General features: G+C 42.4%; 3 protein-coding genes across 3 annotated transcripts in view; all 3 read left to right on the top strand.

The window, feature by feature from the left end:
- Window positions 1-15871: 15871 nt before the first annotated feature.
- LOC311117913 (NACHT, LRR and PYD domains-containing protein 12-like) lies at window positions 15872-31388 on the top strand (the record flags this gene model as incomplete). The annotated part of the gene is made up of 10 exons (XM_084192810.1): window positions 15872-15908; window positions 16291-18082; window positions 18829-19002; window positions 21126-21294; window positions 22719-22912; window positions 26104-26277; window positions 28164-28337; window positions 28906-29079; window positions 30206-30252; window positions 30809-31388. The coding sequence occupies 10 exons, from the start codon at window positions 15872-15874 to the stop codon at window positions 31333-31335; spliced, it is 3462 nt and encodes a 1153-aa protein (XP_084048936.1). The 3' UTR covers window positions 31336-31388.
- Window positions 31389-54757: 23369 nt separating this feature from the next.
- Window positions 54758-76536, top strand: LOC311117909 (NLR family CARD domain-containing protein 3-like). Its single transcript, XM_084192807.1, has 11 exons — window positions 54758-54898; window positions 60045-60188; window positions 65617-65733; window positions 66014-66098; window positions 66220-66448; window positions 66924-68679; window positions 68922-69095; window positions 70165-70338; window positions 70488-70661; window positions 73261-73307; window positions 73971-76536. The coding sequence occupies exons 2-11, from the start codon at window positions 60061-60063 to the stop codon at window positions 74594-74596; spliced, it is 3510 nt and encodes a 1169-aa protein (XP_084048933.1). The 5' UTR covers window positions 54758-54898; window positions 60045-60060; the 3' UTR covers window positions 74597-76536.
- Window positions 76537-109387: 32851 nt separating this feature from the next.
- The window catches only part of LOC311117912 (uncharacterized protein), a gene marked incomplete at its 3' end in the record, with an annotated part of 102888 nt that continues 75776 nt past the window's right edge, over window positions 109388-136499 (top strand). The window contains exons 1-7 of the mRNA XM_084192809.1: window positions 109388-109573; window positions 110380-110613; window positions 116417-116533; window positions 120151-120267; window positions 120535-120610; window positions 120740-120968; window positions 121396-123184. Of these exons, the coding sequence (XP_084048935.1) occupies window positions 110396-110613; window positions 116417-116533; window positions 120151-120267; window positions 120535-120610; window positions 120740-120968; window positions 121396-123184 (2546 nt within the window). The 5' untranslated portion in view covers window positions 109388-109573; window positions 110380-110395. The remainder of the gene's footprint in view (window positions 109574-110379; window positions 110614-116416; window positions 116534-120150; window positions 120268-120534; window positions 120611-120739; window positions 120969-121395; window positions 123185-136499) is intronic.

Raw genomic sequence — 136499 nt, 5'->3', positions numbered from 1 at the left:
TACTTCTACTCAAGTATGACAATTGGGTACTTTTTTCACCACTGGAGTTAACATCGTCATGGACGGCAGAAAAGGACTCGAGACGGACATCGGAGTGGGAAAACAACGTGATTAAAAAGGGAGGAACATACAGTGATTAAAGGAAAGGACATTTATTCAACTGTGAAGACAAACCTTTTAATTAAATCTGCTAAATGAGCGAATTTGGGAGGAAACGTCAGTGAGTGAAGTGAATGAAGATCACGTGACTGAGGAAAATATTGCTTTGGTTGAGGACAATATTGAAGTGAGTGACAATCAGGAGCTTATTGATAAATGATAAATTATTGGAATTGTTGGAAACATTGGTCAGTTTGATAAAAGTATTGAGCAGTGGAGCTCATATACAGAACAGTTTGAATATTTTGTTCTTGTAAATGACATGGATGAGGACAACATTGTGCCTCCATGTTTTAGTGTAATGGGGCCAAAGACATATAATTTACTAGGCAGCCTGCTACAGCCAGACAGAACAGGTAATAAGACGTATGGGGATATTGTGGAGATACTTAAAGGACATTTTTCACCAGAACCACTAGTTAATGCTGAAAGGTTCAGGTTCCACAGGAGACATCAGGAAGAGGGAGAATCAGTTACAATGTTTGCTGCTGCATTAAAGAAACTACCAGAATACTGAGTTTAATGCTGTTCTAAATGACATCATTAGAGACAGACTAGTATGTGGGCTACGGAGTGAAGCTACACAAAATAGACGGTTGACTGAAAGTCATCTGACCTTGGCAAAGGACATTGAAATCAGTGTGTCCATGGAACTAGCTGCTAAAGAGGCTCACCAGTTGAGTTCATCAGGAACTTAGTGGGTTCATCTAACAATCCTAATCACCAGCTGATACATTTTAATCTCATACACAGGGTAAACCTTCCACCTAGAAAACATAATTTAATAGAAATCACAACCGCTCCTCTGTGTGATTTATGTAATCAAGGTGCCTTGGGCTCCTTTAATCATATGTACTGGGAGTGACCAGGGGACATGTTTTGGAAAGAGGTATCCTCATACCTTGTTCCCCCAAACTGTTATTACTGAATGATAATTCACCACTGTCATTACAGCAAAGATGTATAATGTTGTCACGTTGGACAGCAGCTAAAAATATGTTGGAACTAAGATGGCAACCACCACACCTCATTGGATTAGCAATTTTATCGATATAATTTATTTAGAACTATCCACTGCTAGGATCCATGGGGCTAGCCAAACAACAAATGCAGCTGAAACCATAAAATAACTCCTGTAGTGGGTTTTACCCAACAGATTGACCGTTAATTATCATTTTTGTGCAAATGTGTACCTTAATTTAGTATTTCATTTAATGGAGATCAGGTTGGGTGTGTTGGGGTGGTCCCAGGAGGGGTTGGAGGGTGGGTTGGGGTGGTCCCAGGAGGGTGGGTTGGGGTGGTCCCAGGAGGGGTTGGAGGGTGGGTTGGGGTGGTCCCAGGAGGGGTTGGAGGGTGAGTTGGGGTAGTCCCAGGAGGGGTTGGAGGGTGGGTTGGGGTGGTCCCAGGAGGGGTTGGAGGGTGGGTTGGGGTGGTCCCAGGAGGGGTTGGAGGGTGGGTTGATGCAGCTGAGGTGGGTGATTGTATATGTGGTTAATTATAATTGTATTTATCTGCAATAACTAGTTTCCATAATATACTGATATATATTTTAACAGTATTGTGTCTCTAGCTGGATAACCATTCCTGCTGCTATTTGTTCTGATATATATTTTTAACATGATTGTGTCTCTAGTTGTATAAACATTCCTGCTGCTATTTGTTCTTGTCTGTGTTCCTTTAAAATAAAATAAAACTTGATCATAGAAAAAGGAAAAGTGAACAGAGTTTCAACTGAAAATCAGAGACAGGGAAATCAAGTCACATGCTTCCACTGTGGCAAGGTGGGACATCAAGTATCAACATGCTGGTGGAAGGACATGGATTGTCCAGCCTGTGGTAAAAAGGGACATCAGGTATCAACATGCTGGTGTAAGGACATGGATTGTCCAGCCTGTGGTAAAAAGGGACACATCGAACAAGCCTCCAAAAACAAAAAAAGATCAGACTGAAAACAAGAAACTGACATTCCAACGAAAGACACATAGACATGTTCACACTGTTGAGTAAGAGAACACTGAGGTGAGTGACTCATCAGACGAGGAAGTCACACTGAAAATCCTGACTTTTTCCTGGCGGGCCGCACGGCTACTATGTCTCCCCCTTGCTAGAGGGACAGCCGGTGGGTATGGAGATTGACACAGGGGTAGCTGTATCTCTTGTGTCAGAAAAAAGACACTGAAACACCTTCCACTTCAACCAGCGCACCTCGTGTTAAAGACTTACACAGGTGAATATGTTGCTGTGAGAGACATCACTGATGTCACAGTTCAGGTAAACAGACAAACTGAAAAGCTGCCACTCTATGTTGTGAAAGGAGACTGTGCATCACTACTGGGATGTTCATAGTTGGAGAAAATCACACTGGACTGGTCATCAGTGCATACAATGACACATGGAGACACATATCTACCTGCCATCTTAAAGAAACATGGAGAAGTCTTTAATGGACAGCTGGGTAGTATGAACGACATTACATGGAAGCTTAGCATTAAGCCAGACAGCAAACCAACATTTCTGAAAGCAGGACCTGTACATTATGCTATCAGACCATAAGTTAAGGCTGACTTGGACGCTTTAGTCAAGAACAAAGTACTTGAGCCGGTCAGCATGAGTGAATGCATGAGCAACACCCATCTACCAGTCCTTAACACTAGAACCGCCTGGCCTTTCAGCTATTAGGGATGGGTAACTCCAATCTTCGGGGTGTCACACTTTTCCCCCATCCCTAGCAAACACAGCTGATTAAACTAATCGCATTCTAAACTGAAGATTATGATTAGTTAATTATTGGAGTCAGGTGTGTTAGCTGGGCCTGGGGCAAAAGTGTGACACCAATCAGGCCCCGAGGACTGGAGTTGCCCATCCCTGCACTAGAGCAAGGTGTGACACCAATCAGGCCCAGAGGACTGGAGTTGCCCATCCCTGCACTAGAGCAAGGTGTGCAAACATGGTTGATAAATAAACGCTTGATAAATAGTGCATAAACTGTTGTAAATTATTAATTGCATGAAGAAATATTAGTGGAAATATATATTTTTTGTAACTTAAAAAAAAGTTAATTCTACAAAGTAAAAAAAAAAAAAAGGCCTATATTCTATTTCTGTTTCCTTTACAATAAAAACATTACAGTATAATCCATCTGATCAACTTTATTGGTAGATTCAATTAGTAATATAGTTATAGTACTTAATAAAGTCCATTTACAGTTTATTTTGACAAAGTAGAATGAAAAATATAATAATAATAATAATATAACCAGCCAGCTGCGCAGGTGAAATTATTTGCTGTATTTCTAAACAAAAGCACCAGTGCATTAACAATAGTAAAGGATTAATTCCATGAATAAATATTTGTGGAAATATATTAATGACAAGATATAAAACAATAATGTGTTGATTGTATCAGACACTGTACCGAGCCTTTACACATGAACCAATCACGTCTTCTCTGTATGCTTCAGGTCCACAGTCAGCACACAGCTTCGGGGCTTTGTGTGAGCAAGCCCCACAAACAAATCGGTTGCCCTGCACACAGTTTTTATGGGACTTTTTCCGTCCGCACTTACTTACTTGACATTGTGTCTCCTTTTTCCCCAGTGGGAGCTGTGGTGCTTGGGGAAGAGGGAGAACAGGACCTGCTGTCTTGACATTGTGTCTCCTTTTTCCCCAGTGGGAGCTGTGGTGCTTGGGGAAGAGGGAGAGCAGGACCTGCTGTCTTGGCATTGTGTATTTTTCCGCTGTGGGAGCTGTGGTGCTTGGGGAAGAGGGAGAGCAGGACCTGCTGTCTTGACATTGTGTATTTTTCCCCAGTGGGAGCTGTGGTTCTTGGGGAAGAGGGAGAGCAGGACCTGCTGCCTTGACATTGTGTACTTTTCACCAGTGGGAGCTGTGGTTCTTGGGGAAGAGGGAGAACAGGACCTGCTGTCTTGGCATTGTGTATTTTTCCCCAGTGGGAGCTGTGGTGCTTGGGGAAGAGGGAGAGCAGGACCTGCTGTCTTGGCATTGTGTATTTTTCCCCAGTGGGAGCTGTGGTTCTTGGGGAAGAGGGAGAGCAGGACCTGCTGTCTTGACATTGTGTATTTTTCCCCAGTGGGAGCTGTGGTTCTTGGGGAAGAGGGAGAACAGGACCTGCTGTCTTGACATTGTGTCTTTTTTTGGGGGCTCCACGTGTCTCAAAACCACAGTCTCAGACAGTCTCTCACCCGCTGATCTGGTTTAATCTTTCCCCAGATATGGAAAGACATTGAGCAAGTTGGTTTCGACATCCGCTGCTAACCAAAACAGAAGTTACATGCACCATTATCAGTTTCTATCTGGTTTCTATTGGCCATTCATCCATTGACGACAGATTATGATGTTACTCGTTGTTGCTTAGTAGTCAGAGCAATGCTGGCACTAGAGTGGTCATGTGCTAAATGCATGAACAGCAGGGATGTTGGTGAAAAAGTGACATTTGGAAATAGAGCTGCACCTCTTGAATGTTGAGAGTTATTTGATAAAGGTAAGTGTCATAGAAACTGCAGAATATGCTCTTTCAGATACAGCACTATATAGAAATCCCAATGTTTTACCTGCATGTGACTCTGAATGAGGATTTGATAAAGAGATGCTCCTTTCCCTGCATCTGTCAATTACAGACTATTGTCAATGTAATCTGGTCTATAGGCTAACTCTTATTATGTGTGACATTAGTTTAGGTAGAGTCAATGATATGTTTTGCATTATTCTAAAGGCATACGTTTTGCAACACATTCTCACACTCAATTCGAGCAAATATGTACAAAAAGTATTTTAGCAGATTTTGTGTGTTTTTGTGTGGCTTAATTCGCCCCCCAAAAATGTATTTTCCTATTAATTAAGTCATACAAAAATGGTTATTTTCACACGAATTAAGCCACACAAATACGCACAAAATCTGCTGAAAATGTTTTTGTGCATATTTGCACGGATTGAGTGTGAGATTGTGTTGACTGCAACACATAGCATGTTATCATTTCCCACAATACATTTGATTAGTAATAGAGTTACAGTAAATAAAACAGACTCAGTTTATTTTTACAAAGGAAAATGTAAAACAGAATGGTATCAACCTGCAAGATGCGGTCAAATGATTTGCTGCTGATAAACAGGCATAACACAAACTCATCATTACACTATTGTCTTTCTAAATTAAATCCACCTCTCCTTATCATTCAGTTGGGCCTAATTTAAATTAATTCATGAAGTAACGTTCACAATTTTGCCCATTCATCCATTTGCCATTTATTCAGTGAGGAAAGAGAGAGTCATTAGTGCCTGGCTGGGTACCAACGTCCTACAGCGGATTAAATTGGGAATAGGTTAAAAAACGGGTAAAAAGGCTCTAAATATTTTCTGTTTGTGATGTAAATATTCTGACAAATGAGCAGTAAAATACAAACATTTAGGAAAAGTCAGGGAGCAGGACATAGGTTTATTTGGGGTCTGATTCTAGTGTTAAAAGGCAATTCCGCCACTTTTCAACCTCATATTCATCCTCTCCAGCACCACAACAGTGTCTATATTTGTGAAAACAGCACGTTTCTATGATCTGTAGTTAAAAAGACAAGAAGAAAAGTCTTTATAAAATGTTTCTCTGTGACATAAAAGTAAGAAAACTGTGATTTTCAAAACCTGCAATGAGTTTCTAGTTTCTAGCCCAATGGAGGGTATTTTATTGCTCCTCACATCACTGCGAATCTAATTGTTTTTGAAAAGTTTATACTGTTTAAGTTTAAAATGTTTATACTTTTGATTACGTCATAGAGTAAAACTTTTTAACTTTATATATTTATTACGAAACTTTAAAAAAAACACCCTTTTCACATATGCTTTAATTTAATGTTTACCGCTGCATTTCACCTTTAAAGGGAGTTTTATAAATATAGTTTGCAGCAACACCTGCATACTGTCACATAACCAGAGGAGGCTGGTGGAGGAGCTATAGGAGGACAGGCTCATTGTAAAGACTGGAATGGTGTCAATGGAGCGGTATCAAACACTTCATTTATTTATTCCATTTCAGCCATAAAAATGAACCCGTCCTCCTATAGCCCTTCCCACCAGCCTCCTCTGGGAAATGTCTCTGTTCTGGTAAAAGAGAAGTTGATAGTATCACATCTTGTTTCTGTTGTATCTACATGTTTCTACATTAAACCACAGGTCCTGTTCTTGAGACTGATGGGGAAGAGTGGGGTGGAAAGGCTTTTGCAACACTACTGTAGTTAGCACAACCTTGTGACTAATTTAACTTCCTGTTTGCTTTGCGATACTTGCGTGGAGGGAGGGGGTTCAATGTTACCTTTCTGACTTCCCAATACCTCCCCCATGTCTCATTTTCACTGTTATCTTTCTGACTACCCAATACCTTCCCCCAGTTCAGAGATGGCTTGATGTGGTGAGCATCATAGAGTGTATAGTCCTTTAGTCTCTATGGACCAGATGGTAGTGTACAGTTCAGAGATGGCTTGATGTGGTGAGCAGCATAGAGTGTATAGTCCTTTAGTCTCTATGGACCAGATGGTAGTGTACAGTTCAGAGATGGCTTGATGTGGTGTGCAGCATAGAGTGTATAGTCCTTTAGTCTCTATGGACCAGATGGTAGTGTACAGTTCAGAGATGGCTTGATGTGGTGTGCAGCATAGAGTGTATAGTCCTTTAGTCTCTATGGACCAGATGGTAGTGTACAGTTCAGAGATGGCTTGATGTGGTGAGCAGCATAGAGTGTATAGTCCTTTAGTCTATATGGACCAGATGGTAGTGTACAGTTCAGAGATGGCTTGATGTGGTGAGCAGCATAGAGTGTATAGTCCTTTAGTCTCTATGGGCCAGATGGTAGTGTACAGTTCAGAGATGGCTTGATGTGGTGTGCAGCATAGAGTGTATAGTCCTTTAGTCTCTATGGGCCAGATGGTAGTGTACAGTTCAGAGATGGCTTGATGTGGTGAGCAGCATAGAGTGTATAGTCCTTTAGTCTATATGGACCAGATGGTAGTGTACAGTTCAGAGATGGCTTGATGTGGTGTGCAGCATAGAGTGTATAGTCCTTTAGTCTCTATGGACCAGATGGTAGTGTACAGTTCAGAGATGGCTTGATATGGTGTGCAGCATAGAGTGTATAGTCCTTTAGTCTCTATGGGCCAGATGGTAGTGTACAGTTCAGAGATGGCTTGATGTGGTGAGCAGCGTAGAGGGCATAGTCCTTTAGTCTCTATGGACCAGATGGTAGTGTACAGTTCAGAGATGGCTTGATGTGGTGTGCAGCATAGAGTGTATAGTCCTTTAGTCTCTATGGACCAGATGGTAGTGTACAGTTCAGAGATGGCTTGATGTGGTGAGCAGCATAGAGTATATAGTCCTTTAGTCTCTATGGACCAGATGGTAGTGTACAGTTCAGAGATGGCTTGATGTGGTGAGCAGCATAGAGTGTATAGTCCTTTAGTCTCTATGGACCAGATGGTAGTGTACAGTTCAGAGATGGCTTGATGTGGTGAGCAGCATAGAGTGTATAGTCCTTTAGTCTCTATGGACCAGATGGTAGTGTACAGTTCAGAGATGGCTTGATGTGGTGTGCAGCATAGAGTGTATAGTCCTTTAGTCTCTATGGGCCAGATGGTAGTGTACAGTTCAGAGATGGCTTGATGTGGTGAGCAGCGTAGAGGGCATAGTCCTTTAGTCTCTATGGACCAGATGGTAGTGTACAGTTCAGAGATGGCTTGATGTGGTGTGCAGCATAGAGTGTATAGTCCTTTAGTCTCTATGGACCAGATGGTAGTGTACAGTTCAGAGATGGCTTGATGTGGTGAGCAGCATAGAGTATATAGTCCTTTAGTCTCTATGGACCAGATGGTAGTGTACAGTTCAGAGATGGCTTGATGTGGTGAGCAGCATAGAGTGTATAGTCCTTTAGTCTCTATGGACCAGATGGTAGTGTACAGTTCAGAGATGGCTTGATGTGGTGAGCAGCATAGAGTGTATAGTCCTTTAGTCTCTATGGACCAGATGGTAGTGTACAGTTCAGAGATGGCTTGATGTGGTGTGCAGCATAGAGTGTATAGTCCTTTAGTCTCTATGGGCCAGATGGTAGTGTACAGTTCAGAGATGGCTTGATGTGGTGTGCAGCATAGAGTGTATAGTCCTTTAGTCTCTATGGACCAGATGGTAGTGTACAGTTCAGAGATGGCTTGATATGGTGTGCAGCGTAGAGGGCATAGTCCTTTAGTCTCTATGGACCAGATGGTAGTGTACAGTTCAGAGATGGCTTGATGTGGTGTGCAGCATAGAGTGTATAGTCCTTTAGTCTCTATGGACCAGATGGTAGTGTACAGTTCAGAGATGGCTTGATGTGGTGAGCAGCATAGAGTGTATAGTCCTTTAGTCTCTATGGACCAGATGGTAGTGTACAGTTCAGAGATGGCTTGATGTGGTGAGCAGCATAGAGTGTATAGTCCTTTAGTCTCTATGGGCCAGATGGCCAGTTGGTGAGGGCCACAGCATTGGGAAAGAAACTGTTCAGATGGGCGTCTATAACATCCAATCACATAGGTTTACAGCAGCTGACAGTTGCTACGTCATTGCTAATAATGCAAACTGCCTTGGTTTAGATAAAGACAAGCTCTGTACAGATGTAGGATCTTAATTTAATCAGCCTGTTGCGGAGAACTAAAACATGTTGTGTATTTGAGGGTTAAAAAGGCTTCTGAAGTTTGTAATTTCCACTTTTCCACCTTTCCCTTTTGAAAAATGTCAATTCATTATAATCCACATAATAATTCAAATGTCCTTTTGCTTCAGGATTATTTTCCTTTTATAGCAAACTGGCTCAAATTAAGATCCTACATCTGTAGCAATATACCTGTCTTTAATTAGTTGTCACTGTGGTAACCACAACCAACATGCTGCATCTCTGTTTAGGGGTCAGTGGTCTAAAATGAGTCTCTCTGGGGAGAGAGAGGAGGGGGGCCCTGCCTCTAAAATGAGTCTCTCTGGGGAGAGAGAGGAGGGGGTCCCTGCCTCTAAAATGAGTCTCTCTGGGGAGAGAGGGGAGGGGGGCCCTGCCTCTAAAATGAGTCTCTCTGGGGAGAGAGAGGAGGGGGTCCCTGCCTCTAAAATGAGTCTCTCTGGGGAACATGACACCAAAGCGAAGAGGTGAGATTACAATTTGGTTTAAGAATTCTTACGTTTATTTCCAAAATGCTATATCCACAATTTTCTTAATCAGAAATGATTGCCTTGGGTACCTTCAATATTACTGTTCTCAAATGTTTTATTAATGAATTTGAGATGTGTATAAAAATAAATGTTTTTTTTGGAAAACGCTATATATCCATTGTTTAGTTGGAATGGAATGTTCGTATCCTGTATATTTGACTGTGATATGTGGTTGTCTCTCCTAGATATCTTAAGATGAATGCAGTTACAGATGCCATATCTTAATTTGACCCAGTTTCTCACAACAGGAAAATAATCCTGCAGCAATAGGAAATGTAAATTATTATGTGCATTATAATTCATTAAAAAAATGTGTAGGGGTCGGTACTGTTTTCATTAGGGCATATCAAGTTTGACATTTTTAAGTGGAAATTACAAACTCTAGATGCCTTTTTTGAAAGCTTAAATACACTACAATTTGGCAACTGTATTATAAGTCACTCTGGGCCCGGTTTCCCGATAGCAATGGAATTTAGGCTTACCAGTGTTTCAAGATGCATCTTCCCTACAACGGCTGAAGATGTAACATGTATTTCCCAAGCACCACGCAGAGAGAACGGTCGCCAAGTGCGTTGTTGGAGCATGTCGTTATTTAGAGGATCGAAAGAAAGGGAGCGCTGCTCTTGGATCAGTTTTCTCCACTCAAATCTTTCCTTAACATTATAATTAGTTCACAATACTGATGACAGATCAGCTCCTAGAGAGATATTACCACCTACGGCTGCAAATATTGAGGCGGCTTATTCTAAATCACAGATTTGGCACATCATTGGGCACATGTTAGGCTACACATCATGAAATATATTGAGACAAATTACAGACAGTAGTCTACAATTAGCAAAATAGAACTCAATTGATTGAACATGAAACATATTTCAATTTGATTGAAATAGGCCTATAGCCTACTGTTTATATTTTAAACAAGTTATCTCGGTTTTCATTTGAAGCATCATTTTATACGTCGCTTGTTTGCATCAATTGCAAAGACATTTGCAACTTTGTATTTGTAGTCAACTTTGTTCTGAATTTATCGGCGGTCACAGAGAGATGGATAAACCATGTGATTCTATGTTTAGCGGAGATCTGCTGTGTATAAAGGGAAGCGGGAGGGCAAAAAAGCATCTAACGACGCACTTGGCTGTTTTACAAGTGGTCTGAGGCAGGTGTTAGAATTTGAGCGTTTTCAAGTGCAACTTTAATAACGATGGTTTTGGGAAACAGCTCTGAGATTTAACAATGCTCCTAAGAAAGTTCTAACGATTAACTTAGCCTTACGATGCTTTTGGGAATCAGGACCCTGGATAAAAAACATCTGCTAAATTCAAATGTAAATGTTTTACATACACATCTCATATTACTGTATTTAATATATATATATATATATATATATATATATATATATATATATATATATATATATATATATATATATATATATATATATATATATATATAATGATGTCACAAATGTATCATGTGTACAGGTCTTTATTAAAAATGTGGTTGTTTGTTACATTTTACTGTGTAAAACCTAGCAGTACTACTTATTTCTCTGAGAGTGAGGCAGATATATATTAATACTGTGTAAAACCTAGCAGTACTACTTATTTCTCTGAGAGTGAGGCAGATATATTATTACTGTGTAAAACCTAGCAGTACTACTTATTTCTCTGAGAGTGAGGCATATATATAGCATTGTGCAAGAAAACATGATTATTTGTCTCTCTGAAATGAAACCATCAAGTGATAGATTTTAAACAAATACATGTCTGTCATTGAACAACCCCATGCCATGATTAGATAGTGAAAAAACACACCAATCTCTTTCATAATTTCCTTAAACAATAAAAGCTAATTTACCGTTTCTGAAAATGGATATATAGCGTTTTGGAATGAAACTCTTCTTATGTTTCCCCATCTGAGCTCAGAGTAGATGAGAGATGTAATGTTTGTCTCTGTTGTGTTGAAGCCCAATCAAGCAGGAGAGACCAGCCTCCCCTGTACCCAGCTGTGTGTCCATGAAGAGTGACCGGTCTATGGATCATCCTATAATGTTTAGAGAGGGAGACTTTTCTACTGAACAAAGGTAAGAAGAACTCATGGGTCATGGTCAGTGAGTTAAACAACACTATCTCTAGTAATTTCTCCTCTCCCATTTTCCCATTTATTTCTGTTGTTTTCATAATCCATAGGCTAATCATTTTTTCCGTTTTCATAGTCCTGAAACAATATCAAACAAACACAACATTCCCTCCCTGTGTGTGTGTTTGTGTGTGTGTGTGTGTGTGTGTGTGTGTGTGTGTGTGTGTGTGTGTGTGTGTCTGTGTCTGTGTCTGTCACTGAGTGTGTGCACTCCCTGGATGAGGAGATGTAATCTCTATCCTGATTGCCTAGTCACTTTTACCCCTACCTACATGTACATATTACCTCAACTACCTGGTACCCCTGCATATTGACTCAGTACTGGTACTCCTTGTATATAGTCTAGTTATTACCTCAACTACCTGGTACCCCTGCACATTGACTCAGTACTGGTACTCCTTATATATAGTCTAGTTATTACCTCAACTACCTGGTACCCCTGCACGTTGACTCAGTACTGGTACTCCTTGTATATAGTCTAGTTATTACCTCAACTACCTGGTACCCCTGCACATTGACTCAGTTCTGGTACTCCTTGTATATAGTAAAGTTATTACCTCAACTTGCTGGTACCCCTGCACATTGACTCAGTACTGGTACTCCTTATATATAGTCTAGTTATTACCTCAACTACCTGGTACCCCTGCACGTTGACTCAGTACTGGTACTCCTTGTATATAGTCTAGTTATTACCTCAACTACCTGGTACCCCTGCACATTGACTCAGTTCTGGTACTCCTTGTATATAGTCTAGTTATTACCTCAACTACCTGGTACCCCTGTACATTGACTCAGTTCTGGTACTCCTTGTATATAGTCTAGTTATTACCTCAACTACCTGGTACCCCTGCACATTGACTCAGTACTGGTACTCCTTGTATATAGTCTAGTTATTACCTCAACTACCTGGTACCCCTGTACATTGACTCAGTACTGGTACTCCTTGTATATAGTCTAGTTATTACCTCAACTACCTGGTACCCCTGTACATTGACTCAGTACTGGTACTCCTTGTATATAGTCTAGTTATTACCTCAACTACCTGGTACTCCTGGACATTGACTCAGTAGTCCTTATAGACTCATTATTATTATTTTATTATGTTACTATTTCCTTTTTTTATTTAGCTATTTTTTTTTACTTTTTAACTAAATTGTTGGGAAAGGGCTCGTAAGTAAGCATTTCACTGTAAAGTGTACCACTGTTGTATTCAGCGCATGTGACATACAATTTCATTTAATTTAATTTCAAGGTCATGCGTAAAAACATGTCATCAGGTCGAGCAGTCGTCTCATGCCGAACGGTCGTCTCACGCCGAACTGCGCATGTGCAGGCCGTCAAATCAAAGGCACTCCTTCCATATAAAGTTGTTTTTGACTAACATGAAAACGTGTCAGTTTGTCACTTCCACGAGGTTGAAGTAATAATGTGTTTGACTACTAAAGACAGAACATTTATAAAATGAACAAATCAATCAATCCAAATTAGATTTGGCACATGCTCCTAATACAACAGGTGTAGACCTTACTGTGAAATGCTTACTTACGAGCCCTTAACCAACAATGCTGAGTTAAAATTTATTTTACTAACAACTAAGGAAGTCATTTTTACTTCATTGACTTCTCAAACCCAAAACCCTGGCATGGTCTGCTTCATATGCGTACCACAATTATAGTTGTCACAAAGTGCTTATATAGAAACCCAGTCTAAAACCCCAAAGAGCAAGCAATGCAGATGTAGAAGCACGGTGGCTAGGAAAAACTCCCTAGAAAGGCAGGGACCTAAGAAGAAACCTAGAGAGGAACCACGCTCTGAGGGGTGGCCAGTCCTCTTCTGGCTGTGCTGGGGGGAGATTATAAGAGGATATGGCCATTAAGGCCAGATCGTTCTTCAAGATATTCAAATATTCATAGATGACCAGCAGGGTCAAATAATAATCACTGTGGTTATAGAGGTTGCAACAGGTCAGCACCTCAGGAGTAAATGTCAGTTGGCTTATTGGCTTATCATAGCCGAGCATTCAGAGGTCGAGACAGCAGGAGTGGTAGAGAGAGAGAGAGGGTCGAAACAGCAGGTTCGGGACAAGGTCGCACGTCCGTTGAACAGGTCAGAGTTCCAGATCCGCAGGCAGACCAGCAGAAACTGGATCAGTCACGTCTGGTGGAGCATGTATCGACACTGATAGGATCGAAAGAAGGGGAGTGCAGCTCTCGGATCAGTTTTGTCCATTCAAATCTTTCCATAACATTATGATTATTTCACAATGCTGACCACGGATCAGCTTCTAGAAAGATATTACTACCTACGGCTGCAAATATTGAGGTAGTTTATTCTAATGCTTACACAATAAAAATGCACTAAATCACAGATTTGGCACATCATTGTTCACATGTTAGGCTACACATCATGAAATATATTGAGACAATAGCCTACAAGTAGCAAAATATAACTAAATATATTGAACATTGAATATATTTCAAAATGATTGAAATAGGCCTATAGCCTACTGTTTATATTTTAATGCAGTCATCTCAGTTTTCATTTGAAGCATAATTTGTGTACTTCCCTTGTTTGAATCAATTGCAAAGACATTTGCAACTTTGTATTTGTATTCAACTTTGTTCTGAATTTATCGGTGGTCAAAAAGAGACGGATAAACCATGTGATTCTATGTTTAGCGGAGATCTTCTGTGTATAAAGTGACGCGGGAGGGCAAACAAGCATCTAACGACGCACTTGGCTGTTCTACAAGTGGTCTGAGGCAGGTGTTAGAATATGAGTGTTTTCAAGTGCAACGTTAATAACGATGGTTTTGGGAAACAGCTCAGAGATTTAACAATGCTCCTATGAAGGTTCTAATGATGAACTAGGCCTTAAAATGCTTTTGGGAATCCGGACCCTGAATGAAAAACATCTGCTAAATGTTAAATGACTAATTGACTAAAAAATAAAATGTAAATGTTTTACATACAGATCTCATATTACTGTTTTGAATTATTTTTTTAAAATATTTAAATATTGTTGTCACAAGTGTATCATTTGTACAGTTCTTTATTAAAAATGTAGTTATTTGTTAAATTTAACTGTGTAAAATCTAGCAGTACTACTTATTTCTCTGAGAGTGAGGCAGATATATAGCATTTTGCAAAAAAAACATTTGTCTCTGAAATTAAGCTATTAAGTGATCGATTTTAAACAAACACATGTCTGTCATTGAACAACACCATGCCATGATTAGCTAGTGAGAAAACATAACCATTTATTTGATCATTTCTTTAAACAATAGAAGCTAATTTACGAAAATTTCTGAACATGGATGTATAGCGTTTTGGAATGAAACTCTTGTTTCCCCATCTGAGCTCAGAGTAGATGAGAGATGTAATGTTTGTCTCTGTTGTGTTGAAGTCCAATCAAGCAGGAGAGACCAGCCTCCCCTGTACCCAGCTGTGTGTCCATGAAGAGTGACCGGTCTATGAGTCAACCTCTAAACTTTAGAGAGGGAGACTTTTCTACTGAACAAAGGTAAGAAGAACTCATGGGTCATGGTCAGTGAGTTAAACAACGCTGTCTCTAGTCATTTCTCCTCTCCCATTTTACCATTTATTTTTGTTGTTTTCATAATCCATAGGCTAATCCCTTTTTCCATTTTCATAGTCCTAAAACAATATTAAACCAACACTACATTCCCTCCCTGTATGTATGTGTATGTGTGTGTGTGTGTGTGTGTGTGTGTGTGTGTGTGTGGGTGTGTGTGTGTGTGAGTGTGAGTGTGAGTGTGAGTGTGAGTGTGAGTGTGAGTGTAGGTGTGAGTGTGTGTGTGTGTGTGTGTGTGTGTGTGTGTGTGTGTGTGTGTGTGTGTGTGTGTGTGTGTGTGTGTGTGTGTGTGTGTGTGTGTACTCCCTGGATGAGGAGATGTAATCTCATGTTTTGTCCACAGAAACCAACAGGAGAGATCAGAGTCAGAGATTCTCAGTGGTCAGTCTTCCCAGAGTCATCAAACAGACCTGGCCTCCATATTCAGTGTATGTGGTCCTGTTATGTACATTTGTTTTTGTTTACCTCAAGTAAAGTTGATCTGTCAATCATTCATTAATGTGTTAATGAGAAAGCATTTAGTCTCTTGATTAACTTATTTACTTGATTTATTTCAGTTGCTTGAAGAGAATATTATGACATTTGTGAAGAACGAGCTGAATATGTTCAAGAGGATTCTTAGTCCAGAACTCCCAGAAGGCTTTGAGAGTCAGAAGCAGGATAAGGAAGTGATGGATGCTGAAGATGAGAAGCAGGAGAGCGGTGCCAGAGAGGGGGCTCTGAAGATCACACTGCACGTCCTGAGGAAAATGAATCAGAAGGAGCTTGCTGACACACTGGAGAAAAGTAAGAGCTGTCTGCCTCATGTTGAATGCTGTTTTAGAACATTTAAAAGCTGTAGCTAAAGTACAGCTAAAGTAGCTGTGTAACTCAGTGATATTGTAGCAGCCTTAACACAACACCTAGTGACCTCATCAAGTAGCAGCAGGGATGTGTTGTGTTGTGTAGAGAGAGAGAGAGAGAGAGAGAGAGAGAGAGAGAGAGATAATACCAATAATAATTTAATCAGTCACACCAGTGTGTAATGCATTATGAAAACATTTACACATTTATACAGTCAGTTAAGCGAAGAAATGATTATAAATTAAAATGTTATAACAGTCCTAGAATACTGTAGGCATTAAAACAGATGTAATATTAATATCCTCTGTGTTATTTCTTCATTCAGATGCGCTTGCTGTGATTTGCCAACGTGAACTCAAATCTAATCTAAAGAAGAAGTTTCAATGTGTATTTGAGGGGATCGCTAAACAAGGAAACCCAACACTTCTCAATAAGATCTACACAGAGCTCTACATCACTGAGAGTGGAACAGGAGAGGTCAATAATGAACATGAGCTGAGACAGATTGAGACAACAACCAGGAAACAAGCAAGACCAGAGACTGCAATCAAATGTAACGACATCTTCAAACCCTTAACTGGACAAGACAAACTTATCAGAACTGTGCTGACAAAGGGAGTCGCTGGCATTGGAAAAACAGTCTCTGTGCAGAAGTTCATTCTGGACTGGGCTGAAGGAAAAGCTAATCAGGATGTCCAATTTGTATTTTCATTCCCTTTTCGGGAGTTGAATTTGATGAACGGGGATAAACACACTTTGATTGAACTTCTCAATCACTTCTCAATGGAAACCAAAGAGTCAAGAATCTCCAACTACGACAAATACAAAGTTCTGTTCATCTTTGATGGTCTGGATGAGTGCCGACTGCCCCTAGACTTCCAGAAGAACAAGATTTGTTGTGACGTCACAGAGTCAACCTCAGTGGATGTTCTGCTGACAAATCTCATCAAGGGAAATCTGATTCCCTCTGCTCTCCTCTGGATAACTACCCGACCTGCAGCAGCCAATAAGATCCCTTCAGTGTGTGTTGACCAAGTGACAGAGGTACGAGGGTTCAATGACCCACAGAAGGATGAGTACTTCAGGAAGAGATTCAGTGATGAGGACCTGGCCAGCAGAATAATCTCACACATAAAGACATCAAGGAGCCTCCACATCATGTGCCACATTCCAGTCTTCTGTTGGATTTCTGCAATAGTCCTTGAACACATGCTGAAACATAAGAGAGAAGAGATGCCCAAGACTCTGACTGAGATGTACACACACCTTGTGGAGTTTCATACCAAACAGAAGAATGAAAAGTATCTTGGGAAAGAAGAGACATGTCCACACTGGAATAAAGAGAGCATTCTGTCACTGGGAAAACTGGCTTTTCAACAGCTTGTGAATGGCAATCTGATTTTCTATGAAGAAGACCTGAAAGAGGCTGGCATTGATGTCAATGAAGCCTCAGTGTACTCAGGATTGTGCACACAGCTCTTTAAAGAGGAATGTGTGCTGTACCAGGACAAGGTGTACTGCTTCGTGCATCTGAGCATTCAGGAGTTTCTGGCTGCTGTATATGTGCTCCACTCATTCATCAACAACAATGAGGATCTAATGGCGGAACCTCAATCAACATCCAGGAACTTTTCCGTGAGGATCAGACACAAGCGTAAAGTTACTGTCTACAAGAGTGCTGTGGATAAAGCCTTACAAAGTGAGACGGGAAACCTGGACCTGTTCCTCCGCTTCCTTCTGGGCCTCTCACTGAGGTCCAATCAGAAGCACTTACGAGGTCTACTGACAAAGACAAGAAGCAGCTCACAGAGCCATGAAGAAACAGTCAAGTACATCAAGGAGAAGATCAGGGAGAATCCCTCTCCAGAGAGGTGCATCAATCTGTTCCACTGTCTGAATGAACTGAATGACCATTCTCTAGTGGAGGAGATCCAAAGCTACCTGAGATCAGGAAGTCTCTCAGGAGCCAAACTGTCACCTGCACAGTGGTCAGCTCTGGTCTTTGTGTTGCTGACTTCAGAAAAGGAGCTGGATGTGTTTGACCTGAAGAAATACTCCAGATCAGAGGAAGGTCTTCTGAGGCTGCTGCCAGTGGTCAAAGCCTCCAGAGCTGCTTTGTGAGTAGATAAAATGACATTTAAGTACCGTAATTTTCAGACTATAAGCCGCGCCTTTTTTCCATATTTTTCGACCCTGCGGCTTATATAACGGTGCGGCTAATCTATGGATTTTTACAGCTAACGGCCCCTAGAAGACCTCCTAAATCTATGGATTTTACAGGTTACAGTCCACCAACTTTAACTCTATGGGCTCTATGACCGGTCCGCGCCCCCCACCTTTAAGCGGTGGGCTCCAGTAGGAAAAGCTGGAGGCCGGAAAAGAGTGAGACAGGTAGCGCGCAAAAGTAAAAGTGGAACCGAGAGTGGTACGAGAGACAGAACGAGAGCAAGACAGACAGACATTACGAGAGCGAGACAGTTTGTCTCTTTCCCGACAATCCCCTCTGTGCACGAACTCTTACATATGGTAATTAAACATTTAAACACCTGCGGCTTATAGTCCAGTGCGGCTTATAGTGTGGAAAATACGGTACTCATCATCAGGAAGAAATATTAAGTTTAGAGAAATACAAGTATTATAATATAATATGTATATAATATATAATATTACATTGAAAAACGTACTGAATCAATGCATTGATGTTCATATTAGTATAACAATATGACCATACAATTCTAGGAGACGGAAGATGAATCTATATGTTGTTTAAGAGAATAAACCAAATGCATCTGCCATTGTCCTTCTACACTACTGGTGTTAAATTAACAGTGTGTTTGTGAAATCATGACGATCTCTTTGTCAGGCTGTCAGGCTGTCTAGTCACAGAGGAAGGCTGTGCTTCTCTGGTCTCAGCTCTGAAGTCAAACCCCTCACACCTGAGAGAGCTGGATCTGAGTAACAATGACCTGAAGGATTCAGGAGTGAAGCTGCTCTCTGCTGGACTGGGGAATCCCCACTGTAAACTGGAGACTCTGAGGTCAGTATTCCTGTAGTTGGTCAACAAGTGATAACTGTTCATCAGATCCACATGTGTTTACCAGGAACACATAGTCCACACCATATGTGTTTGGACAGTGAAGCTTACAGTTTTAAATTTGACACTATGCTCCAGCATCTTATTTATTTATTTATTTTTTAGTCATTTAGCAGACGCTCTTATCCAGAGCAACTTACAGTTAGTGAGTGCATACATTATAATTTTTTCATACTGGCCCCCCGTGGGAATCGAACCCACAACCCTGGCGTTGCAAACGCCATGCTCTACCAATTGAGCTACATCCCTGCCGGCCATTCCCTCCCCTACCCTGGACGACGCTGGGCCAATTGTGCGCCGCCCCATGGGTCTCCCGGTCACGGCCAGCTACGACAGAGCCTGGATTCGAACCACGATCGCTAGTGGCCATTCACTTAACAATTAGACCAATGCGCCACTCGGGATTTGATCTTGGATTTGAGATATAATGTTTCATATTAGGTGACAGTATGTAATGTCACCTTTTATTTGAGGGTATTCATACATATCTGTGTTACTGTTTAGAAATGAAAGCACTTTATGTAGGTAGTTCTCCCATTTGAAAAAGTCGTAATTATTTGGACATATTCACTTATATTGTATTAAAGTAGTCATATGTTTAGTATTTGGTCCCATATTCCTTACCCACAGTGATTACATCAAGCTTGTGATTCTACAAACTTGTTGAATACATTTGCAGTTTGTCTTGGTTGTGTTTTAGATGATGTTTTTCCTAATAGAAACTGAATGGTGAATAATGTCCTGTCATTTTGGAGTCACTTCACTTGTATTGTCAGTAAGAATAGAAGATGTTTCTGAACACTTCTACATTCATGTGGATGCTACCATGATTATGAATAATCATGAATGAATCATGAATAATGATGAATGAGAAAGTTACAGAGGAACAAGGATCATACCCCCTCTGTTATTGGTAATGGTGAGAGGTTAGCATGTTTTGTTGTAGCCTCTGTAACTTTCTCACTCATTATTATTCATGATTCATTCATGATTATTCTTAATCATGGCATCATCAGGATTAATTTAGTAGTGTTTAGAAACATGTTATCTACTCACTTAGACAGAAAATTACTCCAGTCATCATCCACCATTCAGTTACTATTGGACAAAACATAACCCAAAACAAACTGCAAATGCAACCAACGAATTTGGGACCAAATACTAAACTTTGACTACTTTAATACACTATAAGTGAATTGGTCAGAATACTTATGACTTCTTCAAATGGGGGACTAGATACATAAAGTGCTTTCATTTCTAAACGGTGAAACAGATATGTATTAAAATACCCTAAAATAAAAGGTGACATTATATACTGTCACCTCATATGAAACATTTGATCTCAAATCTCAAATTGCTGGAGTATAGAGCCACATTTAAAATGTTATCTTTGTCAAAATAGATATGGTGTGGACTGTATACTCAATACAATCTAAATCTGATACCTCACTGTCTGTCTTTTGACTGATACTGCTTTTTAAATTGCTCTGCTCTGGTCAGTCTACTCAAATATGTTTCTATCTACAAGCAATACTTTGATAATTTGTCATTTCTAATAATGATACTGTAGTGTATTGACAATATGATGGTGTTAAATGTTTTTTTAAATGGAACTGAAAGAATGTTGATTTTTGGTATCAAGAGGGAAGGTTTTAGTGTGACGCCACATATGACACAGGAAGTGTGTTGTAGATACGAGGATTGGACAGTAGAGGGAGCCACCCACATCTTGGAAGGCTATATATAAGGGGGGAGCAACGACGGAGAGGCAGAAAGCATTGAGATTCATTTGGGACTGCTTCTCCAGATATTCGCGTGTCTGTAACTTATGCTGTAACCTCGTGATTTTAATAAAAGCCTTTGAACACGGTGCAGCCTAGGCAGACTCTTTGGTTAACAGCAATAGCTACCAGCAGCCGACGCGACACGACAATACATTCATTTATGAATAGATATGGCAGGTTTCAGGACACTGATATATCTGAATATGTTGAAAATATATATTGTCACTATTTTCACCACCAAAGAATAGCAGTGTGATTTCAATATGATTTGACTCTTTGCAGGCTGTCAGGCTGTTTAGTCACAGAGGAAGGCTGTGCTTCTCTGGTCTCAGCTCTGAAGTCAAACCCCTCACACCTGAGAGAGCTGGATCTGAGTAACAATGACCTGAAGGATTCAGGAGTGAAGCTGCTCTCTGCTGGACTGGGGAATCCCCACTGTAAACTGGAGACTCTGAGGTCAGTATTCCTGTAGTTGGTCAACAAGTGATAACTGTTCACCAGATCCACATGTGTTTACCAGGCACACATAGTCCACACAATATGTGTTTGGACAGTGAAGCTTACAGTTTTACATTTGGTGCTATGCTCCAGCATTTTGGATTTGAGATATAATGTTTCATGTTAGGCAACAGTACATAATGTCACCTTTTATTTGAGAATATTTTCATACATATCTGTTTTACTGTTTAGAAATGAAAGCACTTTATGTGTCTAGTTCTCCCATTTCAAAAAGTCGTAATAATTTGGAGATGTTCACTTATATTGTATTAAAGTAGTCATAAGTTTAGTATTTGGTCCCATATTCCTTACCTGCAGTGATTACATCAAGCTTGTGATTCTACAAACTTGTTGAATGCATTTGCAGTTTGTCTTGGTTGTGTTTTGGATGATGTTTTCCCCAATAGTAACTGAATGGTGAATAATGTCCTGACATTTTGGAGTCACTTCACTTGTATTGTCAGTAAGAATAGAAGATGTTTCTGAACACTTCTACATTCATGTGGATGCTACCATGATTATGAATAATCATGAATGAATCGTGAATGATGATTAATGAGAAAGTTACAGAGGAACAAGGATCATACCCCCTCTGTTATTGGTAATGGTGAGAGGTTAGCATGTTTTGTTGTAGCCTCTGTAACTTTCTCATTCATAATTGTTCATGATTCATTCATGATTTTTCTTAATCATGGCATCATCAGGATTAATTCAGTAGTGTTTAGAAACATGTTATCTACTCACTTAGACAGAAAATTACTCCTGTCATCATCCACCATTCAGTTACTATTGGACAAAACATAACCCAAAACACAACCAAAACAAACTGCAAAAACAATCAACGAGTTTACAACCAAATACTCAACTTTTGACAACTTTAATGCATTATAAGTCAAATGGTCAGAATACGTATGACTTCTTCAAATGGGGGGACTAGATATATAAAGTGCTTTCATTTCTAAACGGTGAAACAGATATGTATTAAAATATCCTCAAATAAAAGGTGACATTATATACTGTCACCTCATGAAACATTTGATCTCAAATCCAAAATGCTGGAGTACAGAGCCACATTTAAAATATTAGCTTCACTGTCAAACTAGATATGGTGTGGACTGTATACTCAATACAATCTAAATCTGATACCTCACTGTCTGTCTTTTGACTGATACTGCTTTTTAAACTGCTCTGGTCAGTCTACTCAAATATTTGTACTATACATGTTTCTATCTACAAGCAATACTTTGATAATTTCTAATAATGATACATTCATTTATGAATAGATATGGCAGGTTTCAGGACACTGATATATCTTAATATGTAGAAAAAATATACTGCCACTATTTTCACCACCAAAGAATAGCAGTGTGGTTTTAATATGATTTGACTCTTTCCAGGCTGTCAGGCTGTCTAGTCACAGAGGAAGGCTGTGCTTCTCTGGTCTCAGCTCTGAAGTCAAACCCCTCACACCTGAGAGAGCTGGATCTGAGTAACAATGACCTGAAGGATTCAGGAGTGAAGCTGCTCTCTGCTGGACTGGGGAATCCCCACTGTAAACTGGAGACTCTGAGGTCAGTATTCCTGTAGTTGGTCAACAAGTGATAACTGTTCACCAGATCCACATGTGTTTACCAGGCACACATAGTCCACACCATATGTGTTTGGACAGTGAAGCTTACAGTTTTACATTTGGTGCTATGCTCCAGCCTTTTGTATTTGAGATAGAATGTTTCATATTAGGCGACAGTACAGAATGTCACCTTTTATTTGAGGATATTTTCATACATATCTGTTTTACTGTTTAGAAATTAAAGCACTTTATGTATCTAGTTCTCCCATTTGAAAAAGTTGTAATAATTTGGACATATTCACTTATATTGTATTAAAGTAGTCATAAGTTTAGTGTTTGGTCCCATATTCCTTACCTGCAGTGATTACATCAAGCTTGTGATTCTACAAACTTGTTGAATGCATTTGCAGTTTGTTTTGGTTGTGTTTTGGATGATGTTTTTCCCAATAGAAACTGAATGGTGAATAATGTCCTGTCATTTTGGAGTCACTTCACTTGTATTGTCAGTAAGTATGGAAGATGTTTCTGAACACTTCTACATTCATGTGGATGCTACCATGATTATGAATAATTATGAATGAATCGTGAATAATGATGAATGAGAAAGTTACAGAGGAACAAGGATCATACCCCCTCTGTTATTGGTAATGGTGAGAGGTTAGCATGTTTTGTTGTAGCCTCTGTAACTTTCTCATTCATTATTATTCATCATTCATTCATGATTTTTCTTAATCATGTCATCATCAGGATTAATTTAGTAGTGTTTAGAAACATGTTAATTACTCACTTAGACAGAAAATTACTCCAGTCATCATCCACCATTCAGTTACTATTGGACAAAACATATCCCAAAACACAACCAAAACAAACTGCAAATGCAACCAACGAATTTGGAACAAAATACTAAACTTTGAACTACTTTAATACACTATAAGTGAATTGGTCAGAATACTTATGACTTCTTCAAATAGGGGACTAGATACATAAAGTGCTTTTATTTTTCTAAATGGTGAAACAGATATGTATGAAAATACCCTCAAATAAAAGGTGACATTATATACTGTCACCTCATATGAAACATTTGATCTCAAATCCAAAATGCTGGAGTATAGAGCCACATTTAAAATGTTATCTTCACTGTCAAACTAGATATGGTGTGGACTGTATACTCAATACAATCTAAATCTGATACCTCACTGTCTGTCTTTTGACTGATACTGCTTTTTAAACTGCTCTGGTCAGTCTACTCAAATATTTGTACTTTATATTTTTCTCTCTACAAGCAGTACTTTGATAATTTGTCATTTCTAATAATGATACATTACTTTATGAATATATACAGTGGGGAAAAAAAGTATTTAGTCAGCCACCAATTGTGCAAGTTCTCCCACTTAAAAAGATGAGAGAGGCCTGTAATTTTCATCATGTGGTCCTCTGTAGCTCAGCTGGTAGAGCACGGCGCTTGTAACGCCAAGGTAGTGGGTTCGATCCCCGGGACCACCCATACACAAAAATGTATGCACGCATGACTGTAAGTCGCTTTGGATAAAAGCGTCTGCTAAATGGCATATTATATTATATTATTATTATGTCAACTATGACAGACAAAATTAGGAAAAGAAATCCAGAAAATCACATTGTAGGATTTTTAATGAATTTATTTGCAAATGATGGTGGAAAATAAGTATTTGGTCAATAACAAAAGTTTCGCAATACTTTGTTAAATACCCTTTGTTGGCAATGACACAGGTCAACAAAGGTTTTCACACACTGTTGCTGGTATTTTGGCCCATTCCTCCATGCAGATCTCCTCTAGAGCAGTGATGTTTTGGGGCTGTCGCTGGGCAACACGGACTTTCAACTCCCTCCAAAGATTTTCTATGGGGTTGAGATCTGGAGACTGGCTAGGCCACTCCAGGACCTTGAAATGCTTCTTACGAAGCCACTCCTTCGTTGCCCGGGCGGTGTGTTTGGGATCATTGTCATGCTGAAAGACCCAGCCACGTTTCATCTTCAATGCCCTTGCTGATGGAAGGAGGTTTTCACTCAAAATCTCACGATACATGGCCCCATTCAATCTTTCCTTTACACGGATCAGTCGTCCTGGTCCCTTTGCAGAAAAACAGCCCCAAAGCATGATGTTTCCACCCCCATGCTTCACAGTAGGTATGGTGTTCTTTGGATGCAACTCAGCATTCTATGTCCTCCAAACACGACAAGTTGAGTTTTTACCAAAAAATTCTATTTTGGTTTCATCTGACCATATGACATTCTCCCAATCCTCTTCTGGATCATCCAAATGCACTCTAGCAAACTTCAGACAGGCCTGGACATGTACTGGCTTAAGCAGGGGGACACGTCTGGCACTGCAGGATTTGAGTCCCTGGCGGCATAGTGTGATACTGATGGTAGGCTTTGTTACTTTGGTCCCAGCTCTCTGCAGGTCATTCACTAGGTCCCCCCGTGTGGTTCTGGGATTTTTGCTCACCGTTCTTGTGATCATTTTGACCCCACGGGGTGAGATCTTGCGTGGCGCCCCAGATCGAGGGAGATTATCAGTGGTCTTGTATGTCTTCCATTTCCTAATAATTGCTCTCACAGTTGATTTCTTCAAACCAAGCTGCTTACCTATTGCAGATTCAGTCTTCCCAGCCTGGTGCAGGTCTACAATTTTGTTTCTGGTGTCCTTTGACAGCTCTTTGGTCTTGGCCATAGTGGAGTTTGGAGTGTGACTGTTTGAGGTTGTGGACAGGTGTCTTTTATACTGATAACAAGTTCAAACAGGTGCCATTAATACAGGTAACGAGTGGAGGACAGAGGAGCCTCTTAAAGAAGAAGTTACAGGTCTGTGAGAGCCAGAAATCTTGCTTGTTTGTAGGTGACCAAATACTTATTTTCCACCATAATTTGCAAATAAATTCATTAAAAATCCTACAATGTGATCTTCTGGATTTTTTTTTCTCAATTTGTCTGTCATAGTTGACGTGTACCTATGATGAAAATTACAGGCCTCTCTCATCTTTTTAAGTGGGAGAACTTGCACAATTGGTGGCTGACTAAATACTTTTTTTCCCCACTGTATGGCAGGTTTCAGGACACTAATATATCTGAATATGTTGAAAAAATATACTGCCACTATTTTCACCACCAAAGAATAGCAGTGTGGTTTTAATATGATTTTTCTCTTTCCAGGCTGTCAGGCTGTCTAGTCACAGAGGAAGGCTGTGCTTCTCTGGTCTCAGCTCTGAAGTCAAACCCGTCACACCTGAGAGAGCTGGACCTGAGCTACAATCACCCAGGAGACTCAGGAGTCAGACTGCTCTCTGCTGGACTGGAGGATCCACACTGTAAACTTGAGACTCTGAGGTCAGTATTCCTGTAGTTGGTCAACAAGTGATAACTGTTCACCAGATAGTCCACACCATATGTGTTTGGACAGTGAAGCTTACAGTTTTACAGTGGTGTGAAAAAGTGTTTGCCCCCTTTCTGATTTCTTATTTGTTTGCATGTTTGTCACACTTAAATGTTTCAGATCATCAAACAAATTTAAATATTAGTCAAAGATAACACAAGTAAACACAAAATGCAGTTTTGAAATGAAGGTTGTTATTATTAAGGGAAAACAAAATCCAAACCCACATGGCCCTGTGTGAAAAAGTGATTGCCCCCTACAACCTAATAACTGGTTGGGCCACCCTTAGCAGCAACAACTGCAATCAAACATTTGAATTCCAATGAAGTTTTTACAGTGCTGTGGAGGAATTTTGGCCCACTCATCTTTGCAGAATTGTTGTAATTCAGCCACATTGGAGGGTTTTCAAGCATGAACTGCCTTTTTAAGGTCATGTCACAGCATCTCAATAGGACTCAGGTCAGGATTTTGACTAGGGCACTCCAAAGTCTTCATTTTGTTTTTCTTCAGCCATTCAGAGGTGAACTTGCTGGTGTGTTTTGGATCATTGTCCTGCTGCAGAATCCAAGTTTGCTTCAGCTTGAGGTCACGAACAGATGGCCGGACATTCTCCTTCAGGATTTTTTGGTAGACAGCAGAATTCATGGTTCCATTTATCACAGCAAGTCTTCCAGGTCCTGAAGCAGCAAAACAGGCCCAGACCATCACACTACCACCACCATATTTTACTGTTGGTATGATGTTCTTTTTCTGAAATGCGGTGTTACTTTTATGCCAGATGTAATGGGACACACACCTTCCAAAAAGTTCAACTTTTGTCTCGTCAGTCCACAGAGTATTTTCCCAAAGGTCTTGGGGATCATCAAGATGTTTTCTGGCAAAAACTAGACGAGCCTTAATGTTTTTTTTGCTCAGCAGTGGTTTTCCTCTTGGAACTCTGCCATGCAGGCCATTTCTGCCCAGTCTCTTTCTTATGGTGGAGTCATGAACACTGACTTTAACTGAGTAAGTGAGGCCTGCAGCTCTTTGGATGTTGTTGTGGGGTCTTTTGTGATCTCTTGGATGAGTCGTCGCTACGCTCTTGGGGTCATTTTGGTCGGCCGGTCACTCCTGGAAAGGTTCACCACTGTTCCATGTTTTCGCCATTTGTGGATAATGGCTCTCACTGTGGTTCGCTGGAGTCCCAAAGCTTTAGATATGGCTTTATAACCTTTTCCAGACTGATGGATCTCAATTACTTTCTTTCTCATTTGTTTCTGAATTTCTTTGGATCTCGGCATGATGTCTAGCTTTTGAGGATCTTTTGGTCTACTTAACTTTGTCAGGCAGGTCCTATTTAAGTGATTCCTTGATTGAGAACAGGTATGGCAGTAATCAGGCCTGGGTGTGGCTAGAGGAATTGAACTCAGGTGTGATAAACCACAGTTGAGTTGTGTTATAACAGGGGGGGCAAACACTTTTTCACACAGGGCCATGCAGGTTTGGATTTTGTTTTCCCTTAATAATAACAACCTTCATTTCAAAACTGCATTTTGTGTTTACTTGTGATATCTTTGTTTCATGATCTGAAACATTTAAGTGTGACAAACATACAAACAAATAACAAATCAGGAAGGGGGCAAAACAATTTTCACACCACTGTATTTGTACTTTTATATTTGTCTCTCTACAAGCAATACTTTGATAATTTGTCATTTCTAATAATGATACATTAATTTATGAATATATATGGCAGGTTTCAGGACACTGATATATCTGAATATGTTGAAAAAATATACTGCCACTATTTTCACCACCAAAGAATAGCAGTGTGGTTTTAATATGATTTGACTCTTTGCAGGCTGTCAGGCTGTCTAGTCACAGAGGAAGGCTGTGCTTCTTTGGTCTCAGCTCTGAAGTCAAACCCCTCACACCTGAGAGAGCTGGATCTGAGTAACAATGACCTGAATGATTCAGGAGTGAAGCTGCTCTCTGCTGGACTGGGGAATCCCCACTGTAAACTGGAGACTCTGAGGTCAGTATTCCTGTAGTTGGTCAACAAGTGATAACTGTTCACCAGATCCATATGTGTTTACCAGGCACACATAGTCCACACCATATGTGTTTGGACAGTGAAGCTTACAGTTTTACATTTGGTGCTATGCTCCAGCATTTTGGATTTGAGATATAATGTTTCATATTAGGCAACAGTACAGAATGTCACCTTTTATTTGAGAGTATTCATACATACCTGTTTTACCCTTTTAGAAATTAAAGTACTTTATGTATCTAGTGTATTAAAGTAGTCAACAGTTTAGTATTTGGTCCCATATTCCTTACCTGCAGTGATTACATCAAGCTTGTGACTACAAACTTGTTGAATGAATTTGCTGTTAGTTGCTACCATGATTATAATAATCATGAATGAACCGTAAATAATGATGTATGAGAAACTTTCATAGGCACAAATATCATCCCCCCCCCCCCCACATATTTCATGACAATGATACTCTATATCTGAAAATATTATAAAATACACTGCCACTCTATTTTCACCACCTAAGAATAGCAGTGTGGTTTTAATACGATTTGACTCTTTGCAGGCTGTCAGGCTGTCTAGTCACAGGGGAAGGCTGTGCTTCTCTGGTCTCAGCTCTGAAGTCAAACCCCTCACACCTGAGAGAGCTGGACCTGAACTACAATCACCCAGGAGAATCAGGAGTCAGACTGCTCTCTGCTGGACTGGAGGATCCACACTGCAGACTGGAGAAACTCAAGTATGTAGAGGGTTTATGTCAATGTTCATATCAGACATGTTGGAGTTATCAGGCTAGTTAAGACAAACATTCTGACCACCACTTGGACTAAGTTATATGCTATCACACACACACACACACACACTGGACACACACACACACTGGACACACACACACACACACACTGGACACATTCACACAAAGGACACACACACACACAAAGGACGCACACACACACACACACACTGGACAAACACACACACTGGACACACACACACACTCACACTGGACACACAAACACACACACACTAGACACACACATACAGTGGACAAACACACACACACTAGACAAACACACACACTGGACACACACACACACTGGACAAACACACACACACACACACTGGACACACACACACATACACACACACACTGGACACACACGCACACACACACACTTGACACACACACACACACACACACACACACACACACTGGACACACACACAAATACACACTCTGGACACATAAACACAAACACTGGACACACACATACACTGGACAAACACACACACACTAGACACACACACATACACTAGACACACACACACACACACTAGACATACACACACACTGGACACACACACACAATGGACACACACACACACACACACACACACACACACACTGGAAACACACACACACACACACACACTGGACACACACACACACTGGACAAACACACACACACACACACACACACACACACACACTGGACACACACACACACACACACACTGGACACACACACACACACACTGGACACACACACACACACACTTGACATACACACACACACTGGACAGACACACAGACACACACACACACACTGGACACACACACACACACACACTGGACACACACTGGACACACACTGGACACACACTGTGTCCAGTGTGCGTGTATACAGTGTGTGTGTTCAGTGTGTGTGTGTGTGTGTGTGTGTGTGTGTGTGTGTGTGTGTGTGTGTGTGTGTGTGTGTGTGTGTGTGTGTGTGTGTGTGTGTGTGTGTGTGTGTGTTGTGTGTGTGTGTGTGAGTTCAGGTGTATCCCTCAATGACTGTCTGTTCTTCTGCTTACCGCTACAGTGTGGAACATGGTGGAGAGAACACAATGAAACCTGGACTTAGAAAATGTGAGTGTTGACTGCTGGGAAGAATATGACTAAGAATAAGTCTTAATTCAAGTGAAGTCAAAGTCAAAGACCACCATCATTACTTACTTGGTCATATTAAATATCAGCTGTAGTTCTACAGAAGCACAAATCAGGGACACCAAAGTTTACAAAGAGTTGCTTTGACAATGTGTGTGTCTGTGTGTGTGTGTGTGGCGTGTTTGTGTTACTTTAGAAATGTGTGTGTGTGTTCATGCATGCATGAAGGTGTGTGTGTGTGTGTGTATGTTCAGTGTGTGTGTGTGTTCAGGATGATGATGATTTGTAATATTGTGTGTGTGTGTGTGTTCAGGATGTGTGTGTGTGTGTGTGTGTGTGTGTGTGTAATTAATGGGAATAAGTGTGTTTTATATTACCATACAGTATAACATATGATCATTCAACAAGTCTCAAGTTACCTTAACTTCTCCTTTTGATACCTAGAAACATCTACATTAAATGAATTAGTGAAAAGTGAGTTAACATTCTAATGTGAATGATGATGATTTCTAATATTGTGTCTGGTTTCATCCATCAGATGTCTGTGATCTCACACTGGACCTAAACACAGTAAACAGATTCCTCTCTCTGTCTGAGGAGAACAGAAAGGTGACACGGAGGAGAGAGGAGCAGCCGTATCCTGATCACCCAGAGAGACTTGAGGTCTGGCCTCAGGTGCTGTGTAGAGAGGGTCTGACTGGGCGCTGTTACTGGGAGGTAGAGTGGAGTGGGAGATGGGCTGGTATAGGAGTGACATATAAAGGAATCAGCAGGAGAGGAAGGGGTGATGACTGTGTGATTGGATCCAATGACAAGTCCTGGAGTCTGACCTGCTCTGGCAACAGTTACTCTGCCTGGCACAATAATAAGTCCACTACCATAGACGTCCCCTCCTCCAGCTCCCACAGAGTAGGAGTGTATCTGGACTGGCCAGCCGGCACTCTGTCCTTCTACAGAGTCTCCTCTGACACACTGACCCACCTGAACACATTCCACTCCACATTCACTGAGACCCTCTATCCAGGGTTTTGGGTTTTGGACTCAGTGTCCCTGTGTCAGTGTTAAACACACACTGCACACACACACACACACTGGACACACACACACTGGACACACACTCGACACACACACTGGACACGCACACACACACACACACACACACACACACACACACACACACACACACACACACACACACACACACACACACACACACACACACACACACACACACACACACACACTGGACACATTCACACACACAAACGAGACACACACAGGACACACACACACTGGACACACACATTGAACACACACACTGAACACACACACACTGACACACACACTGGACACACACACACTGGACACACACACACACTGGACACACACACACACACTGGACACACACACACACACTGGACACACACACACTGGACACACACACACATACACTGGACACACACACACACTGGACACAGACACACACTGGACACAGACACACACTTTACACACACACACACTGGACACAATCACACACACAAACGACACAAAAACGACACACACATAGGACACACACACACACTGGACACACACGCTGAACACACACACTGACACACACACACACACACACACTAGACACACACGCACACACACTGAACACACACACACTGACACACGCACACACACACTGAAAACACACACACTGGACACACACACACACACACACTGAACGCACACGCACACACACTGAACACACACACACTGACACACGCACACAAACACTGGATACACACACAATGGCCACACACACACTGGCCACACACACACTGACACACACACACTGACACACTGGCCAAACACACACACACTGACACACACACACACACACACACACACACTAGACACACACGCACACACACTGAACACACACACACTGACACACGCACACACACACTGAAAACACACACACACTGGACACACAAACACACACACACACTGAATGCACACACACACACACTGAACACACACACACACACACAGACACACAGACACACACTGGAAACATTCACACACACAAACGACACACACACACACCCATACACACTGGACACACACACTGAACACACACACTGGTCACACACACACACACTGACATGCACACACACACTGGTCACACACACACACACACTTGACACACACACACTAGACACATACACACACTGGACACACACACACACTGGACACACACACACACACAGGACACACACAAACACTCACTGGATACACACACACTGGACACACACACACTGGACACACACACACTCACACTGGACACACACACACACTCTGGATACACACACACACTGGACACACACTCACACATCTTCCTATAATAGTGAGGACCTTGACATAGGACCTTCAAATGAGGACCATCATTTCTGATAGAATTGGGAACAAACAGACTCATCATTCCAGCACTAAGTGTCCAACAAACACAGACATCACTTCAAAACCTGATAAACTCCAATGAAAAAATAGACATGCAGGGCACCAGTCTAGTGAGGACCAGTGGTTGCTAGGCAGTTTCTGGATCCCAGGTTCCAGAACAGCTTCTATCCCAGTTCTATCTGCCTGTTAAATCAACCAACCTAAACTGTTTCCATCATACTTTTAGAACATGACTGAACATTTTTTTCCTTTTATGATCTTTTACCACTTTGCATTTTTTATTGATGTTCTTATGATATATTTTACTGTTTGTGTGTACGTACCACAGGAGGTTGGTGGGACCTTAGTTGGGGAGGACAGGCTTGTAATGGCTGGAGCGGATTGAGTGGAATGGTATCAAATACATCAAATACATGGTTTCCATGGTTTCCATGTGTTTGATGCCATTTAATTGGCTCCGTTCCAGCCATTATTATGAGCCGTCCTCCCCTCAGCAGCCTCCACTGGTATGTACTGTCCTATATGAGCTCCAACAAGGAATTACAATGTATGTATTACTTTTAATACCTGCAAATGGCAAATAAACTACTTGAACTCCTTATGAGTGTCTGCAGCCGACTAGGCTGTTGCCGTCTGACAAGATACCATCTGACATTACAGGAATATTCTGCAAATGTTGATGAATCCACCCAAAGCAACATGCAGTCTTTCCACTAGACTCCCATGAAGTTATAGTGGGACGTTATGAGTTGACGTTAAGGTAACATACTCAGAACATACTGTACTTGTTTTATACTGTTTTAGATGTATCCTCTGTTTAACCATTTAAACTCTTACAATAACACTGTTGAAATACCAATTTGATAATTTGATTTATGTATTTTATGTTGAAAAACAAATTGTACAATTGTATACGGACATATGCTCCATAATTGTACAATTGTGCATGGATATATTGTACTTTTCATAATAAAAAGCATGTTAATTGTCAAAACAATTTCGTTATCGATTTTACATTGTCCTCTCCCAGTCACAGGTTGACGTTTTGTCATGAATTTTGCCCTGGAGGCAGAACTTCGCAATTTCCTCTAGATATGACAGCTGCAAAGTCAAAATTGGCTATATCGTAAACATTTGTGGAATATAATTGTGTTGTATGGTCTTAATTTAAGGTAAGGATTAGCTGTGAGGTTAAGGTTAGCATTAAAATCAGATATTATTACTTTATGCCTGTGCCAGCTAGTGACCACTTTGCAGAACTGCCTCCAGGGCAAGATTCATGACAATAAATGCCAACCTGCCTCCCAGTCATCCCCTCCCTATCTCTACAAGGCTGCAGAACATGCAAGCTAGTGATGCGGGGGTTGTCTCATAACCCACAGTCCCCAGGCGGGTGGGTGGCAGGCAGGTTCAATACAGAGAAAACAATAGACTACATAAGAAAATCCATCAATGTATCATTATTGTTCAATTTATACTAAGTGGACAAAACATTAAGGACACCTGCTATTTCCATGACAGACTGAGCAGGTGAATCCAGGTGAAAGCTATGATCCCTTATTGATGTCACTTGTAGATGAAGGGGACGGGACAGGTTAAAGAAGGATGTTTAAGTCTGGAGACAATTGAGACATGGATTGTGTTGTGTGCCATTCAGAGGGTGAATGGGCAAGACAAAATATTGAAGTGCCTTTGAACGGGGTATGGTAGTAGGTGCCAGGCACACCAGTTTGTGTCAAGAACTGCAACGTTGCTGGGTTTTTCACGCTCATGGTACACCACACAAAGGACATCCAGCCAACTTGACACAAGAATTGGCGTCAGCATGGGCCAGCATCCCTGTGGAACGCTTTCAACACCTTGTAGAGTCCATGCCCCGATGAATTGAGGCTGTTCTGAGGGCAAAAGTGGGGAGGTAACTCAATATTAGGAAGGTGTTTGATATAACGTCTTTTGATAGAGCATTTATTAATGTCTTTAAAGTCATCAGCTGTAGGTGAGAGAGAGGAGAAGGACACGCCATGTGTTGTGTCGGTCACGGATGGGGGGCCAGAAGGTCGGCGTGCCAAGATAGATTAGGGGCCACTGTTGCTAATCTTAGAAAGAGTACGTGATGGAATGGCCTGGCTAGGGTGCCACACGATACTATGTATGGGGATCCTATTGTAGGAGATGAGTGACACTCAATAATGGTTGGCAACTGTGGGATGGAAGTAGCTCGGAGAGCATTATATAAACTGAGAGATTTTCTATGGAAGTCATTCAGATGACAAGAGGCTAAGCCCGTACCGCTTGTCATTGAATCCAGTACTGTAACCATTAAATAACAATGAATCAACTCTCCATCTAAGTGGTCGACTACTCTCTTACATCCTGAAGTACGAGATACCAGAGAAACTCGTCATAACAGATTGCCGAATAGCGAACAGGATGCAGTTTACAGCCGAACTAACAGGTAAGCAGACTTTCATTATGTTAATAGGTTAAATTCTGCTTATCTGTGGTAAAGCTGAGCTGTAACGAACGTTTAAAATGCAATATTTTGTTGAGGGGAACAGATGAGTGGTATTCAAGTACGTAAACAGATGTAAGGAGAAGTAGCAAATAAGACAATAACATGGTGCTATGATTCAACAACAAATGCTCAGAGCGATCATGTTGAATCATGGCACCAATGACAAAATAGGCAAACTACATTTTAATAAAGATCAAGTTGGGGATTTTTTTCAAGTATTTGATTACTAATATTGGATGAACTAATAAAAGTAATGGATAGCCAACTTAGTAGACCGATATCTGGAAAAACAGTCTCCATTAAGAGTAAACCAGAGCTTCATTTTACCTCGAAGAGAGAGAATGGAAACGACGAAATTATTACAGACAAATCCGCATTTAGAACAAGTATCTTTTAAAAGTAGTGAAAATCAGACAATGTGCAATTGGATGTTAAGTAAATGAGGATTTTTCTATGTGGAACTATATCTTAGTGATTTATCAGCATGGACAGATAATGACTATCCTCAAGCTGGTGGTTTTAAAAGGGTTAAATTACAAGTAGAGCGAAAGTATATAATTGATAATACAGCCATAAGCTACCCGAAATGGGATTTCAAATGACATGAAAGAGGTGTATAAATCATGGGATTTAATGAGTGCACAATGGACTGTAAATATCATTAGGAAGGAGGAAAAGTCAGTTAAGAAATTAGGTCATTTGGCAATGGAGCAACATAATCTACCTTATGAAAAGAGTCAGTCCACAAGGGGCTATAAAAGGATCTGAAAGTATGAAAGGAATTTATCCACAGTTAGCGAACTCTATTCAGCCTCCAGCTTCTAGTACAGGGGAAGACGTAGAAGAGGATAGTGACAATATGATTGGTTATATCCACAGTTAGCGAACTCTATTCAGCCTCCAGCTTCTAGTACAGGGGAAGACGTAGAAGAGGATAGTGACAATATGATTGGTTATATCCACAGTTAGCGAACTCTATTCAGCCTCCAGCTTCTAGTACAGGGGAAGACGTAGAAGAGGATAGTGACATATATGATTGGTTATATCCACAGTTAGCGAACTCTATTCAGCCTCCAGCTTCTAGTACAGGAGAAGACGTAGAAGAGGATAGTGACAATATGATTGGTTATTTATACAATCTTATGGGGGTTAGGCAAAAAAATATATACAAAAATCCTAAACTCAGGTCAAAATATATGTTTCCTAAAGTTAAAACAGATAACTTTGAGACCAAACGGTGGTGTGAGGAATGCAGGTCCATTGTGGTTCCAAAGGTTTGGTAGAGCTTTAGACACGGCAGAAAGAAGGTTTAGAGGTCATACAGGATGAATAAACACTGAAAAAAATAGATATACTAGAGAGTGTGTGGAAAATGAACATAAAATGATATTTACAATAATCAAACAAAACCAAAATGCTGATTTAAACAATAGATTAGCAAATAAAATTATGGAATTTTTCGTTGAAGCAGGGGAAACGATAATAATGGAGGAAGAGGAAGGTCCAATGGTAATTCCAGAGGAGGAAGAAGGAGGTTTAACAGAGACAGGGATACTTGCAATTATTGTAAACACTGGGGACATTGGGTTGGAGACTGCAACGTTAGAATACAGGATGAGGAGAGACGGCGATATGGAGATAGAGAGAGGGGAAATTGGACTCCTGCCCAACCGCACCCTAATTCCCAGAATACACCTAGAGAGGAGAAGGCCGGGTAATCTATTATGGGGACAATGACATACAACACCGATAAGCAGGGAGGAGGTTAAATACATGATCAATGCACCACAACACCGATAAGCAGGGAGGAGGTTAAACACATGATCAATGCACCACAACACCGATAAGCAGGGAGGAGGTTAAACACATGATCAATGCACCACAACACCGATAAGCAGGGAGGAGGTTAAACATATGATCAATGCACCACAACACCGATAAGCAGGGAGGAGGTTAAACACATGATCAATGCACCACGACACCGATAAGCAGGGAGGAGGTTAAACACATGATCAATGCACCACAACACCGATAAGCAGGGAGGAGGTTAAACACATGATCAATGCACCACAACACCGATAAGCAGGGAGGAGGTTAAACACATGATCAATGCACCACAACACCGATAAGCAGGGAGGAGGTTAAACACATGATCAATGCACCACGACACCGATAAGCAGGGAGGAGGTTAAACACATGATCAATGCACCACAACACCGATAAGCAGGGAGGAGGTTAAACACATGATCAATGCACCACGACACCGATAAGCAGGGAGGAGGTTAAACACATGATCAATGCACCACGACACCGATAAGCAGGGAGGAGGTTAAACACATGATCAATGCACCACAACACCGATAAGCAGGGAGGAGGTTAAACACATGATCAATGCACCACAACACCGATAAGCAGGGAGGAGGTTAAATACATGATCAATGCACCACAATTGCATATTTCGGTTAGCCCATTAGAAATACCACAGTTAAGTTTATGTGTATCTGGTAAAATAATTCCATTTCTAATAGATACAGGGGCAACTATGTCATGTTTAAAGCAACCAGATTGAAGGTGTCCTTTAAGTAATCAGAAAGTCCAGTCTATTGAAATTAGTGGAACTATGCTAATTGATCCTATATCTCTCCCATTACAAATTGATCCTATATCTCTCCCATTGCAAATTGATCCTATATCTCTCCCATTACAAATTGATCCTATATCTCTCCCATTACAAATTGATCCTATATCTCTCCCATTACAAATTGATCCTATATCTCTCCCATTACAAATTGATCCTATATCTCTCCCATTACAAATTGATCCTATATCTCTCCCATTACAAATTGATTTGGAGGATATTATTTTTCAACATTCATGTATAGGAAGCGCTGCAACTCCTATGGCGTTAATGGGAAGAGACCTTTTAAGTCAACTCAATGCCACCATTTTTTGTTCACCAGATGGCATCGAGGTACATGGAACAACATCGGCTATTTTATGAACAAAGAGCAGGAAGTCATTTTAATCTGAAAGGGTGCATAATAAATTATATGAATGTGTTTATGATGATTTGATATCAGTTTGGATAATAAGCTTTGATATAACATTATATTGTGGTTCCGTACATCAATGCCAATCATATAATATCAAGGAGTGGTATGGAGAGCGTGAGGTTATTTTAGAGTGTAGTGGAAAAGTATATGTTTTAATGAGAGGCTTGACTTTGACGGAGTTTCCTGAAGGTTAATGAACCGGTGAGGATCCAATGATAGGAAGGTCAGTGTCCTTGACACTACAGTCTGGTTGTTTTGAAGTTGATTTGTGTTGAGTGAGGATCGTTAAAAAAAACAGGAAAGGATTGTTTGATGTGAGTACCTAGGAGTTTCTAACGTTCTATATGGAGTATGTGACGATGTGAAAATAGGATGAATTTTATGTGTGTGTAATCGATTACTAGAGAGGTGATAAAGTGATCATTTGAATAATATGTATGTATTAACTTGCTCACCCTAACGTAGACGTACGTCAGGGGTGGGAAATAATAAATAAAGGTTTTCTGAGTTTGAGCCGTTGATAGATAATTTGATAGAGATAAGGGTTAAGAAATGAACTACCCATAAGGACTAGAATTTATAGACGTAACTTATAACATAACAAACCAGTGTAATTGGGCTATTTGTGGGATTTATTTGTCATTTCAATAGCATTGGGTAAATGGAATAGAGTAAAATATGGGTTTCTGAGTGTAATTCAACTGTTGGTATGTGTTGCTTAGACAGATACTTCAAAGTATTTGGTTTGGTGATGTAGAATGGAAGATTTATCAGCGTGATTGGTTCAAATTGAAAGACACAATTATTTAACAGGAATAGCGAGACAATTTCGAGGTATTCATTTTTTTGCGTTGCCTAATGCTTTGCTAGATTAAACAATTGAAAATGGTGACGTAATGTCAATCAATAAATTGGATATTAATACTATGGATACAAATTCAATATATGCTGATCAACTACAGCAAGTGTTTGGTTTGTTACTTGTAGCCTACTCAGAAAGGACAGTTACCCAGATCTGCTGACTTCTAATAATGGAGGATTGGTGGATTCATAAGAGCTGTGGCTATGATCTTAATTGATAACAGGGGATACTAATAGCATAGTGATGAAGCACAGGGAAGAGAGGGTGTTTTCTTAAAATGGGAAGTGAAGCAAACGGAACAAAGAGAATAAAAATAGTTTTAAAAAACACCAGGGATAAAAAAAGCAGTGTTGGAAAGAAGCAGAGTATGAAAGATAACATTAACTGAGGAATATAGAAACTTTTAGCTGAGGTAACTACAGAAATATTACTGACCCAATATCCTAACAGATAAACCGAACCCAAACATGAAGCTACTACAGCCATCTAGGATTGTTAAAGTTGTAAAGTTAGTTTTTTAAACCGTACGATAGAGGGAAAGGCAGAACGCTGTTTGAGAATAGTTTTTATTTTTTGTTTGGAGAGTTTCTAGGTGTTGATCTGTGGGTGTTAGCAACTGGGGTTGGCTGAACGTGAGAGAGCTGTAAGTGTCATAATGGGTTAAGTTTGGTGTACCCGGATCACTGGTTGCTGTGGAAAGGGAGGAGGTAAAAGGGTGGTGAGTGTTAACGGTGAGAAATGGCTAGCTAGTTAGTGGTGTTAACTAGTAGCGTTTAGATTGGTGACGTAACTTGCTCTGCGACCTTGAAGGAGTTGTTTGCCTCGCTCTGCAAGGTCACGCCTTTTGTTTGAATGACTGTTGTTAATGTGTGCAGAGGGTCCCTGGTTCAAGACCATGTAGGGAAGGAAGCAAAACTGTCACATTGATGCTGTTGACCTGAATCACTGATCACTGGGTGAATTGATAAGATTATACAAAAGGGATTGTCCTACCAACCCATGGTGGCATTGGATAACATAGTAGTTTAAGTGGCATCTCTGTGAATGGAGGTTTTATGTGTTTTGACTATAACTTAACAATCAGTTGTAACCTGCTAAAGTACCATTAGATGGAAAGACAGCAGTAGAGGATAAAAGAGATTGTAGAGGGTTTTCTGTGTTAAAAGGAAAGTAGGTTAATTGGGAGATGAGAAATGTTGCATGGGATTGTTTGAGTAGACTGGTATTAAAATCATTATTTCTAGCAAGGTAAATGCAAATATGTTATTAGGTAGTAGTGGTTTGTGGATAGAATTGACTGATGCCATGATTTAGTAAGCGGGTGAAAGAGAGTAGTGCTCGCTGTGCTATATCAGGATGTAAAGGATGCAGGGGGTAATGTGGAGCAGATATCTGAATAGTTGAATATGGAACGTTCTTTGACAATTTGTTTATTATTATTATTAAATTCTATAGTTTTATTTTAAAACATCAATGCAACAAGTGGAGATTATTACATTACCAAAAAGGGTTTATAGGTTAATATTAGAAGGTGTAGTCAACTCAATGAAACGTGGTATGTTAAGGAAGGTGTAGGAGATCCTTCTCAAACAACTTTTTAATCGACGCTTGGAATATCGTTGATTCTTCACGCGTAGTTAGTGAATATATTTGTGAATGTCTCAAATATTACGTTTAGTGAAAGAAACAATCTAAGGGGTAGATAGTAATATGATATGGGATGAAATGAAGCCGATTTTGGGGTTTGATAATCATTGTGAGAATTAAAAAGAATGAGGTATAAAGAGTAATCATTAAAAATACTAAACTCAAAGAACCTTGAGTGGTTTTCATCTTTTGAGAGATTTTATGTAATCTTCTTCTGGAGTAGTTATGAGGAATTAGATTGAAACAAACGATTATTGATGTGAGGACAGGGTATATCTGCATCATGTTTTGTGTGAAATTATTTTTTTTGGATTGCTGATTATAATTGGATGTTAACGAAATGTATACTTTCTCTTCCAGGAAAAGGGGGATTTTCTTATCTCTCATTGGGATGTTTCAAAAGTCTGTGGGCTAGGGGGAGCAGTTAGTAAAATTCGGCAGTCTTATAATTAGGTCATAAGAGGGAGCTACCAAATTAAATAAGGCCTGGCTAGTTTTGTTTGTTGTTTTCCAATAGGGATTTTCAAATAACCACACACAACCCACCTATTATAATGGTTATATAGGGTCGTTATTTTGATTTAGGGGGTTTTAACGGGTGAAAGATGATAAGTCTTAAAGGAACACACACATGGAACTTACTGAAGTTTTTTGTTTTATATGTGAGTTTTGGGTAAACACGTGATTTCTTTTGAGAAGAAATGTAATGAGGACTTACTGTACACTGGGGCTGCATAACATTTATGAAATGTTTTGACTGTGGTTAATGATTAGTTTATACTATAGAATGGAACACTTATTTGAAGGGTTTGAATGACCTCTGAACTCTGTCTTGACTTTCTAGTGTGAATTGATCACCCACACTGGAAAGCCAAGAGGCATAAGATGAGGAAGGAGGTAATTTATTATACAGAGTTGAGGGTCATTTATAATACTGATAATTATGAAGAATTTTATAATTTGGCAATAGTCCTATCTATGATTCAGACCTTAATAAGGTCAGAGTGAGAGAGCTAGTCCTGAATGAGGAACACATGGCGCTAGTCAATGTTGATATTACTTCAATTACTTAATGGGATACAATTAAGTTAAGGTATTATCAAATGTTGTCATTTTAATTTCATTTATTATTTTGGTTTAACAGGCAATGTTGTTATTTTGGTTTTTTGAATGCATTAATCACGATGTGAGTCATGTGTCCAAAGGGGCGAAGTACTGCTCGCATGGGGCTTTTTGGTAAATATGCAAATTGTATTAAGAATATGAGCAGTAGTAATTAATGTGTTATGGGTTAGATTACATGTTTTAGGTGAAAGTGTATTTGTGGTATAAGGCAGGATGTAGGGGAGGTCTGTTTATGAAACTAGTGACCTATAACAAGATGCAAAAAATGTGCACTTCCTAATATCAAGGCTTCTCCTGACTGATAAGAAGACAGGCTATGGTAGCATATGGTGTCTCACCTAACAATGTGCCTAAGACTTCCCACGGGTGAAGGCTTCTCTGCCAAACCTAACAGGAGAATCTGGGCATTGTATGCACCCTGGAGACTGGTAGTAAAATATTAAAGAAGTCAGAGATGGACAAAACTCAGGTGGGGAGGTCAGTACTAGGTGTTGCTGGTTACCTCTATGGAGGGGAAAGTACCAGAGAGAGATACCTGCATCTATCCCACTGTAGGAGTGTTCCAACCCAGAGGAGGAAGATGACATCGCCACTACGGAGCATTGTTTTATTTTGTGTCTGTCTGTATCTGTGTGTCTTTGCAGCAGGGATTCTCAACTTCCCTATTGGTACGCTGCCAGAAGGACACACTCCACAGAGCGATGTTGAGAAATGGAGAAGGACTCTGCATGATCCTAGACCCTAGTGACGGAAGAAGGATCAGAGCTAAAAGGACCATACATCGTCACCCAGTCTACACCAACGGATGTACGGATAGAGGGGAGATGGACCTGGTATCATCTAAACCACTGCAACAGAGTATTAGGAGGAAACCGACCACCTAGAGATGAGGGAGCTGAGGATGCTGGAGCTGACAAGGATCAGATGATGGGAGACGATGGCAAGGGGAATGCTACTGATGAGCTACGTGTTCTGGCTGATTCCCTCGGCAGAGGGACAGACCTCCAAGAACTTCAAGATCTTCCAGAATTTAAAGAATCACCTGACTGTCACATCATTATTTTATATATCTGTGGAGGGTTTCCCTAACAGAAATTGGGGAGTATATTAGAAATTGGTATTAAGAATAATTAGTCAAACATAATAATTTGTCATATAGTCGATGCTTATATGGATTTCTTGGATTAGAAATGAACTCAATTAAACTGTTGTGTTCTGTCTTCTCTTGAGGTAAATACAGATGGTGTCTTGATGCATAGCAGGGATCATTTGGTCCAGAATGGTGTGAACCTAAAGAAGAAACAACCTGTGAACCGGCTGAAGATGAACATCAGAGGCGTTGAAGACGTTCCTCCACTTCTACCTGCGACCGGTCTACAACAGACAATCCAAGCTGGCAACGGATCTTCTCTCATGTGTTTTATCTCGAGGGAGTGGGACAGGAGTACACCATTGAGTGAGAATGGAGAAAGATCTGTTCAAATACAACATTTCTCATGTTGTTGGTATACTGGTTGACAAATGGACAAGACACAATGAGGTTGTAGAGATGGTGGTGACTCGGATGAGACATTGAAGTTGGGACATTGTCATGGGCAATTCATTTAGAACTAGGAAGCTGTCTGAAGAAGGTTGAGGTTGTAGAGATGGTGGTGACTCGGATGAGACGTTGTAGTTGGGACATTGTCATGGGCAATTCATTTAGAACTAGGAAGCTGTCTGAAGAAGGTTGAGGTTGTAGAGATGGTGGTGACTCGGATGAGACATTGAAGTTGGGACATTGTCATGGGCAATTCATTTAGAACTAGGAAGCTGTCTGAAGAAGGTTGAGGTTGTAGAGATGGTGGTGACTCGGATGAGACATTGAAGTTGGGACATTGTCATGGGCAATTCATTTAGAACTAGGAAGCTGTCTGAAGAACATCATGAAGAGACGCCGGAAGATTTAAGTGCCGGGGAAGGAAGGGGTTGGTTAGCTGTGTCCATAATAGATTGGGATTTATCTAAATGTGCTAATTTGTGTAGGAGGTATATACACTGCTAAATTAATAGTACTAACAATGCATTGAGATGATGATCTGTAGTTATTCTCAGGATGAGGAAGGTCATAATAGAATTATGGATATTTATACTGTATGTAACAGTTTTTCTCAATTGCTAAAACACTAAAACCCATTGGCTGAACAAAGTTCTCAGTTGCCTGGACTCATTTAGCTAATTATGCAGTCTGTTGTCAATACCTTAAACCATTTCACATGGTAAAACACAATATGCAGATCTCACTTAGACTTTTCAGCAAAACTCTAAACACATTCTCATTCTCCAAACACATTATGCACTCTAATGCACATGTCATCCATACTGGTAAACACAAGAGGCAACAATCAAATACAAATAGAGAACAAATGTCATTGACTGAACACAACCACTCAAAATGGGTTTAACCTGTTTCAAATGATGCGACACAACCAATATAAGGCAGTTCAGAGAGCAAACAGGTTGTTGAAGGTGGGAAGGAGAAAGTCTGAGAATGGATAGAAGAAACAATGTGAGAGGATGAGGACGAGAGCGTATGCGAGGTGGGCGACGAGGAGGAAGAGGAGGAGGAGGGCAAGAAAGAGGAAGAGGAGGACGAAGAGGAAGAGACAATGATGGAAAAATATGAAAAAAAAAAATTTGATTTAAAATGTACTTCTCCCTGAGAACTGTATGTTTTGAACAATGTGTTTTCTATTTTTCGGTGTATTGTTTACTGGCTGCTTGAGAGTGTTTATCATTTTGATCACTTTGTTTATGATTTGAGAGCAGTGTTTGATTTTGAACACAGGTAAAACTGTTTTGAGGGCGAATGTTTCATTTTGCGAGAGGAGTCAGAGGTTTTGTAAATAGTGCTTGAAGATGAGGTTTTGTGTTTAATGTTTTCAGGAAATGGAGCAAGGTTTCAGAAATTGTGTTTTAGCAATTGAGAACACCTGTAATGCCAAACACCACAGACTACAATTAAAATGTACTTTCCATAAATATGACCATTTACGTCACATTAAATTCATCTCTTTTTCATATATCACTTCTAAACTGACAAATAAACATCAAATATACCTTTTACAAATACATCAGCATGTTTAATACATTTGTTTCAAGCAATATGCTTTGAATACTGGTCTGTAGGGCAAATATGCAGTTTTGGCCAAATTCTCATATCACTTTGCTCAATGTGTCACATCCAAGGCTTTTGTATGGCTGTTGACACGTGCAGAACAGTAATCAGCTATGCCTGCCCCATATGTACGGCCCTCTTTGAGTTGTTGCTGGTGCCGCTTTACTATCTTGACTGTGTCATGTGACCTGCGCGTCCCCTTGTCACACTCCATTGAAGCAGCATCAGCTCTCACAACTCCTCTCTGATTGCTTCCAGTGTCGCCAAAGTGCTGCCAATACACAATTAGTCCATCCCATCTGATATAGCAGTGGCTCCCTCATTGAACGTGGCTACTGCCATACTGGCAATGAGGCTTTTGCCCAAGAAGACAGTTTTGGGGCATCGCGACCATATTAGAGTTCAGACGTTCATTTGCATTCTGGGTTCCTCCGTGCTACATTCTTTTGAGGATGTTATCATTTGACATCCTGTGATATACAGGTACCATTTTCTGTGCATCCTCTCAATTAAAGAATGTATGGCCTCCATGTTTTTTGTGACTGGGTGGATCTTCACCATTTTCTAGGGCTGGCTGGTACCAGCACCAATGTACACACCTATCCCGTAGTTGGAAGTGAATCCTCTCTTGTGCCAAGAGCCATCAAAGGATCCATGAATGTCTATGATGGCATCCTCATCCTCCTTCAGCAACTCTGCTATGTCTGGGTCTATCTGCGTATTCTAATTAGCTTTGCAGCACTCCCCATTGGCTGTTGCCCTCTCTGAATCTCTGCTACTAAAGTGGGGGGAAAAAGTACTTATTATGATGTCTGTCGACATTACAGTCATAACTGCAGGACTAAATATCAGCATGTTACCCTATGTACATATTAGCATATCAGCATGTTACCCTATGTACATATTAGCATATCAGCATGTTACCCTATGTACATATTAGCCTATCAGCATGTTACCCTATGTAAATATTAGCATATCAGCATGTTACCCTATGTACATATTAGCATATCAGCATGTTACCCTATGTACATATTAGCATATCAGCATGTTACCCTATGTACATATTAGCATATCAGCATGTTACCCTATGTACATATTAGCATATCAGCATGCATTTTTTTTATGTAAAGCTAATTTCTCAGTAATCACAGTTGGCTACTAAATATTATTTATCCACAGCAAGTCACCTGACAATAATGGGCTACTCTCCCTTTTTATTGACCTGTCACTCTCCTGTCATGTCTCTGATATGAGCTGAGACTCAGGGAAGGAATCCCTAGGACTTTGTTTATTTTCTTTAGAGCTGCATAACCAAGTCCAAGTTCGTGTACTAGAAGAACCATCCTCACATTTATATAAAATGCCACATCTCCCCTGGAGCCCTCCTGCAGCCTGGAGGAAGTGTAAACACTCCTCCTAAATGCATCACGATCACCTTCACAGGGTGCACATTCTATCATGACAGAATTACAGAATCCCTGGTTGGTGGGGGTCTATGGTGATATTCAGTCCAGTGTTTAGACACTTAGGGCAAATCAAATCATGTACAAATCATGTACGATCTGCTGTCTGGTTGATCGCTGCTAGCTGTCATCTTCATCTCAACTAATGTGCGTCTCGACGCGCTGCTGCCGGCCGCCTCCTTTTCCTCCTCTACCTGTACTGCCACTGCCTGGATCGGCTGATCAGGCTCATGTTTTCTTTCATTCACTGCTTTTCTCGCATTGGCTAACTGAGATCGCCTATTTTGATTCACATACTGTAAGTGTATTCTTCGAGATTTTCTCATTTTGTCTCTCTGTACGCGGGAGATATTTTCAAACAAGGAAGTGCTGTGCGGCACGTGAGGTCTTTTAACCAATCAGGTTGCCGGAAAGTGCCATTCATTGTCAGTAACCAATCGGATGTCAGTAAATGCCTCCTCTTTCAGCGCTACGTCACAAAGGATATAGCCATGTATGGACTAGTAACGATCTGCTCCGGAAAACAAGCAGTTGAATTATATATGATTCAACATGGAGAGTTTGAAAAATAGCTGTTGAAGTTCTACATGAAACATGCTAACAAAAATGACATTTATGCTAGGTGTGGTTGACGGAGTTGGGTTAAAATGATACAAATCAAGTATTTATATACATTATTGTCGATGTAATTGTACATTTTATGAAAGTATGGAAGTTATAGTTCCGAAATATCCCAAAATCTGAACATTGACAGATGAAAGCAAAATCACAATTTTTGCCTGTGGTGCCTGGCCTTAATATTTTACAATTGGTTTCGATTTATAATGTCCAATTATCAAATGGGCATGAACAGGGTCAGGGGAACAGCTCGACTAGTGAATGGAGGCTGCTTTCCTGCCTGTTCGTTTTTAGTTTTTCAATCATATGCTGTGTATACTCTGGTTATTTCACTCCAAAAATCCACCACTGTTTGAGGAGCATGCAGCCTCTCGCTGCCCGACAGGTGATATTCCGCCCAAACTCTGTATGCCATGGGCTCTCCAACCCTGTTCCTGCAGCTACCCAGTGCTTCATTTGGGAAACCAGGTGGAATCTGTTTTGGATCATCAATAGTAACATGTTTTCACAAGGAAACATATTTCACTAAACTGTTGACAGCCCTTCTCTCTGCGCGCTCGAAAAATGAATGAAGGATAGAGGGGAGGAGATGGAAACGCACGGTGGTGAGATATTCTGTAGCTAAAAGTAATATGTCATCCTATTAATTATGAACATATTTGTTTTCTTTCTATTACTAGACTATATAAAAAAATATATTTTATCATTAGTTTTTTTCGGGCTTGGTCTCATATATAGCCTATGTGTGTACATAAACTCTAATATACAACATCCACAACAACCATGTTTTTCACTCAGTTTCAACCTGTTTAATATCTTTCTTCAAATGGATCAATTACAGTGATGTGAGTTTTAAAAGCACAATAATGATACTGTTTTGTTTGATGTGCTTTTTTTAGTTTTTGGTGTGAGAGAGAGAGAGAGAGAGAGAGAGAGAGAGAGAGATTGTGTACTGTGGGATACTTTAATCATTTTGGCTCATTGGACAGGACAGAGTCTATGTTTTAAAGTTCTTGAGTGATTTTTTGCCATACACTGTAGATGTATGTGGTAGTGAGTGTTCCAGCGTGAGAGAGTGTTCCATGGTAGAGAGTGTTCCAGAGTAGAGAGTGTTCCATGGTAGAGAGAGTTCCAGAGTAGAGAGTGTTCCAGAGTAGAGAGTGTTCCATGGTAGAGAGAGTTCCAGAATAGAGAGTGTTCCATGGTAGAGAGTGTTCCAGAGTAGAGCGTGTTCCATGGTAGAGAGTGTTCCAGAGTAGAGCGTGTTCCATGGTAGAGAGTGTTCCATGGTAGAGAGTGTTCCATGGCAGAGAGTGTTCCAGAGTAGAGAGTGTTCCAGAGTAGAGAGTGTTCCATGGTAGAGAGAGTTCCAGAATAGAGAGTGTTCCATGGTAGAGAGTGTTCCAGAGTAGAGCGTGTTCCATGGTAGAGAGTGTTCCAGAGTAGAGCGTGTTCCATGGTAGAGAGTGTTCCATGGTAGAGAGTGTTCCATGGCAGAGAGTGTTCCAGAGTAGAGAGTGTTCCATGGTAGAGAGTGTTCCATGGTAGAGAGTGTTCCATGGCAGAGAGTGTTCCAGAGTAGAGCGTGTTCCATGGTAGAGAGTGTTCCATGGTAGAGAGTGTTCCATGGTAGAGAGTGTTCCAGAGTAGAGAGTGTTCCATGGCAGAGAGTGTTCCAGAGTAGAGAGTGTTCCATGGTAGAGAGTGTTCCAGAGTAGAGAGTGTTCCATGGTAGAGAGTGTTCCAGAGTAGAGAGTGTTCCAGAGTAGAGAGTGTTCCAGAGTAGACAGTGTTCCAGAGTAGAGAGTGTTCCAGAGTAGAGAGTGTTCCAGAGTAGAGAGTGTTCCAGGGTAGAGAGTGTTCCAGAGTAGAGAGTGTTCCAGAGTAGAGAGTGTTCCTGAGTAGAGAGTGTTCCAGAGTAGAGAGTGTTCCAGAGTAGACAGTGTTCCAGAGTAGAGCGTGTTCCAGAGTAGAGAGTGTTCCATGGTAGAGAGTGTTCCAGAGTAGAGTGTTCCAGAGTAGAGAGTGTTCCAGAGTAAAGAGTGTTCCTGAGTAGAGAGTGTTCCAGAGTAGAGAGTGTTCCAGAGTAGAGAGTGTTCCATGGTAGAGAGTGTTCCAGAGTAGAGAGTGTTCCAGAGTAGAGAGTGTTCCAGAGTAGAGAGTGTTCCAGAGTAGAGAGTGTTCCAGAGTAGAGAGTGTTTCAGAGTAGAGAGTGTTCCAGAGTAGAGAGTGTTCCAGAGTAGAGAGTGTTCCAGAGTAGAGAGTGTTCCAGAGTAGAGAGTGTTCCAGAGTAGAGATTGTTCCTGAGTAGAGAGTGTTCCAGAGTAGAGAGTGTTCCAGAGAAGAGAGTGTTCCATGGTAGAGAGTGTTCCAGAGTAGAGAGTGTTCCATGGTAGAGAGTGTTCCAGAGTAGATAGTGTTCCAGAGTAGACATTGTTCCAAAGTGAGAGAGTGTTCCAAGGTAGAGAGTGTTCCAGAGTAGAGAGTGTTCCAGAGTAGAGAGTGTTCCAGAGTAGAGAGTGTTCCAGAGTAGAGAGTGTTCCAAGGTAGAGAGTGTTCCAGAGTAGATAGTGTTCCAGAGTAGACATTGTTCCAAAGTGAGAGAGTGTTCCAAGGTAGAGAGTGTTCCAGAGTAGAGAGTGTTCCAGAGTAGAGAGTGTTCCAGAGTAGAGAGTGTTCCAGAGTAGAGAGTGTTCCAGAGTAGAGAGTGTTCCTGAGTAGAGAGTTCCAGAGTAGAGAGTTTTCCAGAGTAGAGAGTATTCCATGGTAGAGAGTGTTCCAGAGTAGATAGTTTCCAGAGTAGAGAGTGTTCCAGAGTAGAGAGTGTTCCATGGTAGAGAATGTTCCAGAGTAGAGTGTGTTCCAGAGTAGAGAGAGTTCCATGGTAGAGAGTGTTCCAGAGTGAGAGAGTGTTCCAGAGTAAAGAGTGTTAGAGAGTAGAGAATGTTCCAGAGTAAAGAGTGTTCCAGAGTAGAGAGTGTTCCAGAGTAGAGAGTGTTCCAGAGTAGAGAGTGTTCCAGAGTAGAGAGTGTTCCAGAGTAGAGAGTGTTCCATGGTAGAGAATGTTCCAGAGTAGAGAGTGTTCCAGAGTAGAGAGTGTTCCATGGTAGAGAGTGTTCCAGAGTGAGAGAGTGTTCCAGAGTAGAGAGTGTTAGAGAGTAGAGCATGTTCCAGAGTAGAGAGTGTTCCAGAGTAGAGAGTGTTCCTGAGTAGAGAGTGTTCCAGAGTAGAGAGTGTTCCAGAGTAGAGAGTGTTCCAGAGTGAGAGAGTGTTCCAGAGTAGAGAGTGTTCCAGGGTAGAGAGTGTTCCAGAGTAGAGAGTGTTCCAGAGTAGAGAGTGTTCCAGAGTAAAGAGTGTTCCAGAGTAGAGAGTGTTCCATGGTAGAGAGTGGTCCAGAGTAGAGAGTGTTCCAGAGTAGAGAGTGTTCCAGAGTAGAGAGTGTTCCAGAGTAGAGAGACCCACAGTAGTGACTGTAATTGAGTACTGACAGTGTCTGCTGTGGCAGGTGGGAAGGTGCAAGTTACCTGAAAAATATCTCTCAATGTTCTAATCTCTCAATGTTCATCTCAAAGTGCACCAAATTCCTGCATTTATCTGTTGAAATGCCCTGGACCCCCATACTGGCTTTGTCTTCAAATCTTAGAAAAGTCCCTGGACAGGCCTCACTCCAGTCACAGCTACAACCACTACCACCGACTACCACTACTGCTACCTCTGGGAGAGAGGAACTTCTACCCCTGGAGAGAGAGGAGCTGTTACCCCTGGGGAGAGAGGAGCTGCTACCCCTGGGGAGAGAGGAGCTGTTACCCCTGGGGAGAGAGGAGCTGTTACCCCTGGGGAGAGTGGAGCTGCTACCCCTGGGGAGAGAGGAGTTGCTACCCCTGGGGAGAGAGGAGCTGTTACCTCTGGGGAGAGAGGAGCTGCTACCCCTGGGGAGAGAGGAGCTGTTACCCCTGGGGAGAGAGGAGCTGATACCCCTGGGGAGAGAGGAGCTGCTACCCCTGGGGAGAGAGGAGCTGTTACCCCTGGGGAGAGAGGAGTTGCTACCCCTGGGGAGAGAGGAGCTGTTACCTCTGGGGAGAGAGGAGCTGCTACCCCTGGGGAGAGAGGAGCTGTTACCCCTGGGGAGAGAGGAGCTGATACCCCTGGGGAGAGAGGAGCTGCTACCCCTGGGGAGAGAGGAGCTGTTACCCCTGGGGAGAGAGGAGCTGCTACCCCTGGGGAGAGAGGAGCTGTTACCCCTGGGGAGAGAGGAGCTGCTACCACTGGAGAGAGAGGAGCTGTTACCCCTGGGGAGAGAGGAGCTGCTACCCCTGGGGAGAGAGGAGCTGTTACCTTTGGGGAGAGAGGAGCTGTTACCCCTGGGGAGAGAGGAGCTGCTACCCCTGGGGAGAGAGGAGCTGTTACCCCTGGGAAGAGAGGAGCTGTTACCCCTGGGTAGAGAGGAGCTGCTACCCCTGGGGAGAGAGGAGCTGTTACCCCTGGGGAGAGAGGAGCTGTTACCCCTGGGGAGAGAGGAGCTGCTACCCCTGGGAAGAGAGGAGCTGCTACCCCTGGGGAGAGAGGAGCTGTTACCCCTGGGGAGAGAGGAGCTGTTACCCCTGGGGAGAGAGGAGCTGCTACCCCTGGGGAAAGAGGAGCTGTTACCCCTGGGGAGAGAGGAGCTGTTACCCCCCGGGAGAGAGGAGCTTCTACCTCTGGGGAGAGAGGAGCTGCTACCCCTGGGGAGAGAGGAGCTGCTACCCCTGGGGAGAGAGGAGCTGCTACCCCTGGGGAGAGAGGAGCTGCTACCCCTGGGGAGAGAGGAGCTGATACCCCCCTGGGGAGAGAGGAGCTTCTACCTCTGGGGAGAGAGAAGCTGCTATTAGGAGGAACTGCGACTCTGCTCGGGAAGCGCTGAACAATTGCTGATTGTTGGGGCACGTTTGGCACGAACTTCAGTGACGAAGACTGCTCAACTTGCTGATGTTTCACAATGTATCATTGCCGTCTCAGTAACCAGGTCTCAACCCAATTTAACACTGATGGTAGATTCTGGAGCGGCGCCTGAGACAGTGTTTTCCACCACCATCAACAAAGCACCAAATTATGGAATTTCTTAAGGAGGAATGATGTCACATCCCTCCAATAGAGTTCCAGACACTTGTAGAATGTATGCCAAGACACATCTACACCAAGGAGCATTGTTCTGGCGGCTCCTGGAGGCAAAACGCCCTGTTAAGACACTATGTTGGTGTCTCCTTTATTTTGGCAGTTACCTGGAGGTGTATGTCACTCATCACTGCAATCCATCTGTTCTTGTACTTTATGCTGCTCTACATTGACATAGATTTCACACAATCATGTCTCTTACATACATTCTAATGACTCAAATTAATTAGTTAGTACTGAAATGTAATATTTCTTGGAACTTATGAGTCATGGAAATGTTTCTGTACATGTCTGTTTTATTTAGTCAATTAGCTATTTGTTCCATTGGTTGGCTGTGTGTGTATCTGCACGTGTGTGTGTGGAGCGAGAGAGAGAGAGAGAGAGAGAGAGAGAGAGAGAGAGAGAGAGAGAGAGAGAGAGAGAGAGAGAGAGAGAGAGAGAGAGAGAGAGAGAGAGAGAGAGAGAGAGAGAGAGAGAGAGAGAGAGAGAGAGAGAAATTAGTTGAGCAAACGAAAGTATCTTTCGACGACCTAATTATTATTTTAGACTCTGCTTCTGTTCAGAGAGAGATACAAGGTAAGACGACGATTGTTATGTGCAATAATATAGTTGATGATATTGTTATGTGTATTAATATAGTTGATGATATTGTTATGTGTATTAATATAGTTGATGATATTGTTATGTGTATTAATATAGTTGATGATATTGTTATGTGTATTAATGTAGTTTATGATATTGTTATGACATTAATATAGTTGATGATATTGTTATGTGTATTAATATAGTTGATGATATTGTTATGTGTATTAATATAGTTGATGATATTGTTATGTGTATTAATATAGTTGATGATATTGTTATGTGTATTAATATAGTTGATGATATTGTTATGTGTATTAATATATTTGATGATATTGTTATGTGTATTAATATAGTTGATGATATTGTTATGATATTAATATAGTTGATGATATTGTTATGTTTATTCATATAGTTGATGATATTGTTATGTGTATTCATATAGTTGATGATATTATGTGTATTCATATAGTTGATGATATTATGTGTATTAATATAGTTGATGATATTATGTGTATTCATATAGTTGATGATATTGTTATGTGTATTCATATAGTTGATGATATTGTTATGTGTATTCATATAGTTGATGATATTGTTATGTGTATTAATATAGTTGATGATATTGTTATGTGTATTAATATAGTTGATGATATTGTTATGATATTAATATAGTTGATGATATTGTTATGTGTATTAATATAGTTGATGATATTGTTATGTGTATTAATATAGTTGATGATATCGTTATGTGTATTAATATAGTTGACGATATTGTTATGTGTATTCATATAGTTGATGATATTGTTATGTGTATTAATATAGTTGATGATATTGTTATGTGTATTCATATAGTTGATGATATTGTTATGTGTATTCATATAGTTGATGATATTGTTATAGTGTTATAATAGGCCTACTCTCCTTAACATGTTTTGGATATAAATTAGATGTGTGGGGTGAATTAGTTCTGTTTCCATCTGAGTGCCCCAGGGTGATCGCTCCTACACTATCTAGAATCTAAAAGGGTTATTTGGCTGTCCCCATATGAGAACCCTTTGTAGAACCCTTTTTGGTACTAGGTAGAATCCTTTCCACAGAGGGTTCTACCTGGAACCCAAAAGCGTTCTCCTGTGGGGACAGCCAGAGGACCCTTTTGGAACTCTTTTTACTAGGTCTATAGACTTGTCTTCTCAAAACAGGCTTAAAACACAACATGCAACAAACAAACTTTTTCTCTTTCTAATCTACTGTTAACGCTTTTCACTCAGGAAGGTATGTTGTGTGAAAGAGAGACAAATAAATACTGTGGAAAGACTAACAACAACTTACACTTCCTCAAAACCCACCGTAGCAAAACGTTTGGCAACGGAAACTGTTTAGGTCACCTTGTACAGCGTTTGGAGTAAACTAGCCTCCCGAGTGGCACAGTGGTATAAGGCACTGCATCGCAGTGCTAGCTGTGCCACTAGAGATCCTGGTTCGAATCCAGGCTCTGTCGTAGCTGGCCGCGACTGGGAGACCCATGGGGTGGTGCACAATTGGCCCAGGCTAAGGGAGGGAATTGCTGGCAGGGATGTAGCTCAGTTGGTAGAGAATGGTGTTTGCAATGCCCGGGTTGTGGGTTCGTTTCCCAAGGGGGGGCAGTATGAAAAATAATGTATGCACTCACTAACTGTAAGTTCTTCTGGATAAGAGTGTCTGCTAAATGACAAAATAAAAACGGTTTATTGCAACATTTTAAAACTGTTGGCTGCGGTGTAAACTAATGGCTGTTGATGCCTGCCTCATGCTGAAACTTGTATGTAGCCTGAGGGGTGTACTATGATGCAAGCTAGATATACTGTTTTTTCAAAGCTTATCTACATTTCAGTTAGCTTCACATTCCAGATCAGACTTCACCCATAAGAATACACAGAGTGCTAGTCATCAGGAAGGTGCTCTCTCAGCAGAACTGAAAATATCTCAATGACTTGACATGTTCTGGTTGTGAATTCAGGCTACAAGGTGAGAATCTTTCCAGGGATTATTATAAAGTGGTAGAGAAATGTAATGTCTGGTGTAATTCTAGTACAGTGAATGGAAGTAAAACACTCAGACCTAACAGTCGACTTCTACTGAGACAGGTACGTGTCAGTTTAATCATACAAAATGGAGCTAACTGAATGTGGGCAAGTCAAATTCAATATATTTATATATTATAGTTCTACATTTAACATTTCATATGATAACTGTAATTGTATCATAGTTCCACTATAGTGTAGTGATACTCGCTAAATGAGCCACGTCACAATTCCAACCAAGTAACCCAATTGGCGCCAACGGCGCGATGCGTAGGATGTTTGCCTTTTACACATGCAACCTGGGTTCGCTTCCCTGCCCCGCTGTTCGCTACCTTGGTGTCAGAAGTAGTATGGTGTCTGTGAGGCCATCAGAATTTATGGTCCGGACGTGTGAGGGGTCTGAGTAGTCGAAGCATGGGACTTTTGTAGGGGACAGTGTGAGTCAGGTTACAATTCCCATTTCTGCAATAGGGTTAACCCTACTGCTGTTAACCCTACTGCTGTTAACCCTACTGCTGTTAACCCTACTGCTGTTAACCCTATTGCTGTTAACCCTACTGCTGTTAACCCTACTGCTGTTAACCCTACTGCTGTTAACCCTACTGCTGTTAACCCTACTGCTGTTAACCCTATTGCTGTAAACCCTACTGCTGTTAACCCTACTGCTGTTAACCCTACTGCTGTTAACCCTACTGCTGTTAACCCTATTGCTGTGATGCGTAGGGTGTTTGCCTTTTTGGCCAGCGACCTGGTTTACCGCCCTGCCCGCTGTTTAGACTTAAAACCGATTTGTAGGTGATCAATCCTGCTACTGATAACCTGTGTGAACTGATCTGAACAGGTTTAGGCTGGTCATCTAGGATATTGTATGCTATAGCTGAGGTATAGACCTCCATCTGCATATCACTAACAAACTGCTATTATACAGTAAAACCTAGCCTACTTTACATAATATAAAATCTCTTACTTGTTGCAAAAAACCTTTCTGTACGGATCACTGATCCCCCTCAGATCAATCATGTCCATTTTAGCCCTTCTGTCTACATTCTCAGATACGTTTAGAAAAGAACAGATTGAAAGAAATAGTCTACTTTTAATAAATACACATTAGCCTGAGAGAGTGGAAGGGCTGAGAGGAATGTGGCCTTGTGTTGCTGCACTGTCTATAACTACCTTAACAAACAGTAACAGGGAGATGAGGTGAAAGATATCAGTCACGACTACATGTTGTTACAGGCTTTGGTATTTCCATTTATATTTTGAGGTTGGACGTTAGCACGTTGGCCGCACCTCTTGGCGCCACCTCAATAGACAGTATGCTTATGCCTGTGTTGGCTTGTCATCTCTTTAGTCAGAAGAGTTCCATCTGTTATGTGATATTGAAGAGCAGCTGGTCCAGTGTTCTGGTTGGCCTTAGAGATGTTAGAAGACTGGCACCTCTTTGTAGCTCTGCTTCTTTAAGTTGATGAACAAAGTCTTTCTGTCTTGTATCTCCCAGGGTTTGGTCTGGTTTGGTCTGGTTTGGTTTGGTCTGGTTTGGTCTGGTTTGGTTTGGTTTGGTCTGGTTTGGTGGGGTCTGGTTTGGTCTGGTTTGGTTTGGTTTGGTCTGGTTTGGTCTGGTTTGGTCTGGTTTGGTCTGGTCTGGTCTGGTTTGGTCTGGTTTGATCTGGTTTGGTTTGGTTTGCTCCACTTGTTTTTTTACTCCATATTGTAAGTTGGAGGGTTTTTATTTCAGATGTCCTCGTCTGGAGCCACTTCAATGGGCACTCATGGTGGGAGTCTTTTAGGTACCACTTTATTGTTGCTAGTCAACATTCAGTGGACACTAGGGATTGGACGATTAAAACCAGGGGTCTGATGCGCCGTTGCAGTTTTCAAAGCACTACTGATTCGACACAACGTATCAATGCTTGTATCAAAGTAACAATACTACGTGATGATGACTGTCGAAGCTTCGGACATCACACTACCATCTGACAGCTGTCAGAAGAGCACTGACCTCTGCTGGAAGCTTTGTGTTTTTATCTATACTGATCAAAAATATACTGCTCAAAATAATAAAGGGAACACTTAAACAACACAATGTAACTCCAAGTCAATCACACTTCTGTGAAATCATACTGTCCACTTAGGTAGCAACACTTGTTGACAATATATTTCACATGGTGTTGTGCAAATGGAATAGACAACAGGTGGAAATTATAGGCAATTAGCAGGACACCCCCCAATAAAGGACTGGTTTTGCAGGTGGTAACCACAGACCACTTCTCAGTTCCTATGCTTCCTGGCTGATGTTTTGGTCACTTTTGAATGCTGGCGGTGCTTTCACTCTAGTGGTAGCATGAGACGGAGTCTACAACCCACACAAGTGGCTCAGGTAGTGCAGCTCATCCAGGATGGCACATCAATGCGAGCTGTGGCAAGAAGGTTTGCTGTGTCTGTCAGCGTAGTGTCCAGAGCATGGAGGCGCTACCAGGAGACAGGCCAGTACATCAGGAGACGTGGAGGAGGCCGTAGGAGGGCAACAACCCAGCAGCAGGACTGCTTCCTCCGCCTTTGTGCAAGGAGGAGCAGGAGGAGCACTGCCAGAGCCCTGCAAAATGACCTCCAACGGTCAGAAACAGACTCCATGAGGGTGGTATGAGGGCCCGACGTCCACAGGTTGGGGTTGTGCTTACAGCCCAACACCGTGCAGGACGTTTGGCATTTGCCAGAGAACACCAAGATTGGCAAATTCGCCACTGGCGCCCTGTGCTCTTCTCAGATGAAAGCAGGTTCACACTGAGCACATGTGACAGACGTGACAGAGTCTGGAGACGCTGTGGAGAACATTCTGCTGCCTGCAACATCCTCCAGCATGACCGGTTTGGCGGTGGGTCAGTCATGGTGTGGGGTGGCATTTCTTTGGGGGGCCGCACAGCCCTCCATGTGCTCGCCAGAGGTAGCCTGACTGCCATTAGGTACCGAGATGAGATCCTCAGACCCCTTGTGAGACCATATGCTGGTGCGGTTGGCCCTGGGTTCCTCCTAATGCAAGACAATGCTAGACCTCATGTGGCTGGAGTGTGTCAGCAGCTCCTGCAAGAGGAAGGCATTGATGCTATGGACTGGCCCGCCCGTTCCCCAGACCTGAATCCAATTGAGCACATCTGGGACATCATGTCTCGCTCCATCCACGAACGCCCCGTTGCACCACAGACTGTCCAGGAGTTGGCGGATGCTTTAGTCCAGGTCTGGGAGGAGATCCCTCAGGAGACCATCCGCCACCTCATCAGGAGCATGCCCAGGCGTTGTAGGGAGGTCATACAGGCACGTGGAGGCCACACACACTACTGAGCCTCATTTTGACTTGTTTTAAGGACATTACATCAAAGTTGGATCATCCTGTAGTGTGGTTTTCCACTTTTAATTTTGAGGGTGATTCCAAATCCAGACCTCCATGGGTTGATAAATTTGATTTCCATTGATATTTTTTGTGTGATTTTGTTGTCAGCACATTCAACTATGTAAAGAAAAAAGTATTTAATAAGATTATTTCATTCTATCTAGGATGTGTTATTTTAGTGTTCCCTTTATTTTTTTTAGCAGTGTATAAACGCAACATGTAAAGTGTTGGTCCCATGTTTCATGAGCTGAAATAAAATATCCCAGAAATGTTCCATTCGCACAAAAATCATATTTCTCTCCGATTTTGTGCACAAATGTGTTAACATGTGAATGGAACATGTGATGTGCAGTTTTGTCACACAACACAATGCCACAGATGTCTCAGGTTTTGAGGGAGCGTGCCATTGGCATGCTGACTGCAGGAATGTCCACCAGAGCTGTTGCCAGATAATTACATTGGTGTCAGAAGTGGAATGGCGGCTGTGAGGCCATCAGACTGGCCCGGACATGTGAGTAGTCGACATCCTGGTCGGAGGGGGCAGGGCCTACATAAAGCTGTCCCAACAGCAGAGTCCCAACAGCAGAGTCCCAACAGCAGAGTCCCAACAGCAGAGTCCCAACAGCAGAGTCCCATCAGCTGTTCTATCATTTCTCTTCATTATTTCTCTTCATATGACAAGGATTAAAAAGGATTTGCCTGTAGATTGTCGACCTGATTCATGATGATGACTGCTGGCTAAGATTTTGAAAGTATGATGTTGACATGATCAGTCCAATCAAAGCTACTGTAGATATAATATGATTTGACGTCATTTTATCTGTGGCCAATGACCTTCTTGGATGGGCACTTCTAATGTAACTCTGTGGCAGCACCGAAGGGGCTTGAATTTTCTAGCTCTACCCTTAGACTTGGCAGTGACGTAGTGTCCCCATGAGTGACAGAACACTGAGCCAATCACGGCGCAGCGCTCCGTATTTTCGTCTGGCTTGCCCAACCACCACAGAAAGCACTGAGCTAGGCTGAGCTAGGCTGAAACACCTGCATTTTGGAGCTGCCTTACTCAAGAAAACAAAAAAGAGACCATGTTTTTTTGCGGCTTTATTAACTCAATTATATATATATTATTTTTACATTTTTTGCAAACTGATATGTGACACGTATTAATGCCAAAATAACATGCAAAACAGGAAAGGCCACCTGCCCTGAATGACGGGTCGCCACTGGCTGAGGTATAGACCTTGATCTGCTTTACACAACATCAAAAAAACTGTTATACATTATAACCTAGCCTACTTTAAATAATATAAAATCTCTTAATTGTTGCAAAAAACCTTTCTGTATAGATCACTGATCCCCCCCAGATCAATCAAGCCCGTTTTAGCCCTTCTGTCTACATTCTCAGATACGTTTAGAAAAGAACAGATTCAAAGATAATAAATGGCAACTTTTAATGAATACAAATAAGTGGGAGACATGGCCTTGTGTTGCTGCACTGTCTATAACTACCTTAACAAACAGTGACTTATTATTATTATTGACAGTTACCATGGAGAAGAGATATTCATGTGATTGCATTAAATCACCTGACTGTTTCAATATGTCTGTTAGTAAATGTTTTGTAAGAGATAATTAATAAATGATAACAATTCACATTCAAGAATTACTGTGTTAACTACAACCAACATGTTGGATCTCTGTTTAGGGGTCAGTTCTCTAAAATGAGTCTCTCTGGGGAGAGAGAGGAGGGGGGCCCTGCCTCTAAAATGAGTCTCTCTGGGGAGAGAGAGGAGGGGGTCCCTGCCTCTAAAACAAGTCTCTCTGGGGGACAAGACACCAAAGATAAGAGGTGAGATGACAATTTTGTTTAAGAATTATTTATTTAAGAATTTATTTCCAAAATGCTATTTCCATAATTGTTCACATGTTTTTTAATCAGAAATGGTTGCTTATGGGTACCTTCAATATTACTGTTCTCAGATGTTTAATTAATACATTTTAGATGTGTATAATTATTATTATTATTATTGCAAAATGCTATATATCCATTGTTTAGCTGAAATGAGATGAATGCACTTACTGTAAATAGCTCTGGGTAAGAGCATCTGCTAAACAGGTGGGGCTCTGCCCTGAATGACAGGTCACCACTGCTCCAAAGCAATTACATGTTGCACAGGAACCACTGACTCACTGCATGTTTCTATTATCAAGACACCTGCTGGTACCTCTTAACTGGTTAGGACAGCTCATGAGGTGTCCTAAATATCTGCCAACTAGGTGGGACACTTATGAATAAAGAGGCTTCATGCATAGCTTTAATTTATACCCTTACTAAAACGGCTTTATTCTCAGCACTTATACAACACATTTTCTACTCTGAGACACTTTTTGGATATGGGCCCAGATCTCAAAATATTGTAACGACCCCGTAACCTTTTTAATCCTTACTAAAGTAGGAATTACTTATTGTTATGAAAAAACTTTGAATGTTTGTTTTACATATAAAAAATAAATAAATGAATATTACTAATGTAAGCCACTGTAAAGACTGGGTTTAGTTTATTGTGTGGTTCTGCTCATGTCCGCGTTCTGGAACTGTCCGTGTCCCCGTACAGAACTGTCTGCGTCCACGTACGGTTTGGCGCCAAGCATATTGTCCAGTTACTCGCAGAGTGGTCTGAGGTGATCTTGGGGAACAACGACGGAGTTCGTTACAGTGTTGAGACACCAAAGTTTATTGTTCAATTTGCTTTTTTTGCGTAATGGTCAGTGACAGTATGAGTGTAGCCAGATCCTTTTCACTCGCTATCCTTGTTTCAACTTGTGGTTCACCGGATTCGTCATCATCTTCGAGGGGCAGACGAACGACCTGCTAGCTAGCCAAGCTAGTCGGTACAGCTAGCTAAGCTAGCTACTCTACCAGCAGCATCCTAGTTATCCTAGCTACCACTACATCATCACCGGCTGCCTGCATTTCTTGTGGACCGATGAAGCTCCTTGGTTGTTTCTTCCACCTGTTAAATACCGTGGAGGGCTTCTCCCTCTCTAGTTGACGGATGCTGGCCTACGCTCCCTCTGTCCGGTTCTCCTCTTTTCACTAGATGGACGGTAACTTTAGTGTTTCATCCCTCTGTGTCCAAGGACTGAACTTTTGAATATTATTTTCGGGGCGCCACAAGTGACATTTTTTACAATGTTTATTTCTGATAAAACTAGTTAATTGCATCCACCATGGAGCCCAGTTTCATAATATTACCTTCTGTCCCTGGTTATGAAGTAATCGAGAGAAAAACAGGCATTATGTTTGGGCATTTTTCACCCTACCAGCTCCTATTAGTTCTATTGAGCTCCGTGGCACCGACTCGCCTTCAGAACGTTCTATTCCCAGTCCATTGTTCTGCGTCACAATGCCAGCTTCACTATTGTTGTCAATGAGACCTGCCTGCGTTAACCCTGTAGGTTTACCTCAGGTAACTTATTATTAACAAGGTCACGGCTACTTGGTGAGCGTTAACCCTGTAGGTTTACCTCAGGTAACTTATTATTAACAAGGTTACAGCTACTTGGTGAACGTTAACCCTGTAGGTTTACCTCAGGTAACTGATTATTAACAAGGTTACGGCTACTTGGTGAGCGTGCACACTGTTCACCTGAGAACATGTTGTGGTCACCTATAGTGAGGTGAGCCACAGTCTAAGAGGCGATGGCTGGCGGATAGCCATCAAACGTTAAACATTTTCTGGTCATGGTTAAACATATTTGTTTTAATAAAAAAGTGTACAATCTAAACAAAACGCATGTCCCTGTCCTCTTTTTCAAGATGTGGCAGATTTAAACAGCCAGAAGACATTTTTAAATTAAGAAATAACCCTTTTTTTGACGACTTGTTGTTTCTAAGTGGCTGCTGGGTAATTTGATATGCATCGAACTCTTCATTTGTAGGCATCAAATTGAGCGAATGCTGCGCAGGTTCACTGAGTTGCAAACCAAATGGGTATAATGGGGTGATGGTTGTCTAATCGGGTGGTCTAGCTAATGGATTTGTAGATCTGATGCAGTTGCTACCTCAGATTATGAGCCTAGCAAGTGTCCAGAATGCCGCAGCCCGTCTGGTGTTCAACCTTCCCAAGTTCTCTCACGTCACCCCCCTCCTCCGCACACTCCACTGGCTTCCAGTTGAAGCTCGCATCCGCTACAAGACCATGGTGCTTGCCTATGGAGCAGTGAGGGGAACGGCACCTCTGTACCTTCAGGCTCTGATCAGTCCCTACACCCAAACGAGGGCATTGCGTTCATCCACCTCTGGCCTGCTAGCTCCCCTTCCTCTGCGGAAGCATAGCTCCCGCTCAGCCCAGTCAAAACTGTTCGCTGCTCTGGCACCCCAATGGTGGAACAAGCTCCCTCACGACGCCAGGACAGCGGAGTCACTCACCACCTTCCGGAGACATTTGAAACCCCACCTCTTTAAGGAATACCTGGGATAGGATAAAGTAATACTTCTAACCCCCCCCCCCCCCCCCCCCCCCCAAATTGTAAAGTGGTTATCCCACTGGCTATAGGGTGAACGCACCAATTTGTGAGTCGCTCTGGCTAAGAGCGTCTGCTAAATGACGTTAATGTGCCCTTGAGCAAGGCACTTAACCCTAATTGCTCCTGTAAGTCGCTCTGGATAAGAGCGTCTGCTAAATGACTAAAATGTAAAATGTAATGAATGAGTTATGTAGTACACACATACGGCCACAAGGAGGAGCAAGAGTGCCATAAACCCATACTGTTTTTTGCCATATAAACCCTAAACCTAACAATCAATCAAATGTATTTATAAAGCCCTTTTTACACCAGCAGATGTCACAAAGTGCTATACAGAAACTCTTACCCTACTTATAACATATTTTAGCCGTAACCCTAACCCCTAATTCTAGGGTAGGGTAGCCTAGAACACTTTTAGAAACTATTTTCGTAATAATATTATCTTAGTAAATACAATTATAGTATTAAATAGCGTTTGGATTATTTTGTTGTTATTTTATTATATGTATAATTGCAAAACAGAACACTTGATAAATTAGACACATTTGTTTTATTTTTCAAATGTGGTTTGAATTGGGTGACCTAGTAACCTCTGTGTGAAGGTCCAGCGATTGGCGTGGGGCAGGTTTGAGACTGATCTAATACACTTTATTTCTCAGCTGCCTCACCAACGTCTGTACGTGAATTAATAACTTTTAATTGCTAAATATTTCCAATAGATGGCAGCATAAGACCACGAAGCATCAGTTATAGGCTACAAGCAAATCAAATCAAAGCAAATCAAATGTTATTGGTCACATGCGCCAAATACAACAGGTGCAGACATTACAGTGAAATGCTTACTTACAGCCCTTAACCAACAGTGCATTTATTTTTTACAAAAAAAGTAAAAATAAAACAACAACCAAAAAAGTGTTGAGAGAAAAAAGAGCAGAAGTAAAATAAAGTGACAGTAGGGAGGCTATATTTACAGGGGGGTACCGTTGCAGAGTCAATGTGCGGTGGCACCGGCTAGTTGAGGTAGTTGAGGTAATATGTAGTTGAGCAGCAATATGATTGACATAAAATAGCATGCAACCAAATACTATATGTCCCATGATTTTCTAAAATGGTCACTCATTACTTTAGCTAGCTATATATCTCGTATTAGGCCTGTGATGCTTTTGAAGAGCAATTAAATAGTGACTATAGCAGGTGTTGAACCCCGGGTAAATAATCACTAGTCAGATGCTCCAACCTCAACCCTAGTATACATGCATTTTTAAATATCTAATATATCGATTAAACAACCTCGGAATAGAAAAGACAAGAGTGCGTCTTCCAGCCCGCCAATAAATTACATCATGCAACCATCCCAGTTAGCAAATGTACCTCAACATGCCCCTCGCTTGTGCTAGAAGGCAGAGTGCTTGCTGCTGGTTGATGAATCTGACAATGAATGTACTAGGAAAATACGTTTTCTTGACCACAGGTGACTAAATTAATGTTCAGGCTTATTGATAATCGTTATAGTAATGAAGTATAATTTCAAAACATGAGCATAAAAACAGCTAATAATAAACATGAATCATCATTATATTATTTCACAGTAATCTGTTAAATGCTTTTTCAGTCGTTCCTCTTGCGTTAGCAGTGTGGAAAGGGACAGTAAAAAGCGTGTGCAGGAGTTTTCCTGTGAGGGGGAGTGGTGGTGAATCCAGGGAGAAAACTAAACTAACCTTCTGAAATGTCATTTGTGGTCTTATGCTTCCATCTATTGGAATTATTTAGTAACTGCAGTAGTATTGAATAAAGTATATCCTTACTAAAGTAGTAATTACTTAGAATTTCAAAATATGACATTTTCTAGTTCATTTTACCACTTACAACCATAACATAACAATTTATAGCATAACAAACAATGAAACTGACATAAACCAAAAATAACATACATTTAGTTAACTATATATATATATATACTATTTATTTAGATGGGTGACATTATCTGCCAAAGTAATACCACAGTAGATAAAGAAGAGCTCTTCAGTAGGTGAACCAAAACTTTCAAAGGCCATTTTCTCAAAATTGAGATTACAAGTTTATCATCTTTCAAAGCAGAATTACTTTCCCATTGTTCCTCAACTGTAGTGTATGATATACCTTTTTCTAGCTGAGTCTCTACTTTTATCCAATGTAAAAAAACACAATTTCAAATTTTGCTACATAAGTTCGAATCGAGCAGGTCGGCCACATTTGACTGTGTAAAACCTAGCAGTACTACTTATTTCTCTGAGAGTGAGGCAGATATATATTATTACTGTGTAAAACCTAGCAGTACTACTTATTTCTCTGAGAGTGAGGCAGATATGTATTATGACTGTGTAAAACCTAGCAGTACTACTTATTTCTCTGAGAGTGAGGCAGATATATTATTACTATGTAAAACCTAGGAGTACTACTTATTTCTCTGAGAGTGAGGCAGATATATAGCATTTTTTTAAAAACATGATTATTTGTCTCTCTGAAATGAAACCATCAAGTGATAGATTTTAAACAAATACATGTCTGTCATTGAACAACCCCATGCCATGATTAGATAGTGAAAAAACACACCAATCTCTTTCATAATTTCTTTAAACAATAAAAGCTAATTTACGAACATTTCTGAAAATGGATATATAGCGTTTTGGAATGAAACTCTACTTATGTTTCCCCATCTGAGCTCAGAGTAGATGACAGATGTAATGTTTGTCTCTGTTGTTTTGAAGTCCAATCAAGCAGGAGAGACCAGCCTCCCCTGTACCCGAATGTGTGTCCATGAAGAGTGACTGGTCTATGGAACTTCCTATATCCTTTAGAGATGGAGACTTTTCTAGTGAACAAAGGTAAGAAGAACTCATGGGTCATGGTCAGTGAGTTAAAGAACACTGTCTCTAGTCATTTCTCCTCTCCCATTTTACCATTTATTTTTGTTGTTTTCATAATCCATAGGATAATCATTCTTTCCATTTTCATAGTCCTGAAACAATATTAAACTAACACAACATTCCCTCCCTGTGTGTGTGTGTTTTGTGTGTGTGTGTGTGTGTGTGTGTGTGTGTGTGTGTGTGTGTGTGTGTGTGCACTCCCTGGATGAGGAGATGTAATCTCATGTTTTGTCCACAGAAGCCAACATCAGAGATCAGAGTCAGAGATTCTCAGTGGTCAGTCTTCCCAGAGTCATCAAACAGACCTGGCCTCCAAATTCAGTGTATGTGGTCCTGTTATGTACATTTGTTTTTGTTTACCTCAAGTAAAGTTGATCTGTCAATCAAATGTTAATGAGAAAACATTTAGTCTCTTGGTTAACTTATTTACTTGATTTATTTCAGTTGCTTGAAGATAATATTATGACATTTGTAAAGAACAAGCTGAAGATGTTCAAGAGGATTCTTAGTCCAGAACTCCCAGAAGGCTTTGAGAGTCAGAAGCAGGATAAGGAAGTGGTGGATGCTGAAGATGAGAAGCAGGAGAGCAGTGCCAGAGAGGGGGCTCTGAAGATCACACTGCACGTCCTGAGGAAAATGAACCAGAAGGAGCTTGCTGACACACTGGAGAAAAGTAAGAGCTGTCTGCCTCATGTTGAATGCTGTTTTATAACAAACATTTAAAAGCTGTAGCTAAAGTACAGCTAAAGTAGCTTTGTAACTCAATGATATTGTAGCAGCCTTAACACAACACCTAGTGACCTCATCAAGTAGCTTCAGGGAGGTGTTGTGTTGAGAGAGAGAAAGAGAGAGTGAGAGAGAGAGAGAGAGAGAGAGAGAGAGAGAGAGAGAGAGAGAGAGAGAGAGAGAGAGAGAGAGAGAGAGAGAGAGAGAGAGAGAGAACATTAATGACACCATCAGTAATACCAAAAAATAACAATATAATCAGTCACTCCAGTGTGGAAGGCATTATTAATACATTTACAGATTTATACAGTCAGTTAAGATAATATATTATTATAATTTAAACTTTATAACACAGTTTTACAAAACTGTAGGCATTAAATCAGACGTAATATTAATATCCTCTGTGTTATTTCTTCATTCAGATGAGCTTGCTGTGATTTGCCAACGTGAACTCAAATCTAATCTAAAGAAGAAGTTTCAATGTGTATTTGAGGGGATCGCTAAACAAGGAAACCCAACACTTCTCAATAACATCTACACAGAGCTCTACATCACAGAGGGTGGAACAGGAGAGGTCAATAATGAACATGAGCTGAGACAGATTGAGACAACAACCAGGAAACAAGCAAGACCAGAGACTGCAATCAAATGTAACGACATCTTCAAACCCTTAACTGGACAAGACAAACTTATCAGAACTGTGCTGACAAAGGGAGTCGCTGGCATTGGAAAAACAGTCTCTGTGCAGAAGTTCATTCTGAACTGGGCTGAAGGAAAAGCAAATCAGGATGTCCAATTTGTATTTTCATTCCCTTTTCGGGAGCTGAATTTGATGAAAAAGGAAAAACACACTTTCATTGAACTTCTCAATCACTTCTCAAAGGAAACCAAAGAATCAAGAATCTCCAACTACGACAAGTACAAAGTTCTGTTCATCTTTGATGGTCTGGATGAGTGCCGACTGCCCCTAGACTTCCAGAAGAACAAGATCTGTTGGGACGTCACAGAGTCAACCTCAGTGGATGTTCTGCTGACAAATCTCATCAAGGGAAATCTGCTTCCCTCTGCTCTCCTCTGGATAACTACCCGACCTGCAGCAGCCAATAAGATCCCTTCAGGGTGTGTTGACCAGGTGACAGAGGTACGAGGGTTCAATGACCCACAGAAGGATGAGTACTTCAGGAAGATATTCAGTGATGAGGACATGGCCAGCAGAATCATCTCACACATAAAGACATCAAGGAGCCTCCACATCATGTGCCACATTCCAGTCTTCTGTTGGATTTCTGCAATAGTCCTTGAACACATGCTGAAACATAAGAGAGAAGAGATGCCCAAGACTCTGACTGAGATGTTCATACACCTTGTGGAGTTTCATACCAAACAGAAGAATGAAAAGTATCTTGGGAAAGAAGAGACAGGTCCACACTGGAATAAAGAGATTATTCGGTCACTGGGAAAACTGGCTTTTCAACATCTTGTGAATGGCAATCAGATTTTCTATGAAGAAGACCTGAAAGAGGCTGGCATTGATGTCAATGAAGCATCAGTGTACTCAGGATTGTGCACACAGCTCTTTAAAGAGGAATGTGTGCTGTACCAGGACAAGGAGTACTGCTTTGTGCATCCGAGCATTCAGGAGTTTCTGGCTGCTGTATATGTGTTCCTCTCATTCATCAACAACAATGACAATCTAATGGCTGAACTGCAAGATGATGAAGTTACTGTCTACAAGAGTGCTGTGGATAAAGCCTTACAAAGTGAGACAGGAAACCTGGACCTGTTCCTCCTCTTCCTTCTGGGCCTCTCACTTGAGTCCAATCAGAAGCAATTACGAGGTCTACTGACAAAGACAAGAAGCAGCTCACAGAGCCATGAAGAAACAGTCAAGTACATCAAGGAGAAGATCAGGGAGAATCCCTCTCCAGAGAGGTGCATCAATCTGTTCCACTGTCTGAATGAACTGATTGACCATTCTCTAGTGGAGGAGATCCAAAGCTACCTGAGATCAGGAAGTCTCTCAGAAGAAGAACTGTCACCTGCACAGTGGTCAGCTCTGGTCTTTGTGTTGCTGACTTCAGAAAAGGAGCTGGATGTGTTTGAACTGAAGAAATACTCCAGATCAGAGGAAGGTCTTCTGAGGCTGCTGCCAGTGGTCAAAGCCTCCAGAGCTGCTCTGTGAGTACATCAAATGACATTTAAGTACTAATCATCAGGAAGAAATATTCAGTTTAGAGAAAAATATGTATTATTGAATAACATATTGAATCACTGCATTGATGTTCTCATTAGTATAACAATATGATCATACATTTCTAGGAGACGGAAGATGAATCTATATGTTGTTTGAGAGACTAAAACAAATGCTGCTCTGTTAAATTAACAGTGTGTTTGTGAAATCATGATGATCTCTTCGTCAGGCTGTCAGGCTGTGGAGTCACAGAGGAAGGCTGTGCTTCTCTGGTCTCAGCTCTGAAGTCAAACCCCTCACACCTGAGAAAGCTGGATCTGAGTAACAATGACCTGAAGGATTCAGGAGTGAAGCTGCTCTCTGCTGGACTGGGGGATCCCCACTGTAAACTGGAGACTCTGAGGTCAGTATTCCTGTAGTTGGTCAACAAGTGATAACTGTTCACCAGATCCACATGTGTTTACCAGGCACACATAGTCCACACCATATGTGTTTGGACAGTGAAGCATACAGTTTTAAATTTGGTGCTATGCTCCAGCATTTTGGATTTGAGATAGAATGTTTCATATTAGGTGACAGTACAGAATGTCACCAATTATTTGATGTTAATGGTGAGAGGTTAGCATGTTTTGTTGTAGCCTCTGTAACTCTCTCACTCATTATTATTAATTATTCATTCATGATCTTTCTCAATCATGGCATCATCAGGATTAATTTGGATCACTGGCTTCATGTAGTCATTGCATTCAAAGAATATGGGACCAAATACTAAACTTCTGAGTAGTGTTTAGAAACATGTTATCTACTCACTTAGACAGAAAATTACTCCAGTCATCATCCACCATTCAGTTACTATTGGACAAAACATAACCCAAAACACAACCAAAACAAACTGCAAATGCAACCAACGAGTTTACAACCAAATAATCAACTTTTGACTACTTTAGTACACTATAAGTGAATTGGTCAGAATACTTATGACTTCTTCAAATGGGGGGACTAGATACATAAAGTACTTTCAATTCTAAACGGTGAAACAGATATGCATGAAAATACCCTCAAATAAAAGGTGACATTATATACTGTCACTTCCTATGAAACATTTGATCTCAAATCCAAAATGCTGGAGTACAGAGCCACATTTAAAATGTTAGCTTCACTGTCAAAATAGATATGGTGTGGACTGTATACTCAATACAATCTAAATCTGATACCTCACTGTCTGTCTTTTGACTGATACTGCTTTTTAAACTGCTCTGGTCAGTCTACACAAATATCTGTAATATACATTTTTCTATCTACAAGCAATACTTTGATAATTTGTCATTTCTAATAATGATACATTCATTTATGAATAGATATGTCAGGTTTCAGGACACTGATTTATCTGAAAATGTAGAAAAAATATACTGCCACTATTTTTACCACCAAAGAATAGCAGTGTGGTTTTAATATGATTTGGCTCTTTGCAGGCTGTCACGCTGTCTAGTCAAAGAGGAAGGCTGTGCTTCTCTGGTCTCAGCTCTGAAGTCAAACCCCTCACACCTGAGAGAGCTGGACCTGAGCTACAATCACCCAGGAGACTCAGGAGTCAGACTGCTCTCTGCTGGACTGGAGGATCCACACTGCAGACTGGAGAAACTCAAGTATGTAGAGGGTTTATGTCAATGTTCATATCAGACATGTTGGAGTTATCAGGCTGGTTAAGACAAACATTCTGACCACCACTTGGACTAAGTTATATAAAGACTGTGTGTGTGTGTGTGTGTGTGTAATATGATTTGACTCTTTGCAGGCTGCCAGGCTGTCTAGTCACAGAGGAAGGCTGTGCTTCTCTGGTCTCAGCTCTGAAGTCAAACCCCTCACACCTGAGAGAGCTGGATCTGAGTAACAATGACCTGAAGGATTCAGGAGTGAAGCTGCTCTCTGCTGGACTGGGGAATCCCCACTGTAAACTGGAGACTCTGAGGTCAGTATTCCTGTAGTTGGTCAACAAGTGATAACTGTTCACCAGATCCACATGTGTTTACCAGGAACACATAGTCCACACCATATGTGTTTGGACAGTGAAGTTTACAGTTTTACATTTGGTGCTATGCTCCAGCATTTTGGATTTGAGATAGAATGTTTCATATTAGGTGACAGTACAGAATGTCACCTTTATTTGAAGTTAATGGTGAGAGGTTAGCATGTTTTGTTGTAGCCTTTGTAACTTTCTCATTCATTATTATTCATGATTCATTCATGATTTTTCTTAATGAAGGCATCATCAGGATTAATTTAGTAGTGTTTAGAAACATGTTGTCTACTCACTTAGACAGAAGATTAATCCAGTCATCATCCACCATTCAGTTACTATTGGACAAAACATAACCCAAAACACAACCAAAACAAACAGCAAATGCATCCAACTAGTTTGGGACCAAATACTCAACTTTTGACTACTTCAATACACTATAAGTGAATTGGTCAGAATACTTATGACTTCTTCAAATAGGGGGACTAGATACAGTACATAAAGTGCTTTTATTTTTCTAAACGGTGAAACAGATATGTATGAATATACCCTCAAATTAAAGGTGACACTATATACTGTCACCTCATATGAAACATTTGATCTCAAATCCACAATGCTGGAATATATAGAGCCACATTTAAAATGTTAGCTTCACTGTCAAAATAGATATGGTGTGGACTGTATACTCAATACAATCTAAATCTGATACCTCACTGTCTGTCTTTTGACTGATACTGCTTTTTAAACTGCTCTGGTCAGTCTACTCAAATATTAATACTATACATTTTTCTCTCTACAAGCAATATTATGATAATTTCTAATAATGATATTCATTCATTTATGAATAAATATGTCAGGTTTCAGGACACTGATGTATCTGAAAGTTTTGAAAAAATATACTGCCACTATTTTCACCACCAAAGAATAGCAGTGTGGTTTTAATATGATTTGACTCTTTGCAGGCTGTCAGACTGTGTGTGTGTGTTAGTGTGTGTGTGTGTGTGTGTGTGTATGTGTGTGTGTGTGTGTGTGTGTGTGGGTCCAGTGTGTATGTGTGTGTCCAGTGTGTGTGTGTGTCCTGGACACAGGACACACACTGGACACACACACTCACTGAACACACACACACACACACACTGGACACACACAAACTGGACACACATACATACTGGACACACACACACACTGGACACACATACACAATGGACACACATGCAAATGCACAAACACACAGTGGACACACACATTGGACACAGACACACTGGACCCACACACACACACACACACACACACACACGCACACACACACACACACAAACACAAACATGCACACACAGGACACACACACAGGACACACACACACACTGGACACACACACTGGACACACACACACAAACACACACACACACTGGACACACACACAAACACAAACATGCACACACAGGACACACACACAGGACACACACACACACACTGGACACACACACTGGACACACACACAGGACACACACACAGGACACACACACACACACTGGACACACACATACACACACACACTGGACACACACACTGGACACACACACTGTACACACACACTGGACACACACACACGCACACACACACAGGACACACACACACACACAAACACATTGGACACACACACACTGAATACACACACACTGGACATACACACACGACACACATACATCCTTGACACACACACGCACACACACACGCACACACACACTGGACACACACACACTGGGAACACACACACTAGACACACAAACTGGACACACACACACACACACACACACACTAGACACACACACACACACACACACACACTGGACACACAGACTAGACAAACACACACCCTAGACATACACACACACACATACTGGACACACAAACACACACACACATTGGACACACACACACTAGACACACATACACAATGGACACACACACACAAACACACTGGACACACACACACACACACACACACACACACACACACACACACACACACACACACACACACACACACACTGGACACACACACACACACTGGACACACACACACACACACTAGACACACACACACAATGGACACACACACACAGACTGGACACACACACACACACACACACACTAGACACACACACAATGGACACACACACACACAGACTGGACACACACACACACACACACACACACACACTGGACACACACACACACACACACACACACTGGACACACACACTAGACACACACACACCCTAGACATACACACACCCACACACACTGGACACAAACACACACACACACACACTGGACACACACACACACACACACACACACTAGACACACACACACACTGGACACACACACACACACTAGACTGGACGGACACACACACTGGACACACACACACACACACACTGGACTCACACAAAGTTATATGCTGACTGTGTGTGTGTGTGTGTGTGTGTGTGTGAGTTCAGGTGTATCCCTCAATGACTGTCTGTTCTTCTGCTTACCGCTACAGTGTGGAACATGGTGGAGAGAACACAATGAAACCTGGACTTAGAAAATGTGAGTGTTGACTGCTGTGAAGAATATGACTAAGAATAAGTCTTAATTCAAGTGAAGTCAAAGTCAAAGACCACCATCATTACTTACTTGGTCATATTAAATATCAGCTGTAGTTCTATAGAAGCACAAATCAGGGACACCAAAGTTTACAAAGAGTTGCTTTGACAATGTGTGTGTCTGTGTGTGTGTGGCGTGTTCGTGTTACGTTAGAAATGTGTGTGTGTGTGTGTGTTTTCATGCTTGCTGGTGTGTGTGTATGTTTGTTCAGGATGTGTGTGTGTGTGTTCAGTGTGTGTGTGTGTGTGTGTGTGTGTGTGTGTGTGTGTGTGTGTTCAGGATGTGTGTGTTTGTGTGTGTGTGTGTTCAGTGTGTGTGTGTGTGTGTGTGTGTGTGTGTGTGTGTTCAGGATGTGTGTGTGTGTCCAGTGTGTGTGTGTGTGTGTGTGTTCAGGATGTGTGTGTGTGTGTGTGTAATTAATGTGAATAAGTGTGTTTTATATTACCATACAGTATAACATATGATCTTTCAACAAGTCTCAAGTTACCTTAACTTCTCCTTTTGATACCTAGAAATATCTACATTAAATGAATTAGTGAAAAGTGAGTTAATATTCTAATGTGAATGATGATGATTTCTAATATTGTGTCTGGTTTCATCCATCAGATGTCTGTGATCTCACACTGGACCTAAACACAGTAAACAGATTCCTCTCTCTGTCTGAGGAGAACAGAAAGGTGACATGGAGGAGAGAGGAGCAGCCGTATCCTGATCACCCAGAGAGATTTAAGGACTGTAGACAGGTGCTGTGTAGAGAGGGTCTGACTGGACACTGTTATTGGGAGGTAGAGTGGAGTGGGAGATGGGCTGAAGTAGGAGTGGCATATAAAGGAATCAGCAGGAGAGGATGGGGTTATGACTGTGTGATTGGATGTAATGACAAGTCCTGGAGTCTGATCTGCTTTGACAACCGTTACTCTGCGTGTCACAATGATAAGTCCACTACCATAGACGTCCCCTCCTCCAGCTCCCACAGAGTAGGAGTGTATCTGGACTGGCCAGCCGGCACTCTGTCCTTCTACAGAGTCTCCTCTGACACACTGACCCACCTGTACACATTCTGCACCACATTCACTGAGCCCCTCTATCCAGGGTTTAGGATTCATGATGTTTGGGGTTCCTCAGTAACTTTAACACACTGGACACACACTCACACTGGACACACACACACACACACACTGGACACACACACACACACACACTGGACACACACACACACGCACTGGACATAAATACACACACACACACACTGAACACACACACACACACGTGTATGTAATGAACATATTAACCTGTCTTCTGTGTGATCTATGTAATCAAGGTGCTTTTGGCTCCTTTATGCATATTCATATGTAGCCAAACAACAATTGACAGCTGGTTATCTGCAACTGAATCCATAAAATACTGTAGTAGTTTTTTTTACCCTTTAGGTTGCCTGTTCATGATCATTTTGTGCAAATGTGTACCTTGCTGATTTTATTATAATAATTGTATTTACCTGCAATAACTGGTTTTCATAATATTATGATATACACTACCGTTCAAAAGTTTGGTGTCACTTAGAAATGTCCTTGTTTTCGAAAGAAACGCAATTTAGTCTATTAAAATAACATCAAATTGATCAGAAATACAGTGCAGACATTGTTAATGTTGTAAATGGCTATTGTAGCTGGAAACTGCTGATTTTTAATGGAATATATAATATGGTGAAAACTATTGTGCTTATTAAAGAAACAATAAAAATGGCCTTCTTGAGATTAGTTGAGTATCTGGAGCATCAGCAATTGTGGGTTCGATTACAGGATCAAAATGGCCAGAAACAAATAACTTTCTTCTGAAACTCGTCAGTCTATTCTTGTTCTGAGAAATGAAGGCTATTCCATGCGAGAAATTGCCAAGAAACTGAAGATCCCGTACAACGCTGTGTACTACTCCCTTCACAGAACAGCGCAAACTGGCTCTAACCAGAATAGAAAGAGGAGTGGGAGGCCCCGGTGCACAACTAAGCAAGAGGACAAATACATTAGAGTGTCTAGTTTGAGAAACAGACGCCTCACAGGTCCTCAACTGGCAGCTTCATGAAATAGTACCTGCAAAACACCAGTCTCAACGTCAACAGTGAAGAGGCGACTCCGGAATGCTGACCTTCTAGGCAGAGTTGCAAAGAAAAAGCCATATCTCAGACTGGCCAATAAAAATAAAAGATTAAGATGGGCAAAAGAACACAGACACTGGACAGAGGAAGATTTGAAAAAAGTGTTATGGACAGACAAATCGAAGTTTGAGGTTTTCGGATCACAAAGAAGAACATTTGTGAGACGCAGACCAAATGAAAAGATGCTGGAGGAGTGCTTGATGCCATCTGTCAAGCATGGTGGAGGCAATGTGATGGTCTGGGGTTGCTTTGGTGGTGGTAAAGTGGGAGATTTGTACAGGGTAAAAGGGATCTTGAAGAAGGAAGGCTATCACTCCATTTTGCAACGCCATGCCATACCCTGTGGACGGCGCTTGATTGGAGCCAATTTCCCACTACAACAGGACAATAACCCAAAGCACAGCTCCAAACTATGCAATATCTATTTAGGGAAGAAGCAGTCAGCTGGTATTCTGTCTATAATGGAGTGGCCAGCACAGTCACCGGATCTCAACCCTATTGAGCTGTTGTGGAAGCAGCTTGACCGTATGGTACGTAAGAAGTGCCCATCAAGCCAATTCAACTTGTGGGAGGTGCTTCAGGAAGCATGGGGTGAAATCTCTTTAGATTACTTCAACAAATTGACAACTAGAATGCCAAAGGTCTGCAAGGCTGGAATTGCTGCAAATGGAGGATTCATTGACGAAAGCAAAGTTTGACGGACACAAATGATATTTCAATTAAAAATCATTATTTCTAACCTTGTCAATGACTACATTTCCTATTTATTTTGCTATATTTCCTCTTCAAACTCATTTAATGTATGTTTTCATGGAAAACAAGGACATTTCTAAGTGACCCCAAACTTTTGAACGGTAGTGTATATTTTAACAGTATTGTGTCTCTAGCTGTATAACCATTACTGCTGCTATTTGTTCTGATATATATTTTAACAGTATTGTGTCTCTAGCTGTATAACCATTCCTGCTGCTATTTGTTCTTGTCTGTGTTCCTTTAAAATAATAAAAAGTTGATCATAATAAAAGGAAAAGTGCACAGAGTTTCTACTGAAAATCAGAAACAGGGAAATCAAGTCACATGCTTCCACTGTGGCAAGGTGGGACATCAGGTATCAACATGCTGGTGTAAGGACATGGATTGTCCAGCCTGTGGTAAAAAGGGACATCAGGCTTCTACATGCTGGTGGAAGGACATGGATTGTCCAGCCTGTGGTAAAAAGGGCAACATCGGACAAGCCTCCAGAAAGAAAAAGAGAACAGAGAAATCACAAAAACGGGAAACAAGAAACAGACATTCCAACGAAAGACAAATATACATGTTCACACTGTTGAGTAAGAGAACACTGAGGTGAGTGACTCATCAGACCAGGAAGTCACACTGAAAATCCTGACTTTTTCCTGGCGGGCCGCACGGCTACTATGTCTCCCCCTTGCTAGAGGGACAGCCGGTGGGTATGGAGATTGACACAGGGGCAGCTGTATCTCTTTTGTCAGAAAAAAGACACTGAAACACCTTCCACTTCAACCAGCGCACCTCGTGTTAAAGACTTACACAGGTGAATCTGTCGCTGTGAGAGGCATCACTGATGGCACAGTTCAGGTAAACAGACAAACTGAAAAGCTGCCACTCTATGTTGTGAAAGGAGACTATGCATCACTACTGGGATGTTCATAGATGGAGAAAATCACACTGGACTGGCCATCAGTGCATACAATGACAAATGGAGACACAGACCTACCTGCCATCTTAAAGAAACATGGAGAAGTCTTTAATGGACAGCTGGGTAGTATGAACAACATTACAGGGGAGCTTAGCATTAAGCCAGACAGCAAACCAACGTTTCTGAAAGCAGGACCTGTACATTATGCTATCAGACCAAAAGTCAAGGCTGACTTGGAGGCTTTAGTCAAGAACTAAGTACTGGAGCCGGTCAGCATGAGTGTGAATGCATGAGCAACACCCATCTACCAGTCCTTAACACTAGAACCGCCTGGCTTTTCAGCTAGTAGGGATGGGTAACTCCAATCCTCGCGGTGTCACACTTTTCCCCCATCCCTAGCAAACACAGCTGATCAAACTAATCACATTCTAAATTGAAGATTATGATTAGTTAATTATTGGAGTCAGGTGTGTTAGCTGGGCCTGGGGCAAAATTGTGACACCAATCAGGCATCCGAGGACCAACGACCACCAATCAGGCCCCCGAGGACCAACAACCACCAATCAGGCCCCGGAGGACCAACAACCACCAATCAGGCCCCCGAGGACCAACGACCACCAATCAGGCCCCCGAGGACCAACGACCACCAATCAGGCCCCTGAGGACCAACGACCACCAATCAGGCCCCTGAGGACCAACGACCACCAATCAGGCCCCCGAGGACCAACAACCACCAATCAGGCCCCTGAGGACTGGAGTTTCCCATCCATGTGCTAGAGCAAGGTATCAAAATACCAAAATGGTTAATAAATAAACACTTGATAAATAGTAAAATAAATAGTGCATAAACTATTGTAAAGGATGAATTGCATAAATAAATATTTGTGGAAATATATTCATGACAAGATATAAAAACAATAATGTGTTGATTGTATCAGACACTGTACCGAGCCTTTACACATGAACCAATCACGTCTTCTCTTTATGCTTCAGGTCCACAGTCAGCACACAGCTTCGGGGCTTTGTGTGAGCAAGCCCCACAAACATATCGGTTGCCCTGCACACAGTTTTTATGGGACTTTTTCTGTCCGCACTTACTTACTTGACATTGTGTCTCCTTTTTCCCCAGTGGGAGCTGTGGTGCTTGGGGAAGAGGGAGAACAGGACCTGCTGTCTTGACATTGTGTATTTTTCCCCAGTGGGAGCTGTGGTGCTTGGGGAAGAGGGAGAGCAGGACCTGCTGTCTTGACATTTTGTCTTTTTCCCCAGTGGGAGCTGTGGTTCTTGGGGAAGAGGGAGAGCAGGACCTGCTGTCTTGACATTGTGTATTTTTCCCCAGTGGGAGCTGTGGTGCTTGGGGAAGAGGGAGAGCAGGACCTGCTGACTTGACATTGTGTCTTTTATTTGGGCTCACGTGTCTCAAAACCACAGTCTCAGACAGTCTCTCACCCGCTGATCTGGTTTAATCTTTCCCCAGATATGGAAAGACATTGAGCAAGTTGGTTTCGACATCCGCTGCTAACCAAAACTGAAGTCACATGCACCATTATCAGTTTCTATCTGGTTTCTATTGGCCATTCATCCATTGACGACAGAACAGCATATTATAACTGGATGATGTTACTAGTTTCTGCTTAGTTGCCATAGCAATGCTGCTGCTGGAGTGGTCATGTGATAAATACATTGACAGCACAGATATTGTTGAGAAAAGTGACATTTGGAAATAGAGCTGCACCTCTTGAATGTTGAGAGTTATTTGATAACGGTAAGTGTCATAGAAACTGTAGAATATGCTCTTTCAGATACAGCACTATATAGAAATCACAATGTTTTACCTGCATGGGACTCTGAAGGAGGATTTGATAAAGAGATGCTCCTTTCCCTGAGTCTTTACGTTCAGCTCAGCCGTCTCCCCACACTGATAATAAAGTGGTTTATTGGTATCTTCCACTAGATGGTTATTTTAATGGGGTTGAACATTCATCCCATCAGATTGTGTGAAGGATTTTAGGAGTTCAGAAAAATACTGACTGACCTCACCCTCTCTGACCTCAACCTGGTGAAACACACTCAAGTAAAGACCACATAGCTACAGTTATACGCTTGTCAGGTTTTATCCACTTTTACAGCCAATGTATGGACTGGTATCCATATGAATCAGTGGAATATACTGACTAGTTAACCACCTCCAATAAGGGTTGAGCAAATCTATTTTATTGGTCACATACACATATTTAGCAGATACTATGGAGGGTGTAGCAAAATGCTTGTGTTCCTAGCTCAGTGCAGTAATATCTAACAATACACAACAATACACACAGATCTAAAAAGGAAAACAATGGAATTAAGAAATATAGAAATATTAGGAGGACATCAAGCATACAGCACTAAACAGACAGACATCTCAGGACATCAACAACTTCTGGGGGGCATATCAACATTCTACATGGACTTCCTCTCCTTGTCTCCTCTCCTTGTGTCCTCTCCTTGTCTCCTCTCCTTCATCTCAACTACATGAGAGAACTGGACAGGTGAAAGCAATGTTTCCACACCTAGTACTATCTTAAGGGGCCAAGACAAATGCGCTGTAAGACGTTGGTACCCAGGTGATAATGTGTCTCTCTCCTCACTGGGTGAATGATGTCAATGGATGAACGTCACGATGGTTTATAGACTGGATTTTTAAGGGAGTATACTAGAACACTCGTTGGGTTTGGCTAGCAGAGTTCAGCGCCAGCCGAACTGAAGCATTATTCATGAGATTGATTAATGAGTTAAAACACGGGTAAGGCCACAATACAGGGTCCCATACAATCAATAAATTACTCTTGTTTTCATATCTTTTCTTGGATATCTTTTCACCGATATTTAGTTATGTAATTCATCCTTTACAATTGTTTACGCACTATTTATCAAGCTTTGGCACTCATGTCTACAGCAAATAATATGACCGTGAGCCTTGCAGGTTGATATAATTCTCTTTTACGTTTTACTTTGTAAAAATAAGCTGTTACTGGACTGTATTACTTACTATAACTCTATTACTAATCACATCTATAAATACTATTTATCAAATGTATTACATTGTCATGTTTTTATTGTATGGGAAACTAAAATATGCTACATGTTGCAGTAGGCCTTTGTAGAATATGATACAACGTCTAATCCTGAATGCTGATTGGTTATAATATAAAACATATCCTTACATTCATTTTATGTACTTCTAAATATACAACTATTCAAAATAAGTAACAAAATATTCTTAAGACATGACTGCATTTAATCAAGCAATATATATTTTTTAGATGGTATTTATTTAGATCGATAACAATCCAGCAGATGAATCTGATGCGTATGCTAAAGGAGATGCCCAACAACGTCCCCTACTGAAGTCTGAACGGTCTATAATGCAGTGCCTTCAGAAAGTATTCACACCCCTTGAATTTTTCCACATTTTGTTGTTACACAGCCGGAATTAAAAATGGATTAAATTGAGATTGTGTGTCACTGGCCTACACACAATACTCCATAATGTCAAAGTGGAATAATGTTTTAGAAATTATTTTAAAATGAAAGATGAAATGTCTTGAGTCAACAAGTATTCAACCCTTTTGTTATGGCAAGCCTAAATAAGTTCAGGAGTAAAAATGTGCTTAACAAGACACATAATAAGTTGCATGGACTCACCTGTGTGCAATAATAGTGTTTAACATGATTTTTGAATGAAAACCTCATCTCTGTACCACACACAAACAATTATCTGTAAGGTCCCTCAGTCAAGCAGTGAATTTCAAACACAAATTCAACCACAAAGACCAGGGAGGTTTTCCAATGCCTCTCAAAGAAGTGCACCTATTGGTAGATGGGTAAAAATAAAATAAAAAGCAGAATATTTCTTTGAGCGTGGTGAAGTTATTAATTACACTTTGGATGGAGTGTCACTACAAAGATACAGGCGTCCTTCTTAACTCAGTTGCCGGTGAGGAAGGAAACTGCTCAGGGATTTCACCATGAGGCCAATGGTGACTTTATAACAGTTAGAGTTGAATGGCTGTGATAAGAGAAAACTGAGGATGAATCAACAACATTGTAGTTACTCCACAACACTAACCTAATTGACAGAGTGAAAAGAAGCCTGTACAATCTGAAACTTTTGTTGTGTCCGGCACACCCCACTCTTTCCGACACCACCATTCTCTTCTATAGCAAATAAAACATGTATCTTCTGAATGAAGCTTGTAAGGTCAGTACAGTAGCCTCTGCTTCAGAGAGGGGAGGGGCAGGTAGCCTAAACACACCCACTGGTAAAGACTTTCAGCTGGCAGGTAGACACTGGAATAAGTTGGAGTGACAGAGTGAGGGCTTTGCATAAGCACTTCATAGCGTTTTTTTGTGTGACTCGTAAAATAATGTTATTAACCAGTTGTTTTTAAAATATCAGTTCTGTTCTGGAACAGTATCGATCACCTTCGTTTCCGGTTCTGTTGCTGTTCCTTGAAAACATTTTTTTCTGGTTTTCGGTTCTGTTGAACTTGCTTCCTCTCGACTGCCTTTAACTTTTTAAGACAATTCTTTTAATTGTTAGAGCGGCCAATGGAGTATCTGGTCAATAGATAGGTTTTCATCCAATATTCGAAAGGTTTCCATGCGAATGTTCTAAAATCTGCATAAAACAATATGCGCATTTTCCCTCAAACTGATTTTTTGTGGATAAAAGACTGTACATGATAATGTAATTACTTTTGTGGTTAAATTCCCATGTACCACATGAAAAACACAAGTTAAATGGGTTTCCATCGCATCTTCAACTCTACTGATGGTTTTGTCACTAAAGCTGTTGCATTATATAGCAAATGTGCCCACTCTGGCCATGGCACATGCCAACAACTCACAGATACAGTGTGGGTATGGCTATATCGATATTATTTGTATTTCACAAATGGCAGCTAAGCATCGATCATCATGTTAGCTGAATAAGACCCTTAATATTTATTGGAAAGGAGCATCAAGCTCGTCACCTTGCAATTTCACCAACCTGTGAAGTTCATCATAACTTATTTCATCTGTAGCCTAAAACGGCATGCTTTCCCGAGTCGTAGTGGGAGGACCACGCAACATATCGCGTGACTCCAAGTTTACTTTGATATGATGGTTATAGTGTATTATCAGTGCTTAATTTGATCCGGATCCTGCCGGGAACAGGATCCGGCACCTCTCCGTTTTGGACAGTTTTGTTCAGGAACCTATTTGGCCGGATCCGGTACCTCTCCTGGCATGAAAGATAATTGTCACTTTTAGCAATGTAAAAATTCTAATAATCTCTCCCAGAACTCTCTCTGCTCTGACAGACATGAGCCTCCAACTCTCATCTCTCCAGCATTGCCCATCATTTATAGAGCCACGCCAAGGGTTCTGGAGGAGCTGCAGCTCGCCTGATCAATTCAAATACATTTTACTAAGTTATAGAATTACTGCTGTCTGTTCAGAAATAAATGAAATAATTCAAAATAGCCTTCTACACCTTTCGTAAGCCTATAATGTAGTCACAGAGGATAAATAGCTTATTTTAAAAATAACCTAGGCCCCGTGTAGCTCAGTTGGTAGAGCATGGTGTTTACAACGCCAGGGTTTTGGGTTCGATTCCCACGGGGGGCCAGTATGAAAATGTATGCACTCACTAACTGTAAGTCGCTCTGGATAAAAGCGTCTGCTAAATGACTAAAATGTAAATGGAGTGTAGCACAATAACAAGGCATACTGTGGGTAATGCGCGGCAAATCTGTCAGTTAAACTTTAAAACATTTTTAGGACTATAATTTCCTCCTCATATTGTAGCATACAGTATGTCTAGACACCCCCAGGCATAGGCTATTGATGGATTCAAGTTCGTTTTCATTGATCTCAGATTCTCAGTTTTTCAGTGTCAAAATAGCCTGTCATTTCGAGAATTTGTGCGGTATTGCACTTTCAAGATAAATGGGAACTCGGGAAAAAATGAGGTAGAATCATGACATCAGTGGTCTTCAAATCAGGAAAGTCGGAGCTCTAGAAAGAGGCCAGAAATCTGAGTTGGATGACCGTTTAAAACAAATGTTTCCAGTCGGAGCTCTAGAAAGAGGCCAGAAATTCGAGTTGGATGACCGTTTAAAACAAATGTTTCCAGTCGGAGCTCTAGAAAGAGGCCAGAATTCCCAGTTGGATGACCGTTTAAAACAAATGTTTCCAGTCGGAGCTCGTTTTTTCCCATTTCCCAGTTGTCTTGAACTCATTAAAGTTGGAAGTCGGAGATTTCCCAGCTCAAAGTTTCCAGTTGTTTTGAACACGGCATTACAGTTTTTCTCAATTGCTAAAACACTAAAACCCATTGGCTGAACAAAGTTCTCAGTTGCCTGGACTCATTTAGCTAATTATGCAGTCTGTTGTCAATACCTTAAACCATTTCACATGGTAAAACACAATATGCAGATCTCACTTAGACATTTCAGCAAAACTCTAAACACATTCTCATTCTCAAAACACATTCTGCACTCTAATGCACATGTCATCCATACTGGTAAACACAAGTGGCAACAATCAAATACAAATAGAGAACACATGTCATTGATTGAACACAAACACTCAAAATGGATTTAACCTGTTTCAAATGATGCGACACAACCAATATAAGGCAGTTCAGAGAGCAAACAGGTTGTTGAAGGTGGGAAGGAGAAAGTCTGAGAATGGATAGAAGAAACAATGTGAGAGGACGAGGACGAGTGCGTATGCGAGGTGGGCGACGAGGAGGAAGAGGAGGAGGAGGGCAAGAAAGAGGAAGAGGAGGACGAAGAGGAAGACAAAGAGTGGAAATATCTGATGAAATTCGACCAATAGACCATGTTCTTGTCCATGGACTGACAATGAGGGAAGCAGGACTTAGAGTGCAACCCAATTTGAGCCGATTTTCTGTGTCCACCATAGTAAGGACATTCAGAGAAGAGAACAGGTACAGTGTACTACTGTATTTTTGTAATTGCACATTTACTGTACTACACTATATGCAGCTGTTTCAATAGACATCTGTAAAGTTAATCACTGTATGTATTGTACTGCATGAATATGTTTTGTAACTGCACAACTACTTTTTGTAGAATTGCAAGGCTGCCACATGCAGGTGGAAGGACAGCTATATTCACTGGGGAGCAAGAGGCCGTTATAGTTGGCATGGTCCTTCAAGATAATGCAATACGACTCAGAGAAATCCAGGAACGAGTGATACAAGACAACACACACTTCCAGGGAATCGACAGTGTGAGCATTTCCACAATTGACCGTGTCCTCCGTCGTAACAGGATGCGAATGAAACAAGTATACAGAGTACCTTTTGAGCGCAACTCACCAAGGGTGAAAGAACTGCGAGCTCAGTATGTGCCAGTAAGTGTACATTCAGTGTACATTCAGAAACATTTACTGTAATCCAGATTGTCTACAGTACTAACACATACTATGTGAATGACATTACTCTTCAGTACATACAATGTATGTGAATCAGAAGTGCATACAGTAGGCCTAATTGTACTCTACAGTATAGCACTGTCTCTGGACCACTTACAAAATCCTACATACAGTATATTGTATTTCTACACAGACAATATTTGACTTGGAATCCTTGGACAGACCCCATGAGTTCATCTTTGTCGATGAATCAAGGCTTCAATCTAACAAAGAGGAGAAGGGAGAGGCCCGAAACATGATTGGACAGCGGGCCGTTGTTGAAGTCCCTGGTCAACGAGGTGGCGATGTCACAATCTGTGTTGCTATCGGCAACCATGGCGTTCTACATCACCATGTTACACTCGGGCCATATAACACCCAGCACCTTCTAAGATCTATGGCCAATCTAAGAGATATTTTATTTGAGCAGCAGGTTCAAGAGCAGCAGGGTCAAGAGCTAAATGAGAATCCCATTCCCACCTATGTGATAGTGTGGGACAATGTCAGTTTCCACCGAGCTGCTCAGGTAAGGGAATGGTTTAACATCAACGGGCAGTTTATGAACTTGTCCCTCCCTCCATACTCGCCTTTCCTGAATCCGATTGAGGAGTTTTTCTCCTCTTGGAGATGGAAAGTGTATGATAGACAACCCTACACCAGAGGAAATCTGCTGCAAGCCATGGATTTAGCCTGTGGTGATACAGGTGAGGAATCATGTCAGGGCTGGATACGGCACACAAGAGGCTTCTTCCCCCGTTGCCTCAGGAGGGACAATATTGCTTGTGATGTCGACGAAGTGCTCTGGCCTGACCCAGCCCAAAGACAAGAAGAAGCACATTGATCACATGTTTACTCCTTTGATTTGTGTCCCTTTTAGTATTTTATACTGTAGTACAGTGCATTGTAAGCTGTATACTGGACAATGGACAAATTGTATGGCCCTGAACATTGGGCTTTCCATTTGTTAACAGAACTGACTGCTCAATAGATTTTGACTGGTTGCAGGTTCATGTCCGTGGTCCTCTGTAGCTCAGCTGGTAGAGCACGGCGCTTGTAAAGCCAAGGTAGTGGGTTTGATCCCCAAAATGTATGCACGCATGACTGTATGTCGCTTTGGATAAAAGCGTCTGCTAAATGGCATATTATTATTATATTATTATTATTATTATTATTATTATTATATCAACAAAGAACAAGAATTACAGTATCACAGAGACAAAGGACAAGTTTGTGAGATGCAGGGTACAGTACTGTAAAAATAGGGGTACAAGGAGGAGGAAGAACAAAAAACTAAATTGCAAAGAGCAAAGCAGAGTAGTAATTTCTGATCCATTTGGAGCTACTATGATAGAATATGTTTTCCCTCATCAAAAGACAATGACGGAAAAATATGACATTTGTTTTGAGATTAAAAATGTACTTCTCCCTGAGAACTGTATGTTTTGAACAATGTGTTTTCTATTTTTCTGTGTATTGTTTACTGACTGCTTGAGAGTGTTTATCATTTTGATCACTTTGTTTATGATTTGAGAGCAGTGTTTGATTTTGAACACAGGTAAAAACTGTTTTGAGGGCGAATGTTTCATTTTGCGAGAGGAGTCAGAGGTTTTGTAAATGTGCTTGAAGATGAAGTTTTGCGTTTAATGTTTTCAGGAAATGGAGCAAGGTTTCAGAAATTGTGTTTTAGCAATTGAGAACAACTGTAATGCCAAACACGACAGACTACAATTAAAATGCACTTTCCATAAATATGACCATTTACGTCACATTAAATTCATCTCTTTTTCATATATCACTTCTAAACTGACAAATAAACATCAAATATACCTTTTACAAATACATCAGCACGTTTAATACATTTGTTTCAAGCAATAGAGCATATGCTTCGAATACTGGTCTGTAGGGCAAATATGCAGTTTTGGGCAAATTCTCATATCACTTTGCTCAATGTGTCACATCCAAGGCTTTTGTATGGCTGTTGAAATGTGCAGAACAGTAATCAGCTATGCCTGCCCCATATGTACGGCCCTCTTTGAGTTGTTGCTGGTGCTGCTTTACTTTCTTGACTGTGTCATGTGACCTGCGCCTCCCCTTGTCACACTCCATTGAAGCAGCATCAGCTCTCACAACTCCTCTCTGATTGCTTCCAGTGTCACCAAAGTGCTGCCAATACACAATTAGTCCATCCCATCTGATATAGCAGTGGCTCTCTCATTGAACGTGGCTACTGCCATACTGGCAATGCGGCTTTTGCCCAAGAAGACAGTTTTGGGGCGTCGCGACCATATTAGAGTTCAGACATTCATTTGCATTCTGGGTTCCTCCGTGCTACATTCTTTTGAGGATGTTATCATTTGACATCCTATGATATACAGGTACCATTTTCTGTGCATCCTCTCAATTAAAGAATGTATGGCCTCCATGTTTTTTGTGACTGGGTGGATCTTCACCATTTTCTAGGGCTGGCTGGTACCAGCACCAATGTACACACCTATCCCGTAGTTGGAAGTGAATCCTCTCTTGTGCCAAGAGCCATCAAAGGATCCATGAATGTCTATGATGGCATCCTCATCCTCCTTCAGCAACTCTGCTATGTCTGGGTCTATATCTGCATATTCTCATTTTGTCTCTCTACGTGGATTCCTCGCGGGAGATATTTTAAACCTACAATTAAAATTATAGACTGATCATGTCTTTGTCAGTGGGCAAACATACAAATCAGCAGGGGATCAAATACTTTTTTCCCTCACTGTATATATATATTTTTTTTTCTTTGGGGTGGGGTAAGGGGGGGGGTAGAAGGATTACTTTATCCTATCCCAGGTATTCCTTAAAGAGGTGGGGTTTCAAGTGTCTCCGGAAGGTGGTGAGTGACTCCGCTGTCCTGGTGTCATGAGGGAGCTTGTTCCACCATTGGGGTGCCAGAGCAGCGAACAGTTTTGACTGGGCTGAGCGGGAACTGTGCTTCCGCAGAGGTAGGGGGGCCAGCAGGCCAGAGGTGGATGAACGCAATGCCCTCGTTTGGGTGTTGATCAGAACCTGAAGGTACGGAGGTGCCGTTCCCCTCACAGCTCCGTAGGCAAGCACCATGGTCTTGTAGCAGATGCGAGCTTCAACTGGAAGCCAGTGGAGTGTGCGGAGGAGCGGGGTGACGTGAGAGAACTTGGGAAGGTTGAACACCAGACGGGCTGCGCCATTCTGGATGAGTTGTAGGGGTTTAATGGCACAGGCAGGGAGCCCAGCCAACAGCGAGTTGCAGTAATCCAGACAGGAGATGACAAGTGCCTGGATTAGGACCTGTGCCGCTTCCTGTGTAAGGCATGGTCGTACTCTCCGAATGTTGTAGAGCATGAACCTACAGGATCGGGTCACCGCCTTGATGTTAGCAGAGAACGACAGGGTGTTGTCCAGGGTCACGCCAAGGCTCTTCGCACTCTGGGAGGAGGACACAACGGAGTTGTCAACCGTGATGGCTGGCGGGATCGTGGAATGGGCAGTCCTTCCCCAGGAGGAAGAGCAGCTCCGTCTTGCCAAGGTTCAGCTTGAGGTGGTGATCCGTCATCCATAATATGTCTGCCAGACATGCAGAGATGCGATTTGCCACCTGGTTATCAGAAGGGGGAAAGGAGAAGATTAGTTTTGTGTCATCTGCGTAGCAATGATAGGAGAGGCCATGTGAGGATATGACCGAGCCAAGTGACTTTGTGTATAGCGAGAATAGGAGAGGGCCTAGAACTGAGCCCTGGGGGACACCAGTGATGAGAGCACGTGGTGCGGAGACAGCTTCTCGCCACGCCACTTGGTAGGAGCAACCGGTCAGGTAGGATGCAATCCAAGAGTGAGCCGCGCCGGAGATGCCCATCTCGGAGAGGGTGGAGAGGAGGATCTGATTGTTCACAGTATCAAAGGCAGCAGACAGGTCTAGAAGGACAAGAGCAGAGGAGAGAGATTTAGCTTTAGCAGTGCAGAGAGCCTCCGAGACACAGAGAAGAGCAGTCTCAGTTGAATGACCAGTCTTGAAACCTGACTGCTTTGGATCAAGAAGGTCATTCTGAGAGAGATAGCAAGAGAGTTGGCTAAAGACGGCACGCTCAATAGTTTTGGAGAGAAAAGAAAGAAGGGATACTGGTCTGTAGTTGTTGACATCAGAGGGATCGAGAGTTGGTTTTTTGAGAAGGGGTGCAACTCTCGCTCACTTGAAGATGGAAGGGACATAGCCAGCGGTCAAGGATGAGTTGATCAGCGAGGTGAGGTAAGGGAGAAGGTCACCGGAGATGGTCTGGAGAAGAGAGGAGGGGATAGGGTAAAGCGGGCAGGTTGTTGGGCGGCCGGCCGTCACAAGTCGCAAGATTTTATCTGGAGAGAGAGGGGAGAAAGAAGTCAAAGCATAGGGTAGGGCAGTGTGAGCAGGACCAGCAGTGTCATTTGACTTAACAAACGAGGATCGGATGTCGTCAACCTTCTTTTCAAAATGGTTGACGAAGTCATCCACAGAGAGGGAGGAGGGGTGGGGGGGGGGATTCAGCAGGGAGGAGAATGTGGCAAAGAGCTTCCTAGGGTTAGAGGCAGATGCTTGGAATTTAGAGTGGTAGAAAGTGGCCTTAGCAGCAGAAACAGATGAAGAAAATGTAGAGAGGAGGGAGTGAAAAGATGCCAGGTCCGCAGGGAGTCCAGTTTTCCTCCATTTCCGCTCAGCTGCCCGGAGCTCTGTTCTGTGAGCTCGCAATGAGTCATCAAGCCACGGAGCTGGAGGGGAGGACCGAGCCGGCCGGGAGGATAGGGGACATAGAGAGTCAAAGGATGCAGAAAGGGAGGAGAGGAGGGTTGAGGACGCAGAATCAGGAGATTGGAGGGAGAAGGATTAAGCAGAGGGAAGAGATGATAGGATGGAAGAGGAGAGAGTAGCGGGAGAGAGAGAGCGAAGGTTGCGATGGCGCATTACCATCTGTGTAGGGGCAGAGTGAGTAGTGTTGGAGGAGAGGGAGAGAGAAAAGGATACTAAGTAGTGGTCGGAGACATGGAGGGGAGTTGCAGTGAGATTAGGAGAACAACAGCATCTAGTAAAGATGAGGTCAAGCATATTGCCTGCCTTGTGAGTAGGGGTGGGGGGGGCGGTGAGAGGGTGAGGTCAAAAGAGGAGAGGAGTGGAAAGAAGGAGGCAGAGAGAAATGAGTCAAATGTAGACGTAGGGAGGTTGAAATCCCCCAGAACTGTGAGGGGTGAGCCATCCTGTCACGGTTTCGGCCGAGGCTGCTCCTGCTCCTGGTTCGGGCAGGCTTCGGCGTTCGCCGTCCCCGGAGTACTAGCTGCCACCGCTCTATGTTTCTGTGTTCCATTGCTTTTGTCTGTCTGTCACACCTGTGTCTGTTTTAGTGTTGATTACGTGTCTTATAAATTCCATGTTGTAATCTAGGGTTTTTGTGTGTTGTTGTCCGTTTGCCACGTTGTTTGATACGTGTTTATTTTTCCGTGTCTAGTTTGCCTTGTTTAAGTGTTTTACGCGTTTGCGTAATGTTCCTCGCCTCTTCGTGTTTTCGAGGCCGGGGCTTGTACACTTACTTTGGACACTATTAAAAGACTTGTTGGACTAACCTCTGCTTCCTGCACTTGACTCCTCCACCACATCCACGACGGCTCATGACAGAACAACACACCATCATGGAGTCAGCAGGATCAGCGGCGTCTCCCGAATCCCTGCTGGACCGGATCAATTTCCAGGACGCCATGATCCAGCAACTCGGGACCGCCATGGACGAGGTGTCCAACACCCTGCGCCGTTTGGTGAACTCTGAGGACCCTTACAACATCGCATCACCAACGGCCAGTCCTCCTCTCTCAGTACCGGAACCCAGTGGCATTCGGCTCTCACTCCCGAGGGCATATGACGGTTCTGCAGCCGGGTGTCAGGGATTCCTTCTGCAGGTAGAACTGTACCTTGCCACTATACACCCGGCGCCCTCGGGATACGAGAGCGTCTCCGCCCTCATCTCCTGTCTATCCGGCAAGGCGTTGGAATGGGCCAACGCCGAATGGAGGGGAATAGACGCCGCTACCATCACCTACGCGGAGTTCTCCCGCTGCTTCAGGGCTGTCTTCGATCACCCACCTGAAGGGAAGGCGGCGGGGTAGCGTCTATTCCACCTCCGACAGGGGAAGAGGAGCGCACAGGAGTTCTCACTGGAGTTCCGGACACTAGCGGCGGATGCGGGGTGGAATGAGAGGGCCCTCATCGACCAGTACCGATGTAGTCTACGCGAGGACGTTCGTAGGGAGCTGGCCTGCAGGGACACCAACCTGTCGTTTGACCAGTTGGTGGACGTTTCCATCCGTCTGGATACCCTGCTGGCTAACCGCGGACGTCCCGAGTGGGGGTCGTCCAGTCCACCCTCCAGCGCCCCCGAGCCGATTCCCATGGAGCTACGGGGTGCTGGCGCTAGAGAGAGGAGGAGAGGGAACCCGAGGGGGGCCATCCACTGCACCACCTGCGGTCGTGGAGGACACACTGCGGCCAGGTGCTGGGGATGGGTTTCCTGAGAGAGGTGACAACAGGCCACGCACTGGGGAGTCATTTCAGGTGAGTAGACGCTCCACTCACCCAGAGCTCTCTGTTGGTCACATGAGCATTCCTGTGAGGTTTCCACAGGTGGCACCTCATTCCCAGCATAAGGCGCTAGTAGATTCAGGCTCAGCTGGGAACTTTATTGATCGGGCATTTTGTAGTAGGTTAAGGATTCCCCTTCGGCCGGTAGACAATCCATTTCCTGTCCACGCACTAGACAGCCGGCCGTTGGGGTCGGGCCTAATCAGGGAGGTCACAGCACCACTGACTATGACGACGCAGGGGGGTCATGAGGAGAGCATTCAGTTTTATCTGATTGACTCTCCTGCGTATCCCGTGGTGTTGGGCCTTCCCTGGTTGAGCACCCATGATCCTACTATAGCGTGGCAACAGAGGGCTCTTATGGAGTGGTCTGCTCAGTGTGTAGGGAGATGTCTAGGTGTTTCCGTAGGGGCGACCTCGGTAGAGAGTCCGAACCAAGTGCCCGCACTGCGCATTCCCCCCGAGTATGAGGATTTAGCACTCGTGTTTAGCAAATCGAGGGCAGCACGGCTACCTCCTCATAGACAGGGGGACTGTGCGATAAATCTCCAAACAGGAGCGGCTCTTCCTCGGAGTCATGTGTATCCCCTGTCTCAAGAGGAGACAGCGGCTATGGAGACATACATAGCCGAGTCCTTGGCACAGGGATACATACGGCCCTCTACTTCCCCAGTCTCCTCGAGTTTCTTCTTTGTGAAGAAGAAGGACGGGGGATTGCGCCCGTGTATTGATTATCGTAGTCTCAATCAGATCACAGTTAAATACAGCTACCCACTGCCACTGATTGCGACGATGACGGAGTCATTACGCGGAGCGCGATTCTTCACAAAGTTGGATCTCAGGAGCGCGTACAATCTGGTGCGCATCAGGGAGGGGGATGAATGGAAGACAGCATTTAGCACCACCTCGGGTCATTACGAGTATCTCGTCATGCATACGGGTTAATGAATGCTCCGTCAGTCTTCCAATCCTTTGTTGACGAGATTTTCCGGGACATGCATGGGCAGGGTGTAGTAGTTTACATCGACGACATCCTGGTGTACTCTTCTACACGAGCCGAGCATGTAGCCCAGGTGCGCCGAGTATTGAGAAGACTGTTGGAGCATGACTTGTGTGTCAAGGCAGAGAAATGCCTGTTCTTCCAGGAGTCCGTCTCCTTTTTGGTTTATCGGTTGTCCTCGGCTGGTGTGGAGATAGAGGTAGACCGGGTATCGGCCGTGCGTAATTGGCAAACTCCAACCACTGTAAAAGAGGTGCAGCAGTTCTTGGGTTTTGCTAATTACTACCGGAGGTTTATTCGGGGTTTTGGACAGGTTGTAGCTCCCATTACGTCCCTGCTAAAGGGGGGTCCGGTTCGTTTGCGGTGGTCGGCTGAGGCGGACAGGGCATTTATCAAGCTTAAGAACCTGTTCACCTCGGCTCCGGTGCTGGCGCATCCGGATCCCTCTTTACCATTCCAGGTTGAGGTGGACGCGTCCGAGACCGGTATTGGAGCAGTCCTGTCACAGCGGTCCGGCGCGCCACCTAAACTCCACCCCTGTGCTTTCTACTCGAAGAAGCTCAGCTCGGCGGAGCGCAACTATGATGTTGGGGATAGGGAGTTGTTAGCCGTAGTCCAAGCCCTAAAGGTGTGGAGGCATTGGCTTGAGGGGGCTCAACACCCTTTTCTCATTCTGACTGATCACCGTAACCTGGAGTACATCCGGGCAGCTAGGAGATTGAACCCTCGTCAGGCTAGGTGGAATATGTTCCTAACCCGGTTTGTTTTTAAGATCACATACATCCCTGGGTCCCAGAATGTTAAGGCAGACGCACTGTCCCGGCGGTATGACACGGAGGAGAGGTCCAACGAGCCTACTTCCATATTGCCGGAATCTTGTTTGGTGGCTCCGGTAGTATGGGAGGTCGATACGGAAATCGAGCGGGCACTGCGTACCGACCCTACTCCCCCCGCGTGTCCTGTGGGGCGGACGTACGTTCCGCTCGAGGTCCGCGATCGTCTTATTTATTGGGCTCATACATCACCCTCCTCTGGACATCCAGGTATTGGCCGGACCGTGCACTGTCTTAGCATGAAATACTGGTGGCCAACGTTAGCCAGGGATGTGAGGGTTTATGTCTCCTCCTGCTCGGTGTGTGCCCAGTGTAAGGCGCCTAGACATTTGCCCAGGGGTAAGCTACATCCCCTGCCCGTTCCACAACAACCATGGTCCCACCTATCGGTGGATTTCGTAACTGACCTACCCCCCTCCCAGGGGAATACCACCATATTGGTCGTTGTGGATCGGTTTTCTAAGGCCTGTCGTCTCCTTCCCATGCCGGGTCTCCCTACTGCCCTACAAACCGCTGAGGCTCTCTTTACCCATGTGTTCCGGCACTATGGTGTCCCCGAGGATATTGTGTCTGACCGAGGTCCCCAGTTCACTTCCAGAGTTTGGGGAGCGTTCATGGAACGGTTGGGGGTCTCGGTAAGCCTTACCTCGGGGTACGACCCAGAGAGTAATGGGCAGGTGGAACGAGTCAACCAGGATGTGGGTAGGTTTTTGAGGTCCTATTGCCGGGACCGGCCGGAGGAGTGGTCGAGGTTCATCCCCTGGGCAGAGATGGCCCAGAACTCTCTCCGCCACTCCTCCACCAACTTAACACCTTTCCAGTGTGTTTTAGGTTATCAGCCGGTCCTGGCTCCGTGGCACGAGAGCCAGATCGAGGCCCCTGCGGTGGACGAGTGGATTCGGCGCTCGGAAGAGACGTGGGACGCTGCCCATGTCCATCTGCAGCGTGCCATCCGTCACCAAAAGGCGAGCGCCGACCGTCACCGCAGTGAGGCACCGGTGTACGCACCGGGAGATCGAGTCTGGCTCTCGACTCGAAACCTGCCCCTCCGCCTGCCCTGCCGGAAGCTGGGTCGGCGGTTTGTGGGGCCCTTCAAAGTCCTGAGAAGATTGAACGAGGTGTGTTACAGATTACAACTGCCTATAGAGTATAAAAATATTAACCCCTCGTTCCATGTGTCTCTTCTCAGGCCGGTGGTAGCTGGCCCACTCCAAGAGGATGAGATAGGAGAGACCCCTCCGCCCCCTTTGGACATCGAGGGGGCCCCGGCGTACAGAGTCCGGACCATCTTGGACTCGAGACGCCGGATGAGTGGTCTCCAGTATCTCGTGGAGTGGGAGGGGTACGGTCCGGAGGAACGGTGCTGGGTGCCCAGGAGGGACATACTAGATCCATCCCTCCTGACTGAGTTTCACCATGGGCATCCCACGCGCCCGGGTCCGCGTCCTCCTGGCCGTCCCCGAGGCCGGGGTCGGCGCGCGGCTGGGGCCGCGCGTCAAGGGGGGGGTACTCTCATGGTTTCGGCCGAGGCTGCTCCTCCTCCTGGTTCGGGCAGGCTTCGGCGTTCGCCGTCCCCGGAGTACTAGCTGCCACCGCTCTATGTTTCTGTGTTCCATTGCTTTTGTCTGTCTGTCACACCTGTGTCTGTTTTAGTGTTGATTACGTGTCTTATAAATTCCATGTTGTAATCTAGGGTTTTTGTGTGTTGTTGTCCATTTGCCACGTTGTTTGATACGTGTTTATTTTTCCGTGTCTATTTTGCCTTGTTTAAGTGTTTTACGCGTTTGCGTAATGTTCCTCGCCTCTTCGTGTTTTCGAGGTCGGGGCTTGTACACTTACTTTGGACACTATTAAAAGACTTGTTGGACTAACCTCTGCTTCCTGCACTTGACTCCTCCACCACATCCACGACGGCTCATGACACATCCTCAGGAAAGGAACGTATCAAGGCGCCAAGCTCATTGATGAACTATCCAAGGGAACCTGGAGGGTGATAGATGACAAGGATATTAAGCTTAAATGGGCTAGTGACTGTGACAGCATGGAATTCAAATGAAGAGATAGACAGATGGGTCAGGGGAAAAATAGAGAATGTCCACTTGGGAGAGATGAGGATTCCTGTGCCACCACCCCGCTGACCAGATGCTCTCGGGGTATGCGAGAACACATGGTCAGACGAGGAGAGAGCAGTAGGAGTAGCAGTGTTTTCAGTGGTAATCCATGTTTCCGTCAGCGCCAAGAAGTCGAGGGACTGGAGGGTAGCATAGGCTGAGATGAACTCAGCCTTGTTGGCAGCAGAACGGCAGTTCCAGAGGCTGCCTGAGACCTGGAACTCCACGTGGGTGGTGCGTGCAGGGACCACCAGGTTAGAGAGGCAGCAGCCACGCGGTGTGAGGCGTTTGTGTAGCCTGTGCAGAGAGGAGAGAACAGGGATAGGCAGAGGCATAGTTGACAGGCTGCAGCAGATGGCTACAATAATGCAGAGGAGATCGGAATGAAATGAACTAAACATCTGGGAAAGGAGAGAGCGGGGCCTCCCTCACCACAACTCCCAAATATAACTCCCAACTTCCACCTCAGAAACTATAGTTGTTGTAAACTACAGCGGTTCAATATTTTCTAGGAATAGACTAACTTAGTTTATTCAGCTAGCTAACTAGGTGCAGTATTATTCCGTGAAAAACGTCCGGGCAGCTAGTCATAAGACGCCACAACCAGCTAGCATGCCGGACTCCAACAACACGGTTTAGCGCCAATACTCGGCCACAACAAACCACCAGTGTATCAACACGCAAGCAGATCGTTCGTGTCCATGTCTAACGTTGTGGGTTAGTCCCGACAGCTTGAGCGAGTCCGTCGTCAACTTATTCAGCCAGCTAGTTAGCTAGAATAGTTATCAAACTAGCTAGCTATTGCTTTCAGACAAAGAAGAACCCCTCCTTTCACGGCACGAACACACAGAGAGAGCCAAACTAACGTTAACTAGTCACCCATGTCCCGAATTCCTTGAGCGACTCGGGCTATCAATATGTAAAAAACAAAACACAAATGTAGGTTATGACATACCCCTAGCAGCTACTGTTAGCTAGCCAAGTGCAAAGCTAGCCACTGAATTGATTCAGCCAGTTCGCGTCTGTTTGCTCGGTCGTTCCGGCTGTTGTTTACTAGTAGCTATCCAGGTAGCAACAAGCTAGCTAAATTTCAAGCACAGTAGCCACTTGCTACCTAACGCTAAAGGTTCAGACAATGAGGTTAGAAAACAGCTGAATGGTAGGCAATTATTGTATGTAATTATTGTAGGCAGCCAGCTGGCTGAAGAACTGTGGGTAAAATCAAAGACCAACATTGGATGCATGAAACACACCAATTTGACCTGTTAGGAAACCATCTGGTGATTATCGTGTTGTGCAAGACCTTAGACTAGTAAACGATGCATTACTTGCTAGAGCACCCCTGGTGCCAAACACTGGTACCATTTTATACCAGGTGCCTCCAGGTAGTTGTTGTTTTATGGTGATTGATTTGGCAGAGGGTTTTGTTGCCCCTGGTGGAAGCATTTTGGTTCAATATTTTGATGATTTGTTGGTTTGCTCAAAATCAGAGGAGATATGTCACGAGGACACTCGGGCATTGTTGATTTTCTTAGCAGAAAATGGTCATAAAGTTTCCTCCAGTAAGATGCAGTTATTCCAGAGCTCCGTTAAATATTTGGGTCATTACATTATTTCTGAGGGTCGCGCCCTCTCCAAAGATAGATGCAATTAAAGTTTTGCCTAAACCTGTTACCAAGCAGCACATGATGACTTTGTTGGGTGTGGCTGGTTACTGTCGTCCGTGGATGAAAGACTATGCAGAGATAGTTCAACCACTGCAGGATTGTATTTATGGGAGAAAGATAGAGGTGAGTGAAGTTGTGGTCTGGACTGATGAAACTTGTGTCCTCTCTGTTGGAGGCTGTTCAACTCCCCTCGTCAATCTCGGTGATGAAGTGTCAGGCCCATACTCCCTCTAAAGATAACATTTCTCTGGGGAATGCCAAGGCTGACTGCGGCTAAATTGTCTGCTTCTTCTTCTGTTTCCCCCTTCCTACAGATGGCAGCAGTTCCAGCTCCCACCAACCCTTTCTCTGTTAATGATATTGTCGTATATGATGAATGGTGGCCATTATTGCTGATGAACAAAAGAGTTCGCTATGCTGCATCGTGTTAGAGGCTTTTATTAAAATCACGAATTTACAGCATAGATACAGACTCGCGATGTCCGGAGAACGGCTCCCAGATTGCTATGGCCGTTCTGCCGTCTCATCGTTTAACCCCTATTTATAAACAATGCAAAGGGAGGGGCTACTCCCTTCTTCTGGCCAATCACCAGTCTCCCCTCGGGCGTCACCCTCCAAGCGGCACATTTCAAATAACATCATAAAACCTCCCCCCTCTGGCCTGAACAACCAACATTCCATTTCGTCATGAAAAACATTTAACAAAGGCATAATCTTCAGATACGATAATATCATTGCTTTACAGGCCATGGCTGATGCTTTCAGAAACTCAAGTGGGCGGGGTGCTGTCATAAGGACGCCTCGTGTGTATGGCTTGATGTGTGGAGCAGACCTGCCATGCCCCATTGTACATTCCAGTTCCTTGCAAAATTGTCACATGGTCAAGACCATGTGTCAAAAGGAGGGATGGTAGATCTTGTAAATAAATATTGGGGTACAGCAGGTTTTACTGTGTTTGCAGAAAATTTCAGTAAGACACGCTTGATTTGTATGACTAACAATGTTGGACGCGACATTTCAGTATCTCCCACATCCCATCCAAGGCCTGAAGGACCTTTTGAGCAGTTAATGATGGAGTTCATTGAGTTGACCCCTTGTGAATAAGTATAAGTATTGAATAAGTATACAAGGGAATAAGTATTGTTTGGTGAATGTTGACATGTTTTCTAAATGGATTGAAACTTTCCCTTGCAGGAGAGCCACAGCGAGAGAGAGATCATACCTAGGTGGGGACTGCCATCAAACATGTATTCCGACAATGGTCGCCAGTTTGTGAATGAGATTGTTCAGTCCCTGTCAGAGGGTTTGCAGATTGATTTGAGAACACATTGTGCCTATCATCCCCAATCTGGGGGCGCAGTCGAAGGGATGAACCAATCTTTGAAAACTAAATTAACCAAATGAATTGGTGAAACAAGCCTGACATGGGTGAAAGTGCTTCCATTGTCACTGATGACGATGAGAGGCAGATCCCCTACAGTCACTGGTCTCTCTCCACATGAGGTGCTGACTGGCCGTCCCATGCGGATGACAAATACACCTTTTTCCCAGAACAGGTTGTCCCTGCAAGAAATGGAGGAAGGCGTGGTTGAGTGTTGTGTCACCCTTAACAGTGTTCTTAAGACTCTTTTCCCCCGGTTGAAGTCATCTTTGCTAAATCTAGCAGATGGAGCTGAACACTGTTTGAACCCAGGTGATTTCATGGGGGTGAAAGACTTCAGGAGAAATAGTTGGAAGGACCCCCGTGGAGAGGCCAGTACCAAGTTCTTCTGACCACCCCCACTGCAGTGAAGGTTGCTGAGAGAGATACCTGGACCCACCTGTCGCACTGCAGATGAGTTCCTGATCCAGAAGAAGATGGGGCCTGGCCAGTTCCGGTGGTGCAGTGTGGCCCTCCTCTGTATTAGCACAGTAGTGCAAATAAGAACTGTAGGTTGTCCTCTTGTTGGAGATCTGACAGAGGATGAGAAGAGTCCCGAGCCAAAGGGGCCAACGCAGTCCCAGAGTAGTGGCCCAGAATTAGATGGTAATGACAGAAGGAGTCCTGAGCCAAAGGGGCCAACGCAGTCCCGAAGTAGTGGCCCAGAAGTAGATGGTAATGACAGAAGGTGTCCTGAGCCAAAGGAACCAACACAGTCCCAGAGTATTGTCCCAGAAGTAGATGGTAATGACAGAAGGAGTCCTGAGCCAAAGGAACCAACGCAGACCTGGAGTAGTGGCCCAGAAGTAGATGGTAATGACAGAAGGTGTCCTGAGCCAAAGGGGCCAACGCAGGCCTGGAGTAGTGGCCCAGAAGTAGATGGTAATGACAGAAGGTGTCCTGAGCCAAAGGGGCCAACGCAGGCCTGGAGTAGTGGCCCAGAAGTAGATGGTCATTGTAGAAGGAGAACCCTGCTGGGCCCTCGCAACCATGAGGACAATTTGTTCTTTTCTAGAGCAGAAATGGTTGCCGACCTGACATCCAGAGAAAAGGACTGTTGGGTGTGTGGGATGGGTCCGGTTAAGGTAGGGGCAGGCTTGCCCCTTATAGGAGTCCCAATAGGGATGAACTTTACTATAGCATTGGCAGGAAACATTCCTTTTTATACTATGACCAGCAATGTTAAGGTATATAATCAACCCAATGTATCCTATTACCTGAGGCCTGGTAATGTCTCACTCCCGCCCATTTCAGTGGCTGGGGTGATGACTGCCCCTTGGTGTATTAGAGGATATGGAGATCACGATTTGGGTGAATTGAAATGTAATTGTACTATGAATCTTAATGGATCAAATGCTTGCAATTTAACAGTGCTACAGGAGAATGGTCAGGCCGATAAGGAACCGTTTAAAATGTGGGTTGACAAACAGAGCACAACTCTGAAAGGAGCCCCGAATGGCACCTATTGGCTATGTGGTCAGATGGCTTACTATAGCCTTCCCTCGAACTGGGGAGGTACTTGTACTATTGGGTTTTTGGTGACAGCTATGAGAACCGTTCCAGATAACGAAAAGGATCTGAAGGCTCTGTTTAGAGACTACAAACTTCCTGGAATGAGGAGAGATAAGAGGTCTCTAGCTGACGTCACTCACACTCAGGCACCAGCCTCCAGGTTCTTTGGGGTGTTTTTCTCTGGGTATGGAGTTGCATGTGCCCTAGACCAAATTCGTAACATCTCTAGACACATAGAGAAATTTGGCAATGCTACTATAAATGCCCTGGAACAATTGAATGGGGAACTAAAATAATTGCTTAAGTTAGCTCTGCAAAACAGAGAGGCTCTTGACTATATTCTGGCAGGTCAAGGGGGCACTTGTGCAGTCATTGATGATGAATGTTTTACTTTTGTACTCCCAGATCACTCTTCTAATGTGACTGATCTTCCAGAAAACATTGCCACTATTTTCTAAGAATAATTCCCCAAAACCAGAGTGGATGCTTGCAACTTGGTTGGAATCCCTGTTTGGAAGTTGGGGATCCCAAATTGGCCAATGGGCTGCAGCATGCATTTTTTTGCTTAGTTTGCTATGTTGTGTTATTAACATGCTATAAGGCTATCAGTGTCTCCAGGGCTAATAAGATCTCAGCAGCTGTCATGTGTTTTCTTTTTTTTCTTTTTTTTCATCAACTTTGAAATGCAAGAGAAAGGCCACAATATAATATTGCAGTTTAGCCGCAGTTTAGATTTCGGCCACTAGATGGCGGCAGTGTTTGTGCAAAGTTTCAGATTGATCCAGTGAAGCATTGCAATATTGGACTATTTTGTATCAAGTCTGCCCAAATGTGCCTAATTCGTCAATTGATACATTTTCAAGTACATAACTATAGAGAACATACAAAAATGATATGGTTTTACAAAATGTAAGTTTACACACTCCCAGGAATGTCATAAATGATGGATCATTAGCTTATACACTAACTTTCACACATCTAGATGGCCGGGCGGGGAGGGTGTGGAGCCAGAGACAGCAGGGGTTCAAACTGTAGAACCCAGTTCCTACATTTCAATATAAAAATGGATTTTATCAAACAAAACTATGTTGCATTTTATCTCTGGGACCCTTAGGATGACAAATCAGAGCAAGATTACTGAATGTAAGTACATTATTTATCTTCAGAGGTGAATGTATCAAACCAGTTGCCATGATACGTTAATGCAGAACATATGTTAATACAACCCGATTGTGGTAAGTAACTATGAAAACAATGGTTAAACCTTGAGAGATTTATTCACCTCTGAATGTACAGATCCCTTGTGTATGTGTGTGTATTTTTGATAGATCCACTCCCGTTGATAAAAGTATAACCTTATTGTAGATTTGAGCTTTATGATGATGATTATGAATTAAATTAGATTAGCTCTTGTTAATAGAAGGATAACCTTTATTATGATTTATGATGATGATAGTATTATCATTAATGAAATTATGTAATGTATTTTGATAGAGCCTCCTTTGATTTAAGTCATACGCATTACATTTGAACAATTATTATCATAGAAGTTATAAGAGGGGGGAATGTGGAGGAAAAATGTATAGTCTGGAGGGACAGCCTTGAAAATGTTCATATTGTCCACTCTGTCATAAACAATCATTGGTTCCTGCCTGTGCTGGGTAAAGATATAAGCGGGGGGATGGGGGGGGTGGGGGGGGGGGGGGGGGGGGGGGGGGCGGACGTCATGACCCCTTCCTTAAGACCATCTGGCAGAATGCCCAGAATATGTCCTATAAGTTAAGATAGGAGATGGTGCCAGTCACATGCAGGAACCAATCGTATGAATCATGTTTATGTAGGTTTTTTGTGTAGCCGTATAAGGCATTATGAAAGGACCATCACTTCAGACCGGCACGTTATGCATCTAAGTTTGACTGTGACCTCTCCAGCTTGCTGACAATAAAGAATGATTCATTTAAGATTGACTTTGAGTGTCCTTGTGTTGAATTTCCATGACAGTTGCAACCAAGGACAGACGGTTTTACACACTTCAGCACTCGGCAGTCCAGTTCTGTGAGCTTGTGTGGCCTACCACTTTACGGTCGCTCCTAGACATTTTCACTTCACAATAACAGCACACAGTTGACCGGGGCAGCTCTAGCAGGGCAGAAATGTGATGTCTCATAAATTTGACGAACTGACTTGTTGGAAAGGTGGCATCCTATGATGGTGCCACATTGAAAGTCACTTTGCTCTTTAGTAAGGCCATTCTACTTCCATTGTTTGTCTATGGAGCTTGCATGGCTGTCTGTTCGATTTTATACACCTGTCAGCAACAGGTGTGGCTGAAATAGCCGAATCCACTAATTTGAAGGGGTGTCCACATACTTTTGACCATGTAGCGTATATTGAGAGTAGCCTACAAGTAGCAAAATAGAACTCAATTAATTGAACATGAAATGTATTTCAATATGATTGAAATAGCCCTATAGCCTACTGTTTATATTTTAATACAGTCATCTCAGTTTTCATTTGAAGCATAATTGTATATATCAATTCTTTGTATCGATTGCGAAGACATTGGCAACTATGTATTTGTAGTCAATTTTGTTCTGAAGTTATTGGAAGTCGCAGAGATACGGATAGATCATGTAATTCTATGCTTAGCGGAGATCTTCTGTGTATAAAGTGACAGCGGAAGCCAGGCCCTGGATAAGAGCAACTGCTAAATTACTCAAATGTTAAAGGTAAATGTTTTATACCAAAAATCAATCAAATTGTATTGGTCACATACACATATTTGAAAAACAATACCCACAAATCCCCAAAATAAAAAGAAGAAATGAAGAAATATCAGGAAAAAACAATGCCTTGACTAGAATACAGTATATACATATAAAGAGGGTAAGCAGTATGTAAACACTATTAAAGTGAACAGTGTTCAATGACTAGGTACATAGGGCAGCAGTCACTAAGGTGCAGGGTAGAGTACTGGGTGATAGCCAGCTAGAAACAGTGACTAAGTTCAGGGCAGTGTACTGGGCGGAGGCCAGCTAGAAACAGTGACTAAGTTCAGGGCAGTGTACTGGGCGGAGGCCAGCTAGTCTGATTGCCTGGAGATGAAAATCTCATAAAACTGGACTGTATATAATTATTTTTCAAACATTTTTTTAAATATTGATGTCACAAATGTATCATTTGTACAGATTTTTTATGTCGTTACATGAGTTTGTTACATTTGACAGTGAAAAAACCTAGCAGTACTACTTGTTTCTCTGAGAATGAGGCAGATATATAGCATTTTGGGGAAAAAAATAGATTGTTTGTCTCTCTGAAATGAAACCATCAAGTGATAGATTTTAAACAAATACATTTCTGTCATGAAACAATCCCATGCCAAGATTAGATGGTGAAAAATCCCACAAATATCTTTAATAACAGGCACTCAAGGCACGTGTGTCTCTCTGTCTCTCTCTCTCTCTGTCTCTCTCTCTGTTTCTGTCTCTCTGTCTCTCTCTCTGTCTCTGTCTCTGTGTCTCTCTCTGTCTCTCTCTCTGTCTCTCTCTGTTTCTGTCTCTCTCTCTCTCTCTCTGTCTCTCTCTCTATCTCTCGTCTCTCTCTCCTCTCTTTCTGTCCTCTCTCTCTCTCTTCTCTCTCTCTTCTCTCTCTCTTCTCTGTCTCTCTCTCTGTTTCTGTCTCTCTGTCTCTTTCTGTCTCTGTCTCTGTCTCTGTCTCTGTCTCTGTCTCTCTGTATCTCTCTCTGTTTCTGTCTCTCTGTCTCTCTGTCTCTCTCTCTGTCTCTCTCTCTGTCTCTGTCTCTGTCTCTCTGTCTCTCTCTGTCTCTCTCTTTGTTTCTGTCTCTCTGTCTCTCTGTCTCTCTGTCTCTCTGTCTCTCTGTCTCTCTCTCTGTCTCTGTCTCTGTCTCTCTGTCTCTCTCTCTGTTTCTGTCTCTCTGTCTCTCTCTCTGTCTCTCTCTCTGTTTCTGTCTCTCTGTCTCTCTCTGTCTCTCGTCTCTCTGTCTCTTTCTCTGTCTCTCTGTCTCTCTCTGTCTCTCTCTCTGTCTCTCTGTCTCTTTCTCTGTCTCTCTGTCTCTCTCTCTGTCTCTCTGTCTCTCTGTCTCTGTCTCTCTGTCTCTCTCTCTGTCTCTCTGTCTCTCTCTCTGTTTCTGTCTCTCTGTCTCTCTGTCTCTCTCTCTGTCTCTGTCTGTCTCTCTGTCTCTCTCTCTGTCTCTCTGTCTCTCTCTCTGTTTCTGTCTCTCTGTCTCTCTGTCTCTCTCTGTGTCTCTCTCTCTGTCTCTGTCTCTGTCTCTGTCTCTCTGTCTCTCTCTCTGTTTCTGTCTCTCTGTCTCTCTCTCTGTCTCTCTCTCTGTTTCTGTCTCTCTCTTTCTCTCTCTCTGTCTCTCGTCTCTCTCTCCTCTCTCTCTGTCCTCTCTCTCTCTTCTCTCTCTCTTCTCTGTCTCTCTGTCTTTCTCTCATTTCCTCCCCCTTCCTCTCTCTTCCTTCTCCTCTCTCCAGGTCTGTTTGTGATGTGTGGAGCTATAATCTACACGGTGATGTGTCCAGATGGGGAGGTGGATGCTGCGTTGGGCTTTGCCTACGTCCTGGCCTGGGTGTCCTTCCTTCTGTGTCTGGTCAGTGGTCTCATCTACATGGTACTGAAGAAGAGGGAATGAGAGAGGGAGGGAGGCTGAGGTTAAGGCCTCACACCACCACCACCAGAAGAACACAGCACTTTGCCCCAGGGATGGAGTCAATTCAGGAAGTACACTAATGTTACAATTCTCTTCAATGCTTCTTAATGAGGTTAACCTACTGAATTGATTGAAATTTAAATGGAATTGAGCCCAACCATGCTGTACCCACTGACCACCAGAGGAGGCTGGTGAGGGGAGGATGAACGGCTCATAATAAGGACTGGAATGAAGTGAATGGAATTGTACGTATGTGTTTGATGCGTTTGATACCATTCCATTCATTTTATTCCAGACATTATTATGCGCCTGTCCTCCATGCCACCAGCCACCACTGCTGACCACAGACCAGAGACCAGACAAACAGTCTAACTGGCAACCCACGGATACATTAGTCTGGTCCCAGATCTGTGTGTGCTTTAGCCAACTCCTTTAGATATACATGGCATGACAATGAGTCAGAAGAGTTGGTTTAAACAGATCTGAATCAGGACACTAAGAGTTGGTTTAAACAGATCTGAATCAGGAAACTAAGAGTTGGTTTAAACAGATCTGAATCAGGAAACTAATAGTTGGTTTCAACAGATCTGAATCAGGAAACTAAGAGTTGGTTTAAACAGATCTGAATCAGGACACTAAGAGTTGGTTTCAACAGATCTGAATCAGGAAACTAAGAGTTGATTTCAACAGATCTGAATCAGCAAACTAAGAGTTGGTTTGAACCACACAGATCTGAATCAGGAAACTAAGAGTTGGTTTCAACAGATCTGAATCAGGAAACTAAGAGTTGGTTTCAACAGATCTGAATCAGGAAACTAAGAGTTGGTTTCAACAGATCTGAATCAGAAAACTAAGAGTTGGTTTAAACAGATCTGAATCAGGAAACTAAGAGTTGGTTTGAACCACACAGATCTGAAACAGGAAACTAATAGGACCACATACTAGACCTGGGTTCAAATAGTATTTGTTTTCCGTCAAACACTTTGAGCATTTGATTACATTTTTGAGTGTTTGTACTTTTGGCAATATTCCATTGGTTTCATTGTGCCAGGCAAGCTCAATCAAGCCCAGTTTAGGCATTTGCAAGAAAACAAATCCTATTTGAACCCAGGTCTACATTATACACACCCATGTGTGAGTAAACTACAGAGAAGAACAGACAATCCATGTTCCAGTGTAAAGATGTACATAATGTCTGCTGTTTAATGTTCATTACAGTTCTACATACCTTTAGTACATAGTGGGGTTGAGTTGCTTTGTTGAGCTCAGTTCATTGTTAAAGCACCTTTAGTACATAGTGGGGTTGAGTTGCTTTGTTGAGCTCAGTTCATTGTTAAAGCACCTTTAGTACATAGTGGGGTTGAGTTGCTTTGTTGAGCTCAGTTCATTGTTAGAGCACCTTTAGTATATAGTGGGGTTGAGTTGCTTTGTTGAGCTCAGTTCATTGTTAGAGCACCTTTAGTACATAGTGGGGTTGAGTTGCTTTGTTGAGCTCAGTTCATTGTTAAAGCACCTTTAGTACATAGTGGGGTTGAGTTGCTTTGTTGAGCTCAGTTCATTGTTAAAGCACCTTTAGTACATAGTGGGGTTGAGTTGCTTTGTTGAGCTCAGTTCATTGTTAAAGCATCTTTAGTACACAGTGGGGTTGAGTTGCTTTGTTGAGCTCAGTTCATTGTTAAAGCACCTTTAGTACATAGTGGGGTTGAGTTGCTTTGTTGAGCTCAGTTCATTGTTAAAGCACCTTTAGTACATAGTGGGGTTGAGTTGCTTTGTTGAGCTCAGTTCATTGTTAAAGCACCTTTAGTACATAGTGGGGTTGAGTTGCTTTGTTGAGCTCAGTTCATTGTTAAAGCACCTTTAGTACATAGTGGGGTTGAGTTGCTTTGTTGAGCTCAGTTCATTGTTAAAGCACCTTTAGTACATAGTGGGGTGGAGTTGCTTTGTTGAGCTCAGTTCATTGTTAAAGCATCTTTAGTACATAGTGGGGTTGAGTTGCTTTGTTGAGCTCAGTTCATTGTTAAAGCACCTTTAGTACATAGTGGGGTTGAGTTGCTTTGTTGAGCTCAGTTCATTGTTAGAGCGCTTGTTGTTTTCATACTTTCTCCTCTGTGCCAAAGAGATAAAGCTGTGATATCAGCGTTTAGGAAAAAAGCCAACATTTAAAAAACCTTTTAAATGTTTATTTTGCTTTACTATAGAGTAGTGTCAACTCCTAGCTTGTCATTGTCAAGTCAAACATGACACTTCCACAAAGAGTTGGCAAGAAAGCAAGAACAGACTGGCCATCAGGCTAGCCATCTCCTTCAGACAAAGTTAATTAATAAACAACAACAGTTTTCTTGATGAAGGAACATGGATATATGTTTAGGATCCAACTAATTATAATTGTGTTAATGAACGAATGAGCATTACTGTAAAAAAAAAAAAAACATATTGTAAAGTGGTTATCCCACTGGCTATAAGGTGAATGCACCATTTTGTAAGTCGCTCTGGATAAGAGGGTCTGCTAAATGACGTAAATATAATGTAAATGTAAATGTTTTTGTGATACACCAAATACAGCTACTGTATTGTTTACTAGGATTCTGAAATGAAAATTGTGTTTTGTCTCAGCCGTTCTTCTACTGTATAGCCTGGTTGTTAGTGTTGTGTTATTAAATTATTTTAACAATACTAGTTACGTGTGTCTTCTACGTGTGCCCTTTCTGTACAAATACAATTTTGCGGCAAAAACCCCCAAAAATAATGTTTAGATAAATAAAAACCCTTGAAAGACTATTTAATTCATCCACTCCAAACTGGCCTGATTGACACAGCTGCAATACTGATGTTAACCACAGGGTGGGGCTGTAATGCAGAGGAACTGTTGTGAGACAGTTGTGGTATCACAAACCGTGTGTGTGACATTCCACTCTAGACTTGACATTGTTTACAATGCTGACAGATGGATCTATAATGAGGTACATAATACATATCTAGTTGAACCAACCACAGATGGGTCTATATAGAGATACAGAATACATATCTAGCTGAACCAACCACAGATGGGTCTATAATGAGTTACAGAATACATATCTAGCTGAACCCACAACAGATGGATCTATAATGAGGTACAGAATACATATCTAGCTGAACCAACCATAGCTGGATATATAATGAGGTACAGAATACATATATAGTTGAACCAACCACAGATGGATCTATAATTAGGTACAGAATACATATCTAGTTGAACCAACCATAGAACCAATGAAAGCTCTTGTGTGTTGATATCTTCACTAGTTGTTCCTGGCATCAAACCAGTAAACAATCAGGATCAATTGAACTTCAGATACCCACCTGGATCCCTTCTGCTGGAAAGTTCAACAAGATACAGACACAAACACTAAATATTTCAACAGAAATCAAGGGGTACATTTAAATGTGGTCATGGAAAAACAAGGTCTGAAAAGTGGTTTCTAACAATAAAAAGTAAGGAACAAGTTGTTTTTATCACATTGAATATGAACTTTGTAGTAGAGTGGAGTTGCTTGTTAAAAATCATACAGATCACTATTCATCCAAACAACATCCAGTCCTTGCCACAGTGCTGTTGCTTGGAGCTAGGGTTGGGTTAGGGATAGAGTTGTGTTAGGGTTAGGGATAGAGTTGGGTTAGGGTTAGGGTTAGGGATAGGGTTGGGTTAGGGTTAGGGATTGAGTTGGTTTAGGGATTGAGTTGTGTTAGGGTTAGGGATAGAGTTGGGTTAGGGATTGAGTTGGGTTAGGGGGGTGGAGAGAGATCCTTCCAGGGATTATTTATGTATGATGTTGGTAGAATGTATACATTGGGATAGTAGTAAGGATCCTACCAGGGATTATTTATGTATGATGTTGGTAGAATGTATACATTGGGATTGTAGTAAGGATCCTACCAGGGATTATTTATGTTGGTAGAATGTATACATTGGGATAGTAGTAAGGATCCTACCAGGGATTATTTATGTATGATGTTGGTAGAATGTATACATCGGGATAGTAGTAAGGATCCTACCAGGGATTATTTATGTATGATGTTGGTAGAATGTATACATTGGGATTGTAGTAAGGATCCTACCAGGGATTATTTATGTATGATGTTCGTAGAATGTATACATTGGGATAGTAGTAAGGATCCTACCAGGGATTATTTATGTATGACGTTGGTAGAATGTATACATTGGGATAGTAGTAAGGATCCTACCAGGGATTATTTATGTATGATGTTGGTAGAATGTAGACATTGGGATAGTAGTAAGGATCCTACCAGGGATTATTTATGTATGATGTTGGTAGAATGTATACATTGGGATAGTAGTAAGGATCCTACCAGGGATTATTTATGTATGATGTTGGTAGAATGTATACATTGGGATAGTAGTAAGGATCCTACCAGGGATTATTTATGTATGATGTTGGTAGAATGTATACATTGGGATAGTAGTAAGGATCCTACCAGGGATTATTTATGTATGATGTTGGTAGAATGTATACATTGGGATAGTAGTAAGAGGCCGGTGGGTAAATGACTAAGATTCAAGCCTCCCGTCAGTTAGGGAGATTTGTTTCTTTATTGTTTGTTTAGTTGTACCTTTACCTTCCTGTAGTTGGCCATTTGGAAAGATTCTGTATGGAGAAATGGTCTAATATCACTCCTAATGTGTTCTCACAAGGGAGGTATTGAACGGGGGTGTCAATTTTGACCGCTACCTTTTTGAGAAAAAAAATATTACTTGTTAAACAATCTCTTTCTCTGAGTGATTATATTTGTATTAATTAATTTAATTTAATAATTTAGGACCCTATTGTATACTTCAAAGTTAGAGATATGTTGAAACTGGATCCGTCATAATGATTCTACATTTTATAGTATGCCATGGCCATTACTGGCCAAAGGTTAAACTACTGTTATGTTAATGCTATACTATGGTGTTGAGTCACTGGACTTTGACCAGATATTATTGCATCCAAATATCAACTGTACCTAGAACATAGATACAGAGCCACTTGTCATCAGGAAGGTGCTCTCTCAGCACAACGGAAAATATCTCAATGACTTGCCATGTTCTGGTTGTGAATACAGGCTACAAGGTAAGACTCTTCCAAGGGATTATTGTAAAGTGTGTAGGGAAATTAAATATATGGTGTTATTATAGTATAGAGAATGACAGTAAAACACTCAGACCTAACAGTTCATTTCACCTGGGACAGGTACGTGTCAGTTCAATCATACAAAATGGTGCTAACTGGGCATAGGCAAGTCAAATTCTAAAACATATTGTTCATATCTCGTATTATAGGATTCGTATATTCGATTCGTTATATTTTATAATTTGTAAAAATGTTATGTATCATAGTTCTGAATTATCTTTCAGAATATCAGAACATTTGTTGTTTTCAAAATTACAATGAGCTCCTGCTTCCTGTGTAATTTGGTATGAAACCTGAACGTACTTTTCTTAACATTGATATTATGTATTAAATTCAATAATATCATAATAATATCAGACCTGTTGAACAAAGCAACACACTAGAATGAGTGGAATTATTACAAGAGAAAGTGAGACATTATTATCATTTTTATTTTATTTTATTTTATTTTTAGTTTTAGATCAGCTTTAATATTTCATATTGTAACTTCCATCAAATTATTATTACTATTATTACTATTATTATTACTACTGTTATTATTATTTGTTCCACTACATGAAGAAAAGGTGAAACATATCAGTCATGACTACATGTTGATGTGATTGCATTTAATCACCTGACTGTTTGGATGTGTCTGTTAGTAAATATTTTATTTCTAAGAGATAATGAATAAAATAGAACAATTGACCTTCAAGAATTAGTTGTCACTGTGTTCACCACAACCAACATGCTGCATATCTGTTTAGGGGTCAGTGGTCTAAAATGAGTCTCTCTGGGGAGAGAGAGGAGGGGGTCCCTGCCTCTAAAATGAATCTCTCTGGGGAGAGAGAGGAGGGGGGTCCTGCCTCTAAAATGAGTCTCTCTGGGGAGAGAGAGGAGGGGGTCCCTGCCTCTAAAATGAGTCTGTCTGGGGAGAGAGAGGAGGGGGTCCCTCGCTCTAAAATGAATCTCTCTTGGGAACATGACACCAAAGCTAAGAGGTGAGATGACAATGTTGTTTATGAATTTATAAGGAGTTTATTTCTAAAACGTTATATCTATATTTTCATGTTTGTTCTTTTCCATCAGAAATGATTGCTTATGGGTCATATGTCTGGCAGATATTGTTGTTCTGAGATTTTAATTAATAGATTTTTGTGTATGAATTTTTGTTTTGCAAAACGCTATATAGCTGGAATGAAATGTTTGTATCCTGTATATTTGACTGTGATATGTGGTTGTCTCACCAGCACACACACACACACACACACACACACACACACACACACACACACACACACACACACACACACACACACACACACACACACACACACACACACACACACACACACACACACACACACACACACACACAAACAAACATCTTTACCAGCATACACACACATCTTTACCAGCATACACACACACATCTATAGAAGTTTTGCATGACACAATCATTGTCTAATGATTGTGTCATGTCTAATATGTTGTCATGCATAACCTTATTGTTTTTACTAATTCTGATCGTTGTTACAAGCGGAATTTTGACAATACTACCGTCAAATCAAAACACTCTTCACTCCTGTTTAAACCAAAAAGGGTTCTATCGCTTGCTTAATATATGGAACCACTAAAAGTTCTATTTAGAAACCTTTTATAGGGTTCTTTGATCAAAACTCTAGAGGTTCTTCTTCCCTGAACCAAAATGGTTCCATATAGAACCCTGCATGGTGCCATTTATGAATTATGGCTACTACTATTAAATAGGAATATTTTTTGCTAAGAATATATAGGACAATATATGACAATAGGAATGGTTTAAAAATCCCAATATTCATTTAAAATTATCCTTAGAAATAGCAGTGCTGGGGATTTGGAAAGCCATAGCCAGTCAATCAACAACAGAATAATACTCTTCTGAAAAATAATGACCTTTAATTTAGTCTGTGGATACAATGTAAATAGAAATGTTTAAAATGCATGTATGACATCACAGCACAGTTGAAAAAAATATGGCAGGTGGAAATCAAAAGAGGATGTTCTACGGAGATAGGTGGGCGGGGCTGAGAGTAGCAGAGGGGTGGGATTAAAAAAGATCATGTTCGGTAATAGTCATTACTGTAAACACTATAGATGTCTGAGTACTATCTATCCAAAATGTAATGTGTATAAGTAATTATAATTATAATAATTATTATTATTATTATTATTATTATTATTATTATTATTATTATTATTATATATATAAAAAAATAATTACTGTGTATAAAAGTATTGTATGGGGGGTAGAATTGATCTTGGTTATATGCAAACACACTGGTGGCCAGGGAGGCATCTCTTTGTTTGAACGATGGCCCAACTCTGGCTGACTTCTTTAAAATACAATACAATACATTACAATACAATACAACTTTGTCCATTAGTTACAGCAAACAACAAAAACATGTATTCTGCTCCGTTCTTAACCCCCCAAACAGCAGACCTCACACATACAGTTGAGACCAGCACAGGTTCAAGCTGCAGTGCAGCTCCCCTGGACGGAGAGCATGTTGTGGGGTTAAGGGCCTTGCTCAAGGGCCCAACGAAAGGTGAATGTTTTGAGGATGTGAACCCATTAGCTCTCCAGGGGTCAGATCAATTCCGCCCGTTCTTTCCAGCACCCGGCCCGGGATTCAAACTGGACACTTTTCGGCCACAGCTCCAACTCATTTGCCGCTGGGCGAAAACCTGAGTTAATATTCAGAAATAAGCATGAGTTAATCTGCCAAAATGAAGCCAAAATGTTATGCAGACATCATTATTATGATAACATACATGCAGTTGTCATCAGCAGCAGCCACAAGAGAGAGCCTCTGATAGTTCTGGGTAACTGCCAGACTGAGCCAAACATAGATAGTGTGTTAAAAGACATGTAATGATTAACTAGGCTATTGAATCACCAACACTTATTATACATCATTATTATACAGAAATCATTGTCAAATGCTCTTAACAGCAGCTCATGAGGTGTTCTAAATATCTGCCGACTAGAGACTTCAGGCATAGCTTTAATTTATACCCATAAGAATAGAACGGCTGATACAACACTTATACGACCAATTTTCTACTCTGAGACGCTTTTTTGGATATGGGCCCAGATCTCAAAATATTGTTATAAAAAAACTTTGAATGTTTGTTTTACATATAAAAAAATTAATACATGGTTTTGTAAGACACTGTAAAGACTGGGTTTAGTTTATTGTGTGGCTCTGCTCATGTTCGTGTTCTGTAACTGTCCGCGTCCCGGTACAGAACTGTCCGCGTCCACGTACGGTTTGGCGCCAAGCATATTGTCCAGTTACGCGCAGAGTGGGCTGAGGTGATCTTGGGGAACAACGACAGAGTTCGATACAGTGTTGAGATGCCGAAGTTTATTGTTCAATTTGCTTTTTGCTTTACGGTCAGGGACAGTATGAGTGTAGCCAGATCCTTTTCACTCGCTGTTCTTGTTTAATTGTGTGGTTCACCGGATTCGTCATCATCCTCGAGACGAGGGACAGACGGACGACCTGCTAGTTAGCCAAGCTAGTCGGTACAGCTAGCTAAGCTAGCTACTCTACCAGCAGCATCCTAGTTATCCTAGCTACCACTACATCATCACCGGCTGCCTGCATTTCTTGAGAACCGATGGAGCTCCCGGGTTGTTTCTTCCACCTGTTAAATACCGTGGAGGGCTTCTCCCTCTCTCATTGACAGATGCTGGCCTACGCTCCCTCTGTCCGGTTCTCCTCTCTTCACTAGATGGACGGTAACTTTAGTGTTTAACCCCTCTGTGTCCAAGGACCAAACTTTTGAATATTATTTTCGGGGCGCCTCAAGTAGGCAGAACACACGACATTTTTAACATGGCTTTTTTTCTGATAAAAACGAGTTAATTGCATCCGCCATGGAGCCCAGTTTAATAATATTACCTTCTGTCTCTAGTTATAAAGTAATCGCGAAACAGCAGGCATTTTAGGTCATTTTTCACCCTACCAGCTCCTATTAGTTCTATTGAGCTCCGTGACACCGACTCGCCTTCAGAACGTTCTATTCCCAGCCCATTGTTCTGCGTCACAATGCCAGCTTCACTATTGTTATCAATGAGACCTGCCTGCGTTAACCCTGTAGGTTTACCTCAGGTAACTTTTTATTAACAAGGTTACGGCTACTTGGTGAGCGCGCACACTGTTCACCTGAGTAGATGTTGTGGTCACCAATAGTGAGGTGAGACACAGTTTATGAGGCAATGGCTGGCGGACAGCCATCAAACATTAAACATTTTCTGGTCATGGTTAACCATATTTGTTTTAAGAAAAAAGTGTACAATCTAAACAAAACGCATGTCCCTGTCCTCTTTTTCAAGATGTGGCCGATTTTAAACAGCCAGAAGACATTTTTTAATTAAGAAATAACAATTTCTTTGACGACTTGTTGTTTCTAAATGGCAGCTGGGTAATTTGATATGCATCGAAATCTTCGTTAGTAGGCATCAAATTGAGCGAATGCTGCGCAGGTTCACTGAGTTGCAAACCAAATGGATATAATGGGGTGATTGTTGTCTAATCGGGTGGTCTAGCTCATTGATTTGTAGATCTGACGCAGTTGCTACCTCAGATTATGAGCCTAGCAAGTGCCACAAGGAGGAGCAAGAGTGCCATAAACCCATACTGTTTTTTGCCATATAAACCCTAAACCTAACAATCAATCAAATGTATTTATAAAGTCCTTTTTACACCAGCAGATGTCACAAAGTGCTATACAGAAACTCTTACCCTACTTATAACCTAATTTAGCCATAACCCTAACCCCTAATTCTAGGGTAGGGTAGCCTAGAACACTTTTAGAAACTATTTTAGTAATAATATTATCTTAGTAAATACAATTATAGTATTAAATAGCGTTTTGATTATTATGTTGTTATTTTATTATATGTATAATTGCAAGACAGAACACTTGATAAATAAGTGGTTTGAATTGGGTGACCTAGTAACCTCTGTGTGAAATTCCAGCAATTGGCGTGGGGCAGGTTTGAGACTGATCTAATACACTTTATTTCTCAGCTGCCTCACCAATCTCTGTACGTGAATTAATAACTTTTAATAGCTAAATATTTCCAATAGATGGTGGCATAAGACCACGAAGCATCAGTTATAGGCTACAAGCAGCAATATGATTGACATAAAATAGCATGCAACCAAATACTATATGTCCCATGATTTTCTAAAATGGTCACTCATTACTTTAGTTAGCTATATATCTCGTATTAGGCCTGTGATGCTTTTGGAAGAGCAATTTAATAGTGACTATAGCAGGTGTTGAACCCCTGTTAAATAATCACTAGTCAGATGCTCCAACCTCAACCCTAGTATACATGCATTTTTAAATATCTAATATTGCGATTAAACAACCTCGCAATAGATAAGACAAGAGTGCGTCTTCGAGCCCTGGTTGATGAATCTGACAATGAATGTACTAGGAAAATACGGTTTTCTCGACCAGAGGTGACTAAATTAATGTTCAGGCTTATTGATAATCGTATAGTAATGAAGTATAATTTCAAAACATGAGCATAAAAACAGCTAATAATAAACATGAATCATCATTATATTATTTCACAGTAATCTGTTAAATGCTTTTTCAGTCGTTCCTCTTGCGATAGCAGTGTGGAAAGGGACAGTAAAAAGCTTGTGCAGGAGTTTTCCTGTGAGGGGGAGTGGTGGTGTATCCAGGGAGAAAACTAAACTGAGCTTCTGAAATGTCATTCATGGTCTTATGCTGCCATCTATTGGAATTATTTAGCAACTGCAGTAGTACTGAATAAAGTATATCCTTACTAAAGTAGTAATTAATTAATTAGTTAATTTGACCACTTACAACCATAAAATAACAATGTATAGCATAACAAACAATGAAACTGACATAAACCAAAAACACCATACATTTAGTTAACTATATATATATATATATATATATATATATATATATATACTATTTATTTAGATGGGTGACATTATCTACCAAAGTAATACCACTGTAGATAAAGAAGAGCTCTCCAGTAGGTGTACCAAAACTTTCAAAGACCATTTTCTCAAAATTGAGGTTACAAGTTGATCATCTTTCAAAGCAGAATTACTTTCCCATTGTTCCTCAACTATAGTGTATGATATATCATTTTCTAGTTGAGTCTCTATTTTTATCCAATGTAAAAAACACAATTTCAAATGTTGCTACATGAGACCGAATCGAGCCGGTTGGTCACATTTGACTGTGTAAAACCTAGCAGTACTACTTATTTCTCTGAGAGTGAGGCAGATATATTTTATTACTGTGTTAAACCTAGCAGTACTACTTATTTCTCTGAGAGTGAGGCAGATATATATTTATACCTTGTAAAACCTAGCAGTACTACTTATTTCTCTGAGAGTGAGGCAGATATATATTATTACTGTGTAAAACCTAGCAGTACTACTTATTTCTCTGTGGGTGAGGCAGATGTATAGAAAATTGCACAAAAAAAACATGATTATTTGTCTCTTTGAAATGAAACCATCAATTGATAGATTTTAAAGAAATACATGTCTGTCATTGAACAATCGCATACCATGATTAGCTACTGAAAAAACACCAATCTCTTACATCATTTCTTGAAAAAATAAAAGCTAATTTACGAACATTTCTGAAAATGGATATATAGCGTTTTGGAATGAAACTCTTCTTATGATTCCCCATCTGAGCTCAGAGTAGATGAGAGATGTAATGTTTGTCTCTGTTGTGTTGAAGCCCAATCAAGCAGGAGAGACCAGCCTCCCCTGTACCCAGCTCTGTGTCCATGAAGAGTGACTGGTCTATGGGTCTACCTATAGAGTTCAGAGAGGGAGACTTTTCTAGTGAACAAAGGTAAGAAGAAATCATGGGTCATGGTCAGTGAGTTAAACAACACTGTCTCTAATCATTTCTCCTCTCCCATTTTCCCATTTCTTTTGGTTGTTTTCATAATCCATAGGCTAATACTTTTTTTCAATTTTCATAGTCCTGAATCAATATTAAACTAACACAACATTCCCTCCCTGTGTGTGTGTGTGTGTGTGTGTGTGTGTGTGTGTGTGTGTGTGTGTGTGTACTCCCTGGATGAGGAGATGTAATCTGATGTTTTGTCCACAGAAACCAACAGGAGAGATCAAAGTCAGTGTGTATTCAGTGTGTGTGTGTGTGTCCAGTGTGTGTCCAGTGTGTTTGTGTGTGTGTGGGTCCACTGTGTGTGTGTGTGTGTCCAGTGTGTGAGTGTTTGTCCAGTGTGTGTGTCTGTCTAGTGTGTGTGTGGGTGTGTGTCCAGTGTGTGTGTGTTCTCTGCTGCCAATGACTGGAACAAATTGCAAAAATCTCTGAAGCTGGAGACTCTTATCTCCCTCACTAACTTTAAGCATCAGTTGTCAGAGCAGCTTACCGATCACTGCACCTGTACACAGCCCATCTGTAATTAGCCCACCCAACTACCTCATCCCCATATTGTTATTTATTTTGCTCATTTGCACCACAGTATCTCTATTTGCACATCATCTCTTGCACATCTATCATTCCAGTGTTAATACTAATTGTAATTATTTTGCACTATGGCCTATTTATTGCCTTACCTCCATAACTTGCTACATTTGCACACACTGTATATATATATTTTCTGTTGTATTTTTGACTTTATGTTTTGTTTTACCCCATATGTAACTCTGTGTTGTTGTTGTTTTTATCGCACTGCTTTGCTTTATCTTGGCCAGGTCACAGTTGTAAATGAGAACTTGTTCTCAACTGGCTTACCTGGTTACATAAAGGTGAAATAAAAAAAAATAAAAAAAATACAGACCTTCTCCAGATCCTTCAGGTTTCGGGGCTGTCGCTGGGCAATACGGACTTTCAGCTCCCTCCAAAGATTTTCTATTGGGTTCAGGTCTGGAGACTGGCTAGGCCACTCCAGGACCTTGAGATGCTTTTTACGGAGCCACTCCTTAGTTGCCCTGGCTGTGTGTTTCTGGTTGTTGTCATGCTGGAAGACCCAGCCACGACCCATCTTCAATGCTCTTACTGAGGGAAGATCTCGCGATACATGGCCCCATCCATCCTCCCCTCAATGCGGTGCAGTCGTCCTGTCTCCTTTGCAGAAAAGCATCCCCAAAGAATGATTTTTCCACCTCCATGCTTCACGGTTGGGATGGTGTTCTTGGGGTTGTTATAATATAATAATAATAATAATAATAATAATAATAATATGCCATTTAGCAGACGCTTTTATCCAAAGCGACTTACAGTCATGTGCGCATACATTTTTACGTATGGGTGGTCCCAGGGATCGAACCCACTACCCTGGCGTTACAAGCGCCATGCTCTACCAATTGAGCTACAGAGGACCACATCCTTCATCTTCCTCCAAACACGGCGAGTGGAGTTCAGACCAAAAGCTCTATTTTTGTCTCATCAGACCACATGACCTTCTCCCATTCCTCCTCTGGATCATCCAGATGGTCATTGGCAAACTTCAGACGGGCCTGGACATGCGCTGGCTTGAGCAGGGGGACCTTGCGTGCACTGCAGGATTTTAATCCATGACGGCGTAGTGTGTTACTAATGGTTTTCTTTGAGACTGTGGTCCCAGCTCTCTTCAGGTCATTGACCAGGTCCTGCTGTGTAGTTCTGGGCTGATCCCTCACTTTCCTCATGATCATTGATGCCCCACGAGGTGAGATCTTGCATGGAGCCCCAGACCGAGGGTGATTGACCATCATCTTGAACTTCTTCCATTTTCTAATAATTGCGCCAACAGTTGTTGCCTTCTCACCAAGCTGCTTGCCTATTGTCCTGTAGCCCATCCCAGCCTTGTGCAGGTCTACAATTTTATCCCTGATGTCCTTACACAGCTCTCTGGTCTTGGCCATTGTAGAGAGGTTGGAGTCTGTTTGATTGAGTGTGTGGACAGGTGTCTTTTATACAGGTAACGAGTTCAAACAGGTGCAGTTAATACAGGTAATGAGTGGAGAACAGGAGGGCTTCTTAAATAAAAACTAACAGGTCTGTGAGAGCCGGAATTCTTACTGGTTGGTAGGTGATCAAATACTTATGTCATGCAATAAAATGCAAATTAATTACTTAAAAATCATACAATGTGATTTTCTGGATTTTAGTTTTAGATTCCGTCTCTCACAGTTGAAGTGTACCTATGATACAAATTACAGACCTCTACATGCTTTGTAAGTAGGAAAACCTGCAAAATCGGCATTGTATCAAATACTTGTTCTCCCAAATGTATATATTTATATATATATATATATATATATATATATATATATATATATATATATATATACTATTTATTTAGATGGGTGACATTATCTGCCAAAGTAATACCACTGTAGATAAAGAAGAGCTCTCCAGTAGGTGTACCAAAACATTCAAAGGCCAATCTCTCAAAATTGAGGTTACAAGTTTATCATCTTTCAAAGCAGAATTACTTTTCCATTGTTCCTCAACTGTAGTGTATGATATCACTTTTTTCTAGCTGAGTCTCTACTTTTATCCAATGTAAAAAACACAATTTCAAATTTTGCTACATAAGTTCGAATTGAGCCGGTCGGCCACATTTGACTGTGTAAAACCTAGCAGTACTACTTATTTCTCTGAGAGTGAGGCAGATATATATATTATAACTGTGTAAAACCTAGCAGTACTACTTATTTCTCTGAGAGTGAGGCAGATATATATATTATTACTGTGTAAAACCTAGCAGTACTACTTATTTCTCTGAGAGTGAGGCAGATATATTAATACTGTGTAAAACCTAGCAGTACTACTTATTTCTCTGAGAGTGAGCCATATATTTATTAATACTGTGTAAAACCTACCAGTACTACTTATTTCTCTGAGAGTGAGGCAGATATAGAGCATTTTGCAAAAAAACATGATTATTTATTTCTCTGAAATTGTCATGTGTCAATGTGCAGTGGTAGGACGAGGTCAGGCGCAGGTCACAGAACTGAGTAAACAATGTACTTTACTCGACAAATAAACAACACTAATTTCCATACAGGGACACACCAGCTCACATAAGTCTCAGACACAAAACAAAGAACAAACACGCACAAAACCATGTGGGAACCAGAGGGTTAAATAGGGAAATAATAATAATGTAATGGGAACCAGGTGTATACAATCAAGACACGACGACCGCCGAAAGCCGCCCGAACAAGGAGAGGCACCAACTTCGGCAGAAGTCGTGACAGAAATGAAACCATCAAGTGATAGATTTTCAACAAATACATGTCTGTCATTGAAAAATCGACGGCAGTCCCATGCCGTGATTAGACAGTGAAAAAAACATTCTTAAAACTTTCATAATTTCTCTAAACAATAAAAGCTAATTGACCAACATTTCTGAAAATGGATATGTAGCGTTTTGGAATGAAACTCTTATGTTTCCCCATCTGAGCTCAGAGTAGGAGAGAGAGGTAATGTTTGTCTCTGTTGTGTTGAAGTCCAATCAAGCAGGAGAGACCAGCCTCCCCTGTACCCAGCTTTGTGTCCATGAAGAGTGACTGGTCTATGGCTGAACCTATTGAGTTTAGAGAGGGACACTTTTCTAGTGAACAAAGGTAAGAAGAACCCATGGGTCATGGTCAGTGAGTTAAACAACACTGTCTCTAGTCATTACTCCTCTCCCATTTTCCCATTTATTTTTGTTGTTTTCATAATCCATAGGCTAATCCTTTCTTCCATTTTCATAGTCCTAAAACAATATTTAACAAACACACCATTCCCTGTGTGTGTGTGTGTGTGTGTGTGTGTGTGTGTGTGTGTGTGTGTGTGTGTGTGTGTGCACTCCTTGGATGAGGAGATGTAATCTCATATTTTTTCCACAGAAGCCAACAGGAGTCAGAGATTCTCAGTGGTCAGTCTTCACAGAGTCATCAAACAGACCTGGCCTCCATATTCAGTGTATGTGGTCCTGTTATGTACATTTGTTTTTGTTTACCTCAAGTAAAGTTGATCTGTCAATCATTCATTAATGTGTTAATGAGAAAGCATTTAGTCTCTTGCTTAACTGATTTACTTTATTTATTTCAGTTGCTTGAAGAGAATATTATGACATTTGTGAAGAACGAGCTGAAGATGTTCAAGAGGATTCTTAGTCCAGAACTCCCAGAAGGCTTTGAGAGTCAGAAGCAGGATAAGGAAGTGGTGGACGATGAAGATGAGAAGCAGGAGAACAGTGCCAGAGAGGGGGCTCTGAAGATCACACTGCACGTCCTGAGGAAAATGAACCAGAAGGAGCTTGCTGACACACTGGAGAAAAGTAAGCTGTCTGCATCATGTTGAATGCTGTTTTATAACAAACATTTAAAAACTGTAGCTAAAGTACAGCTAAAGTAGCTGTGTAATTCAATTATATTGTAGGAGCCTTAACACAACACCTAGTGACCTCTTCAAGTAGCAACAGGGATGTGTTGTGTTGATTAATTTAGACCAAAGAGAGAGATTTAATTATACCATCAATAGAGAGAGAGAGGAGAGAGAGAGCGAGAGGAGAGAGAGAGAGAGAGAGAGAGAGAGAGAGAGAGAGAGAGAGAGAATACCAATAATAATATAATCAGTCACACCAGAAAACATTTACAGATTTAGAATAAATGATTATAATTTAAACTTTATAACACAGTCCTACAATACTGTAGGCATTAAAACAGACGTAATATTAATATCCTCTGTGTTATTTCTTCATTCAGATGAGCTTGATGTGATTTGCCAACGTGAACTCAAATCTAATCTAAAGAAGAAGTTTCAATGTGTATTTGAGGGGATCGCTAAACAAGGAAACCCAACACTTCTCAATAAGATCTACACAGAGCTCTACATCACAGAGGGTGGAAAAGGAGAGGTCAATAATGAACATGAGCTGAGACAGATTGAGACAACAACCAGGCAACAAGCAAGACCAGAGACTGCAATCAAATGTAACGACCTCTTCAAACCCTTAACTGGACAAGACAAACTTGTCAGAACTGTGCTGACAAAGGGAGTCGCTGGCATTGGAAAAACAGTCTCTGTGCAGAAGTTCATTCTGGACTGGGCTGAAGGAAAAGCAAATCAGGATATTCAATTTGTATTTTCATTCCCTTTTCGGGAGCTGAATTTGATGAAAAAGGAAAAACACACTTTCATTGAACTTCTCAATCACTTCTCAATGGAAACCAAAGAATCAAGAATCTCCAACTACGACAAGTACAAAGTTCTGTTAATCTTTGATGGTCTGGATGAGTGCCGACTGCCCCTAGACTTCCAGAAGAACAAGATCTGTTGTGACGTCACAGAGTCAACCTCAGTGGATGTTCTGCTGACAAATCTCATCAAGGGAAATCTGCTTCCCTCTGCTCTCCTCTGGATAACTACCCGACCTGCAGCAGCCAATAAGATCCCTTCAGTGTGTGTTGACCAGGTGACAGAGGTACAAGGGTTCAGTGACCCACAGAAGGAGGAGTACTTCAGGAAGAGATTCAGTGATGAGGACCTGGCCAGCAGAATCATCTCACACATAAAGACATCAAGGAGCCTCTACATCATGTGCCACATTCCAGTCTTCTGTTGGATTTCTGCAATAGTCCTTGAACACATGCTGAAACATAAGAGAGAAGAGATGCCCAAGACTCTGACTGAGATGTACTCACACCTTGTGGAGTTTCATACCAAACAGAAGAATGAAAAGTATCTTGGGAAAGAAGAGACAGGTCCACACTGGAATAAAGAGAGCATTCTGTCACTGGGAAAACTGGCTTTTCAACAGCTTGTGAATGGCAATCTGATTTTCTATGAAGAAGAGCTGAAAGAGGCTGGCATTGATGTCAATGAAGCCTCAGTGTACTCAGGATTGTGCACACAGCTCTTTAAAGAGGAATGTGTGCTGTACCAGGACAAGGTGTACTGCTTCGTGCATCTGAGCATTCAGGAGTTTCTGGCTGCTGTATATGTGTTCCTCTCATTCATCAACAACAATGAGAATCTAATGGCTAAACCTCAATCAACCAGGAACTTTTTTGCGCTGTTCAGAGACAAGCCTGTAGTTACTTTCTACAAGAGTCCTGTGGATAAAGCCTTACAAAGTGAGACAGGAAACCTGGACCTTTTCCTCCGCTTCCTTCTGGGCCTCTCACTGGAGTCCAATCAGAAGCATTTACGAGGTCTAATGACAAAGACAAGAAGCAGCTCACAGAGCCTTGAAGAAACAGTCAAGTACATCAAGGCGAAGATCAGGGAGAATCGCTCTCCAGAGAGGTGCATCAATCTGTTCCACTGTCTGAATGAACTGAATGACCATTCTCTAGTGGAGGAGATCCAAATCTACCTGAGCTCAGGAAGTCACTTAGAAGAAGAACTGTCACCTGCACAGTGGTCAGCTCTGTTCTTTGTGTTGCTGACTTCAGAAAAGGAGCTGGATGTGTTTGACCTGAAGAAATACTCCAGATCAGAGGAAGGTCTTCTGAGGCTGCTGCCAGTGGTCAAAGCCTCCAGAGCTGCTCTGTGAGTACATCAAATGACATATAAGAACTAATCATCAGGAAGAAATATTAAGTTTAGAGAAAAATATGTATTATAATATGTATATAATATTATATTGAAAAGCATTTTGAATCAATGCATTGATGTTCACATTAGTATATCAATATGACCATGCAATTCTAGAAGACAGAAGATGAATCTATATGTTGTTTGGGAGAATAAACCAAATGCATCTGCCATTGTCCTTCTACACTACAGGTGTTAAAATAACAGTGTGTTTGTGAAATCATGATGATCTCTGTGTCAGGCTGTCAGGCTGTGGAATCACTGAGAAAGGCTGTGCTGCTCTGGTCTCAGCTCTGAAGTCAAACCCCTCAAACCTGAGAGAGCTGGATCTGAGTAACAATGACCTGAAGGATTCAGGAGTGAAGCTGCTCTCTGCTGTCCTGGGGAATCCCCACTGTAAACTGGAGACTCTGAGGTCAGTATTCCTGTAGTTGGTCAACAAGTGATAACTGTTCACCAGATCCACATCTCTTTACCAGGCACACATAGTCCACACCATATGTGTTTGGACAGAGAAGCTTACAGTTTTACATTTGGTGCTATGCTCCAGCATTTTGGAGATAAAATGTTTCATATTAGACAACAGTACAGAATGTCACCTTTTATTTGAGGTTAATGGTGAGAGGTTAGCATGTTTTGTTGTAGCCTCTGTAACTTTCTCACTCATTATTATTCATGATTCATTCATGATCTTTCTCAATCATGGCATCATTAGGATTCATTCAGTAGTGTTTAGAAACATGCTATCTACCCAATTAGAAAGTAAATTACTCAACACCAAAGAATAGCAGTGTGGTTTTAAAATGATTACAGTGGGGAACAAAAAGTATTTAGTCAGCCACCAATTGTGCAAGTTCTCCCACTTAAAAAGATGAGAGAGGCTTGTAATTTTCATCATAGGTACACGTCAATTATGACAGACAAAATGAGTTTATTTTTTCCAGAAAATCACATTGTAGGATTTTTTATGAATTTATTTGCAAATTATGGTGGAAAATAAGTATTTGGTCAATAACAAAAGTTTCTCAGTACTTTGTTGTATACCCTTTGTTGGCAATGACACAGGTCAAACGTTTTCTGTAAGTCTTCACAAGGTTTTCACACACTGTTGCTGGTATTTTGGCCCATTCCTCCATGCAGATCTCCTCTAGAGCAGTGATGTTTTGGGGCTGTGGCTGGGCAACACGGACTTTCAACTCCCTCCAAAGATTTTCTATGGGGTTGAGATCTGGAGACTGGCTAGGCCACTCCAGGACCTTGAAATGCTTCTTATGAAGCCACTCCTTCGTTGTCCGGGCGGTGTGTTTGGGATCATTGTCATGCTGAAAGACCCAGCCACGTTTCATCTTCAATGCCCTTGCTGATGGAAGGAGGTTTTCACTCAAAATCTCACAATACATGGCCCCATTCATTCTTTCCTTTACACGGATCAGTCGTCCTGGTCCCTTTGCAGAAAAACAGCCCCAAAGCATGATGTTTCCACCCCCATGCTTCACACTAGGTATGGTGTTCTTTGGATGCAACTCAGCATTCTTTGTCCTCCAAACACGACAAGTTGGTTTGGTTTCATTTGACCATATGACATTCTCCCAATCCTATTTTGGATCATCCAAATGCACTCTAGCAAACTTCAGACGGGGCTGGACATGTACTGGCTTAAGCAGGGGGACACGTCTGGCACTGCAGGATTTGAGTCCCTGGCGGCGTAGTGTGTTACTGATGGTAGGCTTTGTTACTTTGGTCCCAGCTCTCTGCAGGTCATTCACTAGGTCCCCCTGTGTGGTTCTGGGATTTTTGCTCACCGTTCTTGTGATCATTTTGACCCCACGGGGTGAGATCTTGCGTGGAGCCCCAGATCGAGGGAGATTATCAGTGGTCTTGTATGTCTTCCATTTCCTAATAATTGCTCCCACAGTTGATTTCTTCAAACCAAGCTGCTTACCTATTGCAGATTCAGTCTTCCCAGCCTGGTGTAGGTCTACAATTTTGTTTCTGGTGTCCATTGACAGCTCTTTGGTCTTGGCCATAGTGGAGTTTTGAGTGTGACTGTTTGAGGTTGTGAACAGGTGTCTTTTATACTGATAACAAGTTCAAACAGGTGCCATTATACAGGTAACGAGTGGAGGACAGAGGAGCCTCTTAAAGAAGAAGTTATAGGTCTGTGAGAGCCAGAAATCTTGCTTGTTTGTAGGTGACCAAATACTTATTTTCCACCATAATTTGCAAATAAATTCATTAAAAATCCTACAATGTGATTTACTGGATTTTTTTCTCTCAATTTGTCTGTCATAGTTGACGTGTACCTATGATGAACTTTACAGGCCTCTCTCATCTTTTTAAGTGGGAGAACTTGCACAATTGGTGGCTGACTAAATACTTTTTTCCCCCACTGTATATTTTTCTCTCTTCAAGCAATACTTTGATAATTTGTTATTTCTAATAATGATAATCCATTTATGAATGGATATGACAGGTTTCAGGACACTGATATATCTGAAAATGTTTAAATAATATACTGCCACATTTTTCACCACCAAAGAATAGCAGTGTGGTTTTAATATAATTTTACTCTTTACAGGCTGTCAGGATGTCTAGTCACAGAGGGAGGCTGTGCTTCTCTGGTCTCAGCTCTGAAGTCTAACCCCTCACACCTGAGAGAGCTGGAACTGAGTAACAATGACCTGATGGATTCAGGAGTGAAGCTGCTCTCTGCTAGACTTGGGAATCCCCACTGTAAACTGGAGACTCTGAGGTCAGTATTCCTGTATCACTCAATGAACACACACACACACTGGACACACACTGGACACACACACACACACACAGGACACCCACACTATATACACACACACACTGGACACACACACACTAGACACACACAAACACACACACTGGACACACACTCATTGGACAACACACACACACACACTGGACAGACACACAAACACACACCGAACACACACACATACACACACACACTGGAGACACACACACATGCAATGATTAATTTAGTAGTGTTTAGAAACATGTTATCTACTGTTAATAATTATACATTCATTCATTTATATACAGTACCAGTCAAACGTTTGGACACACATACTCATTCAAGGGTTTTTCTTTATTTTTACTATTTTTTACATTGTAGAATAATAGTGAAGACATCAAAACTATGAAATAACACATATGGAATCATGTAGTAACCAAAGAAGTGTTAAACAAATTAAAATATGTTTTATATTTGAGATTCTTCAAATAGCCACCCTTGACCTTGATGACAGCTTTGCACACTCTTGGCATTCTCTCAACCAGCTTCACCTGGAATGCTTTTCCAACAGTCTTGAAGGAGTTCCCACATATGCTGAGCACTTGTTGGCTGCTTTTCCTTCACTCTGTGTTCCAACTCATCCCAAACCATCTCAATTGGGTTGAGGTCGGGTGATTGTGGCGGCCAGGTCATCTGATGCAGCACTCCATCACTCCTTCTTGGTCAGATAGCCCTTACACAGCCTGGAGGTGTGTTATGTCATTGTCCTGTTGAAAAACAAATGATAGTCCAACTAAGCGCAAACCAGATGGGATGGCGTATCGCTGCAGAATGCTGTGGTAGCCATGCTGGTTAAGTGTAACTTGAATTCTAAATAATTCACAGACAGTGTCACCAGCAAAGCACCCCCACACCATAACACCTCCTCCTCCATGTTCACCTACTCTGCGTCTCACAAAGACACGGCGGTTGGAACCAAAAATCTCAAATTAGGACCCATCAGACCAAAGGGCAGATTTCCACCGGTCTAATGTCCATTGCTCATGTTTCTTGGCCAAAGCAAGCCTCTTTCTTCTACAATGTAAAACATTGGTTTAAATGTAAAAAATACATTTGAATGAGTAGGTGTGTTCAAACTTTTGACTGGTAGAGTATACAGTTGAAGTCGGAAGTTTACATATACTTAGGTTGGAGTCATTAAAACTTGTTTTTCAACCACTCCACAAATTTCTTGTTAACAAACTCTAGTGTTGGCAAGTCGGTTAGGACATCTACTTTGTGCATGACACAAGTAATTTTTCCAACAATTGTTTACAGACAGATTATTTCACTTATAATTCACTGTATCACAATTCCAGTGGGTCATGTCACGATTGTTTACGAACGAGAAGGACCAAGGCGCAGCGTATATGCGTACATGTTTATTATTAAACTTAACACGACAAAACAACAAACAAACGATACGTGAAGTCCAAGGTATAAACATAAACATACCTCACACGGAACAAGATCCCACAACCCACTAGTGCCAACAGGCTACCTAAGTATGGTCCCCAATCAGAGACAACGAGCTACAGCTGCCTCTGATTGGGAACCACACCGGCCAACATAGATCTACACGATCTAGAAGTACAACGTAGAAATACAACACATAGAAACTACACACCCTGACTCAACATTTAAGAGTCCCCAGAGCCAGGGCGTGACAGTACCCCCCCCCAAAGGTGCGGACTCCGACCGCGCAACCTAAACATAACAGGGTAGGGGCCGGGTGGGCATTCCGCCTCGGAGGCGGATCCGGCTCCAGGCGTGACCACCACCTATTCTCCGCCTCCCTGTTGCGCCCCTGGTCTGGTCTGGACCTCGGCGCGCTGCTTCCCCTCTCCTTCCTCCCACGAAGTACCAAGCCCTGTCTGGACCCTGGTGTGGGAGACCCCGAACCTGGAGAGGGGCTGACGTCTGGGTCTGGACTGGAACCGCTGACTGGAGCTGGACCCGACGACGGTGGAGCAAACTGCTCTGACTCCGGCGTGGAGCCGATGACCAGAACTGGATCAGGCACCGGTGGAGTGGACTGCTCTAGCTCCGGAGTGGAGCAGCTGACCGGTGCCGGACCAGGCACCGGTGGAACAGGCATGGGTCGTGCCGGACTGGACACACTCACCACTGGCTTGATGCGAGGAGCAGGAACAGACCAGACCGGGCTGGCGACGCGCACCACTGTCTTGGTGCGAGGGACAGGAACAGGCCGGACTGGGCTGGCGACGCGCACCACTGGCTTGGTGCGAGGGACAGGAACAGGCCGGACCGGGCTGGAGACGCGCACCACTGGCTTGGTGCGAGGGACAGGAACAGGCCGGACCGGGCTGGCGACGCGCACCATTGGCTTGGTGCGAGGGACAGGAACAGGCCGGACCGGGCTGGAGACGCGCACCACTGCCTTTGTGCGGGGAGCAGGAACGGGCCGGGCCGGACTGGGAACACGCACTACTGGCTTGGTGCGGGGAGCAGGAACGGGCCGGGCCGGACTGGGAACACGCACCACTGGCTTGGTGCAGGGAGCAGGAACAGGCCGGGCCGGACTGGGAACACGCACCACTGGCTTGGTGCGGGAAGCAGGAACGGGCCGTACCGGACTGTGGAGGTGGACTGGAGGTCTGGAGCGGAGAGCTGGCACAACCCGTCCTGGCTGGATGCCTACTTCCACACTGTATGTGTGAGGCATTAGCACAGGACGTACAGGGCTGTGCATGCGTACTGGCGATACAGTACGAAGCACCGGCGCAGGATATACGGGACCGAGGAGGCGTACTGGAGATCATGAGCGTTGAGCCGGCACACCCCGTCCTGGCTGAATGCCCATCTTCGCACGACACGTGCGTGGTGCTAGCACAAGACGTACAGGACTGTGCCAGAACACTCGCGGCACAGTACGTAGCTCCGCATAACACGGAGCCTGCCCAGTCACACGCTTCCTAGCATGAGTACGGGGAGTTGGCTCTGCTCTAACACTAGGCTCCGCCAACCACCCTCTTAGCCGCCCCTAAAATGTTCTTGGGGCTGTCTCTCGGGCTTCCTCCTCGGCCGGCACCTCCAGCGTTGCCGTTGCTCATCTCTATAGCGCGCCTCCACTGTCTCCTCCCACGGATGGCGATCCATTCCGGCCTGAATTTCCTCCCAAGTCCAGGATCCCTTCCCGTCCAGGATCTCCTCCCAGGTCCAGGCTGTCTGCTCCTGGACACGCTGCTTGGTTCTTAGTTGGTGGGATCTTCTGTCACGATTGTTTACGAACGAGAAGGACCAAGGCGCAGCGTGATATGCGTACATGTTTATTATTAAACTTAACACGACAAAACAACAAACAAACGATACGTGAAGTCCAAGGTATAAACATAAACATACCTCACACGGAACAAGATCCCACAACCCACTAGTGCCAACAGGCTACCTAAGTATGGTCCCCAATCAGAGACAACGAGCTACAGCTGCCTCTGATTGGGAACCACACCGGCCAACATAGATCTACACGATCTAGAAATACAACATAGAAATACACAACATAGAAACTACACACCCTGACTCAACATTTAAGAGTCCCCAGAGCCAGGGCGTGACAGGTCAGCAGTTTACATACACTAAGTTGACTGTGCCTTTAAACAGCTTGGAAAATTCAAGAAAATGATGTCATGGCTTTATAAGCTTCTAATAGGCTAATTGACATCATTTGAGTCAATTGGAGGTGTACCTGTGGATGTATTTCAAGGCCTACCTTCAACCTCAGTGCCTCTTTGCTTGACATCATGGGAAAATCAAAAGAAATCAAAGTCCTCAGAAATAGAATTGTAGACCTCCACAACTCTGGTTCATCCTTGGGAGCAATTTCCAAACGCCTGAAGGTACCACGTTCATCTGTACAAACAATAGTACGCAAGTATTAACACCATGGGACAACGCTGCCGTCATACTTCTCAGGAAGGAGATGTGTTCTGTCTCCTAGAGTATCTATTTCCACAGTAAAACAAGTTCTATATTTACATTTTAGCAGACGCTCTTATCCAGAGCGACTTACAGTTAGTGAGTGCATACATTTTTCATACTGGCCCCCCGTGGGAATCGAACCTACAACCCTAGCGTTGTAAGCGCCATGCTCTACCAACTGAGGTACAGGAGGCCTATATAAACAGGTATAAATGTATCTATATCCACAGTAAAACGAGTCCTATATCAACATAACCTGAAAGGCTGCTCAGCAAAGAAGAAGCCACTGCTCCAAAACTGCCATAAAAAGCCAGTCTACGGTTTGCAACTGCACATTGGGACAAAGATCGTACTTTTTTGAGAAATGTCGTCTGGTCTGATGAAACAAAAATATAACTGTTTGGCCATAATGACCATCATTATGTTTGGAGGAAAAAGGGGGATGCTTGCAAACCGAAGAACACCATCCCAACCATGAAGCACGGGGGTGGCAGCGTCATGCTGTGGGGGTGCTTTGCTGCAGGAGGGCCTGGTGCACTTCACAAAATAGATGGCATCATGAGGAAGGAAAATTATGTGGATATATTGAAGCAACATCTCAAGACATTAGTCAGGAAGTTAAAGCTTGGTCGTCAAATGGGTCTTCCAAATGGACAATGACCCCAAGCATACTTCCAAAGTTGTGGCAAAATGGCTTAAGGACAACAAAGTCAAGGTATTGGAATGGCCATCACAAAGCCCTGACCTCAATCCTATAGAATATTTGTGGACAGAACTGAAAAAGCGTGTGCGAGCAAGGAGGCCTACAAACTTGACTCAGTTACACCAGCTCTGTCAAGAGGAATGCGCCAAAATTCACCCAACTTATTGTGGGAAGCTTGTGGAAGGCTACCCGAAACGTTTGACCCAAGTTAAACAATTTAAAGGTAATGCTACCAAATACTAATTGAGTGTATGTAAACTTCTGACCCACTGGGAATGTGATGAAAGAAATAAAAGCTGAAATAACTCATTCTCTCTACTATTATTCTAACATTTCACATTCTTAAAATAAAGTGGTGATCCTAACTGACCTAAGACAGGGAATCTTTACTACGATTAAATGTCAGGAATGATGAAAAACTGAGTTTGAATGTATTTGGTTAAGGTGTTGTGGTGTCGAGACAACGATGCTGATATGCTGTGATGACAAGAAATCCGCTGACACTGTCCTTGATTATAATGGTTTATTACATCAAAGATTACAGTATCAATTTACAGATTCCTGCAGACATCTGGAGAACAACTGACCCAATCTCTAATATGTTATTCTCTCCGTCCTTTGTTCAAAAACATGGTATTTATATCCTATGTAACATAATATGGGTGGTTTTAGATAGACCAATCCCTGGCCTCTACATAGCAGACTCTCCTCTGTTTTAGGGGGCCCCTATAGTAATACTTTCCAGATGTTTCCGCAAGCAGAGCCAAGTTCTGGAATGTTCAGACACTACATATTTCCCCCCTTCGAGACTAATTAAGTCTCGAAAACAAAAAGAATAGGATTATGACAAATCTTGTGTAACTTTAACAATAAAACAAAATGTATGTAGTGTGAACACATTTTTATGAAGTGTAAACAAATCTTTATGGAGTGTAAGAGCGACAAACCTGTCTGGCAGCTTTCTTTCCAAATATCCATCAATCAATCAAGACAGTCAAATTCTCTCACGGCCTCTCTGCCCCAGGCGACCACCTAAGTACTCCAGATCAATTTATACATCTTTATCAATGCATTTTAAACTATGATGCTGTCACGATCGTTGAATGGAGTAGACCAAGGCGCAGCGTGATGAGCGAACATACTTTATTATCTTTAGTGATAATAAGAACAAAACAATAAACGATACAACGTGACGTCCTAGGTTAAACAACCAAACACGGAACAAACCAAAAGGAACAAGATCCCACAACTATTGTGGGAAAACATCCTGTTTAAATGTGGTTCCCAATCAGAGACAACCAGCCACAGCTGACACTCGTTGCCTCTGATTGAGAACCACACTGGCCAACATAGAAACAAAACACATAGAATCTACACACCCTGGCTCAACATATAGAGTCCCCAGAGCCAGGGTGTGACAGTACCGCCCCCCCAAAGGCGCGGACTGCGACCGCGCCTCAACATAAACCAAACAGGGGAGGGCTGGGTGGGCATTCCTCCTCGGAGGCGGTTCCGGCTCCGGGCTTGCCCACCACCCTCCAATAATACCCCTGTAGCGCCCCTGGTCCGGTCTGGCCCCGCTGGCTGGAGCTGGACTGGACATCGTAGGAGCGGATTGCTTAAGCTCCGGTGTGGAGCAGCTGACCTGTACCCGACCAGGCATCGGTGACCCAGGCACGGGTTGTGCCGGACTGACGACGCGCACCCATGGCTTGGTGCGTGGAGCAGGAACGGGCCGGACCGGGCTGACGATGCGCACCCCTGGCTTGGTGCGTGGAGCAGGAACGGGCCGGACCGGGCTGATGATGCGCAACCCTGGCTTGGTGCGTGGAGCAGGAACGGGCCGGACTGGGCTGACGATGCGCACCCCTGGCTTGGTGCGTGGAGCAGCAACGGGCCGGACCGGGCTGACGATGCGCACCCTTGGCTTGGTGCGTGGAGCCGGAACGGGCCGGACCGGGCTGGAGACGCGCACCACTGGCTTGGTGCGTGGAGCAGGAACGGGCCGGGCCAGACTGGGAACACGCACTACTGGCTTGGTGCGGGGAGCAGGAACGGGCCGGGCCGGACTGGGAACACGCACCACTGGCTTGGTGCAGGGAGCAGGAACAGGCCGGGCCGGACTGGCGACGCGCACCGTAGTCTTGGTGCGAGTGGCAGGAACAGGCCGGACCGGGCTGGCGACGCACACCGTAGGCTTGGTGCGAGTGGCAGGAACAGGCCGGGACGGGCTGGCAACGCGCACCGTAGGCTTGGTGCGAAGGGCAGGAACAGGCCGGGCCGGGCTGGCGACGCACACCGGAGGCTTGGTGCGAGGAGCAGGAACAGGCCGGGCTGGGCTGTGGAGACAGATAGGAGGCCTGGAGTGAAGAGCTGCCACAACCCGTCCTGGCTGAATGCCTACCTTCACACACTCTGTGTGAGGCATCAGCACAGGACGTACAGGGCTGTGTACCCGTACTGGCATAACAGCACGTGACACCGGCGCAGGATATCCGGGACCGAGGAGAGGCACTGGAGGCCACGAGCGCTGAGCCAGCACACTCCGTCCTGGCTGCATGCCCACCTTCGCACGACACGTTCGGGGTGCTCGCACAGGACGTACCGGACTATGCCGGACCACTCGTGGCACAGTACGCAGCTCCGCATACCCCGGAACCTGCCCAGTCTCATGCTGCCATGCCTGAGTACGGGGAGTTGGCTCTGCTCTCCATCCAGGCTCCGCCAACCTGCCTTCTGGCCCCACAAACCCGGTGGCCTCCTCTCCTAATCTCCCATTTCGCCCTGTGGCAGCCTCCTGCTGCCCAGTCGCCCATGCCGTGTGCCCCCCCCCTAAAAAATTTCTGGGGTTGCCTCTCGTCCGTCCGACGACGACACTGTTGACGCCGTTGCTCCTCTCTCGCCAGGGCCTTAACCTTAGCCCATGGCCCTTTTCCCCCGAGCATGTCCTCCCAGGACCACAATTTGCCCACCTGGGCCATCGCCAACCTCTCCAGCTCCTTTCCCGGCGCTTCCTCCCATGTCCAGGCTGCCTGCTCCTGGACACGCTGCTTGGTCCTGGTATGGTGGGATCTTCTGTCACGATCGTTGAACGGAGTAGACCAAGGCGCAGCGTGATGAGCGAACATACTTTATTATCTTTAGTGATAATAAGAACAAAAGAATAAACGATACAACGTGACGTCCTAGGTTAAACAACCAAACACGGAACAAACCAAAAGGAACAAGATCCCACAACTATTGTGGGAAAACAGCCTGTTTAAATGTGGTTCCCAATCAGAGACAACCAGCCACAGCTGACACTCGTTGCCTCTGATTGAGAACCACACTGGCCAACATAGAAATAGAACACATAGAATTTAACATAGAAACAAAACACATAGAATCTACACACCCTGGCTCAACATATAGAGTCCCCAGAGCCAGGGTGTGACAGATGCATTTGAATACACATGAAAGCCTCAGAAAACAAAGTACAATCAAACTTGTCCACATTCAGGCTGGTCGACCCATCGGACCCTCCTGTGCATTCTCTCTGTCCCTGCCTAGACCCAATATCCCTAAGCATCCACGAAAAAAACAAAAACATCTTAGGTCCCCACATGTACCCAACAACAGAAAACATCATTCTTCAAAAATTAATACAGAAAGAATATGAGACAAATTATGTATTACACATGCAAATATGTCTATATATCATTGCAGACACTGGAATGTAGTCCACTACACTGCATCTCCTCAGCAGTGTCGACTTTTAATGCAACGTCGATGATGGAATCTGAACATTTCCACACCTTCCTTGTTCCACTTCCTCCAGTCCATTCATATTGTCCATGTTTGAGTATTTGAATCCCCTCTACACATTCCCCCATATGCTTCTGGAAGAAAAGAAAAGACCAAACAGTATCTTTTGCAAAACAACACATGCAAATTAAAACATCAATATCAACAATAATATAAAAATGATATATAAAATGATATATAAATTGAATCACATTCCATTTCCCCCCTTTGATTCATAAGAAAATACTAAATATCACAATAATATGTAAAGACGTGAAAAATGATCGGATATTCAAAATGGATTTCTATCCAACAATACTCCATCCAGTCCCACTTGTTTATCTCCATCTAGATCAGTAACAGTTAACAACGGCATCTGAGTGTTGTCTCCAGGCATTACAACTCCAACCCATCTCAATATCATAGCCTTCGCAAAAGTCAATAACAAAGTACAAAAGAAAAACATCACACACAGCGCTACAAGAGCTGCTACTAAAATCTGAACTATCACTGCTCCCACTGGGCCTAACTGATCTTGCAACCAAGCCTTCGCTGACCATCCAGCTCCTTCAGATCGACCAAACGCATCCCTCTGTAGCTCAGCTGGTAGAGCACGGCGCTTGTAACGCCAGGGTAGTGGGTTCGATCCCCGGGACCACCCATACACAAAAAAAATGTATGCACGCATGACTGTAAGTCGCTTTGGATAAAAGCGTCTGCTAAATGGCATATTATATATTATTATATTATATTATATATATTATATTATTATATTCTTCAATGCATCTATAACACTAGTGATATTATCGGAACTATCGGGGATCAAAGTATAACAATCGTCCCCCGTCAAATTCATAGCCAAACATAAGCCACCTTGTTTGGCTAAAATATAGTCAAGAGCCATATCATGTTTCAACAGCGTCAGTCTGTGACTTCTTTGAGTATTTGACAGAAGGTTAAACCCTCGTATCGTTTCATTTGCAAAACCCTGCTAAGTATAGGTAATATTATCAATGTGATCTGCCAAAAATGTTACACCATACCATGGAAAAAGTCCAAGTCCCCACTTCTCTCCTAGACTTATCCTCCAATGGTAGGATTCCAAATTATGAAATTTCGCCATTTCCCTTTTCACCCTGTTTCCAGACCTAGAATCAGATTTATCAGTGTCCGGTGCCTCCCCCTTTTGAATGGTATAAACCTCATATGGAAGCTTCAACGTCGACATGTAACAACATCCTGTCCATCCATAGGGTAAGAATATATAAGCTTTATCACCACAAACCCACCAAATATCTAGAAAATTCCCAATAGTCACATTACCAGGCAAAAGCTGATCTTTCACCATCAAAGTCCTGCTCTTCTTACTAAATGGAACATTAAAAGTTACTTTATATTTCTCATCACTAACCTTACGTTTATGCTTACCCAAAGTCATCATATAATCATCACAATCTGATATTCCCATAAACATACCCGGTCCATCATATGTTTTATTTGAACAAAAACAGCTTTTAGCCCTCACGGGTTTCACCTTCAATGCTTCAGGAATCGCTGTTAACTGATTTTCCTTCCCATCTAACAAATTCACATAGGGTAATTAATTTAACCAAGAACAATTAAACCTAGGCCTAAACAAATGCTTCGACAGCGACATCATTGTATCTGTTAATGATTGTTGCTGATACAACAGCCATGATAAAGCATAAGATTCACACGCAGTTGATAGAGGTTGAGCCACCGTCTCTAAGATTGAACCTCATGTGCCTGGTGCTGGAATTCTCAACAGACATGGACCCTCAAGATTCCTCACTGAATTTACAGAATGAGTTAACTGCTGGAACCATAGATTCTTACCTGCCCATCCATCTTTAATTTGCAAAACAGAAGAATCAAATCCATATGCCTTCCATTGAGTTTCTCTCTTCCCTAACGAGCGGTATTGATCAGATATATCTTCTTGTCTTCCATCAAAATTAAAGAACTCATCCTTAACCTCCAGGATAGTATTCTGCACTATTTCAGATGAATCTACATCATTC

The sequence above is a fragment of the Coregonus lavaretus genome, assembly GCF_964263955.1.
Source record: "Coregonus lavaretus genome assembly, contig: HAP1_SCAFFOLD_434, whole genome shotgun sequence".
In the NCBI taxonomy this organism is placed as follows: domain Eukaryota; kingdom Metazoa; phylum Chordata; class Actinopteri; order Salmoniformes; family Salmonidae; genus Coregonus; species Coregonus lavaretus.
This window is presented reverse-complemented; position numbering and strand designations above follow the sequence as displayed.

What these genes read in the sequence shown, in the direction of transcription:
- LOC311117909 (XM_084192807.1), top strand. Translation starts at nt 60,061, where the DNA reads ATGAGTCTCTCTGGGGAGAGAGAGGAGGGGGGCCCTGCCTCTAAAATG. An exon ending in ACCTGGCCTCCAAATTCAGT is followed by an intron (nt 66,099 to 66,219) that starts GTATGTGGTCCT and finishes GATTTATTTCAG; the next exon opens with TTGCTTGAAGATAATATTAT. An exon ending in AAAGCCTCCAGAGCTGCTCT is followed by an intron (nt 68,680 to 68,921) that starts GTGAGTACATCA and finishes TCTCTTCGTCAG; the next exon opens with GCTGTCAGGCTGTGGAGTCA.